This window comes from Onychostruthus taczanowskii, unplaced genomic scaffold, assembly GCF_017590055.1.
Source record: "Onychostruthus taczanowskii isolate IOZ18803 unplaced genomic scaffold, ASM1759005v1 scaffold13, whole genome shotgun sequence".
NCBI lineage: Eukaryota > Metazoa > Chordata > Aves > Passeriformes > Passeridae > Onychostruthus > Onychostruthus taczanowskii.
In genome coordinates, this window is record NW_024498462.1 from 9,161,786 (window position 1) to 9,302,669 (window position 140,884).

Here is a 140,884-nt window from a genome sequence, read left to right on the forward strand (position 1 = left end):
TGCTATTGGAGGAGAGTGAAATAGTTATTTATCTGCATCTGTTCCTTTCCCTGCTTTTGCAAAACAGAAACTGCATTGAAATTGTGGGAAAGCATCTCAGTGTTTTATCCCCATGTCACCAAGAAGCTGCAGTTTCACTCCCTGGAATCCTGTCACACATACAGAGGTTTTTTCCACTGAAATGAAAAATTCTGGAATCAATTATACTCCAGAATATGTATCTGGATACAGGGAATCAGGATGTTATACCATGCACATAATCAACCCTGTACTTGTCTAGTAACTCAGCTTTTAATATTGCCTCTGCTTCTCTCTGGGATTCTGCCACGAATGGCACCTTCCAAAAATCACACTTGGGTTTGGCACTTGCTTGGCCTGGTTGAAAATTTTCCTGCAGGATTTGTTGGCAGTTAAATCAGATCTTGGGCCCGTGTGTCTTCCCTGACAAACATTGGTGTTTCCTTCCTTCCTTCCACCTTCTCCAGAGTGACAGTTGCTGAGGGAACGTCGGTAACCGTGCCAGTGCTCAGGGGGCTGTATTTTTGGAATGAACCCTGCAGTGGTTGCTGCATTTAGCAGAGGGATAGATACTTCCCTCTGGAAGAGAGGTACAAATGCCAGGGAAAACGAGCCTCTGCCTGAGCTAGATTGACTTGCAGGATCTTCTGTGTGTTGCCAGCGAGGCAGGTGACCTGAATGCTCAGCTGAGCGACTGCCAGGGTCCTCCTGAGGTCAGGGTAAGAACTTAATCCTAAATTCTTACTTCTCACCTTTTTTTCAGAAAACTTGAATGTAAATTATCACCGACCCATAGAAACAAAGCAAGTCTTCAAAGCCTGGTGAGACTGAGATATTTCCATTTATAGATGTGTGCTGTGGTTCCAGTGTCAGTGCTGTTTGTGAGTGCAGCCCTGTTGTGCAATGATTTGCTAGTGAAGTGAGTGGAGGGACCTCCAGCACTCCCTGAGACTGAGAACAGCTTGTGCCTCCCTTAGCAGTCATCATTTCAGAAATGTTCACTTTATGCTGTTGTATTCTTGCATATGCTGGAGTCATAATTCATTTACTTAAAATAGAGAGCTTCAGGAGTCATAATTAAACTGTGTGAGCTCTTCCTATCCTCTTTTAAGCAACCTTTCCCATCACCAACAGGCAGATGGAGTTTAAGTTGATCCCTTTTCTCCTGGAAGCAACAAGTTAAAATATTTGTACATGCAACTGAATGTTTACAGCTACAGCAGAGTAATTAAAACCTTACTGACACAGAGAGGAGTGCTTGGCAAGAATCCTTTTGAATAACTGGGTGTAAAAATTGTCACCTCGGGTTCATTTTCTAGGAGTGATTGTTTTAGCAGTACCAGTGAAGCCTTCCCATTTCCGCATATCTGGAGGGAGCATCCTTGTTTGATAAACTTGAGAGCAGTTGCCATCCAGCCCAGGCCTTGCTCAGGAGATTCTCTCCCTCTCAAAGACCCAGACCCACACACATGCTGAGACTGTTTCCACCACTGGGGCTTTGTGGCAGAAGCATGAGAGAGGAGGTGAAAAAAATAAGCTGAAGGAGAATAACCTTGTTTGACTTTCAGTAGCTGGCTCAGGAGCAGAAATCTCAGAAGGAGGGAGGAGTTGGGTGCATTCAAAACAACACCAAACACAGCCTCCACACCCCTTGGTGCTGGCTTCCCTGTGTCTCTCAAGGAACTGGTGAGACATCCCCAGTGCCACAAAGATTCCTCATCTAAATAAATCTGGCATTTATCAAATTGAAAATTCTTCTGTTTGTTTTCTTATTATTTTATTTGCTTTGTTAAGAGCCTTAGAAAATGCTTGCTATTTTAAGACTTCCTTCCGTGACAAATTGTTGTAAGTAAAATGTTTAGAATTTTGCTGGATGTCAACCCAGGTAGGAAGAGCTGCTCAAGAGGAAGCAGGTTTTGCTGCAGGGACTAATCTTTGGAAATGTGGCTCTCCTGGTTACTTTTTGTCCTTGTATGGAGAAAAATCAAAGCCATGATGTGCACAGCACACGTCAGAGTTTGTGGCACAGAAATCAGGTACTGTGTTGTCTCTCAAGCCACTTTAAATACAGCTCGCACTGAAATCGCTGCAAGAAACTTCCTGCTAAAAATACATCACCATCCTTTCATTTAAAGTGCATTCACTTCAGCAGTCGGTTTGGATTGTGGACATTCCTGGCACATTCCTGAGGGAAAGGCGCTAATGGGTTTGGTGGTGTTGATGGAACAGGGTTTTCTCCCTGCTGCAGTTCCCTCTCTTGATGATGTTTTTTTGTTTGTTAAAGCAAATGTTCCTCTGATGTCTTCATGTTCATACCTCAAGCCACTGACTGTGCCGTTTTCTAGAGAACACTCTCATTTTGTTACTGTAAATCATATTTTGCTATTGAAAATTTTATGGCTAATTTTTTTTCTCTTTTTAAACTGGATTTAAAATGGATTTAAGTTCCATTACAGGGCGCCTGTCGCTCTGCTATACCTTACCAGCCTTTTTCCTCACACTGAGGAGACACCCATAGCTGCAATCATGGTTGTGCTCTTGCTTAAATTATTTCTTTGCAGTCTCTGCTGTTTTGAAGACCAATGTGGTCGCTTTGCCTGCATGTAATTCCACATTACATCGTCAGCGTGGCCGTACAGCTTTGCAGGTTTCCTGGAGCTGATGTGCATTAGCTGCAGCTCGTTATCCAAGGTAAACAGCTCGTTAGCGTTCGGTGGAGAGCTTCTAAAGAAGACAAAGATACACCCAGAAGTGAGTGAGCCCTTACTGGGCTTTACTGAGATGCTGCGTGTGCCTGCTGTGTTCATTCCCCAGCTCTCCTTAGGGGAGGATGCGCTTGTTCTCCAGGCTCCTTTCACTGCGGTCCTTATCTGGAAATGGCTCTTGCTGACTGCGTGGCGATGGTTTCCTGATCCTCAGCTGTGGGACAGTGACGAGTGACTGGCGGGCTGCTGGCAGCAGTGAACTTCACTTTCCTTCAGTGGTTTCAGTGTTAATTCAATTTCCTCAGGCAGCACACCATGCCTGCAGGAAAGACTCCAGCACTGTTGGCTTTGGCTGTTTCTCCTCCAGCTCTGGTGAGAGATGGTGCCTTCCCCACCCCGCAGCAAGCAGGTGAGTGCCCCCTTTCCCAGGGACACAGGAGGGAACCTGTTTTCCACTCGGCCCCTCTATCTGATCTGCACACAGCTGGCAGCAGGGTCAGCAGCAGCACTGCTCAGCCCTGCGTGCTTTGCAGGACACTGTGTTCCCTTCTCTCTGCCCAGAGGGGCTCATGCAAGGTCAGAGGGCAAAGCACCTGAGCTGCTCCAGCCCAACAACTCAAATCCCACTGGCAGAGATGATTGAAGGTTTGGGGGTTTTTTAAGGCCTCCTGTACAAGAGGGTTTTTAAGACCTGATCCTTAAATTTGGTGTTGCTCTGAGTGTAAGTTTGAAGTGTGGGAGTCACACTCCTGACAAAGGAAAGGGGCGATGGAACTTGGCATTTATAAGGAAAGCTGTTATAAGGAAAGCCAGGTATATTAAGCGTACATTGACAAATAAGGACTAAAATACAGTGATTTATTGCCAAACCTATTTGACAGCCTCTTTCCAGTTTAGGCTTGTTGGTCATCAGATACCTGTACATATTGGCATAAGATGAAATAACATATGATTGACTTTGACAGTTCTTAATTGGCTGATTGCAGGATTTCTCTGCTTCTTTCTTGTTGTTGGCACCATTCTGTGCATGGGCTCCTCTTGGAGCTGCTGCAAACATCCCTGTAGAGCTGTTTTAAGAGGAGCAGTGACTGTTCCCATCTGTCAGCAATGTTCCATTGTCTTCCTGGGGCATGTCTTGAGACATGGCAGCAGCAGCAGCTCAGCTTTTCCCTTTGCAGGGGTTGATTTGTTTCAGGTGGTGGAAATGCAGTCCCTGCTCCCGGGGCTCCATTATCAGCTGGTGCAATGAACTGATTCCCCTCCTGTGCCTGGAGCTCTGCAACAGTGCACCGGGTCTACTGAAGTTTCAAGCGCTCTGTGATTCTCTCCTCCGGAGAAACACGATCACCTGAGGATTTTCTGAGCCAGACAAGTGCAGACACCTAGAGAAGATCATGTACCAAGCCATGGGAGTGACGCTGCCCAAAGCGTTCCCACTTCCTCTGCCAGCGCGGCTCCTCCGTGCCATGGCAGGCGTGGGTAAACACCAGGATTGTTTCTGCTGGATGATCTCAAAGCTCTCCCAACTGTCTGCTGAAAACACTTGCCCATTGCAAGGAAATGACTGTTTGTTTGTGTTAGGAGTCAGGAATGGGAAATGACGTGATCACTTAACTGTTTTTCCTGGTGTTTCTAAGAGGTATATTCAGTGTCTCGGGTCTTATTTCCAAAGGTGTTCAGTGTTTTCTGAAACTCTAGTATGTAAGTGCTAGAGGTGTGTGCATGCACATAAATATACATAAAATCAGGAAATATCTTCAAAATCTTGTGTATCCACCTGGTAACATTTTACTGGTGCCCTGCTGTGACTATGCTGGAACATAATTTGATATGTTCTCCCTCAGTGCTGAACTGAAACAGTCCCCGGGTCTTGTTTTCATAACTGGGATAAATCTGTGATTCTGCAGTGTGCTGCAACCTCCCTGGAGGAGAAGGAAGTCAGAATTCACACTTGTCATCCTATTTTCACACAAGCACCAGTTTTATCTACATCTGCTGAGTTACTCTGTGCATTTAATTTTTAGGGGTTTTTTTGGTTTTTTTTTTGTTTTTTTTTTTTCTCTGTATTGCTCCTCTGTTGCCTTGACAAAGAAACGGTCCAATGTTCTTAACCATTTTCATTGACAAAAACTTTTTGTTCTGATTTCTTTGGTCAAGGTGTTTTTCTAAACCAATCATTTCCCTTCAGATTTCTTGAAAACAACTGCTGGCATCTGTGTCCTGTGATCTCCCCTCCCCATGCATGCACTGTCCTGCAGGACTGAGGCAGCTGCAGGTGCCAGAGCTGGTTACAGTCACTCAGTGACTCTGGGTTCCTACAGGCACTTCTGCACCTGCCTGGCAAAGCATGATCCCTGTCCATGACCAGAATTCCAGGACATAGGGGAAAAAAGGGTTTGTGCTGGGCTTTTTTAATCAGCTTGGGCACAACAAAACATTTAGCCTGGCTTGTTGGGTGCTAAGGTAAAGTACCACGTGGCACTTTTATCTCCACAACTTCTGCTCCACTCCCTCACCTTTCCCCAGGCAGCAGCAGGTTAGACCACCTGGTGAAAATCAGAATTCAGTGTAGGTACTGAGGAACAGGGAAGCTGCAAGAACAGAGTCCGGCAGTGTCAGGAAAACACTGACCCAGCCACGAGCTCAGGGTTGGAGGGAAGCGCTGTGCCTGCAGCAGGCCCTGCCACACAGACTTGTAAAACCAGCTGGAAAACTTTTTTGGTGTTTTTTCTTAGTGATTGTTAATGTTTGACTTTATCATCTGATGCTGATCGATGGATGACACAACGCCAGTTCTTCCGAGAATCAAACTGGAGCAGCATTGTAGAAGAAAAAATGTAGTAGTTAACAACTTTTTTCAACTTCTCTTTCTCCTTTTTTTTTTTTTTAAACACTTCTTTGCATGTTTTTTTTTGTATTTCCATGCATAAGCAGAAAAGTGACCCAAAACATGCAGGGGGAAAGAAGGTTTGATTTCCAAACTTTATTATTCATATCAGAGCATACTCTATAGACTTCTTACAAACAAAGATTTGTCTGTATGAATCCAACGCAGTAATAGCTGCCCTTTTAGAATTAACATCTCGACAATGAAATGTCAAATAAAGGGAAATACTTGTTGTATGAAACAAGATTAATGTTCACCTCAAATATGAAACTGGCATTTAAGCAGGAGTTTCTGATAGCAAAGAAGTCCCTGTGGTAGCTGGGGGGGGAGGGACGTAGAGAAATGCCTTTGCTATTTCACTTAGTTTGGTCTCTAAAATAGAGAAAATGATTAATTTTGTATTAGTATGAGTTCAGTTTCCATTAATGCCACTTCCATGCATCCCTAAGAAATGAAGGATCTGATTACAGAACTTGATTTTATTGTCTAGTAACTGTGGTACAAAATGACTGTTGCAAGAAATTATTTCCCCAGGTAAGAAAATGAACACTCAACGATATACTGGTAATGATGAAGTAAGAAATTTGAGAATTACTTCTTCACCTAAAATTCATGGTTTATTTCATAGCTCCACTGAAGGAATTTTTCATTTTCTTCAATGATCAGTCACCCCTCTGGGTATGTATATACAGAAGTGTTATGTGCCAGCCTCAGCAGGTACAACCACAAACCAAATGAGCGTTTTTTACAGAAGACAGTTTGCTTTTATAGTGATCACGCACTGATGTGAACATAGACTAAAAATAACAAATGTTGTTTTAATAAGGATTTTTTACAGTAGGCATAGATATAAAAGTTTTTTCAAATTATTTTCACAGGTATCACTGAACATTTCATAGCTGTCTGTTACAGAAGCACCGCAAAGTGCTTTGAGTCTTTCATTTATTATACACAGTTAAAATATATTACATTTCTGAAGGTATCTTAAATCACTGAACAGTTTTGCTAGCATCTTAATGAGCCAAATGGGAGTAAAAGGCAGTCCACATTCATGATGTGAATATACAGTAAGGTGTTTGACATCCTATGAACTCATTGCTCATGTTCTCAAAATAACCATGGTGATGAGACCTGAAAGACAAGAATTAAGAACTAAACATTTCTATTTCACTCAAAATAGAACATTTAAAATAAAGAGTTTACCCTAATGCATGCAGAATGGATTTATATATACACTTAAATATTAGAAATATTGCTCCAAATTTTGTAGTTTACCCTATCACAGGTCAGAAAATATAGTACAAGTACACAAATGCATGCAGAATGCATTTATATACACACTTAAATATTAGAAATATTGCTCCAAATTTTGACATAGTCAAAAATCAACACTGATGTGTGGTGCATCTAATAACTGAATGTCAAAGAAGACAGAAATATTCCAAACCATTATTGACCTCTCTACTGGAAAATCTAAACATTGAACTTTTGACTTGGGTAAGTGTAACACTAGCACCCAAACCCCATTCCTCACGGGGGCCAGTTATGGGCAGTGCCATTCGAATGCTGAATCATCAGTAAGGCAGGTCAGTTGAAGGCTCCAAGGCTTTTTTCTGCTCTGTGAATAATAACTGATCAAAGACCAGTTTTAGACAAAGATGTTAAGCTTCCTTGTCAGTTTGCAGAGGGAGCTTTCAACAGACTCTTTGTTGTGACCTTTAAAGAGGGAGGAAAAAAAGGACTGCTCTGATAGAGGTTAAAAAGAATTAAAACCAGATGAAAACAGGAAATAGGGGCTAATAAACCTACTCATGACACACTGAAAAGTTCATTTTAATTATGTGCTGATACAGGAAAAAGTGCAAATCTGCAGGTCTTAGCCATGGGTTATATTGCACAAGGTGAGGGAGATGGAAGAACATAGGGGCTCTCTGAATTACACCCTTATGTAAGATCAGAATAACAATTTATCAGTTCTTGAGCAATCTCACTTTCTTGCAAGCTCAGATGATGTCACTGTAACTACTTTTCACTGCAGAAAGCTCAGCTAAAACCTACAGATCTCACCATGCATAAAGACATTTCTGAGACTATTTTATCTCCTGCCACTCCATACTGATGGAACTTGGCCACTTTATGAAGATGGTGAAGGCAGAAGCACAACAGAACAGAGCTGCAGCACTGCCTTCCATTAGATCAGCAATTCATCCCTTAAAGAGGAGCTACAGCTCAGCTATTTATTAAGGTCTGTACTGGTTCAGACAATCAGTGCTCCCACAGCTGCTGGATCCTCAGCTTGGATCAATTCCATCATCTCACAGGAACAGCAGAGGCTTCTGGAGAACAGCCTGCACCACTTGTACAGGGGCTTGCAGACAATAAAGGGTTTAACTCAGTTCTGTAAATCAGATACTTCTCAAATATCATACAGTCCTTTTGGTGTGGTATAACAATCCTTTCCAATTAAATGCTCCACAATCCAGTTGTACTTCCTTGTGGAACAAAGTGGTTTCAACTTCTCAAGAGCAATTGACTTTCTACATGAGCAAGAGTCGCACACAAAAGAATCTGTCCATGAACACTAAAAGCACTGCCAGCAAAGAAGTCAAAACCTCTCAAAACTTCATAGGCAATCTAGAAACAGGTTCAGCTCTTGCAAATATATAAAGTCAAAAGGCTTAAAAATGTAGCTGACACCAGCAGAACATGGATAAATTTCAAATGCAGAGATAAAAACAAAGTGAAGATTATTGCAAGGTCCTGATCTGAGAATCCATCAGCATCAGCTTGGGCAAAGAGCCACAAGTGAGATTTCAAACCACTTCAGCAGATGGACCTCTGTGAGTCAGCAGAGTGTGCACGAACCATCAGAACTTGCACCTTTCCCCATCACTACCTCACCTCTAGCTATCAGTTTGGAGCTGCCTAGCTCTTTTCCTTTAAATCCTCATTTCTGCCAGGTAGTGGGAGAGGAGAACTGAGTTTAGTGTGACTGTTCTTCAAATCTGAAATAGTTATAGAGAAATAGTCATAACAAATGAAATGTGCAACTCATCTATACTAGCTAATGCAGGAGCAAGTTACAAATCAGGAAGAACTGTGCATGGTAGTGGTCTCAGACAGGGTTTACAACAACCTACTGCTACACATATCAACTCCTTATGAAACAGGCACTGAGAATCAACCCTTAAAAAACAGCTCACAGGGGGGCTGGAGAGAAACACAGTAACACATTCTACATTCTGCAATAGAGTAACTATTGCAATGCAAGACTAAGAAACAGCACATTCCGTTCAGGTGTGTTGGCAGATGACTGTTGCTGGCCCATCATCAAATAAAGCTGAAATTAGCATGTAGGGGCCTGTGTGCAATGGGTATCAACTCAAATCTGGTCTAAAACACTTACAATAACTAATTTACCCTGCTATCACCATGGCTACAAATTAAGATGTAAGCTGAGATGCAAAACAAAACCTAACGTGGTGCTTTGTTTCCATCCAGGTTCCTGAGGATGCTGGCAAGGACAGGTGAAGTTTTCCAAACTCATAGATTTTGCAGGAAAATGTTTATAAAATCTAAAATACTTACCTAAAACATAAGCAGCTACTAACTTTTGATTCACACTTAAGTGGAGGTAGAGAGGCACCAGGGATTCCATTTCCCCCAATGTAGGTAGCATTAGTGCTGCGACACACACCACTCCAAGGAAGACTGTGAGTAAACTAGGTCCCGACGAGGCAGTTCTGTTTTCTGAAAAAGCAAGACAGCACCAACTGTAAGGAAGATCTAAATAATATAAACATGAAATATTCTGGAAAAATGTCTGCAATACATGGGAGTTGAAATATCCTCGGATTTTCCTTTTTGCTCTGGAGTTTGCAGGGGGTGGAAGACAAGTGTTAAACCCACCCTTCTAAACCTTCTGCATTCTGCAGTGGAGGAGGCTGCTCCCTGTTCTGATGCTGGAACTTGTTTTCACATGACTTCCCAAACCACTCCCTTCTGGAGGAACAGAGCCTGCCAGGCCCAGTTGCTATATATACACACTCAGGACAGCTGGATGTCTCAGCAATGCTTCAGGTTTCCCTGTGCATCCTGACTCCATTCCTTGATATGTTCCTTCAGTGATCAGTAATAATCAGTTAGAGCACCCTAAAGACCTGCACAGGCAGGTAACTGCTCACAGCTCCTGAACAAAGGCTGCTGCTGGAGCACAGGTTCTTGGGCCAGGTGAGCTCCCTTTCATTCTTTACAGGGTTCAAGGGCTACACCTGAGCCAGTCAGTTTAGATGCCACAATCAGAAAAATTTGAATCTTACTTTAAACCTGTGAGAGTGAACTGCTCTGACAGTCCAGTATTAGCAGAATAAGAAATGCAAACCACAGACAATAAAGAGTCCTTCATAGTATTTATTGTCCTGCACTTTAACAGCTGGAACCTACTCAAAGGCCCACTGTGTCATCTTTGAAAAGAGCTGTTACCATGTTAGCTGAATACCTCTAACCAAATCCTTAAGACCCACTGGAAAATAGCCAATGTTTTTATCAACTTCTATCCTCAGTGACTAGCAATATGTGCTCTATTTTAATTCCATAAATTTATTATTTCCAGGTAGCAGGTTACATGCAACACTGCAGTTTCTTTGTTTACTGCTTCTTCTTTTACTGCAATATACCATAGTCAATGAGGTTTTTAAGCAGAGAAACAGCATTTGGAATAAGACCAGTATCAGATTGTTCAGGATGGCTCAGGCCCTTTGTCCTGGATCAACTATCATAGGAACATTTTGTTCTGTGAGCCCAGAGACCTTTGTAGGTTTCCTTTAACTATGTATCCTACTAATATCTATTATGAGGGTTTTTTTTAATAAAAAGTGTTTCACCAGCCAACAAACTCAGTATAAATAGTGAAGCATTCATTTTAACAGCATGAATACCCTCAAGGAGGTTCATCTATTTTCTGGAATTGGTTTTTGTTGTCCTGAAAATATAACAGGGACAAGAACATTTCAGTATGAATCAGTAGAAGTAAAAAGAATGCAGACCATCAAGAATCAGTTTAGATTCATTTCAGGTACAACTTGACACTTTATATCCTATCCCTTCAATTTAATTTTGTGGCCCAGGTTTTCAAGCCTGCTGATTCACTTCCTCACTGTGTGTATGAAACACGCAGAGTTTTCAGCCACCAACTGTGCTCTTCTGGTCTTGTGGGACAGACAAAGGACAGGGCACAGAACAAGGAGCACTTCAGAAGATGTTCTGGCAATATTTCCTGCTCATCAGGAAATGGGGGATTAAGGGTTTGGAACAAACTTACAAGGGGCATATGTTTTGAAAGAGCCCAAGGGAAAAAAATAGCTAGCATCCTTTCACAGATAAATTCCCATTGTCTGTATGAGAACTCCTTCTCCAGAGGAACAGTGGATGCACTCTCCAAGGTATGACATGCAAACACAGGGCAGCAAAGGGTCTTGATTGATCAAGACAGCATAAACAGAATAGCCACAGTTTGGGTTCTTGAATACTGTCATCCTCAAGTGATAAAGACAGCAGCCTTACAGGCAAGCAAAATGAAATATTTTTAAATGTATTTCTGTTTATATTTAAAACATGCTTTAAGTCTAGTCACTTGACTATTCAAAATCGATTCAGAACACAGGAAGGGAAGAAGATTTCAGCTACCTGGTTGACACAAAGTCTGCTCAAAAAAGACACTTTCAGCCAGGTGTTCTTTTATTCGTTTTTCCTCCTCTTCCTTTTGTTGTTGTTGTTCCTTTGCAGATGGAAGCAGAGTAGCAATAATCTCCTTTTTCCCTAATGCTTTCCTCTGGCTCTGCTCAGACACTTGGAGACGGAATTTATCTATGACACCATAGTAAGAAGCCCGAACGTCTCTGTGACGAATCACACTGCAGAAAAACAACATTTTCAAACAGATGAAGTACTAAGAAGCATGCTTGTTGTGGAATTATATTCCATATATCACTAACTCTGCCCTCTGTCCTCCCTCCTCCAGATAAACTGGAATAATAACCTTCTCCACCACTCAATGTTCTTGAAGACTTGATCTTACCTCCTCTCTCCCCTCCTTATGTTTGCTTTAATTCTCAAATATAAATGCTCCTGGCCAAACAGGACAGTTAAGTCTTTATCTCAAGCCCATCTTTGCCTCAATCTGAGGTCCTGCTGCCAACTGATGAAACATCAATTATCTGAAAGATGCCTCCTCCTCCTGTATCAAAGCTGTTTGATGCTGGCCAGTGATTTTAAAAGGATTGAGGGGACTGGAGTGGCCAGGGAAGGGAAGGAGTTGGACAGGTGTTTGGCAAGCAACAGTCCAGCTTCTGGAGGGAACCAAGCTCAAAGCTTTACACTTCTACTTTCTCAGAAGCAAAACTCATTCCCTCTATAGACAAGAGTCAGCTAGGGATTTTCAAAATCAGAAACCCACCACTGAGAGCATGTTTGGAACCTATAAAAAGCACAGCTTTAAAATAGCACTGATCAACAGCAAAACAGACCTCTGAGCAGTGCTGTGCTCAACTGCCTCCTCTCTGCATTTGTGATTCATCATGAGAATACATATCTAGCATTGAAAAGCTACAACATTTAGGTTTTGAAGTGGTATCAGCTCTTAGGGTAAATAAGGATTTCAACTATTTTTCCAGATGTTTTTTGTTAAAGGTTATTCTAAGTTTCCAAGATAACAGCAGTTGATCTGAAGAACATACATACAAAGAAGAAGGTTGGCATCTCATGAGGGAAAAAAAAATTACTGTACCCTTAGTAACACAGAATAGTAGCCTTTAAATTGCTTCAAGAAACTAATTACATTAAAATGCTGCAAGAAATGGATTTTTGTTTTTCAGTCCTTATTTAAAGGACCTATATCACACCAAGATATCTACAAGCATTAGCACGTAGCCAGTGCTTGCAACTGGTATCTGGTTTGAATGGACTATTCAACACAGAAACAGAGACCAAGTCATCCCCTCAGCAAGAGGCTGCAGTGATGTTTTACGTCACTCCAGAGGCAAAGGAGTGTGCCTATGACAGGCTTCCAGCAAGTGGAGTGTTGGCTGGGCAACTGCCTTCACTAAAACAAAAGGCTTTTTCCCCCCACAGCCCTAATTCATCCAGCTCTCAGCATATCAGCACAGCAGATCAACTCTGATTTCTTCCTTTAACATTGGTGCTCCTACTCCTAGTACCATGGTACCAACTACCAACCTAAACAGAATCTTTACATAACACTGTGCTAGGAGAACATGTATCTGCTGCCAAGCAAGGAGATATTTTCTGCAGACCCTTATAAACAGACACATTCTCCTGTTTCTTTTTAGAGATCATTGCATAATTGGAAGCTCTGTAGAATATCTGTTTATCTGGCAAATGGCCACACTTGCATAGTACTGCTCATATCCTAGCAGTAAACACTGTCCTTAGACAGCAACCACTGGAATGGGATGGGGAGTTTTGCTACACAGAAAAATCCCCTTGGAACATGTGTCTGTCTTATTTTCCTTTATTTAATAAAACACATTTGTTTAACCAAATGTAATCAAGCTTGTGTAAATGTCTTCTGAAGAATGGACTGGCTCACTGGTACACTGGTATAGTCTGACCTGTTTAGTTCCATTTTTAGCATTGTTGTCCCTGCTTACTGAAACCTTCCAGTCCCATGTTCTAAACTTCCTTTCTATTTAGTGAGTCCTTGGAATTTTTCAAATTGCACCTAAGGAAACAGTCTATAAGAACGAAGAGCCATTCCCCAAGAACAGTTAATATTTATCTGACAAAGGGGTTTTGTATGTGGCCATTTGTTAGCCAGAGATTCCAGGTGGTGCTTTACAGTTTGGAAAATGTCTATTCAAAAAGTTCAGTCTGCTCTTTGAGGTACTCCAGATTTTCTTCAGCTGTGTCTGTACATCAGCACAGAAATAATGTGGCAAATAGAAGATAAAAAGAGTTGATCTATTTCAGCTTATACACCTACTCTGTTTCAGCTCTCTGCAGCCTACAGACCCTGTACATTACTGTGGTCACTTAGGCAGCCTCCTTCTGTTCTGAGTTATTGAGCTGAGACCTGGCAGGAGAGATAAAGGGCAGACACAGATCTGAGAATGAGATGAGTGGTCAGAGTGAAAGGTAGGCAAAACTACCTTTGTAAACATAGCCCAGAAAAATGTACTCAGTAGAACTGCATGCATTTCCATTTTGCCAATCTGCAAACAAGCATTTCTCACAAACAAATCTCAACCCTGGGGTTTTTTTTCTTTTCTTGTTACTTCTAACGAAAAGGTGCTCAGAGAAGGCTCATATTACTCTTGCTCCTGGTTTACAAACTACATTACAAGATGCATTTACTGGCATATTATTTATACCCAAAGGCAAAATTAAAGAAGGATATATCTTCAATATTGTAATACCTCTGCTCTAGAGGGAAAGAACAGCAAAAATCAGAACCACAAGTATATACAGGAGATTAGGAAAACATCTTTATCCAACTTACATATTATAACATACATGCTGTCATCTACAACCTCTTAAATAATAAAAGAAATTAAGGCAATACAATGTTGTATATTAGGAAAAAACCCAACCAACTTCTACTTACATATCAACACAGCACTGAGGCTTCACTGCACCAGTAGCATCCACCACTGCATATTTATTTGGAGTTGTACAAAGAACTGCAAGGAGAAGGACAGGAGTGGTAACAAATCCTGAACTAATATCTTTATCCAACTTACGTATTATAACATGCATGCTGTCATCTACAACCTCTTAAATAATAAAAGAAATTAAGGCAATACAATGTTGTATATTAGGAAAAAACCCAACCAACTTCTACTTACATATCAACACAGCACTGAGGCTTCACTGCACCAGTAGCATCCACCACCGCATATTTATTTGGAGTTGTACAAAGAACTGCAAGGAGAAGGACAGGAGTGGTAACAAATCCTGAACTAATAAAACACCAGCTTCATCAACAGATACATGTAGAGAGACGAGTTTGGTTTTGTCACAGATATGATTTGTTACATGAATTATAACTGGACTGTTCAAGATCATCAACTAGCCCTTAAATAGAACTTAACCTAAGAAACCCACCTTTGAATTTTAAGGCAAACTCATAGGGGTTATATAGAGTCAACACCTGCTTGTGTGTTGACTGGTCATCTGCATAAAATATAAGTTCTGTAGGAAAAACAAAAACAGGAAGATTTCCTTCCACTAACTCTGGCTGTCTTTTTTGTTGCTGCATTGGCACTGAATCCTCCTTGCTGCTTCTTGTGTTCTTATGCTTTTGTATCCTCAGAGACTTCAGCTTTTGAATCGTTTAAGAATTCCAAAGCATTTTGGCAATTCTAAAGGAAAAAAAAGGGGAAAAAAAGAGAAAAGGCAAGAAGATTATTTCCATAAGTCTATACTGAACTGAGGCAGTTAACAAAGGTGCAAAATACAAAACACGATGTTTGATTATCAATCTACCTCTACTTATGCTCCTTCAAAAATACTGAAATATCAAAAATACTTGCACTGGGTTTCCATCTATTTAACAAGCTGCTACAAAATAAATGGATAAGCACCTCTCCAGTGTATCATGGTGGCATTTGGGGGCCCAGCCCATGACTAGGGCTGCTTATGCTGGGTCTTTGCAACACAAACCAAACAATGACAGCAGAAAGAAATCTCATCCTTGCCTCAGGACAGCAACACATCAGAAACACGAGGGCAGAAATGAGGAAACACAAGGACACTGAGGCAGCAGGAGTCACTGTTTGGGCAGGAACCTTTCCGTGGGGATGACCTCCCTGGATGAGGTATAACAAGTCAGGAGTCTCCTCACCTAGGCACCCAGGTATGTCAAATCCCAGGGATTCAGAACAAAGGAATGGGGAACACCTGCATGCCTTGTTTAAACCAAACTCCCTGTTCCAACTGCAGGTACAGGTAATGAATGGAAAAATGACAGGGATGAGCAACAGCAAACAGATTTGGGATTCACTCTTTTGTTAAGAGGTGACAGGTTTCTACCAGCACTACCTCTAACCAAAGTACAATCATCACAATTCTCCCTCTGCCACCCCCCCACCCCCGCCAGTTCTGTTTTATTTTGAGTGACATTCCAGAACTAAAACCAGGACCAATGATCCAACCAAGAAACAATCCCAAATGTAATTCATAAAATAAAATTAAGGCCAGACTCCTCAGCACACATACCATTGACTCAACACATGACAGAGAGAACAAAGTCTTTCTCCTCCCCTGAAGAAGGTCATACTTTACTGCAGCTTCTATAGATTAATGATCAAACTGAAGGTGTCCTTTGAGGTCTAACTTTATAGCAAAAAATATTGAAACAACAAAAAGTTCCTACTGACTCATTAAATGTCATTTCCACTTCCCACAGAGCTTTTTAAAATAAGGTACATTTTACCTTTCTCCAGCTCAATACACTGGATAGTTGCACCTTAAAGAATTTAGCTTCTGAAATTTCTAGCAGCAAACAACCCAAACAGTATGAACAATCAAAAACAAACGCTGGTTTCCGCATTCTAAACATCACAACGATCACATTTCCAAGCACCAGATACGTGCTCCATACTTGAAACATGACACACGTTCATGTGTTTACAACAGTATATCTGTCACACCATCAGATTTACAGGTGCTGATCCTTATTCACAAACTAAGCTTTTAATTTTATGTATTTATTAAAATAGCAGATTATCCCTGTCGAATTCAAGTTCATGGATCTCACTGGAATGTCTTTCCCCATGATCCAGTTCCTTTTCAGAGCACAGGTTTGTTTCCACTTCACTGAAATGCTACTAATAATATTCTGAAAACAAATCCCCAATGACAGTGTTCCAAGCTGATGTTCTGTTACCTTATTAAGAAGAGTCTAGAAAAAGAAATGGCTCTCTAAGTGGCAATTTGGGTTCTGAGTGCTTCTTGGAATTATGGTGAATCCCTTTTGTTTCAGAAGAATCAACAAACCCCGGAATGACTCGGTGCAGCAAGTGTATTATTCCTTGAACAACTTCATGCACTATTGCAAAGTGAGTTTCATTGCTCCAGTCAAACATACTAAGACCATATGAAAAGCTAATGTCAAAAAACTGCCAGCACACAGGAATACAAAATACCTTTTGATGCTTGACATAGGCAGAAGATTAAGAATAATTTATTTAAATTTCTTTTACCAAAGTTAGCTCAATGCAGTATGCAGTAAGAATATGTTGGAATTTTTGGTTCTCATATCTATCTACACTCTGCACATCATATGAAACAGAAATACAGGCAAATTTTGACATTAACAATAGGGATTTTTTTCAAATAAATGTTTTAAGCTACCACTGAACCAACAGCAAGTTACTGCTACACAACTTAATTGACTATGCTTAATAAAATTTTCAAGTATTATTTATAATAATCAGTATTGTTTTGATGCTTTAGTTTTTTATTTAAACATTGCACATGTTTCGTTCTAATTCCTGGCTTCATCCCGCATCTTCAATTTCTTCAACTCAGTCCGTGGCAAGTGTTCAGTGTCCAAAACCCCACAATTTCCAGTATCAGAGGAGGTATGGATCACTGTGCCTACCAACAGGCTCATTTTTGTTACACATCTGTGGAAAACAGTGTGCAAACCTCCCAGGATTCCACAACCTGCATGTGGAACTGCACCAATCTTAAAAAAGAATATCCCATTATTGCTTCCTTTTCCTATTTAACTTGGCTGGATGAGGAGCTACCGCCCAAACTTGCAAAAGTAATGTCTGGCAGACCTATAGTAGACACATTTGCTGACACAGCAGTGCCATTCAGGGGATGAATTTCTGTATTCCTAAGCAAGCAAACCAGCATCCTTTTTGAGACAACAGTTTTAGCTTAGAAGTCACCTTGCTGGGAGATCTCACCAAGTGACAGCGGTAAAAACACTTTTCCCAAAGACTGATGGATAATCCACACATATGATAGGGAGATGTGATGGTTTAGTACTGATACTCTTGAAAACAGCACACCTTTCCCATCAATGAGAAGCTGCCAACACTTTTACAGAGGAAGTTTGTATCACCACAACTTCTTTGCCCAGATTAACCCCACAGCAGCTCTAATGGTGAGAATAAGGTCACGTACCCCAGACAGTTCATGAACAGAAACTCAGCTGCTGCTCTTCTGCACCTCCACTGCACCACAACCACTAAATTTTGTGGTCAACAGTTACCATAATTACTTGCAGCACATAAAGATAAGCACAAGCAAATCTGTCCCAGCCCAGGATCTGTGGTCTCAGGCCTGTGAGCTGCACTGCACAGATGGGCTTCTCCCAGGATGGAATTCCCACAGGAGCAGGGATCTGTCACAGGTAACACTCACCAGGGCCAGCTGCAACACCTGAACACTGCCAGCTCACTTCCCAGCGCCCTTTGAAGTCCTGACAAACAATTGTCACTGGTATTTTTTCAGCACAATAGGGATCTTTCCTCTGTAAAGTTACTAAATATATACTGCTGGTGTCACAATAGCACAGATCTGCCAGTGTTTCCTTTGAAATCCCTTTCTTCATAAATTTAACTTGACAGAGCAAAACACTAAGCGAAACGTAACTTCTCTCCAGGGTCAGAAATAACATCCATTGTGATTTGTTTTTACTTAACAAGTATCTGTTGAATAAATAAATCAACTGAGGAACTTTTTTGTTCCCATTTTAACTTCCAACAGCCTCATCACCATGGCTTCCCAGCGCATTTGTTGGTTGTTTTTCTTCATAACAACTGCAAATAACTCTACAGAATGTCATCGGATAAACACTTCATTCAGAAGAAAACCTCTTTACAGTCATGCCTCCACACTGCTGCTTTAAAAGTTGCCTAATTACACTGTAATCTACTTTTGTTACATCTCATGATCTAACCCCTAAATCTACACAAGTCTTTCTACACTATATACTCAGTAAAACTAATGCTTTTTGAGCACATATTTACCAAATAAACCACAAAATCTTCTTCAAAATTCCCTCCTATGCCAAGCTGAGCAATCACTTTAAGCTACATACAAATGCAGCACGGGATCTGAAGCACACCATAAACATTTTGTTTCTCCAAAATGTTTTGAAGGCCTCAACGTGCACTTACGCAAACCAATGTTTAAACTACCTGCAATTATTTGGGAGCGTCACCCAATGATGAGAGCACGGAGCCAGCAGCCAGGATGGCTGGATTCCACTATTGCTAACTCTGTCACTGACACTCCATGACCTTGAGCAAGTTGGTTAACCTCACCTCAATTTGCTGATCTATGAAGGCGCACAAATTCTACAAAGTATTTCAGTAGGCGGAAGGTCCCCTTTGAACCCGCAGAACTGCTCTGAGACTTTGCAAAACTGCTACTGTTTACCCCTTCACAGGATGACGAGAAAGGTCACCAGTAACTGCCTCCAGGATGCTGTAAAATGAAATAGTCTCAGAGCATTAACTATTAGCATGGATGACCACACGCATAAATCATGCTGACACTGACAGCAAAATTTATTAGGAACACATTATTGTTTTAAATGCTGAAAAGGTGACTAACAAAAGGAAATATTCAAATGCAACTAAGAGGCATGAAAAGCAGTGAAAAACTAAGTAACAGCTGTGCACTGCTTCTGATCCATTCTGCTACAGGCTCGCAAGTATCCTAGACAAGACGTTCAAGGGCACGTGTGCTTTAGTCTCTATTTCCCCACTCTTAAGTTTGTGTTTAATGCACTAAACTGATTTTTAACCGCGTGTTGTGCTCATTAGCGCTGCGTGGCCCCAAACCGCCTCGGATTAACCGAGGGGAGCACTCTTCCCTGGGAGAGCGACGGCAGGAAAGGCGTTCCGAGCCGCGCTGCTGCCGGCAGGGCACGGCGGTAATTGCACACTCCTAATTGATCCTCTTTGTTCTCCAACGAGGAGCAGCGGCGATACGGGCAGAGGCAGCTGCGCGATAACGGCGCTCCCGCGGCCTCGGCTCCGCGGCGCTCCGCGCTGCTTCCCCCGCCCGGCAGCCCCGCGGCACCGCCGGCTCCCCGGGCAGCGCCGGCCCGGCGCCCCTCACCTGCGGGGGAGGTGTTTTTAATAATGCTTCCCCTCATCGCACGGTTCTCCAGGTCTGGCCCCGTCCCGGAGGGGCTCCTGCCCCTCTCCCGGCGCTCGGGCCGCCGTGTGCTCTGCCCTGCGGGAGGCAGAGCAGCTCGGGCTCACCTCGTGCCGCCCGTCGCGGGCAGGTCCCCGCTGGAAGGGTGGGCGAGTGTCAGCCCCGGAATAAAGGGTTAGAGCCGAGCATCCGTGACCGCCTGCTCAGCCAGCAGCACGGCTTAAATGGGACACGCTGTCCCTGTAAACACTCCAGTGCTGTTACCTTTGTTCTTTATTCCTCTTATTTACTTCATGCGCTTTCATTCGGTTAGGCTGTTTGTGGACTTCAGCTCGTACTATGCATTATCCACTATATCGTCTTCCCTTGGTTATTTCCCCCAACTTCCCCCCTGTATAATACAAACAAATCCAAGTGTAATCACCACCCAGTATCATCCCAAACTTCAGGATCTTTAGTACAGCAAAATGTTTTTGTTGCAAGTCAGGTGGATAATTAAGGTTTATATTGAGCCACCCAGTACAGGATTGCAAAATCTTTTACCCATTACCAAGCTTTACCCCTCAGTGAAATGAACACACATCCGCGGTGAAATAAACACAGCAGCCATGAGTGTTTCACAATAACATCGTGAAACAATCTAGAACAGGAAGTAACATATTTAAATCATGGAAGATATCAAATAAAGAAATTCTAAAAAATATATTTTCCAACTTAGGCAAGGTGTGTGTTGTAGCACTCACCTTTTTCTGCAGATCTAATGGTTCATTAAGAAGTTCAGTCTGTCAGCCACAAATTACATAATATTGTTAAATTATTTTATAGAGAAATTGTAATCTTGTCAGTATTTCTGAAAATGTATGCAGTGAAAACTGGCAAAATATTTTGTTTCTTGATGAGTGTAAATCAATTCAGATTTTTAATGTTTACAAATAAACTGGAGTTCTTGTTTTTAAAAATATTATCAGACTTCAGCCTTTCAGGATTTCAGAAAATTGTTATGATTTTACTGAGTACTAATCCAATGGAGGGTGCTCCTCATGTTGGAAACCTGTCTCAGAAGAAGCAGCAGACATAAACATGCTTCAGAGATATTCAAATTAATAACAAAAGAATGATCAAATAAAAACATAATCTCAAATGGCTAGACTTAAAAGCACATTAATTAGACAAATTGGTATTTTCCAGTTCATCCAGTCCATTTACAAAGGAAGTTCAGACTCTCTGTTATGTGTTATAAAGGGTGTTATGTCTGCCTCTGTAAGATTCCTGGGATCCAGCTTTTTTCTGTCACACATTTGCTAAGGTTTGCATCCACCTGTTGAAAATCAGGAATCGAGCTGGTCTCCTTCCTCTCCCACCCATCGATCACGAGTGTCCAGGCTGGTTTGTGATTTTTAAAAGCCCAGTTTTAACTGCAATTAAATGAGACAGCTCGTAGGGTGCGAGCAGGACCCGGCGCGTTCTGTCCTCGCTGCTGGTGCCCCCGCAAAGCCGCATCCCTGACCACTGTGCAGTGATGTGCCCTTGGGGGACCCTGCCATCCCAGACATTCCCAAAGGTACCTGTGTGCCACGGCTGTTGGACCAGCACTGAAGCATCCCAGAGCTGGTTGGTTTGGGGCATGCAGCGAGCCTGGCTTGGCCCCGTCCCGCTGCTCCCAGGGGATGGAAAACCATGGAGAGGGCGAGCGCGGGGTGCTCAGCGCCGGCTGCTCCGGGAGATGGACACTGCTGCCTGCTGTGGCAGTAACCTGGAGTATCTCAGATCTGTGCCAAGTTCTCTCCTTTATCGTTAGGTCATTGGTTCTTTTGCCTCCTTTTTGGGTTGCTTTATTCTGCCCAAATAATCAATTATTTCTGCCATTAGAGGGAGGCTGAGGTTATGTTCCTTGTTATGATGCTGGTGGAGCAGGGAAAAGATGAGAGGAGAAAGTGGATGAAGAAGACAACAGAAATACAGATGCAAAGGAGCAGAGACATCCGATGCAACAAAGAATCTGCAACAAGTTTGTCAGGTCACCTTAAATGTGAACCAAGGTGTAAAACAATGCTGTTCCTGCAGCTTATAATTGGTCCTCTGATTTTTTACCTACCTTAGAAGCTGCTGTGAGTTACCTAAAAGCATTGGCTAGTCTTCTATTACATAAAATACTGCCTCCTTATAGCATGAAACCTGACAGTGGAGTGTGCAGAGATGAAACGCTCCTGAATGACTTTGGTGGTTTTGGTTGCTGTGGTGATTATCCATCTGTTTAAATACTTCATATAGGAGATTCACAACTCATTTATCATGGAAAAGATTTTCCTAAGTTGTGAGAAACACAGCGTTATGCCTGATTCCTGTAATTTTGCACACTCGATTAGCAAAATATTCCACTTTATCTGTCATGGCATAAGGCCATGGTGTAGCATTTATAACAGAGGGTGCCACGCTTGGGTTCTGTATTCACCACCAGCCCAGTGGGCCTGGAGCATTGGCACTGTGCAGTTGCAGAAGCTGACTGCAAACACTTCATGAGGGGTCACCTTTAATGAATCCTCAGTCTGAAGAAGTCACACGGATTAATTTGTTTGTTTACAAAATCTGATTTGAAAACAACAAGCAAGCAGACAGGAGAGAGCTAAACACTTTACATATCTGAGTCTTACCTATAGCTTGTAATGCATTTAATTCTTACAAATCAATATTCTTAATGTGACGGTGGTTTGGTTTTTTTTTGTTTTTGACCATTCCCTTCTCCATAGAAGAGACTGTGCCACAATGTGGCAGATCCTCTTTGGCTTTGAATTAACTCAGGAAAGGGAGTGACTTGCCTGCCTTTCCATTTGTACTCATGCTGTCTTTCTGTAGAAAATGATTGGAGTTTTCTTTCTAATTACTACCAATTTATTAAAATGTCTCCATAACAAATATTTTTTCACTCTTAAAGACAAGCAGAAGAAATAATACTGCATTTAAACTAGCACCTTAAAGCAGCATACATGTTCTGACTTACAAAAGAAGCAAGAATTGTTTAACCTAAATTGTCCAAGCTTTTCTTGTAACTTCAATTCACCGCAAAAGTGTTTTGTTTTTTTGGTGGTTTTTTTTGGTTTTTTTTGACTTGCTTATGTGGCTGGTTTTCAAATTTCCCCCCTCCAGTGGCAGCGAGCTGTATTCCCATTCCCTGTCACTGGGGACTTAGACAAGCTGGTGTGTATTTTTTGTTTCAGAGGTTAGACTGTTTGTTTTTATGACTAATGATGTGGACCTTGGGAGTCACATATCACAGCACCGTTGAGGAAATATCTAGACTTCTGTTAAACTGTAATCCTTTCCAGGGCATGCCTGTACAGGACAGTTAAAGACAGCTCAAAACTCTCTCTGCCCATGCTCTCCACTGGCTGGAGCCAAGCCAGTTCCATCTTAGGAATCTTTTAGCTCAGCTCTCTGCCTGTGCCTATGGACGCAGTGAGCACAGCATGCCGGAGAGCCACATTTGCTACAGAACAGATACAATAATTTGATGAAAATACATCCTAAAGTGTCGCTGTCTTTAAAATACTCGGTGTAAACAAGGGCAGGTTTCATGCATCCTCAGTGAATAAGGCTAAGTGTAAGATCTAAGGGATCAAATCCTTTTCAGATCTCATACTTAGTGAATTTTGCCCAAAATGTGTTTGCATTACGCTTCAGACAGGCATCAGGGTTCACTTCCTTGCACTTGGTGTCTTGGGGGTCTTCATGTGGGAGCTCTTGACATGCTGTGCTCCTAAGCTGTATGAAAGAAGCCATAATTGAGTCTTAGACACCGTGGTATTTATAATAATTTTGAAACTTCAGAGAGAACAAACATTTAGAGGTTTATAGACAGTCATCATCTTTATGAAGTGTAGGATCTATTTCTGCATTGTCTGCAGGACCCTGCTGAGAATCTCCATGTCCTGCTCATCAGAAAGCTGCAAACCCAGCATGGGCTCTACTTTTTGCTAAGGATGTGCACATACATCTCTTATAAATAAGCACTTATGGTTGTTTCATTAGACCTCTAATAACATCTCTATTTTATTTTCCTTTCAAAGATGTTTATTCAGTGTTGACACATATTTATAATATCATCTCAACAGTAAGAGTCTATCCTGTCAGATTTACAGCTATTATAAAATATGATGCTATCTGCATACAAATGGATGGTGGGAGCCCTACAGACATTTCTCCTATTATTACTGCCTAAGGAAGCAATAAAAATTTAACATTTACCATCGGGAAACACCTGCAGAGATTAAATTAAAACTAGATTATATGCTTATCAGTTATATGTTACAAAAGCAAACTCTTTAGAGATTAACATAAAAATCATTGTTATCAAAATCTTATTAAAAGCTTCAGTTAATACGCTCCATTTTGCACCTCCACTGCTCAAGCATTCTCTGTGTGTGACTTACTGAGTCTTTGTGCAGCTGAAGGGAGGGGAGGCAGGGCAGCCTCACCAACAGCTTTGCTATCGCCTCAGCAAACGCCTGCCCTGATATTTGGATTTGCTGCTAAAAGCTGCTGCAGGTACCATTTGTCCTTCCCTCTCTGATCCTGGCCGCCCTCTGAAGGGCTCTCCACACTGCACGCTCTGTTTCTTGAGCATGGCGCCAAGGCAGGCTCCAGGCTTCCTCGTGGAGTTCTGCTGGGAATTACTCTGGAGAGCACTTGTCCTTCCTGCTGAACTCGTTCTTTAGTGTGGTCAGGAGGACCAAGACAAGGGATTTTCTAAGGCTAGAAGTCGAGGACAAGGAGCTGCTGTTGCTGCTAAGCAGATGGTCTTGTGTTTAGTTTGTGCAGCTTTTGACACGTTCCAAACATGCTGCAGCAAAGAGAGACCAGGAGGCAACTGGGCTGGAGTTGATCTCTGACCTGGAATTCAAAATGCTTCTGGATTTGGGCTCTGCTGCCACCAATGACTGAGAAGCTTAGAGTGCAGATAATCTACCTGCTCTGGCTCAAAGAGGACTTGCAGATCCTACCTGTGCCTGATTTGCACACACACTGGTTAGGGTTTATTTCTCCATCAGGTATTACAGTGACCCCTTTGCCTCCAGGCATTAGAAGCAATCTGCCTTGGGCATATTCCAAATTGTGTATGGGAGGGCATCACTTGTGAACAGCCTGAACTGCTTACGTGAAGGCCCAGGCCAAACCCCCCTTTGTGGAGATTCTGCCAAGTTTGGTGGATCTGAAGGAGGTCACACTAAGAAGAGGTTAAGATGATTGTTTCTGTGATTGTAAAATAACCAGAGTCACATAGTTTACCAAAGGCCAAACCCAAAAGAGGATTAGGGAGTGTTAGATCATGGTTTCCTCAAGACATTTATTCTGAAGAAAAAGATGATGTAGGGAACCTTCTGGTGAGTTTTTCCAACCCCTCTGATGTGTTGGCACAGACTGTAACATTTGTTTAAGTGAAGGAGGAGTGTTGGGGGAATCAAACTTAAAAAAAACCCCAACAAGAACTTAGGTTTACAGAAATAGACAAAATAGTGCATAGACCTGTGAGGTGGGAAGGCAGAGCTAAAGCAGATCCAAGGAAAGGGAACAGAAATGCATGGAGCTTGCTTTGCAGGGAAGAAGAAATGTCTGTGCAACCATGGCCTAACAATTTAAGTAATAAGGGCTTGCTGGCCAGCTGATTTTTTTTCTGAAATAGGTTAAGGTGTGTTCAAACAAGTATATCCAGATCAGAGGGGTGGTAACCCATTGCTGGGCAATGCTCACCAGCCTCTGGGCAGACTGGGGGAGGACTGTGCTGTCAACAGAGCTGCATTTGGGAGGGGACACGTGTCCACAGCCTGACTCTCAGCACTGTCACAGCCTCACCCAGGCCCTCGTGTGTGCCTCCCTCTCAGAACAGCTGGAGTGTGCACTTGGCCTTCCCTCCTGCCTGCAGGGACCGCACATTAGCATTTTTATAACAAGCTCTCCTTTGAGGGGAGGTAATGGCCAGACCCCGTCACTTCAGCCCAGCCACGGGTGCATCCCAGCTCTGTGTGGAAGCCTCAGTTCTGTCATTTTACTTGGACAAATCACCATATTTAACTTGGAAAGGCTTGCTCATCCTCTCTTGCTCCACTTTCAGGCTCTGAGCAATGTGAATTATTGACAGGGGGATTTAAGGTTCATTTTTCAAAAAGGACGCACATTGTTGTATGTACGCACCTATAGCCAAGATGTAGAAACTCCTTAACTGTAGTCTGAATTTTCCATCGTCATTATGCTAAATAATTCACTTCTGCTGCCACTAGAGGTATAACATTCACTTGAACAAATACCAAAGGAAACATTTAGTTGGAAATCTTGCCCATATTAATATTTCATTTTTCAAATAATGTTTTTGATCTTGGTTCTTTTGGAGGCCTCAGCCTACTTTGGCTGTTCCTGTTGGGCAGCCTTTCTTTTATTGAACTACAGCTGGCTACTCCTGAGATGAAATGCCACTTTGTGATTAAAGGGTACAGAATTGAGTCTCATTTAAACTGCATAAAAAGCTAAATTATAGTATCAGTCATTGTATCAATCATCTGTGACTACCTCATGTGCAGCCTTGTACCAACACATTTGTAAGTCTCATTCCACATCAATTCTGGTGCAAATTTACATTTATTCTGAAATGCAAACACAACAAAATTTATTTTAAATGACTTTGCTTCCCCCCCCCTCCATGTAATAACCAGCTCTCAGATATAATCTCTCTCTTGAAAGTCATGAAAATGTCAGTGGGGACAAGGGGAGCAATGAAGTTCCCAGATTTCCTTTGGCACTGGTAGGAGAATTGCTGCTTAACCTGGGTTTTCATGGCAGACCTGCAGTGCCTACGTGCTCTGAGCGCAGCCCAAGGGATGGCTCAGTTTAGGGGTGATGGCTTCTTGTTAGGGGTCTAAATTACACCTGGCCACAATGCGTAACCTTTGTTTCAAAATGCTCTGCCACGCTCAGCGCCGGCTCTGCCCGGCGGTGCCGGGAGCCCCAGGGAGGTTTCTGGGCACTGCCCGCTGTGCCACCGCCAGCAGCTCTCCTGCTGCCTCCCACATGGCCCCCTTCGCCTTCCCACGAAGTTCCACGCTGCTTCCCACCTCCCCCTCAGCTGTGCCCGAGCCAGACACAGCCAGCACGGCTCGGGAAGGAGCGTGGGGACAGCGAGTGACACCAGCCGGGGCTGCGAACCTGTGCGGACAGCAAGCCCCGAGCCAGCCCTCCTGCCACGTTCTCCTGCAGGGCTGCAGCCGCCTCACCCCAGGGACAAGCGGGAGAAAGCTGAGACAGCTCAGCAATGCTGGAGGGAGAGATCTCTTGCACCTCTTTGGTGAAGTTTAATTTGTTATTTGGGTAAAATTGCTGCGTTCAGAAGGTGTGATGGTTAGACTGAAACGTGGGCTTTAATTTAGAATCCCCTGCACTGCAGCATGGTGTACCCCCTGTTTATAGGCACTGTGCTACTTGTCACAGGAAAATTATTTTGGAGAGAAAATATAGAAACAAGACGCCAGATGACCTCAGAAGTTTTCCTCTAAAATGAAATTTTGAGAAAATTATTGATTGCTTGAAGCATTTCATTCCAGTAAAAGTGGGCATTAGCTGGGAAAGGTGTTCCCAACATAAATGAAACACAGATCCTCATAAAACTCCTGGCCTAGTGCAGTCTTTCCCCAATATCACACTAATAGCACAGTTCAGTATAGAGCACATAGATACTGCAGTTGGTATCTTATTTTTAGTTTCTTTGTATTTTTTGTAGTAATACTGATAAATTCACCAAAGTCTTACTACACTTACAAAAAATATTTACTAAGAGAAACAATGAACAGTTGGGATACTTTGGATTATGTTAGGATAAAAGTCAATAAAGTAATACCACTGAAATTATAGCGATGGGAGATAAAAATTAGATCCACAGAATTTAGTGAAAACAACAGCACTGCTGTCTGATCTTATTTCTGCCCTCTACACAGTCATTAGCAAGACTGTGCCATTTATTTACAGCTTGCTCCTATTGCAGGCCCAATCTTAGGCAGCAAATTCAATTGCAGAAGTATTTTCACTGAGGCAGTTGCATTTATAATAAAGTTACCAACACACTTTCTCCCAAAATTCAAGAATATGTGTGGCAACCTTGTATGCTTGGTCTGCAATTTTGATAATTCTTCCCAGTGATACAGTTTAGAGTCAAGTTGACCTTTATGGGTTTCACAGCTAAGGCAACAGTTACATAAAAAGGATGAACGAGCAACAACAAAACAGGAAGGCTGGGATCGTGTAATCTGAACACCAGAACTGCCTGCACTTATATTTTACTATTTCAGTGAGGGAGGCAGCACTGGAGAGTGGTAAAGCTCATAACTTTATGTAAGGAAATGAAAATTCTGCTTTAATTTCTGCCTTTTATTCCCTGTATTGCCCTAAGCCATTTAAGAGCAGACTGCAAATGTTACCTGATTTAGATTAAAAAGGCAGAAAGTGTACAATTAAAAAGAACAAATACCCAAACCAAACCTGTTACCAATGGTCCAAGAAAAGGGGGCATGCAGCAGTGAAAGTGATTTTCAATGACAAAAGTGTCTTTGGCTCCTACAAATTAGACACTGATTTCTTCCTCAGTGAATGAGAATAAAACACTGACACCACGTGAAACATGTTGGATGTGAATTGGTTTATACAACTGTTAACAGTTGGGACTAATATCTGTCACTAAACTAAAATATTGGCAACTACACCAGTAACAGGAGTGTCTCTGTTGCTCAGTCTCGCTGGTTGGTTATGCTCCCTGCTTCTGTTTTTTGCTAAGATACAAAAGGCTCCATTTTCAAACAAATGAATAATTTAATTGTGACAAGAGATGTATGACATGGCCAGAACCATGGCTGGTAGAAGTGTTTCCATTTGCTATGATCCTAGACCAGATCTGGGCTCATCTGGAGAGCTTCTTCTAGCATGGTGGTACTTGGTTTTTATGGGACTTTCTTTCCTTTCTCTGGAGGATTCTGGGGCAGCCATCTGGGATGGCTTAAGGAACTGGATGAAGTTTGGGTCCCCTTGGGGGAGCAGCAGAGACTCCCTAGCCTTTGAGGCCAGAAATTCATACTTTCTTCACTGAGTTTGCAAAAACTGACCTTTTGTCAATTTTGTTTGTCCCTCTCTCCCAAGATTCAGAAAGGAAGGGACACTTTTGGAGAGGCAGCAGATTGGCCTCAATGCCACTCAAGCCAACAGAGCTTTTGTTCAGCTGCTGTATCTGAGGCCTGCCTTCTTCTGATTTTAACTGTTCTTAAAATATTTCTGCACTAACAATGCGGAATATTAGCACACATAAATCTGCCTGGCTTGCTGAAACAGCTTGCTTATAATTTCATTGACCCTGACAGCAATAACAATAGTGTTTCCAGGGGGAGAATTGACTTTTTCTGTGTGTTTGTTGTGCTAGTTCTTGGTTCAGGATTTTTTTTCCACTATTGTCCGTTAAAATTTGTTTAATGGCCTGTGTGACACAGTGACTGATGCTGAAATCCTCTGATGTCTTTTGGAAATGCAGTAGAAGCAATTTCCAGCCCATGTCACAGGAAATTTACATATTCCAATGAATAAAAATTAAGATGAAAGCAGGATGTGTGGGAAGACCTGGTAGTGACAGAATCATTCCCAGCTGCTTTCTTGGTTGCAGAGTAATCACAAAATGAGTTTTTTTACCAAACTTGTTTAATCCTCATCACTGGATTTTGGAGGGATGTGGCCACTGCCAGTTGCCTTGCTGAGTTTTGTGTATGTTCTGTACCACTAGAAAAACTTATGATTAGGCTCTGACCAGAAAACAAACCTCAGTGAGAAAGAACTGTCACCAAACCCCTAAAGTCCACTGTCTACAGAGTCACATTTCTTAGATGAGTTGGCTTTGTTTTAATGGTGTTAAGGAAAAGCTCTATTTAGAGGTAGAATGCAGAGTGTAGTCCTGGCCTCTGAAATCAGATCACACTCTTTTGCCTATCTGCTGGGAAAGGAGCAGCTGAGGATAAAGCTTGCACACAGGCAGCTCTGTATAGTGTTTCAAGGAAAGCTTTGGAGAAGATAAGATTCTCATTTTGTACTCTGACAAAGAGCTGCACTGACTGCAGGAGTCTCCACGTTGCACTCACAATAAGTACAGCAGTTTTCCATGGTGCTGCTGCAGCACTGCTCCACCTCATTTTATTGCCCTCCCTGTTTGCCACATCACCAGCTCCAGGGAGCTGGGGGTGCTGTGGATGTGCCAGTCCCAGAGCCTGGAAGCAAAGGGTTCATGGGAGAGCTTTCTGAGTCTCTGCAAGCAATGGGAAGTTGAGAGTTCAGCCATTGCTTGAAAATAGTGAACAAGTAAGAAAAATATTATGGTTGTATCTGATATGCAGTAAGGCTTTAAATTTGAGTTTACTTACCTTTCAAGTGTTCCACATATCCCGTATTTGACCAGAGGCTTGCAAACGTGGCCCTGGGAGGGTTGCAGGGGTAATTGGCTGGCAGCCTAGGACTGTATTTAATTAGCAAGGAATGGACCGGCCCTAACTGCATTCCCTGCAGGAGCCACAACCCACATGGCTACAGGTGCTGTCCTGCTTGCTCCTCAGGCCCAGGGACTGTTCCTCAGGCAGCAGTGCTGCATGTTGCAGCTTGTGCTGCATTTGGAAAAGAATACATTTGGATATCACTATCAGGACAAAAGTCCATCTATTTTCTGTTTTTTGCTCTGCCATGATGGCAGGCACTACCATCAGATTTAGGGTCTTGCTGCCCTCTTGGTACATGAACCCCTTGCTGGATTCACATTTTTTAATCCTTCTTTGATTAACCATTTTGGGATAGCTGGGCCTGACTCTGACTATCATCAGCTGCTGATCTTCCTGTGTTCATCTGGAGTTTCAAGTGATTGATACCTCAGAGAATTAAGCTCAAAGTGCACCAGGCGAGACTGCCTAGAGCTAAAATACCCACAGTCAAAGCTCATTAACTGGAACGTCTGTGTTTCACTGAAAGTGTCTTTGGAAAGCTGAAGCTAATTTTTCCTTTGTTGCCACCATTCTGAAGTGTTCTGCCTTGATACACGAAGATGTTCTGTTTTTTAAGCAGTCTGATGGCTAAATATGTTCTTTAGTGCTAATTTCTGAATTAAAAAATAAAAGTTAACTTCTATTGTTATGGTGATTTTAGCTTTATCAGGTGATTGTTTTCCTGAGACATGATTCAGGTAAGCTCCTGTTATGTGTATCAAAGTGTAATTTATAGTTTCAATGCATTAAGTTATGTATTTTACATCATGGTAGTTCCTCCTCAAAACAGCAGAAACCTTGTAGAACTATGCTTCTCTCTTTGCTTGTTTTTTTTTTCATAATTACTTTTCAGAGGTTTATTCCTTTATTTTGTCTCTATCCATCAATTTTCCTGCATTTTATTTTCTTTGTTATCTGTGTTCCTTAACATGTGAGCACTGAGAAGATCTGAGCAAGTGGTGAAGGGAAGAGGCTTTGTGAGCACGTAGCTGGAAACCCCAAGGCATTGTGCTGAGATACAGCCCCTGAGGGGCACAGTCCAGTCTCAGTGACTCCCTTCCCAGAAGATCCACAGCACCAGGGGTGCTGAACAACTCAGGATCCCCCTGCCTTTGTGCAAGTGTAACCATTTGCCTCTGTTTTCCATTTTAACCTGCTCCTAAGCTGAGAATACAAGTGCTGTGGATACCTTGATTCGCCAGTGGCTCATCACAGCTTTCCACTGTGCCAGACTGTCACTAGGCTTTTGTGGTCTTCCTCCTTGAATTTTTAATTTCATTTCTTGTAAACATACATATACAAGGCCTGTACACAGCATTGATTACCCACCATGTCCTTTTCCCTCCCTCCTTATTTGCTGCTTTCTTCTCTCCTCTGCTCTTCTGCTGGATGGTAAAATGAGGGAGCAGGATGTGTGTGCTGGGAGGAGAGGGGAGCTCGCACAGGGGGTGGCAGGAGGATGGGGCTGCTGGGGACAAGGGACAAGCTGCCTGTCCCTAGCTTGGTGGTGATGCAGAGTGTGTGTTGTGCAAGGCTGCAGAAGTGTTGGGGTGACAAATGAACTTGTTGTGACATGGGAAAGGGCTGGCACAGACTCCCAGTTCAGTTGGAATTTCCTTTGAAAATGTTTGGAAGAAAATTGGCATTATGACAGCCTTTTTTTAATAAAAGGGTGAACATAATCATAATTCGAAAATTTTGTCCTTTATATGAATATTGACTATAAAGTCTTTTATTGCATATATTATTTTTTAAAAAATTAAATTGATTGATTTCAGGGTGGAGTTTCTGGTTTCTGTTTGGTTGGTTGGTTTTTCTAGCTGTCTGAGGTAAATCATTACTTTCACTTGGCTATGGAGATCAGTTGTTTGGTTGTCTTGCTTTTTTTTTGTAAAAGGTACTGAATTATTATTGGGGACTGACAAGCATTTTGATGAATAATGGGGAGAGCTACAATTTCTACCCTTTAAATATGAGATAAATGCTACAATTAAATACCCAAACATAGGATTGAAATTTTCCTTGGTTTAACCTGAGCTAATGCAATATTCTCTCTCTGCACAATTATAAATTTTGTTGCTCTAGGGAAAATGGGGGGTTGGATTGCAAAGCTCTGTCAGAAGCATCTCCTGCCCTCTGAGGGAGTCTGCTGGAAGATAGAGCCGGGCAGGAGAATGCAGAGAATGTTTCTGGTCCTTCGTGATGTGCAACACCCGGGCTCACGAACGACAGGAACTGCCACGCTGTTTCCAGGAACAGCCAGCAGCGCTCAGGGAGCGAGGAAAAGGCCACACACCGAATCATCTCGACTTGGTGCCTCCTCCCAGCTCTGGGGAAGGGCTTGAAAGCACAAAATTTCACCAAAGCTACAGTGTTTATTTGCTGTTGATCACACTGTCCCACATGAATTTCTTTAATGCCTTTTAAAATCCATTTTCAGTCTCCACAACCTCCTGAGGCACTGACTGCCACAATGCAATTATGGATGGTAGGAAAGAGTATTTCCTTTTGGGTGTGTTTGTTTTAAACCTGCTGCTAAATGCCTTTGTTGGATGCCCCCTCAGCTTTTGTACTGCAAGAGAAAGTGAACAATTACTCTGCATTTACCTTCTTGGTTTTACAGACTGCCATAATTTCCCTCTGCAGTCATCTTTTTTTTCCAACCTAAAGAGCCTTTGTCTATTTCATTTCTTCTTGCAGTGAAACTTCTGAATCTCAAAAAAAGATAAATGTGAGCTTTTCATTACTCCTCTCTTTTTTTCTCCATTCAGACAAAAGTGTCAAGGAAACCCTGTACAGGAATGTCATGGTTAAAGGTTTCTTTGGTCCTTCTTTGTGCCAAAATAATTAGCTTTTGGCTCTTGGATATTACCAAAAGCTTCTCAAAGGAAGAGAAAATGTTATTCTTGTAATCCCCTCCAGTCTGAGACTGTGTTCATATACAAAACTAGGTAAGAGAATGCAGCAAATAAACAGAAGTGTCTGGGTTTGAAGTTCTCCTTTGTTGCCAACAAACCTTCCAACTTAATATACAAAAATTGAGTAAGTGCAAGGAAGTGACAAAACTGGGACCTGAGAGTTCAGGAAGTTCAGTAATTCAGTCTGTACTGAGCAAGGTCAGCAGCACTAATAGGACACAGCATCTCCAGAGAGAGTGGGGCTGTTTTATTCTACTTAGTCCAGAATAAGCACAGTACCTTCTATTATGTCTAAATCTGAAGGGACAGAGGAGTAAAAGAGAACACATTTTTCTTTGAAGTTTCTGTGTTCCTATCTGACACAAATACTCCATCTGAGAGAGACAAATGCAAATGTCTCCAGATCTGAGCACAGCCATCTGCAGGGAGCACCTTGCTGTCCTTTCAGTCTGGCAAAGTCACAAAGCTCTTCCACCTTGTGCCCTTTTTTCCTACCTAGTCGCATTCGAGCTGACTCTTCAAGACTCTGTACACCTACTTCTTGCTTCCTGCTGTGTCTCAGTTCTTCGGATTTCCCATCTGCTGTGTGCTGCTGGCAGTCCTCCTGCCATCTCCCCTTTCCATGTCCCTACACAGAGAGCTGCTCTCAATAGATGAGTTTTGTCCCTGCCTAAGGTCTTCCTGGAAACTTGTTTCTTACAAACAACATACCAGATATCTCAGAAGAGGAGCTTTCACTTCTTCTTCATCATTGTCTATCTAAAAAAAAAAAAAGAATATATATATATATTGAAGAACGAAAAGATCTTAGTTTCATTTTCCCGTGCACTTGCTTTTTGCTAAGTTTCCTGCTAAGTCCCCACTGCTGCTTGGGCCTTTCCATCCTGTCCCACCTCGTTGTCTTGTTACCACCCACTCATTGGATCATGGCTGAAATTAGCTGATGAGAACTACAGGGCAGGGCTGATACGATTTTAAGGGTGTTTTGTTTTTGTTTTGTCTTTTCTTTTTTCTTTTTTTTTTTTTAATAGTGAAAACAACAAAATTAGCACTTCTGCAACTGAGGAAACCAAGGTAGGAAGGTTGGATACCCATGGAAAGTGCTGGTGAAGGTCTATAACAGAACCAGCAAGAGCTCATGTGGCACCTCATGTTCCAAGCAGATCATTCTGTCTGCTTTTGTAACTCTCTTTAATAAACAGTCATTAGGATTAAATATGGGATTCCTTTGGGTGAAAAATATTTTGTGAAAACTGCTTATAATAAAATGCAGTGATAATTAAACAACTAAATAATGATAAACATACTCCTATCATGGCAGTGTTTGGTTTCAGTAAGATGATGATGATCTGTTAAGGATTTGTTGGAAATGGTACTATTCATCCCTAAATGATAATATTTCCTATTTGGGACCAATAAGTTACTTTAGGTGCCCTCAGCACAGAGTTAATGGAGTGGTGTCCCATTAATATTTTAGAGACTGTCCCAAATTTTATTAAGACACAAGGTGCCATGCCAGTGAGGGACAGTGGGTGCTCCCAGTGCAGTGAAATGATGGTGAGGGGTGAAAGATGAATTGCTGAGCTGAAATCAGAGGGCTGAGGCTTCCAGCAGGGTCTGGTCTGCTTTGGATCAGGCACAAGCAGCATGTGGAGTGCAGTCAGGTTAGCTAAACTTTCTCTGTGGGAGATACTTGAACTCTGCAAGGGAGAATTTCTGTTGCAGGCAAGTCATGTATATAGTAAAAAATCATAACCGTGTCCAGAAATGAAACAGCCAAGTGTGGCTTTTGCTTTATGATAAATCCTGTCAGTTCAGAGCAGGTCCCCAGCCCATGAGTATTCTTTGCCATAAAATAAATGCTGATAGGTAGTAGATGAAACAGTGTGAACCTCTCACTTGGTGGCACAAATCTGTAGCATAGCCTGGGAAAACGACTCTCCTAACCAGTCCCTGTTGGCTCTAGTCTATTTAAACATATGTATTTTCAGGTTTCGGTTCTGGTAACGATATTCTGCTTTTATGACTCTTCCTCACAGGAACCCAGGCAGAAGGATGTAGCTTTCCTCAGAAGTGGCAATTTTTTAGTCTGTCTTTATATTTCACATTGTAGAATGTAATAAAATCCAAATCCTGCCATTGGTGCATTCATTTAATTCATATTGTTGCTTTCCACATTGGCAATACTGTTTCTTTTTTTTTTTTCCCTTTCTTTTTAAATGCCTTTCATCCAAAGATCCCAAGCTGATTTGGCCTGATTCCCAGGTACAGCTTAGCAACACTTAGCATAAGACCAGTAAAAGGAAGTAACGGGGAATTTCACGCAGCTCTTGGCTGGCTGTCAATTCAAATGCACCTACAGTCGGAGCATCCCCTGCCCGTGAGCCCCTGCTTCCCGTGGCTGTGACTGCCTGGTGCGAGGCTCCTGTCTCAGCCACAAACCCCTCTCCCTTTCTCTTACCCCCCAAGAACAAGCTCTGTTGTCTCCCCGTGTTTATCAGCAAGAGATGATAAATCTTTCCTAGGGGAGAGCTTGGCAGGACATATGGGGGCTTGGGGCTGGGGCCATTAATCTGATGTTATTTGCTGTTGGATCACAAACATGCGCTAGGCTGAAGCACACACTTTCGGTTTTGTATCTCCTTGTATAGGTATGTGCACAATTTTAATTCTTTTTTTCTTCTGAGGTTTAGAGTAACACAATTCTCCAGTTTGCTAAACATGAGAAGGTTTCAGTTTCTTTTTCAGCAGCCAGAATATTTTTCAAACTTTTATTCTGAATGTTGTTTCCTCTTTGGAGAGACTCTTGGACTTTGAAACCTGTTCTCATATGGAAAGCCTTGCCTATCTGGAAATCTGTTCTGGCTCGCTTTGCTGTTCAAAGTGCTGCTTCGTGGGTTCATTTTATGTCTCCTCGGAGACATTTTGTCAGAATTTTGCTTATCTACCAGTATTGCAAAACGATCCCCCATCTTAGGCAACCAATCACTTCCTCATCCCCTTCTCATTGGTCTTTAAAGCAAAATGGAAATTAAACTGTCTGCTGTTATGCAGGCTGTGGATCTGGCTTTCACCTTTGGACTCTGGGCAGTATTAGCTGTGCTTGCATAAAAACTTTGCTGGAAGAGGAAACCTTACTGAACTGTGCACAGCAAAGGGTTAACACGTCTGAGGGTGAAGGGGAGAAAATCAGGATGGCTGGACTCTGCCTCTTTGCTAAGTGGCTGCTTTTTCTGAAGTACATGGAAGACAGATGAAAAACCTCAGAGTTGCCCTGAATTATCTTCCTGAGCATACAGCTCTCTCTTTTTGTAGTTAAATATGACAGTTATAGTGCAGTATTTATGCACAGTCAATAAATCAGCAGAAAACGTGCTGCAGTCAGGGCATGTATCCATAGTCTGTTCTTTATATTTTAGCTGAAAATGGAATTCCTGAATTTGCTGAAGCCTGTGAAAAGAAATTCAGGTGCACATCTCCACCGGAGACTTACCCAAACTCTGATGGCTCACAGTAGCCAGGGTTTGCTCCTCAGCTTCCATTACTCTCCTCCCATCTGCAAATCCACATTCCTGAAAAGCAGTGAAAAGGCAAATTTTGAATCAGGCTCCCAAACTCTTGAGTGGAATCATTGCAGAAAGGAGATGGAGCAAGTGAAAGGGGCAGAAATCTTTAAGGATGAGTTACAATTTTGTGGAAGTCTGCAGCGTAGTTACAGAAAAGAAAAAAGGTCCTGCTGAGCAATATCCTGGAAAATACTGGTTTGGGGTTTTGTTTGTATTTTTTGGTTTGGGATTTTTTTCTGTTTTGTTTTTCCAGAAGGGGCTGTGTGACACACTGGCAGAAGCAGCCTGGCCTTTTCTAGTGTCTGGCTTAAGAGCAGCTAACTGCTGACAGGGGAGAATATTTTGCCCTGATACAGCACACAATATCACAGGACATGAATTTGCTCAGCTTCTGCCACCTTGAATATAACTGTGAAGGAGCTGTTATTTAGAACAATTTCCTACCTTCCACACCGGGGTCCAGCTGAACACAAATTCTTTAAGTTAACAGGGGGTTTCACCTTTCCGAAAGGGACAGCACAGATCTATGGCTGCCTAAGAGCTAAACCCTTCTGAATTCTCACTGTGGTACTGAAAAATGCACCTTCTGTGGTGCCAAGTAAGTCCCTTAGCTCTGGTGACAGCCTCTTTTTTTGTGTGATAGGGATCATACCTCCCAGCTCACGGCATGGATTAATCTGTATTTTTGTAGTGATTTAGCAGTGACCATTTCTGCTCTGGCTGGAAGTGTTTTAAATTAAGCAGGAAAGTCATCAGGGCAGCTGTATTACATGACCAAGATAGGGAGCCACAGCAGCAGAGGGAGGTTTGAAGGGTTTAGCTGTTGATCCAGATTTTAAGTAGATAATTTCTGACTAATGTGTCCAGTGTGCCCCAAATTCAGGTGGCTAATTGGTGCCAAAGCTGAGCACCTTCAGTGTCTAAAGCAGCAGGGCTTCTGTCTCAGAGGTGTATTACTTGTTCAGGGCATAAAGCAGCTAGGTGAGAAAAAAGTAAGATGAAGCAATATAAAAGTGTTAAGAAACAAACTGTTAGTGCTAAAATCCTGTTAGAGGCAACAGCTTAGATGTTAAGCTGTGTTAGAACAAGAAACAGAGAAATAATACTTTATCAGCACAACAGGGAAAAGTACCACTGATCTGTTTGGTTCAAAAATTGACTGGAATTAGCAATCCAGAATTCTGTTCCTTTTTACTATGGGATAGAATGTCTACATAGAAATTATTTCAAAATATTTAATTATAGGAGAGCTTAACCTGCTGTACCTGTTGTGATTAATTTCCCCATAAAGACAATTTCTTTAACTATTGCAGCTGAAGAAATGTAGCAGATTTTCAATTAAAAACCAAGAAAAGTTTAAACTTTATGGAGATGATGAATGTCCGCTGCCACAGCTGCAAGGTAGTCAGCACTGCAAAAACAAACTGTATGGAGGAGGAGTAAAAGCCACTCTAGCTGTATTCATGCACGTTAGCAACCATGGTGTCTGTAATTTCAGGAATAAGAAGTGTCTCATTAAACTAAATAAAGGTCTTGCATTGTACCTAGAAGATTGCTAGACTTTAGCTCTTGTGGTGTCCAGATGCAGCAGGATCCAAAAAACAAGATCCTTGAGAGAGAAAGAGGGAGAGTATGTGAACCTTGCCTGCTGCTGCCCTTGGAAAGGTCAGCCTGTGAAATGGGAAACAAGAGTTTCATTCTGACCTTTAAATACTATGTTTGTATAGGAAAGAAGTAGCTTTTAGGTATCTGGTGGTCTGGAATTTAAAAAAAAATGGTGAGGATATGAACTTGTAATTGTTTAGCATTTCATACAGCCAGCCAGGAGGCTGCAGGACACTGGGCCTTGGGCTGCCAGCTGGAATTGGCCGAGGTCAGCTGGAGGCAGAAGGAGTCTCTGACCTCATCTGGTTGACATGAGAGCAATGCATAGGTGGCCTCATCGAGTTCCCAGTGCCAGGACCTGGCAGTTAGGTGGCATCTTCTACCAATCCTTCAGTTTCCATTCAGGCCTTTGCAAATCCATTCCTGTTCAGGAGTTATCTTTTCCAGGCTAACATGCAGCAGTACAAAAATACAGTATCTGCATTTTTATCTTATCTATAGAGATTCAAATCCCATTTGTTTCAGTCTGGCTCCATTCATGTGCACTAATGACTTGTGTAAAAATATTTATCTGTTTATCCCTCCTGGCCTTTCTGCTATGATTGTTAAAAATCAGAAACCTTAATTGCAGATACACATGCACAACTTATGGAGGGCCTGGATAATGGAATGAAGTCTTTGAGTTTGACAGGATTCTTTTTCAACAATTTAATTTACCTACTTTTGGTTCAATAGAATTAATTAATGAGATAATATTATTTTAAAAATATCTGTAGAGGTTTTTTAAAAGACAAATGTCTTTCTAAAGGCAATATGGAGACGTGGCAAGTCCTGTGTGCAGGTATTGGGCTTTTTCTGGCGACAAAAGGGATGAGTACATGCCTGAATCAAATGAGTTTGCATCTCTTGATTATTCTGATTAAAATGGGCAATGGTATCTTTACCAACATTTGCATTTTGTAATGCTTTGCAGTGGGGCATTAGAATTCACCTTTGATGTTATGCAACAACAGTATTGTCCAAGTGTTTCACAAAAATGGAGTGAGAACTGAAAGTGATTCTGCCTGCTGTTAAAATGAATGGCAAAAAAATATGTGAAAAAAGCTTTTGAATTTAAAAGCACTGGAAAATATTATCAGTTTCTTTATTATTTTAAAGTAAGATTCATGTTGGCAATGCTTCTTTTGTGTGTTTTGGATTTACTCCTAGAAGAAAACAAGCATTCATGAGTGGACATAGTGCTAAATACTTCCTTAGCCTCCTTCCCCTTATCTGGTTGCTGTCGGTGGTGGCTGCCAGGCCCATTAGAGCAGGACACCTTGAAGAGGAGGCTCAGGGAGGACTTTATTTCTCTCCAAAATTACCTGAAAGGAGGTTGTAGCCAGGTGCAAGTTGGGCTCTTCTCCCAGGCAGCCAGTGGCAGAACAAGGGGACAGATTTTGAGCTGTACAAGGAGGTTTAGGTTGGACATTAGGAGGAATTTCTTCACAGAAGAGGTGATTAGAACAGGCAGCCTGGGGAGGTGGTGGTCACCGTCCCTGGAGGTGTTTAAGGGAAAACTGAGCGTGGCACTCGGTGCCATGGTCTGGCTGACCAAGTGGTGCTGGGCCATCGGCTGGACTTCATGATCTCAGAGGTCAATTTCCAGGTCAATTGAGTCTGTGATTCCTCCTTTCAGAAAATACTTTTTTTATTATTTTTCTGAGTGGTAAGAAATATTGTAGGGTTTATGCATTTTCAGTTTTGCCACAATTAGTTTGTTGCCACCTTGAGGTGTACACTGAGGTGCCCTGTCAGCGTGTGATGGCCAGACCCAGGCACTGCCTGTGGGAGATGGCTGCTACCTGGCCCGGGAAAGGATCGCATGTGGGGACCTGGGGATTCAGTGCTTAAGTGAAACCTCTGGAGACCAGGAACGAGCGCGATTATGTCACCGGGCGAGCTGCTCAGAGCCTTCGCTCGGCTCCCTGGGACCAGCACACAGCTCCTGCATACTCCTCAGCCATCGAGGGCTGCGCGGGCCGACGTGAGGCGGTGGCGGGAGGTGCAAGGCGGCGGCGCGGTGACTCAGCCGCGGGTACCGAGAGGTACCGGAGGCAGGCGGCGGGATTGGGACCGAGACCGACCGCGAGCGGCCGGCCCGTGAGGGGCCGGGCGGGGCGGCCCCTGGAGCGGGGGGCGGGGGACCCCGCAGAGGGGCGGGGCGGGCGCTGTGTGTGCCGCGCGCGCGCCGCCATGAATATGCAAATGTCGGTATAATTGCCAGCCAATGGCGTGCGCGCTGGTCACATGGTGCTGGTGGAGGCTCAGGGAAGAGAAGTTGAGTCCGGGCGAGCTCGGGCAGCGCCGCCAGAGCCGAGCGAGCCGCGGGCGAGCGCCGCGCCTCCTCCGCAGGGAGCCCGCCGGCCGGGGCTCTGCCTGGACCATGCCGATCCTCCTCTTCCTCATAGACACGTCCGCCTCCATGAACCAGCGGGCGTACCTGGGCACCAGCTACCTGGACATCGCCAAGGGCGCCGTGGAGATCTTCATGAAGGTGAGTGCGCGGCGCCGGGGGAGCCGCCGCCCCCCTCGCCCCCTTCGCCCCGCTCACGCCGCTTCTCTCCGCTCTCTCCGCAGCTGCGGGCCCGGGACCCGGCCAGCCGCGGCGACAGGTACATGCTGGTTACGTTCGACGAGCCGCCCTACTGCATCAAGGTAATGACCCCCCCGGCCGCCTCGGCCCTGCGGCGGGGCCGCCCTTAGCGCGGCGCGGCCCCGTCCGGCCCGGCGGCGGCAGCAGCAGCCTGTGAAGATGGCGGACATTTTGCTTTTGTATGGAGGAGAGAGGCTGAGGGCGCTGCTGAGATGGAGGAGGGGGGGGGAGGAGACGGGCGGGCCGTGATTCACCGCCCCGGCGCAACGAGGGGCGGCCGCGCTCCGCCCCCCGCGGGGCGGTGGCTCCGGCGGGGCCATCGCCGCGCTCGGGCCCCGCGCAGCCCGGAGCCCCCCGGGACACGCGGGCAGGGCAGGGCGGGGCGGGCAGGGCAGGGCGAGCTGCCCCTCAGGGCCGCGGGGCAGGGGCAGCGCGGAGGCCCGGCCCTGGCGCGGCCGTGGGACAGCACCCGCGGCTGTTTGCTTCTCTGCGATTCGAGAAGCCTCAGTGTTGGGGTTGTGTGTCCCCCCTGTCCCGCCCCGTTCATCCTGCTGGGCACGGCAGCCTGCACCAGTTCCGTGGAAGGTGCTCGCAGCCGCCACTCCGTGCAGGGTTGTGGTGAGCTGGATGTGGAGCCATCGAATCATCAAGGTTGGAAGACGCGTTTAAGATCACCAAGTCCAGCCATCAACCCAGTACTGCTACTGTAATTCCTAAACCACTGAATCACATCATCCACTGCCAACCTCTTAAACACTGCTAGGGACAGGGACTCTGCCACCTCCCTAAACAGCCTGACCTCCTGAATCCTGAAAATTTTCTTCCTAATACTTGATCTGAATTTCCTCTGTCCCAGTTTAAGGCCATTTTCTCTGGTCCTCACTGCAGGCACATCAGAAGAGACCAGCCCCTATGTTACTGCAGCCTCCTGTAAGGGAATTTTAGAGAATGATGAAGTTTGCCCTAAGCCTCCTTGAGAGTAAACAAGTCTGCCTGGCTGGCTCCTCTTGTCCCTGTTTTCTCATTCCTTGAGTCTGAGGCAAGTACAGCCATGCTGTTCTCATCACATTGACTGCACCACGAGGTTTAGGCAGAAGTAAAATAAAAAATCGTGGTGTTGCATCCCTTGTGCTGTGGGCTGCAGCTTGCTGATGGAAATGTCCTAACTGAAAACTCCTAGGTCAAGTGTGTCACACAAAGCATGGCTGTGGGAGTTTTGGAATCCTCCTGAATAGTCCTGGAGTAGGACTGTATTTGCTCAGAGTAATACACTACTTATGGTAACTGTTGACCCATGCTGTGAAGGCCAAAGAAGTTCATGTACAAATACACTGTTGGTCATCCTAGAGAAGAAGGGAAAATATTCTCTAGATCTCCCAGAATTCTCAGATTCTTCCATCTCTAGAACTTCTTGAGATGTTTAAGAAGTAAGTGGGCTCACTGGTGCTGTGAGCTTATTCGCATCTTTGATAATGAGGAAATGTAATTATGATGAACTATGACTCTTGGCTCCTTTCATTAGTAATAAATTTACACAGCTTTCTGAAGTGACAAGTCACAGAGTGAAGTAAGTATTTATTGTTTGGTGTTGCACTTTTCATTTTCTCAGAAGAAGGTGTGGAAGTAATTTCTGTGAATTGAAACCATCCTTGACTTACAGAAAGTTACTGTCAAAAAACCTACATCTGCCTAGGAGAGGTGTTTTGTAGACACAATGCACACACCATTTGCCCCATCCGTGTTTGTGGCTGGATGCAAACCCTAAGTCTTTGTTATGCCAGTGTTAACTGGATTTCTTGTGTCCTAGATTTCTTTTCTTCTAGTTTTGTGTCAAATATTTCACAAGTGTATCTTATGTTTGAGAAATGAACTTGCTCCCTGCAGTGACAGCAAGCATACTGGTGATTTAATAAAAAAATGGCTTTGCAGCTGGAGGATCTGTGGTAATGCTACAGGTTATTACCACATCTGTACTCAGATTTGCTGAGGAAGATCTCTGTGTTTAGTAAGCATCTGTGTACATTCTGATGTGCTAATGAGCATCTGACTGTTGACAGTTTTAGTAAATAGTAATTGAAATAAATGGGGCTGTGATACCCATCATAGCATTCAGTCATATTTAATATACATTAAATAGTCAAGGGAAAGGAAAAGTATTGTGGTTCTTGTAACTTGCTAATGTTTCTTCTTAGAAATGTATATTTCTGCCTTTAGCACACTGCTTTCTAAATTGGACCTTAAACAATCTTAAAATATTTTTTCAAAAATTAGTAACTTTTCTAGGAGCAGGCTGCAGATTCAATAAATATCTGATTATAGTAATTATGATCACAAGTGCAGCTCGACTATTGCGTAAAGACTTCATGGAATAATGAGTTACTGGGCTGTCATCATGTCTGTTCCTTGGGCAGAGAAAGCCTCAGCAGTGGTCACTCCCTGTTTGGAGACCTGTTCTCCAGACCTGCTCTGGTGTTTATGATGTTCCCTCCGTTGAGTTTTTTAACAACCACAGTTGTGCCAGGAAAACCTCCTGGTCCAGGCCAGATTCTCTATGTCTTACAGGACATGCTTGTAAAAGATATAAAATCTGGTTTCTTTGCTAATGCTGCTGCAGTTAAATACTTTATTTCTCTTGATTTAGAGAAGGAAAAAAACAAACCTGGCAAGTGAATGCATTTTGCAGGCTTGCTTTCCAAGTATGTGCAGCAGTGGCTGCTTTATCCTCTTGTTTTCTTGATGATTTATACTAATTAAATTACATAGTCTCAGATAGTTTACCAGTGAAGCACTTGAAGGAAATAATATGGTGGTGGAGTTGAGACCACCTAGAAGGCAGAGAAATTACAGGAACTTGAGCTTTGGAGCAGGGGTAGCTGAGGTACGTGCCTTGGGTTGGTTTGTTTCAGAATTTGTTTGTCTGTAGCATTAAAGTATTTAAAACCAACAGCACCAGTTCACTTCTGATGGACAAGAATATATCCAGAAAGTATTATGCATATGTATTGTATTGTGCTAATGGAAGAATCGTGCTGTTGTAGAAATGATTTGCCAAAATCTGTGAAAGTAAGGTGGTGTTTTTGAAACTGTCTTCAGTATAGATGGTTTGAAATTATTTACAGGACCTGTTGATTCTGTTTGGCTGCTTATAGATCTCTGTCCCATTTTTAAAACGGAATTGTTTAGTCTCTCAGTTTGCAGTAGGGCTCTGCAAAAAGCTGTGATGACAAGTGTCTAAAGAGGAGTCAGGATGCTGTCCTGGGAAGGTGGGGACAGGAAGATGGGGAGGCAGGAATCTCAGCCCCACTCTGGCAGCAGATGCCTCTGGAGCCTCGTCAGCTGTTTGGCTCCTATTTCTTATATAATGTATAGGTGGTGATTTGTGACAGCAATTATGGTGCAACCATTTATAACTCTTACTTTGTTTCCAAAATACAGAAAGAGTCAAATATTTAATATTTTAAAAGCATGTTATGAAATGTATTAACCTTGTAATTGTCAAGGGTTGTGATCCTGTGTAGGTCAGTGGAAAAATACCTGTACATTCTGTTGGACTCTCATTTCATGAACTAGGAGGTAAAATCAGTATGTTACTTCATGAAGTAAGAATGTTCAGCCTAATGTTTTTAGTGCATTTTTTAGATTGAAATTGTGATAGGGTGTTATCAAGTGAGTCTGTCTTAGTGGCATGTTAACATGGAAGTGAGCCAGTGTGTTCTGGTATTTGGGTATCTGATTTTGGGTATTTGGCATGCATGGGAAGGCACTAAGATGTACAGTAAAGCACCTTTGTAAAAGGTGTCTATTACTATTAAAACACTAGTGCTTACATTTAGTTATGGAAGGAGTTTATTTCCAGAGTCTATCCAGTCGGGCAAGAAAAATGGGTTCAAGAGCAGCCTTGCTGCCTGGCAGGGTTTTTGATGTTCCTGGCCTTCTGGCTGAGAGAAGTGCATTGTGCTGTTCAGGGAATACAGTTCCTGATGTGTCCTTGTTTTGAGGAGTGCTAGAGCCCGGATCTTGCTCCATCCCAGCCGTGCTGTGACCTGGTGCTGCGGCACCTCCAAGCCTTGTGTGCCAGCCCCACCCTTCTCGTCCCTTCCTGCACGACGTGGCTGATCCGGAATGCCTGGCCGGGAGGGTGGCAGCAGGCCAGGCGTGTTCCTGACAGCTCTGCACTGTCTGTGGGGCAGGGAGCCATCGTGAGCTCTTGGTGTGGCCCTCATGGTCTTCTGGGGCTTTTTTCATATATTTACCCAGTTGATTTTTTTTTTAATCACATAAATTTCAGCATCCTCTGTCAAATATAGATTTTTTTTTTTGTACATAATCACATGCTTATGTGTAAGCATACCTAACATACATGTACACCAGCATGCTGTGGGCAGAATCTTAAACCATTTTGGTTGGTTTATTTTTTTTTTTTTTTTGTGAAGTAATGGTGCTAGAGTAAAAGTATGGAGAAAAGAGAACAGTCTTCTCACCTACCCTTTTCCCTGCAAGCTTTTCTTATTTTCCAGTGATGATGTTTCAGCAAGATCTATCTAGATTTGTCTGAAAATGGAGCTCATGCCAAAATGTTAGCCTAAAGAGTTTTTGAAAAGGAAAGCAAGGCTTAACTCTTAGTTTATATTTTCCATTCTCGATTTTTGTGAAACTTCACATCCTGCAGTTTGTGGTTTGCTTGTGGATTTGGGCTGCAAACGGCGAGTTCAGGCCCAGACCAAAAACACAATGGTGGCCTTATGTGAAGTTATTGATTAACTGGACTGCCCTGTTCCCTTGTGACTGATATCTGGCTGCTGGCCTTTCCTCTGGGCTCGAGGAATATTATTTTTTATCTGGTCACAGAAATATGACTTCTGTTTTATGTTCTTGTGAGACTCTATCGTCTGACCTTCATAAATGATCTGGTCACAAGTCAGAGGACTGAGAGAACATAAGTTATATTCTGAAATACATATTTTCCTCCTTCTGTTGTGTTATACTGAATTCAAGAGTCAGCTGTGACTGCACTGCAGAAATAGTCTCCATGAATTTGAGTGCAGAAATACGTACGTAGCTGTCTAAGAAGTAGCTCAAATTACTTTATACAGTGTATGTGAAACACTGCACTGTTTGAGATGTGCAAACTGGGACTGATGGATAGGATGCCTTCCAGTTCCACTGCTGTTCCCTGCTAGCCTGAACATATGTTTCAGTGCTAAAGAGATCCCTTGTGGAAACAGCTCTTCGTGATGGACTCTGAGCAACCTCTTCTTTTTTCCCCTGAAATTCCAGAGTTGGATTGGGATATCTTAGAGGCTGGAGCAGGAGTTTGTAGAGGTTTTTTAAAACATCTGTCAAAGAGTACTAATTGTATGTACATAACCTGTTCATTTATGATATTGAAATAGTGCTTCAAAAATGGGAGTTCATAAGGTCACACTTGAGGAGACTGACTTTGCTGTCTTCTATTTCAGTGGCACAGGAGCTTCTGCCAGCATTTTTAAATTTTGCTTTCACGGAGAACCTGTGCTGGTGCAAAATGGAACTGATTACCACTCACTCTGCACAGGGCAGAGGCAAATGAATAAGCTGTGCTACTGAAAGAGAGATGTGAGATCTCTTTGTCTGTCTCTGGAAGAAATTAGATCAGAGCTCCTGCCTCTGAGCTGCAGGGAGAAGGAGGAACCCAACCATGAAACCTGTTGGGTTTGAGGCAAAGATCTGCAGGAATGCTGCCTGAGGTGGTAGGACATGCATTGGTGTGTTTTTTCACTTCTGTGAAGGAAGAAAACCTGAGGGATACCTAGTAAGCTTAACTGTAGCAGATCCACAGAATAAGCCTAAGTTGATTAAGTTTTTACAGGAACATCTAGATGCCAAAAATCATTGAGTTTTATATATAAAAGGTCTGACTTTTGGCAGGCATGGGTACTTGATGGACTAGCCTGTGCTGTGGAAGGGGTGGTGAGCAGCTGGGAATACACTTGGAGGTTTACAAGCTGGCAGTGGGGTGTGCAGGCAGAATTTTTGGTGCAAGGCAGATAGCAGCTGCAGGGGCAAGAGGGAGGCTGCTATCCAAGAGGTGCAAAAGGGAAAGAGAGCTGAGGTCAGTGGGAGAGGCCTATCTTTCTCTGCAGATATGCTGTTAATGATGTGCACACTTAGTGAACCCACTAGCCAGGCATCGATGGAAAGGGGGAAAAAGGTGCTGAATGTGGTACTGAGGGACTGGATGAAATGTAAGCAGCACACACAGTGTCTGTTCTTGATAGCTCATTCAGGAGACTGTATTCTGTACTTGTTCAGTGGAGAGAGATAACCATTCCTGTTCTACCACTGTACACTTCTTGGGTCAGTTACAGCAGTTTTTCTATTTCTGAGCACCAACATCTTCCATGGCCTGGGAAGTACCACACACACCTCTCCTCCACGTCTTCCACTGTGCTTGTTTGAGGCTTTGTTGTGAAATTTGTGTGTTTTCAGAAGGCTGTCTTCGTGCAGAAATGACTGGCAGGTTAAAGCCAACAATTGCTTTTCCTCTGTTAAACACAATGACTTAAGGAAGAGAAACAGAAGTCAGTTGTTTAAGGAACACTCATGCAGATAGGATTGTAAATTTTTTTTTGAGGGCAAAATGAAATGAACTTAATGCTGTTTGGGAATAACCACCAAACAGTTTTTACATGCTTCTTTCAATTTAACTGTTTTATCACTTAAATCTGACCAAAGAATGTGTACAAAAAAGTTTTTTTTTTTTTTTTTTTTTTAATTAGGCATCTATTCCGAAATTGGATAAGTAAGGCCATAGGCAGAAGGTTCTTGTTGGTGCAAGTGATAGGTTTGTATTTTACATACTGCAGTGTATGTGTCTCAGAATCTGAAAACATGTAAAAATGTATTTTACTAAAATCTTTGGAATCATCAGTTGGCATCCCTGCAGCAAGCAAGGAAGTATTGTAGTCCCTTTTAGCTCATGAAGGTACTAAATTGATTCCTGTAGAGAGTGTCCTTTAAAAGGCACATCCCCATTCCTAAGAGACATCATACTGGGTAGTGCTTTTAAACATTTTTTAAAATGCTTTTAAACATGCATAATCATGCTGCTTTACTTCTTTGTGTCCTGGTTGTGAGTTGTAGTAAGCAACCTCTTCCAGGAATTGGTGTAATGAGGACAGAACATTATAATGAGGAGTTTTGTGAAAAGTAATGTACCTTCTGCTTTAAAAAAACCAAAGCTGTAGTAATCAGGGTGATTCATTCTTCTAAAAGGTACAGTTTTGTGCCTTCTGAAATTGAGGTATTTTGTAAAAAATCAAATTCATGCAAGAACTTAAAGGTGATGGTTAAATTTTTGAAACTAATCTATTTCAATGGAAGGGCAGTTCAGAAATTAACTTCTTGATAGATATGAGGGACTGAACTCTGCGTAACTGTCCTTTTTATTATTATAATTTTGGAGTAGTTAAATACTGGAACTTGTGCTTTCACCTGCTGCCTGCCTTCACAGAAGGGCAAGTGTGTGTGGCTGAGTTGATTCTTAACGAAAATATTTTTCTGGTTCTGCTCCTACAGGAATCTGCAAAGTAAAAGCTTGCTTTTTCATGTGAGGTGGGTTTCTGCTTTGTACTGTACAATTGATGAGATGCCAGAGGCCTTGAATGGAAACCATCTTCTGTTGTTCATAGGCACTACAGCAGTTTAGATTTTCATCTTTTTATTTGGTTCTTTATTTGGGCTTGGACACATTCAAAGATGTAAGCCCTTAAGACTACAGGATAAACTAGACAAAAGTAGATAGGTTTGCATTAAGAGGCTTTACTCATCCTCAGTGCAAAGGTCACTTTTATTTTAAAAATAGAAGCTTAAAATGTGGAATCAAACAGTTGGGTTGGATCTCCCGAGTTATATTTTTGGAGGGAGGTGTTCTGTAAGGAGGAAGGTGGTTCCTGGCACATGGAATCTTTGTGATCTGCCTCTGCCCCTTTTGTGCTGTTATTATTTCAGTTTCACTTAGGAGGTTTTTGAGAGATGTCTTTTTTTGTTGGTATGTGTATATATGTAAAAAGGCCTGGGCCTTGCACCCTGTGGTGTGGCTCTAAATGTGCACAAAGTGCATGTGGGATACCTTGAGAATGGTCATTCATTCTTTTTTAACTTGATGACAGCTGGTGTAGTATTTGCCTGGCTCACATTTTAACAGTGGAAAAAGGTAATTAAGATTGCAGACACTTCTACCTTGTTCACCCTTGCATATTTTATAACAGCTTGCCAGGAGGAACTGTGATTTGCAGCAGTGGTGCAACAATGATGTTTTGAGCTTGCTGTGATCTAGAAAAGATGTATCTTAGTGCTGTCTCCTACGGTGTTCTCAAGCCTCGGGAGCTGGGATGCAGTGGGAAAAGCACGTTCTGTACCTGTGTGACCTGTGCTCTGGAGCTGAGTGCTTTTGGAGGGGGGAGCAGTGCAACTCCAAGGGCCCTGTCAGAAGGTTCCAGATGGCTTCAGCCTTAGTGATTCACTTCACTGTCTGTATTTTGAATGCAGATATCCTTGATTTTATTTAATAACCTAGGCTAACAAAAAAAGAAACAAACCAAAAACAAACAAAAAACAACAACAAAAAACCCCCCACCCCAAAACCACAGAAAAACCCCACCAAAAAACCAACCAGCCAACCAAAAAAAAAACCACACAGTGTAAAGATCAGCTGGTTCTGTTCTCAATTTTAAATGCACATTGTTACTTAAATAATTCACTCTTGTAGATTGAGTCTTGGAATTTTTTCTACATTCTTAAACTTTATCCTTGCAGTACACCTCATAATAATGTAACTCTTATGCTTTAACAGCCCCCAAAAATATAGCAGGCAATAATTGAAAGGAATTTTTTTGCTTTGTATTTTTTCTGGCTAATTTCAGAATACTTAGAAAACACGTAGCAATCAATTTCAGCTGTAAGCAGCATGTTTTAGGATGAAGGTTTTAAGAATGTGCCAAGAGATTCATTCTTGTAAAGAGACTGTTTTTGTGCAGATCAGAATCTGTAGTTGCCCATAGAACTTGTATTGATCTGTATATTCACTCTGCAGAGCATTGAAAAAACAAACTTTATTTTGGTGTAAGAACTGAGATTGACAAGGATCTCTGAAACTTGAACTCCTTATTGTCAGATAAGTAAACAAGTCTTGTTTTGTTTTTAAATAGCTATTATTTTTTTTATTGTTATGATTTTCTGTCCCACAATTTACCCAGTTTGATTCTTTCCATGTGTATCTATGCAAATTTCAGCATAAGCAGCACTAGATTTATTGAGTGTTATTAGAGACAAAAAAAACCTAACAGTTCAGAATGCCTTAATTTTACTTTTTAAAGATAAGGCAATTGTTGGTTTGTCTGTGTTCTCACAGATGCTTTTAAAATCTTAAACGTGTGAAACAGTATTTTTAAAAAGTAAGGATCTTGATAAGATGGATGTTGTGGAGCAATTAATTGGACAGAAAACAAAGATCTACAGTGTGGTTAAGCTGGTGTTGCTATGTTCTGCTTCTAAGTGAGTATAATGCATTAGCACTGGTCTTCATAGCTTGTTAATGGTTCAACCAGTGAGTTTTGATTAAAAAAAAAAAAAGTTAAGCTCTGCTTTGTGGGAGAATGTGCATCTGTTGAGGCAGAACACTTGGTGCCTTTAGCTGCTGCCAGGATGGTTCTCCCAGGCTGGGATGTGCTGGGGCTGGAGGGCTGGGTCAGGACATGTGCCCTGCCCTCAGAGGGCCTGGCCTGGGGGAGCTTGCTCTATCACAAGAGCTTAAGCTCAGGTGGTTACTTTGGGTCCAGATGAGTTTTGCATTAAAAAGAAATTCAACCTTGCCATCATGTGAAATAAAAATCTGACCAATGGTAATGCTTCCAAAGCCATCAGTGTGTTTTTGGCTGTATAAGGGTGAAGTTATTACTAGGCTGGCTAATTGATATTTCCATGAGTATATTAATTTAATGGCCATCTAAAGTATTTATTTTCTTCAGCAGTGCCTTGAACAGCGTTTCAGACATGAATTGAGGAAAGCTGGGGATTAGATGACTCCTTGTAGATTCTTGAGTTTTGATGTAAATTTGCAATACCTGTAGCACTTTGGTGTGCTGCTCTAGTTCTGTGATGTGCTTTTGGAAGGAAGGAGGAAGGAATGTGGCATTTTGCAAAATAAATGTGAAACATATTGTGTTGTTTCAGCTCTGAGGTGTAAAGCTGGAGTATCATCAGTAATGCTTTTCCACTTGATTTCCAAAAATGTGCAGTGAGGGATCCCTTTTGTTGCTAGCAGCTACTCTGTAACCTCTTAGCCTTTGTTCCTTATGACTTTTCCAGCCATGCTGAGTGTAGGAAGGGACCAGGAGAAGGACAGAGCTGGGGCTGATGGGTGTTGAAAGCATATTTGGTAGGCTGAAAGAGCAGCAGGCACTGTGAGTAGCTGAAAATCTTTGATTGAAACCTCCACATTTCTGCAGTTGCCCTCTCTGCAGTGTTTGGATAAGATGCACCTATAATGGTATTTCTGAAATGACTGCTATGCTGCTGAACAGGAGCATGGAGCCTCTTGTTATGCTTACTGTGCTAGGGCTGCAAACTGTGATTACTTCTGTGTTCCCTCTCCATTAAGTTGTTGTGTGAAATGCAGTTTGTTCTGGTTCAGCTCTGTACTGAAATATCCTGGCTTCTCGAGTGTTCCTCAGAAATAGGTGCTTTTTTAACTGGACAGTGTTTTTCTATTTAAATAAAAATGCTTTTTGGAACAGGGTGATCCCGTGATCTCTTTGGTATTTATACTTTCCTTTCTTCATGTGTTTCCTTTTTTTCCTTGTACAAGAAAAAGTGCAGAGAGAATAATTGTCAAAATACATGAAATACTGTGGACCAAAAAGCTAAATCCAGAGATGGATTGAAGCAGGAGCAGCAGGTAATAAATAAAAAGGTAGTGTAGGCTTTTTTCTTTCTGCTTGGCATTGATTATTATCTCTTGGTTCCAAACAGTTTCCAGCTTTGAGTTGTTCATACAGCTTCTGCATTTGGCATTCCTGTAGGAGAAGGTGCTGCTTCTCTCTAAATGCTGATATTAACAAAAGGCCCCAGTACTTGTTTTGTAACTGGAGCTTAAAAACCCCTCTGCTCATGTTTTGCAGGGGTGCTGTGCTTAAAGATTGAGTTGTTTGTAACACAAACATCCTTTTTAATGGTGAAGTCATCTTGAAAGGAATAGGGAATTGCATGGTGTAGTTTGAGCTTTCTTGGTTTTTTTTATTTTATTTTGAGGTTTCATGGAGAAATACTTCTTTCTATACAAGGTGAAATAGTTTTCTGTGTAGCTGACTGCCTGTAATAAAAACTGGCCCATACTGTGCTGGAATGTAGTTAACATTCACTAATGTGCTTTAGAAAACCAACTGGTTCGATCTGTCTTTAGAAATTTAGTCTGATGGGTGCAGGTACAGGAGAGTTCAGCTCAGAAATGTGCAGTTGAAGGAGATCTCCTGAGCATCTCAGTTCACTCTGCAGCCCTTCCTTGGAGGGCGAGGCCTGGGTTGCTTTGAGGGGAAGTGAAAGTGGAGGGTGCTCCCCAGGCTCCGAGTGGTGAGTGTCCAGGAGGGGCTGGAGTGGGGCTGGTGTGTCCCAGGGGACAGCTGGAAGTGCATGACACGTTCCCTGTGTAGGGAAACCAGTGTGGCTGAGGGCAGGAGAGATTCTGTTTTGTTTGTGTCCCAGAGAAAAAGGAACAATTGTGGTGCCTGGAGCTGGATGGAGATAGCAGAGTGTGCAAAGTGACAGCTTTCTAAAAATCCGGTGTGGGATCAAAGGAATCCTCTACTTCAGTGTCTTCTTTTTTTAAGATGTGTTTGTTGTTTGTTTTTTTTTTTTCCTAAAGATGTTTTAAAGCAGTTTATGCTTTTCTGGTCTTTTGGAGATGTTTTATTTGACTGGAATTTAGGTGCTTTTTAAAAAATAAATTTTCAGAAAGTTCCCGCTGGATTTAAAGAAGCACTTTTGATGGATAGTTTTCAGTTTGAGTGTCCTACAAAAGCAGCAGAAATAACTTTACAGGAAGAAACAATTCACTTACTATTCACAATACTTAGCCTTAAACCTCTGACTTGGTGCTCACTAGCTCTGATGTAAGGAGAACCAAGTGATGCTTCTGTACTCTTCACTGTACTTGACTGCTCCGTGGGGTTATCGAGGGAATAGTTGAAACCTGTGAATTGGTTACCTGCTCAATACTCCTCAGGGAGAACTGGGAAGGAGGGTCTTTGTTAGGCAGGTCTCAGAGCAGGCAGCAGTGAGCCCTGCTGCTCCCTGTGCTGGAAAGATGTGTTTGTTTATTTTTTTTCTAAAGATGTTTTAAAGCAGTTTATGCTTTTCTGGTCTTTTGGAGATGTTTTATTTGACTGGAATTTAGGTGCTTTTTAAAAAATAAATTTTCAGAAAGTTCCCGCTGGATTTAAAGAAGCACTTTTGATGGATAGTTTTCAGTTTGAGTGTCCTACAAAAGCAGCAGAAATAACTTTACAGGAAGAAACAATTCACTTACTATTCACAATACTTAGCCTTAAACCTCTGACTTGGTGCTCACTAGCTCTGATGTAAGGAGAACCAAGTGATGCTTCTGTACTCTTCACTGTACTTGACTGCTCCGTGGGGTTATCGAGGGAATAGTTGAAACCTGTGAATTGGTTACCTGCTCAAAACTCCTCAGTGAGAATTGGGAAGGAGGGTCTTTGTTAGGCAGGTCTCAGAGCAGGCAGCAGTGAGCCCTGCTGCTCCCTGTGCTGGGCACTGCCCCAGCCATGAGCTGAGTTCAGACCTGTGTGCCCCTGTCGTGCTGTGCTGGAGCTCTGCTGATCTCACACACCAGAGGTGGGTGCTGTGCTGCTCTCCTGTGCCAAGAACAAAAAATAATTGATCTTGGGAGTTTCTTTGCTGTGGGCTGTTTAATGCTGTGCAGTGACAGGACTGGTGTGTTGCACAGAACAAACTAGAGATTAGAAGTGCTGAAATGAGAAGAGTCCTGCAGCCAAAGGTAAAGAAGACCTGAGAGCTCTGTTGCCTCAAAAATGACATTCATAAGTATTTGGAGGAGAGTCAATGTCTGTAAGTGTCTCTTAGAGTTGTTTTTCTGCCCCATTTGCATAGACAAACGTCTGTGATGATGAAATTAGTAGGTGATTAGTAGGTCATATGATTTTGAATTATTTTAAGAAAATGAAAAATGTTAAATAGAAATGTATTTGGTGTTCATAGTGTAGTCAGTACCTTTCTTCTCCTGTGTGCTCTTTTTAGCTAGCAAATCTTGAAACAACACATCAGACACGTAGGGGTACCATGGGGGGGGACATGTGGTGCCAGCACCTCTCCCTCTCCCTGTCTGTGGCAGAACTGGGGTGACCAAGACAGTCTTGGCTTGCTAAAACTCCTATCCCAAACTTGTCAACGCTCAGGCAGGGGAGTTCAAGGCTGCATAGAGGTTATTCCCTGCTGCAGAGCCCACTGAGCAGTGCTGGGGCTGGGTTCAGGAGATTACAGAGAGGTGGAGATACTTGGGCATTTTAGAAGCAGCCCCCTGAATTGTAGGGTGTCCTAAAGAATAATTCACTTCTGTATGAAAGAAACACCTGCTTGACTTCGGCTCAGACACGAGCAGGTCTGAGTTGTGGTCATGTGTACAGTCACCAGTGAACAGAAAGGTCATTTAAAAATGAATCATTCTGGTGATTTGGGAGGCAAAATGCTCTGCTGGTTTCACTGTCTTCCTATGGTACTTGGAAATTCCATAACAGGAGTGGTTTCAGATTTCAACAGCTGGATTTTTTTCCTTACCTTATTTTTTCCAAATGATTGCCACTGACAAACTAGGATGCCACAGGCATGTTGTCTTAAGGTAGTCTGTTTTTCTAAGATGGGTGCATTTAGTAATAGCTTGAATTATTGAGAAACTGAAATGCTTTAAACAAGTTGTAATATCTGAAATGCAGTTGTTATTTCTGGGTAAGCATTAGCAGAACTGTTAAAAATCTGTATGTTTGACTAACTATTGAGAAAGTACTGTAACACAGGCTGTTGTGATTGGCATGCAGGATTGCAAATTATCTTCTTGGAAGATTATTTTTAGTAATGTTGTAGTTTTTGAATTAGTTCTGAAAGCAATCCAGTGAACAATAAACTGTGCAGTTCAGTCTTACATAATTGCTTATTAGAAGCTCTGAAGATGAAGACTTGCAGCCTCCAAAGCACCATGTCCCTGGACTTCCTGAAGCTGGTGAAACTGGGAACTGCTTTGGACCTGAAATTCTTGTGCTCTAATGCCCAGCCTTTGGCTCTGCCCCTTTTTTTACAAGCTGACAAAACTGTGCCAAGAAATAGTTGGAAAGAATAAAAGAAAAAAAAAGCACAGCATCCAATCAAAGCCAGAACAAACCAACAATAAACCAGTAAAAAAACTACAGTAAGACCAGTAAACTTGACAGATAAGCCAGTGTAGCTGAGATTTCAAGATCTGTGTTACATGTATTCAAAACTTGTACATCAATATTGCCCCCTTTTATGTGATAAAGATGGGGTAGAGTGGTTTGTTTTTGTTTTTTAACTCCTGGTACAGCATTTTATAAGATTTTCTTTCTAGTCTCTTGCAACTAAAATCATCTGTTTCTCCTAAGTCTTGAAGGTCTTTTTATAAGCTACAGACTGACCAAGATTTTCTTTTGCTGCTCAACTCTGTTCTTTTGATGTTCAGTTAGTCCTGATTCTGCTTGGTCTAAATAAGGCCTCCTTTTCTTCACTGGATTTTTCACCTTGGTGCTTGAATTCTCATTAATCTGGGCCTTTCTCCTGCCGAAATAAGCTGTTTTGACCTTACCTGCCTCTTGAAGCAGCTGAAATACTTCTGTAGCTGTGTGGTGAAATATAGAGCAGGGCACGGATTTGTCTGAAAACTAAGTTAGCAGAGAAAAATGTTACTTCTTAAATATGTTATTTCTTGTCAGCATGATTTGCTTGCCAAGGCCGAAGCCAGGAGTTGGAGAGTGGTGTGATGCTTCCAAATCTCTGGGTGGTTTGTAGGTTGGTATCCAGAGCTTGCAGAAGGCCAAATGACAGTGCATTTTTGTCTGTTGTTGGCATAAGCAAAGAGGGTGAGATTTTTGATTTTAGTACTTGTTTTTTCCTAGCTATCTTTGAAAGTCTTCTGGTATGTGCTTAGAGTCTAAAATTATTTGTTCATATAAATTATCAAAGGAAAGGCCAGTAATATCTGGCAAGGTAAAGGCTGCTCAGATTGCTATTAATAAATTGTGGGCATAAAAGTGACTTGAGTCGGAATGTAATATTGAAGATTAGAAGCAAATACTCTCACTGTTCAAATTGGTTCATAAACAACTGAAGTAACTAATATTCAGTTCTGACTTCTTAGTTAATGACCTGTAGAGGATTCGTAGTTTTGTGGAATATGTTTTTTGTTTGCTCCTTTAAGGTTGTGGGGTTTTGGTTGGGGTTTATTTGGTCATTAGTGTTTATCCTGGCAAATAAAGCCAGTGGGTTTTTTGTAAGCAGTGCTAGTGGCAGTATTTTAAATTTAGGAAGGATTATTATTTAATCACTTCAACCTGAACTCATTGTGCATCTGCTCGGTGTTGGGTACTTGACTCTGTTTTGCTCTAAGAATGTTCCTACTGTATAAAAAGAAAGGAAAATATACAGATGACTTTGGGGCTGGAATTTCTATCTCTGAAATACATGTTTCATTATATACATTGGCTTGAGTCTTTCTGGAGAAAAACATTTTACAGAAGTAGACTTTCTTGTCATTGGTTTAAGTGTTTTTGATTCAAGAATCTTTTTTTTTGAGGATAAGGTGGAGAATGGATTACATTAACTAATCAGACTTTTAGTTAGAGTGGATATGGAAATCTTACATTTGATGCTCTTGTTCTCCTGAGAAGTTCTTCCATTTTACTCTGTTTATTTCAAAAGTACAGTTCTCCTTGGCTTTATCTTTAAAGATCCTGTGAGAGCTGTAAGATGAAAAAAGTTTCCTTGGACAGCCAACCATTGGTGATCAGCTGCTCCTTGTACCTTCAGCTTGCCTACTTCTGCCTGGGGAAATGGTACATGTTTTATTTTGCAGGCAGTGACCACACTGCAGCAAGATCAAACAGAGAGCTGGAAGCTGAGCAAACATTTTCACAACGGGAAAATAGCAGAATCTCCAAATACCAGTGAAGAAGACTCTTACTGTTTATTTTATAAAGAATACTCTTAAATTCATTGGAGTTCAAATGAAGAAATGTAGACTGGGAATAGTGTTTCTTTTGTAAATGTTTTGTTCCCCCCTGTGCTTTAGTAACAACATAAGGCAAATGGTCTTTGCTGGAAAACACTTTCTGAACTCCAGCCTGGCTGTTCCCAGATGGACTCACTGATGGGTGTTTTTGCCAGACAAAAGGGAGCAGTCTCACCTGCATTTATGGATCCGTAGAATTCAGACAAAACAATTTTGGTAACTGTTCACTCAAAATCGTTTAAGAGAAGCTTTTTTAGCATAAGACACATCATCTTGTTGAGATTTGGTGCTATTTCACTCTGAAAAAGTACCATTAACTAAGTCACTTTTACTCCAAAACAATGACTATATGCTTGCATTTCATTTTTGCCTTGAGCTGACCACAGGTGTGGGGGGTTGCTGTGGCTCTCCTGATGAAATGCTATATTTTAAGCTGTGGTTGTGTGTGAGTGTTGGTGTTTTATTGAGAATTACCTAGTTCTTTTGAGCTTCCAGGGCAGTTTAATCATAAAGCTGAACCAGTCCTGGTGAAAGTCTGTTCTTTGTCCCATTGCAGAGTTTCTCACTTGTATCCCTTGCATTAATCTCAAGCTTGAAGAACTGGTTAAGGGAGCTAAACTTGACCAAAGTGCTTTTGTTGTATCATTTTATAATTCTCCATTCTGAAAAGAAATCCACCCAGCTTAGGCTTGTCAATTCAACAGAAGTGTTGATCATCATATGTCCTTCCTACTCAATTCTTACCTCTTTTACAGTTCTGAACATGTCTATCCTAAGACCATTCACAGAGCCCTCAGTGTGTACTGAAGGTTGGCAGTGGGATAGAGCTGCTTTAAAAAGCACAGGAAAATCCTGTCCTCTTGTGTTCTTGCACAACTCGGCACAGCCAGCAGGTGATTGCTGCTGAGCCAGTGCCCAGGAGGAGAACCTGCTTCACCTGGAGGATGTGTTGCTCAGAGCTTGTCCCAGCAGAGTCAGGCTGTCTGAAATGATCCTCTCCATGTCTGTGGAGCTGGGATTCCTGGTGGAGCATTGGGAATGTTCTGGTGCAAGGTGATAGGAAGCCTGGCTGAACAACTGCTTGCTTGCTGCAGGAGTGGCTTGGAGAATGGTGTAATAGCAAGGCTGAGAGTTGCAGGAATATCCAGGACTTCCAGGCTTTTAGCTGAGGCATCTTTAAATGCTGTACCAATTCCCTGTGAGCTGGTCTTTTCTAAAATAGCTTCCCAACTGTGCAGGAAACCACTTTTTAGGGAAGGGTATGTGAATCACACCTGTTGGGCCTGCTTGCCAGAGGGTCCAGAGTGCTTGGTTGGGCTGATCCACCCTCATCACCTGCTGTTCCTTTGATCCCCAATAACTTTTTTAAAGACCTCCAAAATTTTAAGCTGTTACCCTGAGACACTAAACAGTGATTTGATTCTTAATAGGGTGTTTGCAGCCACTCCTTTCTTTTCTGCCTCACTTAATTTATGGAAGAAAGGACAAAAAGGAAATGGGTATATGCCAGAAGAGGCAGTGGCATTATGGTATTATCTTGGTTTTACCTTTGCTGTTACTTTGGCAGCTGCATTTCTGATTTCCAAACTTGGCAGTTTCTCCTAAAAAATATTTACATGCTAAATCCAAATACTTCTATTAACAGCATCATCTCTACAGCAGTTTTCATGGTAATGCAAAGTTTTTCCAGTGCTCAGCAGTGTGTGTGTGTTTCTTGAGTCTCCCATTGTGGGTGTAACCATGTTTCACATCAAGCTGTGCATACCTGGATTAGGTGTGTGCAGCATGTAAATGGTGCAGTGCATCCGTTAATCAGGAGTATAATTAATTTTGGTTGGGAAGAGAGATAAATGCCAACTTGCAGTTGATTGCAGTTTGCTGCTAGAATAACTAATAAGCTTTTTTGTTTTATGTAACAGGCTGGATGGAAGGAAAACCACGCAACATTCATGAATGAACTGAAAAACCTTCAGGCTTCAGGACTAACAACCCTTGGTCAGGCACTCAGGTCATCGTTTGACTTGTTAAATCTCAATAGATTAGTGTCTGGAATAGACAACTATGGACAGGTAACAAATCTATCTATAGTCTTCTGTCTTTTATATTTCTGTGGTTTTTTAAATTATAGTTGGTGAGGGATTTCGGTGGTTCAAGTTCCTTTTTGCATTTAACTTTTTTTTTTTAATGTTGGAGAGCTCTATGTAAGAGCTTGAACTGGGAACTCATTTTTTCTTATTATGGCTACTGAAAAGACCCTGGAGAATGCTGGCATTTTTTTCCTTACTGAAGTACAGAGAAGCAGAGTATAAATGCCCCAACTGTAGGCATACAGGAGTAGCCCATCTTGTGTATTCTGCGTGGTTCCACACCTATTAAAAAAAATTACAGGATTATTTTGAAAGATTGCTTATCTTACTGTTTGTTTTATAATTATAAAAATGCAAGCTTCTCTGCCTGTGTGTTAAGGTTACTCTTAACATTCTTGTACTTTTGTCTGTAGGGAAGGAATCCATTCTTTTTGGAGCCATCTATTTTGATTACCATCACAGATGGAAACAAACTGACAAATACAGCTGGAGTCCAAGAGGAGGTAAACTTCCATTAAGTTCTTTCAAGTTATGATTGTGGAGGTTGGTGCTATGCTGAGATGAATATTAATCAGTTTTTTCCTGCTAATTGTACTTCTTCATCATTGATCTGTTTTTATAGAGACTAGAAACTAGCTATCCTGTCACTGCCCAGCCCCTAAATTCATAATCTAAGGGTTTTGAGATGAGAACTTGAGATAAATTAGTGGGTTGGCGAAAACGGGGTCTGTTATAAATGACTGAATTTGGATATGATGTTTTTAGCTGGTTTGTCAAATACTGGAAAATGTTAATAAATCTTTTTTACCAGCTTCATCTTCCGTTGAATTCTCCTTTGCCTGGAAGTGAACTAACCAAAGAACCATTCCGCTGGGATCAAAGGCTGTTTGCTCTGGTACTGCGTCTGCCAGGAGCTGCATCTGCTGAGCCAGAGCAGCTTGGGAGTGTGCCTACTGATGAATCTGCTATCACACAGATGTGTGAGGTTACAGGAGGTAACTGGAGGCTTTTTTGCTTTGCTTCACATTTGGCATTTGCCTTGAAATATTTCTTTTCCTTTAATTCACCTTCACCTCTGTTTTCTCTGTCTGAATTACTCTGTGTCCATGTGAATCCATGTGGTGTTTTCTTGGGTTTCAGTAGCACAGGAGAACTTTAAAATAAAGCAATATTCCTATTTCAGACCTAGATGTGAGAGCATTTTCTAAATGCAGTGGGAGGTTTTGGAAAATTTCTTTGGGTATTCTGGATGTTGGCTTTGCTCACCATGAGGGTTCTTAAAAATTTTTTTTTGTTATTTAAGTGTTGAATTGAGCAGGACTGCTATTAGTGAGATGTTAATTCTGCTGCAGGGCTGTTAAGCTAAATTTAATCTTAAAAAATTAATTCTGGATCCTATTGCTTGATATGTTGATTAGTTTTTTTTAAATTGGTGCTTGGAGAAATTGTTGTGTGGGAGGAGGAGGTTTGGGTAGACAAAAGCAGATAGATTACATACTCTTGGTGAAATCAGGCCTTCCTAAAGGCCTCTATAAATTTGGCCTTGGTCCAGCCTGATGAAGCTTTAATGGCCTTTTTTTAGTAACAAAATCTCAGCAGGTTGTGGGATTTTGGTGCTTTGTCTTGGTTGTATTGCTTTTGCAAAGTACTTTGCCTTTTACATAAACTAGTACAGAGTTTGTTGCTGTTATTTTGGATAAAATTGCAAGCCTTGGCAGTGTGACTTAGGTAATAAAACACCTTCCTTAAGTAAGATTACTCAAAATTTGCTTTTCTGTTTCCCCATGTAATTTCTCTCTTGCACAGGTCGTTCGTACTGCGTCCGGACACAAAGAATGTTGAATCAGTGTTTAGAATCTTTAGTTCAAAAAGTCCAAAGTGGAGTTGTTATTAACTTTGAGAAGTCAGGACCAGACCCAGCTCCTATTGGAGAAGGTACAGTGATTGTTGGTTTTCTTTCCCTGCTCCTAATGTTCAAGACAAAATGTTTTGTTTGTGTGTAGATGTCCTTAATTGTCTTCCATGTCCTTCCTGCCAGCTTCTCCCTGTAGTGTACAGGATACACCTTTTACAAGTGTTAGTTTGATCCTTGCTAAGTTAAATGATGCCATATGTCTGCACATGCTTGTATGGATCATCTACTGCTGGCTGGCTCTGTGTCACTCTTTTTACCTCTTTTTGGATGGCTGAGGAAAGTGAATATTTGCAGGAAGCATTTAAGTTTGAATTGCAGTGTTGTCAGGACTGTACTTAATTAAATCTAGCAATAGTGTATTTAAACACTTAAACATCTCTAAAGCAATCTCAATGCTTAATTTTCTGTAGATTTTAATTCTGCTGAATGATCACAGATCAGTAAGATGCAGGTGAATGTTCTTTGCTGTGAGTGAAAAACTGTGCAAAGAACAAACAATTACTTTGCTCCCTGTGAGTCAAGTGCATAAGAGGAAAAAAGGAAAGTGCACTCCAAATGTGAAGCAGTTCTTCAGATTAGCAGAAGTTCATGGCTTAAAGGAAGAGGAGGGGGCTGACCAGTTGCAGTTTAGGAAGTTAGGATCTTGGAATATCAGAAAACATAATAGCTTTTAGCATCACCTGAACATTCTAGCAAAGCCAGCTTTATTCCTGCTTTCATTCTGGAATCAGCTTTTTCTATGTTTGTTTTCTCCTTTTGCTTATTTAAAGAAGGCTTTCCTGTAATGCTGTGCTGGACAGCACAGCAGCAAATTCCCATGTCTCTGGTGGCCCAAATGTTCTCTCCTATGTGGCAGAATGACTGGTGAAATTTGGGGGTTTTGTTACCTTCATTTCTGTTGCATTTGAAGGGTGATGGACTGTGGATATGGATGTATTAAAAAATGTCAAGACTTTTCTTTTCTATGGGAATAGAGAAAGTCCTAAATTAGAGAGAAATCTGATAGGATTTACCCAAGCTGTAAAAATCACTTTTTATAATGCAGAGAAACCAAACTGATGTGTGACAGAAACATGGTTTCCACAGTATTACTGGCTAATTCTTTAAAGCAAGGAAAACTAGTAATGTAAAATCTTTAAACAAGGATGGTTGGTTAAGTGGGTGATCTCTGCTGTGCTGTTTGCTTTCAAGAGCAGTCTTTGAAAGCTGCTGGTTACATCTGTAGTGCTACAAAGTTCTTTTTCCTCAGTGTGGAGGAATGTCTGTGCTGGTGGGCTGGCAGGGAGCGCTGGCCTCTGCAGCAGGCTGTGGGGTTTAAGTGATCTGTGGATTGTTGTAATTAAAAATGTGGCAAAAGCTGCCTGCTGCAAGATGGATCCAGCTTCTCCGAGAAACTCTGCTCCTCTTTGAGTTTCCATGTGTGGCAGCATCAGTCAGTGAGCACTGCAGCCCGTGTAGAAATGAAAATGCCAGTTCTCAGCCTTTCCAGGTGCAGCAGAACCAGCAGCAGTAGCTTGGTGCTGCCCGTGGGAGCTGTGTCAGACACTGAGCTTCAGCAAATACATTTTCCATGATAGGTGAGTAAGCTTTGCTGCACTCACTGTGTAAGGCCTGTGCCACAGGAGCAGAAGGGAGATCAGGGCAGATATTGTAATTGTTTCTCAGATGGTTCTGTGATGCACCTGGATGCATAGGTTATTTCAGCCTCTGATGTAAAGTTCTCTATGTCTTTGGAACAAGAGTAATGAAATGCCTTACTGGCTGCTAATACAGAAATTTTGCTAGCAGACAAATGCATGCATGTAGCTTTTCATTTTCTTTTTGTTATTTTGCTTTGTTTAAATTTTAGATGGACTTGTTGATTCATCCAGGCCCATCAATTCATTTGCTTCTCAGCCGTGGCATAGTTGTCATAAACTCATTTATGTACGGCCTAACCCTAAAACGGGTGTTCCTGTGGGGCATTGGCCAATCCCAGAATCTTTTTGGCCTGATCAGAATTCACCAACACTGGTAAGTAAAATAAGAACTGAAAAAAGGATTCTACACTAATAGTTGAACAGATTGGAAATAAATAATGGATAGGGTAGTTTTTACTTTCTCTGTTAATAATATGATGTGACTTTGCTTTAAAAGGTTAACAGAATGGTGTCAGCTAATGTGGATACTGTAACTTGTGACATCTCTTGTATCCAGAAAGTTCACTGCCATGTATATGGTTAGTTAATTTGCTGAATGGCTTTAAAAGATGAAAAAATTGAACTGTAAGTTACTTCATGTAGCACAAATCATAGTGAGCCTATTAAATTTTAATCAAAGCTTCATAAAATTCATTAACGTGGAAAAAGGGGTATTTGTTTTTGAAAGAAGATCAACCATGGGCTTTTTGTACTTAGTATTACTTCATGTGTGGACTCTTTCACTAGCAGGAAGAATTAAAACTGAAATAGAAGAGCTACTCCCTGCAGAAAATCAGGAGAAACCAGTATTAATTAATTTCTCTTTTTCTTACTGAAATGGACATATATTTGGCATGCCTTACTAGCCTTTCTAAACACCTCTCTTTTGTTAGGCATGTTCTGTTCCTGCACTTCGCAAGTGCACAAGGTACTGTCTGTCCATTCTCCTTGCTCCCACCTCCTGATTAAAGAGGGGGGGAAAAAAAGAGATTTGCAGTGAGTTCTTTGAGAGATTCTTTGTGAACTGAGTGCCCTCTCCCATCTGTTTTTCTGTGGACTTCAAGCTGGGAAGAAGAGTTGAAGTTTCCTTTAAGCCTGTCTGTGTTGTAGCTCAATTGACATGAAGGCTTTTAAATATAATGATAAATAGTGGCATATTAACAATGTTTTTCTCTTGGTGGGAAACGTGTATCAGTGTGTGAGCATTTTTTTTCAGTTAGAGAAATATTTAGTTTATATTGTTATGGGAGCTTGTATTTTACTTTCTTCGAAGGAATACTGTGGAAACTGAGTGTTTTAAGACTTAAAGAGATGGTGAAATACCTGCTTATGGATGTTTTTAAGAGAATTGGTTTGTTTACCATAAACATGTGAAAACTGATACCCTTTTCCCCCCTTTCAGCCTCCACGCACTGCTCACCCCGTGGTGAGGTTCTCCTGTGTGGATTGTGAGCCCATGGTCATAGACAAGCTTCCATTTGACAAGTATGAGCTTGAGCCTTCACCCCTCACCCAGTACATCTTGGAACGAAAGTCTCCCCATACCTGCTGGCAGGTACTTGCCCCTTGTTTGGTTCTAGAAATGCAGTGGCTAATCTGAGGTGCTTCAGTCTTTGCAAGCCTGGAGAATTGGGGTCTGGTTCAAACTCTGCAGCAGATGAGAAGAAACATGTCAAGGTTTCACTTACCTCCTTTTAAGAGAATCATTAGGAGTCAGAATTGAGTGCTCCCTCCACAGGCTTTGTAATCTCATTTAATTCCCTTTCTAGGTCCATCTCATTTTGCTAAGAAATACGCCCCCCAGGTTCCATTTTTGGCTAAATTGATATTCTCTGCAGGCTTCCATTTGCTTACAGGGAAAACCCAGCACTAATTTCCATCATGTTACCTAATGAACAGCTGCAAATCATTTTCACTAGATGGTTGAGGCTGCTAATGGGAATTGAATGGAAGATGTTGATCCTGTTGACTAGATTGGCCTTGCAGAGGCCGAAGTTCTGTTGCTGAAATCCTTTGTCACATGATACTTTTGTAATTTTTTTTGTAAGTTTGTGTCCTCTCTAAAATCAGTCTCCTTTCTTGGTGGTGTTCTTTTGAATATTAGCCTAAGGTGTACACCAGGAGTATACTTAGTATTATACTTGAGTTGGAAAGGTGAATTTGGAGGTGTCTCTGTTTTTGTATCCCTAATAAATGGTACAGCTTAGTTGAAAATATGACATAATCATAAGAAAAATTAAAGTTACTTAAAAAAACCCAACTAATTTCAAAATTGTCCTTTATATTCTGTTAGGGACATTATTTGCCTGAGTTACTAAAATTACTCTGCTATTTTTCAGAAACTGCTTTTCTTCTCCCAGCTACACATCAGACCCTTACAAATCAGAGAAATAGGCTCATTGTCATAGAAACCATGCAACAAACCCAGTTTCTTATGCCCTGAAAAAACAGAGGAAAACCACTTGCTATTTGCTGCAAGGTTTATTTTTTTCTAGGAAAACTATTTTTGACTTAGATGTGGGTTATTTTGCTTGCCTCAGTCGAGAACATCTACCATTTTTATCCTGTTGAAATATTGTTTACATGTATTGCTTTTCAGGATTAAAACCCTCATATATATGCACTTTAAAAAATTAAGTCAATTTTCAGAATGTTGGCACTGGGCATAATCAAGACATTTCTTGAGTGTTGTTTGTTTTGTTTAATTTCTATGCTTAAAAACGTTTTGCATTTTTTATCAGTGTTGTAAACATTAGTTGTGCTATTTTTGAGTCACAAGACTAATTTCAAATAGCTTATTTATTTAACATTCCTTTAACAGATGTCCCTAACCTGTTTTAAATAATTTCAAAAACTCTTCAGGGCACTGCTTCACAGTAGTTTCACTAAAGCAGTAAAGATTACTCTGTGAAGAGCATTTCCACACTTACTGGGTGTACACTAAAGGTTGCATGTCTCAGTTAGGAGACTGGGAGTGTAGGTCCATACTCACCCTCGTGTGTTCAGATTTGTCTGTGCTTGATAAATTTACTGTCTTAATGCAGTTGGATTCAGATGGATTTGAATTTTTAAATGCCCCATGCTTACTATTCTTCACATTCTTCATTCTAACACAGTGCTCTCTCTTATTCTTTGTCAGGTATTTGTGAGTAGCAGTGGAAAATACAGCGAGCTCGGCCACCCGTTTGGGTATTTAAAAGCAAGCACTACTTTAACCTGTGTAAACCTCTTTGTGATGCCTTACAACTACCCTGTTTTACTTCCACTGCTAGGTAGGTAACACATCTGCATTGGACTGCCAGTGCAGCTGCTCCAGAGTAAAAGCAAAACAATGATGGTTGGTGTTCTGCCTTAGTTTGAGACGTTATAAAATAATGGAGATCAGAGAGTAGAGAATGTTGCAAACTCTTTTAACGTACTTTGGGAGGAGAGGATTTTCATACCCCCTCTCCCTTTTTTTCTCTCCAGCAGAGGAGGAGAGCTACCTGCTTCCAGTGCATGTTTGATGCTGTTCACCTCCTAGACACGTAGCCTCTTCCTTAACCTGGAGTAAGCTTCAACCTCCATTCTTTTCCCTCATTTAGGGTGTGGTGTATCCAGGTTTTGCAGTTGCTCTTGTAGCAACTTATTTTTTACTGGAAGATGAGATGCAGTGTTTGTCACGGGTGTTGGGAAGAGGGAATTCCCTAATGCAGTTCAGAGCAGTAAGAAGGAATTGAGCAGTGGAACAGTCTGCATTTCTTTCCTACCCAAAGGACCAGGTTTTGGTTTTTTTTTTGTTTTTTTTTTTACTTCCACAATGAAATTATTTTCTAAGGACAGATAATAATGAAAAAGTGCTGTGTATAAAGGCATAAAGGTAATGGCAGAGAGGAGTTTCCAGAGTGCCACTAACCCTTTCAGTTGCAGATGCTGTTAAGGCTTTTTTAAAAGTTCTAGTTTTTGTGGGTGTTTTTAGTGATACAGAAGAACAGTCACCAAGAGAACTAAGTCTTGCTGTCTTACACAGGATTTTTTTCTATTCATTTCTAGGGGGAAAAAATCAACACAATTTAGGAATGCTTTTTTGTAATCCTGGTCATAACCAAAGAAGAAGAAATTTGTACTTGTTGATAATGTGTCTTTTATAGTTATCTATGTAGCCTGGTGATTGTCTCAAAATGTGCAAGCAGGATGAGTGTTTCAGTGACTTTGTGGTTCCTGAAATACTGCAGCAGATCCATTAGCTGAAAAGCCATCACTGATCCTAAGTTAACTTCTCTGTTCATTTTGATGTTGACATTTGCATTTCTGCTGTGACTTCCCTGTCAGCTCTTGTCTTCCCCCTGCCTTTTTTTTACAGGGGTGTAAAGCTCTTCCTTCTCTTTGAGGAAAGGCACTTTTCAGTTTGTGTAGTGCTGTTCTGCAGTTTACTCACCTGGTAATCCATTTCTTATATTTCTGGAGGATCTTCAAAGGAGAATGCAGAGTTTCCACATTGCCTGAGTTGTAAAGCTGATGTTTTCTTGAGGTCATGAATCCCATGCACTCCATATTGTTCATACAGACACACACAGGGTTACCTTCAGATCTCCTTCCAGGGCTTTGTTTATCCTTGGTCTCTGAGGCATGGTAGAATTAAGTTCTGTGGAATATACCTTCAACACAAAAGTAGATCTGGATCCTTTACTGCTTAGCAGTATGGAAAATGAGTGAGATGATAAGCAGCATACCTGGTTATTATTTGTAGATGTTTTTAGCAATCCTGACTCTATATTTGGCTCTGTAGGTAGGTAGAAACCTTCTTCCTGTGTCTGCCTTCATACACACTGGTAGTGGATACTGATGGTTCAGCAGAGGACTGATATGAGTGTGTAAAATCAATTTTTCATTACTCTCACCCTGATTTAAAAGGATGTGGAGAACTCCCAAGACCAGGAGAAGTCTGCTCCGTTCAGCCACTCCCTCTCATATTGATCAGTGTGGTTCTAGTGGCTCTTGCCCTACTGATAGAATATTGTGTTGGAGGACTGCTTGGGACAGTTCCATGAGTAATCTGCCTCTGTTCCTTCTGGTCACTCTTTCAAAGACAAAACCACTTTACAACTGTGAATTTGTACTGTATTATCAAATGTGTTCAACCTTATAAACAGATAGCAAGATGTTTAAAGATTTTTTTGCTTGCATTGTTGTTTTCCTCCTGCATTCCTGAGCAGGTGAAGTTTTAATTCTCTTTTTGAAAAATAATGTAAGACAGCCCTACAAAAAGGTAAGATAGGTAGGTATGAGGCAGCTTGCAGATGATACTTGAGAACTGAAAGAAGTTGTACTGGTCCGTGGCTGAAGGAGGTGTACCACATCCTATAGCTTTGGTGATTTTGTGTCTTGGTTTCTGCAAGAGTGGATTTGAGAATGCTCTAACTTCTGCTGGTGTTTTGACTTCCAGAGCCTGCATTCAGAAGCTTTAAGGGAAAGGAGCACATTACTAAGCCTTGATAAAACAGTGAAACCACACAGTCTGTGTGTTAATGGACTCATGCACTGTGTTTGGTTGGCTGACAAAAACCCTGCTCTCTGGTCCTTTTCCAGCCATGATGGATAATGTGGCATGAGCAGCTTCAGTTTGCTTTCAGACAGCTAGAGAGAAGTCCTGACTAGCTTGGTGGTGGTTTGCTCCCAGAACTGAGGAGGTGGGGTGCAGTTCTTTCTGTTCAGTGGGAGGCTGCTGGAGGCAGAGCTTTTCACAGGCTGATGCTGACGTGCTTCAGTGCTGGATGCTTGGCCCACAGATTATAGAAATTTCCTCTTGAAGGATTGTTGCAAAGTGCTGTTCTGTTTAAAAACATTGTACAGCCAAGTTCATGAAGCAGAATTTGAAGGAGGGGTTTTAGGCAGAGCTAAGTAAGGATGAGGTATATTTCTAAATGCTTCTGCCTTGCCTAAGATTTTTCCTTGGTTCCTTTTAGCTGCATGGGTGGGAGGGCAAGCCCTGCTGGGCAGTAGGAGTGACTGTTCCTTGGGAGTGTCAGCAGAAGCAGCGCTGAAACAGCCATGCAGGAAATGCCTTGAGAAAGGGGTTAAATACCCTTTTTCTGTGGGTCTAAATATGCAACAGGATGAGCATTTGGAAGATGTCTGCCTGTGAAGGACTGCAGCATGGACAGTTTCCTTTGATGCTGCTACAGGCTGTGTGAGAGAACCTGCAAGTAATGATTTTATATTTTGGAAACTAAGGGTTATGTTCTCACCAGTGTGAACACAGCATGCTGTGCCTCTGGGAGGAACAGCCAAATACATTTTGATACATTTTGTATCAGAGGGGAAACAGTGACACAATACCTGTCTTAGGTAATGATGAATGCTGTTTTCCATTGCAGTGCCTTATTTTTGCTTAGATGGTTTGCAGGGAAGGATGCTGTTTTCTGTGAGTGTAAAATCATGAATCTACTACCCAGAATAGATAATTAGTGCATAATTAGGAGAATTACAGGAGTCAACAGGGAATGGTGGTGTACTTGCTTAGGTAGAATTCAATGTGAGTGGTGATTTTTAAAAAAAAGTTTAAAGTTTTATTTTGGTGCATGAACTGTTGTGATTTCGGCTCCAGCTGAACTACTTAAATTACCTGCTGACTCTCCTCTCTCTCACACTTTTTTAACTGTTCACTGATCTTTAAAGGGGCATCCATCCCCTTCTGTAGTACTGAGTGTTAAAAGTGTGTATTGTGTCCTGTTTGGTTGTTTTGTACATTAATCTGAAGCAGATAAAGACTTTGCAATGCAATTTTCAGTTAACTGGTCTGTGTGATTTTACCTGATCCCTTGTTGCTTGCAGCCTGTTCCTAATGTTTTTTAATACCATGTTCCCACTTATACAGTGCTTTTAACTCCAAGTTCAGAAATAAAAAGAATTCTGCATTAAGTAGACTTTGCAGAAATTAGTATCTGAAAATAATTAGGTAGAAGTAAAACTAAATTGTGTAAGGATTTTTTTCAATACTTTTTGATTTTTATCTGCAAAAGTTTGGGGTTTAATCTGTGAAAGACATAGTTAACTGGATTATTTTTAGTTTGCTTATTTGTATAAATCATCATGTGCAACCCAGGGCACAGGGGAAAAAGTGCCTTTCAAGTGCTTGTGTTGCAATCTGCTGACAGTGTGTGTCTCAAACTCTCAAGGTAGAGGCAGGTAAGATGCTGATGGTGAAGTTCTCTTTGAAACTTTTGGCTGTGTTTACCTCCCTTTTGAGAAGGTGGCAGTTCCTGCAGTGAGTTTGTGCTTTGGGGAGACTGATTTTGGAAGCTGAAGCTCTGCATAGGTTTGAGAATTTTTTCCTGGGGTAGCAGAGATCAGGGAGGTGCTTTTGCATTTGATGTCTGGGAGTAAAAGTGTGCTGTGGATTGGGACCCCAGGTGGCTGAGCTGAGGAGTGCCTGTGCCATGTCACAGTGCCCATAGTGGTACAGCCTCACAGTCAGCAAGTGAGACACTAATCAAGTGCTGATAAGGGGTTTAAGGTTCAAGCTGTACTCAACCAACCCATAGACTGTCAAATATTAGGACATACTACAATACTGAACATCTTGCTTTTTAAGTTTTTGGTTTAATGTTGCATTTTGGGAGGGGTGTAGTTTAACTTGCATTTTGCTACAAAAAGGAAATAGGTCTGTGAAATAAGAATTTTTTTTTTTTTTTTTGCCATATGTCATGATATCACCCCAGGTTCTTTTGGATAATAGTGCTAAGCTTGAAGTATATTGAGATTTTAAATGGAATTTTGATTTGTCCTCTCCAACTCCAGCCCACTTTCTTCAGGCCAGGGAAGGGAAGAAGTAGCATCTGTAGTATGGTTTTTATATGTAATCCAGAATTCATGGAAAATACCTGTAATTGAGTGTGGTTTGTCTATGAGAACTTGGGAAGTAGTATCATAACATCTGTTCAGTTTGAGCAGAGTACTATGCAAGTCAAATTTTCTTCTCCAAATACATCTTCCTGAAAACTCAGTGTGGAGAAAATTATTTCTTTGCTATTTCTGTCTTTTGCACACCCTCTTCTGTGCATCTCTGTCTCCTGCAGCTCTCCCCAGTTAATTTTTGGACATCCCTTTCTCCAGACCTTCATATCCTTCCATTAGCCTCACTTTGCCAGCATGCTACAATCCTACTAAGAACCTTCATTTCAGTGGATAATTCATAATTGCAAATGGTAAATTGCAGGATGCTGTGTTTGGTGCAGAGACCACAGGCACATTTCACAGTGTGCACAGCAAATAGGCCCACACTTCACCTCAGCCACTCCTGAAGAGCCAGGTGCACACCTGGAGTGAGCCACGTGCTTCTAAAACACTACCCAAAGCAAGGAATGTCTGGTTACCCCTCTCTTAAAGGACAGCAGTTTTTGTAGCTAATTTCTCTCTCTTGTCTATACCTGGGAGACTTTGCTGCCCTGGCAGGAGGCAGATGTTGTGGCTGGAGGTAACCCCTTGTCTGCCAGGTGCAGCTGCTGCTGTTGGCAGCAAGTCCAGCAAAGCTGTCCAGAAGGATTCTCTGATTGAACTTTTTTTGTTCTTTCCCTTCGATGCCAAAGAGTATTATTACTGGAGACCAGAATTCATCATACAGGTTGAACAGAAGAAAGCTGGTTTGAAAATGGAAATGGAACCAAATTAATGTTGGCACTTTTAATCAGCTACAGGGACTCCCTGATGTGCAAGAGAGAGGCAAGGGAGGTGAAACTCTTTAACAGGTGGATCTGTTGCACCTTCCATGCTGCTGGTAGTTGTGTGCAGTGTTTAAGTCTGGTGTACCTTGTAAGTTTGGTTGTAATGGGGACTTGCTCTGGATTACCTACTGCAGCTAGGAGTGGGGATTCCCAATCCTTCACACCTCAGGTTAAGAGCAGTTTTTGGGGGGAAGCCCCATTGGGAGATGGGTTGGGGGAGAAAATGGGGGGAAACCTGGCACGTACAATTTTGGACAAAGCTGAAGTTCTGGGACTGTATAAATGACACCTTCTTTTGTTGTTTTCCTTGTTGCAGATGACTTGTTTAAGGTTCACAAACTTAAGCCAAATCTGAAGTGGCGACAGGCTTTTGACAACTACTTAAAAACAATGCCTCCTTACTACTTACTGGTATGTTCCTCTTCTCATCTCATCCTCCGGGGTATAATGGCTGGTGTGGCCAGAGTCCTTTGCATCATACCTCTTCCCAGTAGAGTTTTTTTACATAATTATGATGGCATTTTAGGTAGTTAACATTCTACCTTTCAGAGGTATGTAGATTAAACATTTTTAAGAATTAAAAAAATTTGTAGAAATACTGAGGAGGAGGAGTAGCTATGTTAAGATATTAAATGTTTAATAAATGTATTTTCTGATCATTAAATAGTAAATGAATTTTGATCAAAAGTACTTCAGAACATTCAGAGAAGCCAAATTTGGCATTATTTTTGTAACTGGATAAGGAAAATGCAGATTAGGTTGTTTGTTAATGTGGGTGAAGTGCTACAGCTTGGGAAGCTGATACTGAGTGGGCCAAATAAAGGGTGGAGGGAGGCACTGTGTCACCTTTTACATGTAGCTTGGACAATGCACCTCAATATGGACTTGCATCATCCCGGCTATTCTGGACCTGAGCCTTTGAGTGGAAATTGCCAGTGGCACCACGCTGTGTGGTGTCTTGGTGATGTGGCATTATGTCCATTGTGAGCTAGTTAGACACCAAACTCATGTCACATGTTATCTGAATAGACTTGAATTTTAGTGGCCAAAAGTGGAAAAGCTAGAGCACTAATCTATGTGCCTTAGCTTCCTATAATTGAGCTTATAAATTTCTTTTTTAAATACTTATTCTCTTACTATTGTGTATTTTGTTTTCCTTATAGCCATTAAAGAAAGCCCTAAGGATGATGGGAGCTCCAAATCTGATATCAGATAATTTAGATTGTGGACTTAGTTACAGTGTTATCTCTTACCTTAAAAAACTCAGCCAACAGGTAGTATTGATGAAACCTTTGCAATTAGAAGTGCGTTGATTATTTAGTTTGTGGTAATCTCATTATAAAGCAGTTAATCCCTGGGGGAGTTCATGTGGGTGTGCAGCATATATTGTAATTGAAGATTGGTGAGCATTTCCACTGCAAATATGGATGAATCCAGTATGGTTCTGTAGCCAGTGATTGTGCCTTCTGTAAACGGTGGAGAGGAATGCAAATGAAACCTCTTCAGCTATACTTTAAATATTTGCTAGATTTTAAACTCCAAAGATAATAATTAATTGGATTTATGCCTGTTCTTGTAATTGTTCTTCACAGCTGAAGTCAGAGGCTTGTTTTCAGTCTCATGTTTATTTCCATATGTCCCTGGGCAATGCGTATTTTCCAAAAAAATAAAAGTATGTTCTTGTCCGTGGGGAGTAAAATCACAGTTCAAGCTTTATGTCTGAGCTTCCTGTTTCCTTCAGGTCAAAGTCTTTCTATCTGTTAAGTGTGACCTGGTGGGAAATAGTCCTACATATCTTTTTATATCTTTTTTCTTTGCCAGTTCTGCCATTCCAGGTGTAAGGGCCTGGAAGTTCTTCCTCCTTAGCCTGAGGAGCTCTTAAAACAGCAGTTCAATATCTGAAAGGCAGTGGGGGAAGCAGCCTTTAAAATTACAAAGCAAAAATCCTCCGCCTTAAAGAATGCACAAAATACATCCCAGAGCCTCTGAATGACGGAGCATCTAGTAGACATAAAACTTGCTGTGGTATTTTGGTAATCTAATGATATGCAAATTGATATGATTTATCTGCACTGTGGAGTTGGAATGACTGGAGATGGCTGCTGTGGCTCTCACAGACGTTCTCAGCACATGGAACAGTTTGAATGTGTGAAATGCATTATCAGCTCCTCTATAGGCACAGGCAATTCCAGAATTCTGCTGTGCTCCTGCTGTCCTTAAATTCAATTTCCCACAGATAATGAAGCAAAATGTGCAGAGGAGATCTGGGGGAAGTGGCTTGCAATCACAGTGGGTTTTGGGGTTTTGGTTGGTTGGGTGTTTTTTTTCTTTGGAGGTATTGCTAGTGGGTAAAAAAACCTTAACTCTGAATGCAGTTGGAACTTAATACAGTAAAATTCTCTGTAGCTCTAATAAGAAATCTGTGCTAATTGGAGAAGTGATACGTTCTAGAAATGTACTCATAAACCAGATTTCTTTTGCAACTTTTCTCCCTTATATTGTTACAAAAATACAGGGCAAACCTTAGTTCATAGGTTGCTTCAAAAATGAACTGAAATTATAATACTATATCTGAATAATACTACTGTTTCAAATGTAACTTTATTGTTAGCTAAGGCATCCTACCTTCCATTTTGTTTTTTCTTTCCCTTTAAAGATGGTTCTTCAGGGACACAAGATAGTTAAAGACTTGCAGCAAAATCAGGGAATATTCACAGACCTCCTACTGGCATATAAATTTAGATACACTGGCTAAATATTTTTCCATATGCTAGCACATTAGGATTTCTTTATGCTTGAGATCTAATCTATGTAATCCAATGTATCCCTGGGTAGGTAGTAGGGAACTAAATTTGTAGTTTTATTTTGCTAATGTACTGTGTGTTTTGTGCTGGAAATGTGCAATGCCTGCTGATTCTTTAACTCACGGTGTGATTCCATTTTAGACAAAAATAGAATCGGAACGGATAATAGGTTCAGTGGGTAAGAAAGTTCCACAAGAAATTGGAATAAAAGTGAAAAATCACTCCAGTGGCCTCTCCTTGGTACACAGTAGGGATTTTAAACAACTGCTGCAAGGGATCACTGGGGAATCTCCTCTGAGACTGTCAGAAATGAATGTTAAAGAATTTGCTGGATTCCACATAGGACTTTTAAACAAGGTAAACAGCACTGTGATCTTGCATGACTAAGCAGTTAATCTCATCTGTTTTATGTGGGTAACTTTTATGGACTTAGTGTAGAAGGAAGTACCTTTGCTGAACTGTGATGAGTACAGCATAGACATAAAGAGGGAGAAGAGTAAATGCAATTTTTTGCACTTGATTTTGAGACACTGTTTAAAAACCCCATGGTAGTAAATGAAAATTACTGTGTTTTAAGTGCCAATCTCTGTAAAAGACAGCTATTGTTGTTCATCCACAAATTAATGTGCTTACTCTTAATGGAGCTGAAAGCACTAATGCTGAATCAGGTCGTGTTGAAAAGACAGCCACTGAGCTGCTTGTATCCAGTTATGAAGCTCTAAAGTTACTTAAGAATATTTTTTAAAAGTTAATGTTATTACAGTACTTAGTGGAATTTCTCCATGCGTGAGAACTGATGGATTAACTGAAAGTTACTTATTTTGTTACAAAACTAGGATTTGAAGCCACAGGCATTCAGAAATGCATATGATATTCCTCGTCGCAGTCTTCTAGACCAGCTAACTAGAATGAGAACCAATCTTCTGAAAACACACAGGCTTATCTTGGGGCAGGATGAAGGTAAGGAATCACAGTTCTTCATTAATAGTTTGAAGAGAATACAGCTATTTTTGTTATTTCCTTAAGGTAGTGGTTTTTGGTGTGGGTGCCATTGCGTCTCTTGCTGAGTCAGACAATGCCCTTTTCTTGACTCTGAAGGGGAAGGAAGGAAATCTTTGCCTTCTGTCATGCAAGATGTCATGCTGGCTTTGAAATTTAAAAATTAGTTCCATGGGAGAGCTTTCACATTCACCATGTGTTATGAAGTGATGGGGCTTAAGGCAGAGAGGAGCTCTCTTTGTTTTTTGTGAGGTGCTGGTGGTCTAAAGATGCAGTTATTGGTGCAGAAATTAAACTTGCTTATTTTTTATTCTTCTGCCAATTAAGCTCAGCTCTTGCCAGGCTTATTTCCACAATTGTAGTCTCCACCTCACCCTCTGTAGTCAAAAGAAATAATCAGTTAAATGCTAACACTTGGGGTGAAGTTCGTATTGCTTTAATTTTAAGACTGAATTAAGATCTCTTTTCTGTTGCAGACTGCCTTCATAGTGTTCCTGTTGCTCAGATGGGAAATTACCAGGAATACCTGAAAATGATGCCTTCACCTCTTCGGGAAATCGACCCAGATCAACCAAAAAGACTCCATACATTTGGCAATCCATTTAAACAGGACAAGAAGGTAAGGAGGGGCCTTGCTGCCTGCTATGCCTTTATATTTAATGCAACTTGAAATCGTTTGTGCATAGACTTTCTCCCCCACAACTACAATATATTGCTAGCCTGTGGAGAGGAGGGATGCCTCCCATGTGGTCCAAGAGGAATGTGTGTGGAATCATGCTGCTTTACAGAGTGGCACTGGGCTCCCTCTGGTTACGTTGGGTCTCTGTCCTGAGAGCTGCCAGGTGTTCTGAACGCCACTCGAGTCTGAACGCAGAGGGACTCAACTCATCAGTGGCTTGGTGAAACAGTTGCTGCTTTGTACTGCTACTGAAATGATTGCTTCCTTTTCAGGGTATGATGATAGATGAAGCTGACGAGTTTGTGGCTGGGCCCCAGAACAAGATCAAGCGTCCCGGGGAGCCGAACACGCCGGCGTCGCTGAAGCGGCGGCGCAGCATGTCCCCCCTGCTGCGGCGGCCGCAGGCACCGCCCGTGGTCACCAACCACGTGGGTGGCAAGGGGCCACCCGCTGCTCCTGGCTCCCCCTCCTACCTGGGCCTCAAGGGTGTCCCAGCAAATAAAGGTATGCTGAGCTGTGGTGCAGCAGCTCGGGTGGTGGGGGATCTGGGGAGGAAGGGAAAAGGTTCTGCCAGCGCGTCTGTGCTTCGCTGTTATGTAGGAGTGGGTTTCTTTTGTTGGTTAGATGAAAAGGTTGCTGCTACGGCTAATGAAATGTGAAATTTAAAAAACTGTTTGGAGATAGAAAGTATCTCAGATCAGCTTTAAGTTTTTCTTCGTGTATTCTCTGGCGAAGAAGGAAAGTTAAAATACAGTTGTTTCGTTTCCCACAAATAGGAATTTCCATACCCACCTATTGCAGCAAATGGAGTCAGAAGAAAACACTGTTAGCTGGGTTTGGGGAAGAGAAGGAAGGCATGAGTTTACTTAGGAGCCATGGCATTGCACTAGGAGTACAGAACATGGTGACTTAACAATAATGATAGGAGATGAAGCAGTCCAAAGGGGGCAGGTATTCTCTTGGTCACATCCACAGTCGAATAAAGGTATTGGAGTGTTGTCCAACACTGTCAGATTGCTACACAGCACTTCAGACAAAAAGGATACAGAACTACTTCTGTTTAGTTCTTTTGATGCACCAGTAAGATAAGTATTTTTCACTTGTAGATACCAGTAACAGTGTTGTCCAAGATGGCAATGGAGAGAAGAAAGCAGAAAATTGTCAGTCAATGGAGAAGCAAATTGATGGCTTACCTGTGCAAATGGCTCCTGTGGTTCCGGCTGCTGTGGGAGAGGATGAGATGTTACCCAACGACTTGGACTCCTTACCTGTTGAATTCAATTGTTTAAGTGAAGATGGGTTGGATCATAAACCTGGTACCAACGCGCTTGTTCGGGGGCCTGTGAATTACAGTGTGAGTGGAGATGACCAAAAGCGGGCCATGGAGTCTACTTCTGAATCTGTGCCAAATTCCTTTAAAATAACACCTACCATGTTGGAGGGAAGCAATGCTGACATCAAAATTAAAGTGATGAAAGAGGTTCGCAAACCTGGAAGAAGTAAGTTATTTGGGTTTCTTTTATTTTAGTAGTGTATATTATATGTGGTGTGAGAGAGAAGACTTCTCTTGGAATGAAGGAGCTATTTTCAATATACACACAACTTCAGATTTTGAGCAATTTCTGATTGCTCATAAATAAGGAATGGAGGGGGTAAAAAAAAGGAAATGCTGGACAAGTGAGTTGAAGTTTAGACTTGGGCTTAGGAGGTTAAGTGCCAAGTCACCCTGGTTTGCCCTTGAAGACAGGTTAACCGGTGTAAGGGGTGCCCTGTAAAAGCAGCTCCTTTCAGAGGTTTTGGTTTTGTTACAGATGATCTAGGGAGACTGAATACTCTGCCTTAGACTGCCCTGCTCCTGTGTACACAAAGTGTACTTGTTGCTCTGTGTCCATCAGAACTCCCTTTTGCAGGGCAAAGGCACATCTCTGTAAGGGTGTGCATCTTGGACTATGCTTGAAAGGGAATAGTAACAGCTTATAGCAGAGTGATTTAAAAAAAAAAATTTGTGAAACTAATTAGTGATGAAACACTAAAAGTTGCAAATGCTTAAGAATTGAAGACTAAAAGTGACGGCCTGAAAAGTGGGCTCATCCAGTTTTATACCAAATTCATGCCTAGTAAAACTGTGTTCAGTGTGAGTCACTTGTCTTGCTGCAGAATTCAAGCAGTCATCAGAGAAAGAAGCTAAATTGTAGTGACTTGAATATGTAATCTGTTCAGAGGTCTGACCATTTATGCTCCCTCTGCCTACTCCATCACTCTGAGCAGACTCTTGGTCACAGCACCATAAATTAATACAGGGGTCAGTTATGGGAAATAGTGGAACAATGCTGGTTTTAAATTAGTTTCCAATTTAGTATGTCCAGTTTCTTCTTTTGTAGTGGACATATTTACCTTGTACCAGTGGGACAGTCGTGTTTTGCTCACACTAAGGGTTGATAATTTGTCTTTCTAGAGATGTAATGGCAACTTGTGCTTGCAGAAACGATGGCTCCAGGGCAGATCAGGATTTGGTGGCCCTGCTGTGTGTTAACTGTGATCATGAAAATGGGAGGCTTCTCTCTACCAGCTAGCATTTTCTGAGAATAAATGTTCCTACCTGCTGCTTTTTAAAGAGAACCTTAATCTTTGGTGCCACATTTGAATTCCCAGATCATCAGTATTACCTTGAATTATTCTATCACCTGTGTTCTGCTCTTAAAGCTAGTGCAGGTGTTTTTCTTGCCTTATGTGTTTTATCATACAGAGATACACAAAACTGGGCTTTGTTTTTCCTTTTTGGCTCTTGAGCTTTTCTGAAATTTTATTTGCAACATTAATTTTTAATACTTGGTTGAATTTTTATCTCTTTTTTAGATTATGAAAAAATATTTTCTCTTCTTGAGGAGGTGCAAGGACCTATGGAAATTCAGAAGTATTTCATTGAATTTGCTATCAAGGAAGCAGCAAGGTTTGTATAGATAGAAATGACTCAGTCATAAATTTAATATTAATTTAGATAATGGTAGTAAATAATATCAGTGCTAGTATTCTGATTTTCTGTTTCGACATACTTAAATTATAATTGTTTTAGTGGTCAAACTACCATTAGATTTTTATATAGTAAATGACATTAAAGTTGAAATATTAATTACACAGATAACAGGTTGTTCTTGAAGACCAACTCAGAATATGAGTGGGTTGGGGAAGGGCAGATGTAGTAAATTAAATTTTCTAGCCATTCTAATGCCAGAAATAAAGCAAGCTCTTCCCTACTGGAAACAGAGAGCCTCTGGGAATACGATTTGTCATGGCTGAATATTCTTGAGTTGTTCAACTGTATTTTTGGAAGAAGAAATTTATATTTCTCTCCCTCTCTGTTGCAGGTTTAAAAAACGGGTCTTAATACAACACTTAGAGAGAATACTAGAGGAACTAGATTTCACCAGCCCACCCAACAGAGTTAATCATGTCAACAGCAGATAATAATGTACCAGCCAGAGCAATGCGGACCAGGAATGAGTTTGCTGTGCCACAGAAGAGTGGAAGAGGACGTAGCTGCTGCCCTCACCATCTCGGCAGTCAAGTGATTTTACTGTCACAGTCTGAGAAGAAGCAGTGGAGCTTTAACTTTAAGAGCCTGATTCGGCAGAAGCTGGGCTATAACCTTAAGGATTTGCTGTGAAAGGTGTGGCTTTTTCCTGTGGAGGGTGCTCTTTGCTCAACTGGCGGAAGAAAATAACCATTGCTGCCCCTCCTGCAGGTGATGAGAATTTACTCATTTGAACGCTGTCATTAGACATTTACGTGCTATAGGCAGCAGGTTGCACTAAAATGGGGCACTGTCAAATGCACACACTGTCTGCATCGTGGAGAGAGCCCGTGTGTTCCCAAAAAAACCCTCCCAGAAACACCTGCACTGATAAAATTGCATGTTGCCACCACAGAGACAAGGGTCTTGTTCCCAAGAACTGCTAGCCATGCCTTTAAACTTGAGATTCAGTGTAGATTGAGAGTAAAGAAACTGCTATTGTGTTAATGAAAGCTAAAGACAGCCCTGTGACTGTTACCACCTGATGGTCACTAAACAATCTACCTCAGACTCTCTTCTGTTTTGTCTGCAGACATTATGAAAGTGCACCTGAGGCTTCCCAGGTCCCCGACTTCAGTTCTCTTTCATCCTGTGAGGAGGACGGAGATTCTTCAGGTGGCCTTGGCACACGCTGTGCTTTGGAAGCACTAAAAGGAGATGCTTTTAAAAACGTGTATTTTAATGTTCATACAAAAGAGATTATTTTGAACAGTATTGTTACCAGATCACTAATTTGATATTTTAACTGTATAAATTTTTTGGAACATATGTATATATAAAATAAACCATTTTATTAATTTTTAAGAAGTGCTAATCTGAGGAGTCTGTAGCGGGCAGCACTGAGTTCCTCCAGTTGTCTGTTACCAGCAGACTGAGGATATTTTTGGAAAACCAGCTGAACCTGGTCTTTCACATCCTCAAACACAGCTTGTGGTGTTAGCTGCAGAATGTGTTTGTACCCTGGAGCAGCTGCCCAGGTGTCACTCAGCTTGGCCTCTGGGGTGCACATTTTTACTCAGTTTTGAGGGCCGTAAGTTCCAGTTTACCAAACCCTTGGTTACCTGAGCTGATATCCTCTCCTCTGTTCCTCCTAACTATTTTGTCCAAAGGCAATTCCATATATGGCAGAACATACAAAGAAGACTGAAGCCACCTGCATATAATTTTTTTTTTCTCTCTAAAGCAGTACAGTACCAGTAATGTACCAGTATGAAGTGTCTCTTGGGACGAGTGTGTATTTTCAGTTGTTTGCTCATAACCTCCTCTGATCCTCTAACAGCTTTCTTTAAAAGACAGGTTAAAGTTGTGCTCATGCTGACTTGTGCTCTTGGCCTAGTATGGGAAATATCCCAGGGATTCCAGTGGACTGGCCAGGCAGGGAAACAGATTCTCGTGGTGAGCCTGTACTTCTCTGTTCCTGCTGGTATTTTTAGTACAAACCAGCCTGTGAGACATCTTTTCCATCCGCTCTCAAGCAGTGGCCTTGATTTCCTTGGAAGATGCAGTTTGACAATTGGAGTGACACCAGTGAAATCCAAGAAGGAAATGAAATTCAAGAAGGAAATGAAATACAGCAGCAGTAAATCTCTGTCACAGTAAACAGTAAATCTATGAATGAAGTGACATAGGAGAAGGCATTACTATAAATGTGCCCTGATTCTTAGAAGTAACTTTTATTCATCTCTGCAGATGAATAAAATTGAATATTTGTTTTAAAACCCCACAAATACCTTGAGATTATACAAAGGGGGACTTACTCCTTCAAATTGCATATGGCAGCTGTTTGTCACTGTGATGGGCATCCCCTGCCAAGTGTTGGACTCTTCTAAGGGATTTTATTTATGGAGGGTCAGATACCTCGTTGTAAAATGGCCTGGTTAACTGCATCAAGTTGCATGTAATGTGCTATTCTTGAAATAGTAGGTGATAAGAGGAGACAGCTTTCTTCCTTATAGTTAATGGCTGTTTAGTTTTCATCACCGATTCCAGAGACACTCACTTGATCATTGTGTGTCTGAGCAGGGGCCATATTTTTCACTAGTGACCTTGGCAGTGTGTAAATCTGCTCTTTTGGTGGGATGCAGTTGGCTGCCAAATCAGCTGTAAGGAGCTGGTGACTTCCATGCACTCGTTTGGAATCTTGCGCCTCAGAAGCTACAAAATATTGAAGGGCAAGCAGTGGGAATTTTCCCTGACCTCACCATTATTTTACCTGAATAGATTGAATTTGGGTTAGAATATTAGAGCAGCAGAAACCATTATGTAGCCAACTTATGAGTCTTCATAAGAAGGAAGGAAGATGTTCTTAAGGGTTGTGTCAGTGCAGAGATGAAGAAAAAGGAGCAAGACCAGTTGGTGAAGAGCACACACAGCTCTGAATTCCACATGGAAGTGTTTCGTTTAGGAAGCAGAAAATGCTTTGCAACTGGTTTAAGAAGATTCTTAAAGGAGAGAATTCCTTGTGAGCCAGACCCCAGTGCTGGATGTGGGTGGGACATGCCTTGGACACGTACAGTCCCAAGCTGTGCTGGCACTTCAGGGACAGCCAGGAGAGCCACGCTGGTGTCAGGCCTTGCCTTTCCTGGTACAGACCATAGCCCAGCAGCAAGAGCTGTGTCACCAGGACTGTGACCTGTGTGGCAGCAGGAGTGTCCCTCAGCAAGGCTCAGGAGAGAGGATGGGTCCACTGATGCATCCTGGAATTGGAAGCTGTTTGTGCTTGGCTCAAACTTAAGTGTTTCAGCCAATCTTTTATGTAAGGTTGAAATAATGTGGCACAGTTGAATGTTGGGAAGTAGGGAAGAAATACAGCTCTGTGTTTCCTGCAAAGAGCAGAATCTGAATTAACAAATTTAGCACTCTCCTTCCTTGGGTTGGAAGGGTTGTGAGATGCTTTGGAGTCTGGATACCTGTGTGAGTTCTGCTGCATCTGTGGGTTTTCTGACCCTCTCTTAACTAGGCCTCCTCTGTGTGTGTTAGCTTTATTTTTTCCCTTGTAGACATCAAGGGTTTTTCCTCCTAAGCCGTGCAGCTCCAAGGCTGGTCGCTGTGGCAGGTGTCTGTTGGGTGCTGCTGTTCCCAGTTTGGGGTGCAGTGCATTTATGGTGTGTTCTTGCCCAGGTTTAACCAGCATCAGAGAGTGATGTCATCTTCCAAAACAGCAGCTGCAGAGGCTGTGACTGAGCTGTGGTCAAGCAATTGTATGTCTCCCTTTGCAGGAAACTGTAAAAAAACCCTAAACCTCTTTTTTGGTTTTTTTCATCTGGTAATTTTCTCCCGGTTCTTCCTCTAAACTGCCTGGCTGAAATGGCAGCAGCGTAGGCTGTTGACTTTAATTTCTTGTGGTCTGTTTTTTTACTATCTACTAAGAAACTTCTGATGGAAAAATACAAGAAATGCATTACCTGACAGAATCAAATGGTTAAAGAAACCTATAAAGCTCAATTACAGTGTTTCATACCAGCAACGTGGCAACATCACACCTTTAGCAAATGGACTTGAGAGTGCTTGTCTTGAGAATGTGCAACCTAGTTAAGCAGAAAACAAGGCCAAAGACACTTCAGATCTGGCAGACAGGAGGTTTGGCAGAGATCTGAAGGAAGGATGTTAGTCACTGGAATTAAAAGGAGCTGCTGCTTGCAGGTCTGCAAAAACAAGTTGAAGTCTATCCTAAGTGGAAAAGGAAGAAACTGGAGAAGAATGCCTTGGGATTTAGCAAAAATCTTCTGGCCTGCAGGAGTTGCTAAACTATTCTAAATCTGAATCTTGAGATCATTTCAAGGAGGATGGACTAAACAAAAGATGTTGAACTTTCCTGAAATTATCCATTGAGTTGAGCTGCAACCTGGCATGTTGTTTCATCACTGAAAGACTGTTGGCTTGGCTTTGGCATTGGTGTTTTTCTTCTCTCAGGCTGTGGTGTTGTCTCTTGGTAGTGGCTAAAGCAGCGTGGCAGGAGAGCCCTGTGGTTGTCCATGGAGCTGGAAATGCAGACAGGAGCTGTGGGAAGAGTTGGTGGAAAAGGCAGGTGCTGCTTGTGTGGTGTGGGAGGTGGCTCAGCTTCACCTCTTCCATGTCAGAACCTTCATTTCAAAAGTGCACGAGATGCTTTTCAGGGCTGGGAGCACAGATCTGGTGCCTTGAGCAGCTGATTACTCAGAGTTCAGAGAATGTATCTGCCAGGGAAGGAGTTAAATTGTTGTACAGACTTGTACAGCCTCGTGGTAAATGCTGGAGGATGTTTCCATAGGCAGTGGAAGAACTGAGCTGCACATGCCTTCACCCACACGGCTTTGCCAGGAATGGGGACTGCTGGTACCATGTAAGGAAAATTGCCCTTCAGCAGGAGCTGAGAAGTGCTCAAAGCAGCTGCATCTTTCTTCAGATTGTTGAGCTCAGGATGAAGCTCTCAAACAATTTATGTTGAAGTCCAGAAGAATAGTTTGGCCTGGGAAAGGTGGTGGAATGAAAACCTGAGATGAGATTTTTGCTGGAGATCTGATGTTTTTGAGAGCTTGGGGAAGTTTCATCTTTTCATCTGCAGTGGGAATTTGATGGCTGTTTCCTAGTCCTGGACCATCTCCAGCTGCAGTGGAAGTAGCTGGATCCTTGGCATTTGTATATGCTTGCTGTCATCTCCATCACTGTCACTCCTCTAATGCAAAGAGTCTTGCATAATGTCCCTTAAAATATTGGACACCTCTGGCAATTTGCTGTATCCCAGTGCTCCACTTGCCACTGCTGAGCAGCTGGTAGGAGGGACAGAGCTTTTTGGGAATGATCCCCATGGTGTGTGCTGATTTACAAAGTAGTTAGAGCCCTGCAGGATGCTGAGCAGGAGGAGAGGTTACAAAGCATTTTGTTAGTTACTGGGGCAAAGCTCTTTTTGCATGGTCAGGCTGTTTCCTGTCTTTTACTCCAGAGCAGGTGTATGTTTTAATGTTGAATTGTATTTGTAAATATTTAATATGCAGAATATATCAAAGAGGTTCAATCTTTTGTAAAGGATGGAGTTGGGAGACCTCCCCCTTGCTTCATCTTGCAGCTGTGACCATGTGCTTGTGCAGAGGTGGCCCTTGCAGAGAAGGATGCTGGGCTGTGCTCAGGTTTTCCACAGGGAGGGGCTGCTCTGGAGCCATCCCAGGTCTTGGATCAGTGGCAATAGGCAAATGGAGTTGATTTTTGCTGGGTTTGTGGAAATGCACTTACTGTTCCTTGAGGTGGTGCTAGCAGTGTGAGCAGTTCCTGTCTGGGCACAACTTGGAGAGCTGAGGAGGCTGTTGGCTATTTGGGGTTTGAGCAGCCACAGGGCTGGTCAGGGCACGTTGCTGTAGTGGCTGCCTGATCCCTTGGCAGTGGGTGTCTCAGGGACCAAGGGTGCTTTCCTAAGTAGGGCAGAAATAAAAATGAGCCCTGTTCCCCAAGACTAGAAAGTGATTTAAAAAAAAAGGCATTTTGCTGATTGCAGATGATTATAATGCAGCTGTTCGACAGTGACATCCCAGCCATGGAAAAATAACATTGATTCTTTGAGCTGTTTTCCAGTCTGCACAGCATATTAAAACCCTTCATGCACAGCTGGCACATTTAACTTTGATTATGTTGTTGAAGTGACTGATCTGAGAGCAGCCTGGATCCCAGTTGCTTGCAGAATTTGAAAATAAGATTGTTCCAATTCATCTGCAGTTGGTTATTTTGGAAGAGAGACAAGCTATCTTGAGCACTTTTAGGGCTGCTAATTAAAGTCTTGTGGCTCTCCTCTTAGTCTTTAAAGATGGATGGAGGGACTTACCCAAGGTCATACAGTGTGTCACTAACAAAGATGATTATAAAATCTGTGCCCTAATTTGGTCTTGCACACTTGAATTATTTCCCTGGTGTGGACAATCCCACCACAAACCAACTCACTGGCTGCTGGGCTCTTGTACATGTCCTGTACATGTCAGTGGGTTCCTTTTTCCCTGTGCTCTCCCACCTCCCAGCTGGCTCTGGCATGGGAGCAGCGTGACAGGCAGGACAGGCTCCCTGCTGCTTCCCCACAGAGGTGGCTGCAGTGGGTCCTTTTGGCTGGAAGTGTGCTTCTGGGGCTGGATAAAAGCAGGAGCTTGGAAAGGAAGGTAGGAGGGCTGCAGAGAAGCTGCCCAAGCCTTTTGGCACTTGTGGTGGTGCTGCCTCTTTGTGAAGAGTTTGTCTTCTGACCTGTGCTGCTCCAGCACCTTTCCTTTCCCAGCTCAGTGAAAGCACATTTTGAAATTCTGCTGGCATCCCTGGGCTCAGGGCTCCTCCCTCTGCACACACAGGACTTAGAAGCTGCTATCCAAAATGATTATTGGTGGAAAAGGAGACAGTGGGGGACTCGGGAGCTCTGGAAGAGGCTGTTTTAAGTGTATCACATCCATCAAACCCTCCCGCAGGAGTTGTGTCAGAGAACAGGAATGCCAGGAGCTGGATGTGGGCAGGACATGCTGGGGCTCGGTGAGCTGGGAGGGCTCTCACCGAGCTGCTGCTGCTGCGGCAGCGCCTGCGGCTTCCAGCAGGTGAAACCGGGTCAGAGCGACTCCTGGGAACGTGAATTCCCCGCAGGAACGGCAGCTCCTGGTGAGTCACGGCCCCGGCTGCGATGGGAAACGCTTGCTGGATAATAGGTCGAGTGATGGTGGTGGCTTTTCTTCACACACCGGGACCCTGAGGAGGCTGTGACCTTGTGGGGTAACTTAAAGCTGTTTTTTGTCTGGGTTCCAGGTGGCCAAAGGTGAATTCCTGCAAATGGAGATACAACAGGCCCTCCTTCCCAGGGTATGCCTTGTACCCCTGGACCTGGTGTACCCACTGTGGAAGGGGGAAGGGGTTGTGAAGGTAAGGAGATGAAAGGGACAGCTCTTGCTGTGACAGGAAAGCAGAAGGAGGTTGAAAACCTTTCCCTGTTGATGTTCGGGCACGAGGTGGGAGCTCCTCTGAGGGGCTGGCCAGTGGAGAGTTTGGGAGGTCGGGGCTGTGCTCAGTGTGAGGCTGGCATGGGGCCCTGCTGGGGGGTTTCGTGCTGGTAGAGTGCTCTGCTCTGTCTGGAGCTCATCTGTCCTGACTCACTTCTTACTTCACTGCTCCTGTTTTGACTTGCACTTCATCTCTGTGGAGCATCCCATTGCTCTGCTCCCAGAATCTGGTGGGGTTGAGCTTCAGGTCTGCCCCTTTCAAGCTCTGCAGATGCTGCCTGAGCACAAGAAGCAAAGGCAGAGAAGAAAGTGCCTTGAGACTCCCCTTCCCGCTGCTCCCATGCTGGGAGACAGCTCAGGCTGTTCCCATGGTTGTCCTCCCTGCCAGCCCAGGACAGCCCAAGGCAGCAGCATGGCCATGGCCACCAGCAGAGCAGGGTTTTTAACCAGCCAGCCCTGGTGCATCCTGTAGGATATGTGAGTCCCTCCCATGGGAGATGAACATGGGCCTCACCCTGCTGTGGATTTCCCTTTGTGATCTGAAGTGTGGAAGGAGCAGCTGGTTCCAGCTTCTGAGTGGTGGTGCGGACTTTGAAATGGTGCCACCATCTCCAAGGTCCCTCAGCAGGGATCTGTGTGTGACAGGAGGCTGTAGAGCAGCATGGTGGCATTGGGCAAGGAGAGGGCATTATTTGACCCCTTCTCTCCCCTCCATGTGCTTTGCACTGTGCTGGGAGGTGGTGCCTCACTGGGGGCTCACCCAGGCCTGTGGGTGCCTTGGAGTCTACAGTAATGGGCCAGGGAGTGACAGCCTGGTGTGGATGTGGGGAGCAGGAGGCCCTCTTTGGACTGTCTGCCAAACTGGCTGCTCCAAAACTGCTTTGGGCTGCATCCTGTTTTGTGCTCTTCTGCTTCAGCCTTTGCTGTGCGCAGAGGATGCTCCTCCTGCATCCCGCACTGGAGCAGAGACCTCCTGGGACAGGCACAAGGGATTCTGGAGCAGCCTGTGGCTCTGGGGACATCAGCACTGGCCTTCTGAGGCTGGCCCTGAACTGCTCTAAAATACACAGCAGAAATACCTTGGGGGAGGAGGGGAATATTTTAATCTATTTTTTTTTTTTTCTGAAATGCAAAGTTAAGTGCCCCTGCAGCACAGCCTGCCTCTGGCAGATCCCGGGGAAACTGGTTCAGCCAGCACCAGTCTGGGCAGGGAGGGCACTGCCAGTGTGGGTGCTCTGCCTGGCAGCACTGGGGTATGAAGTGGGAATAAACATCCACATCTCGCTGTGTGAGGGGCTGTGGGTTCCCCAGGACCACTGGCATAGGGTGAGCCATTGATAATCCAAATGTCGCCTTTTATTTATTTTTTTTCCATTTCCCTTCCTATTAAAATAGCCTGGGAAGTTGTGACACCACAGCCTGGGTCCCTGCCAAGGAGCCCTGGGGCTTGTGTTCCTGCTCACGCTGCCAGACTCCCGGCTGCCTCGCTGCTCTGTGAACTCCCATTTGCCTTTCTTGGCTGGAAAAAGGATTAAGTTAGCAGGACAGGAAAATTAATTAGCTGCCATTTTAAGGATGTAGCTTTCGTCGCAGTCTGAAGTGTTTTGAAATGGCATTGTGTCACTGAGACCAAGCTGGGGTTGATTAAAAGGCTTTTACCTGCTGGAATATCAGATTTATTTCCGCCGGGGTTCTGCCCCTGGTGATTATGGCTTCAAGGTGAACCTCAAGGCCAAATCCAAGGAGTGTTTTGCCATTGCTGTTACTGCTGCCTGTGGAAAGCTGGTACCAAAGTCTGTTCTGCTTGTTTAACATTCAAAATAGCCTTGCTTTGCCCTTCCCCTCTACGGGCAGCCTGCCAGTCTGGCACAGCATGGCTGGGACAGCAGGGAACTGCAGAGCTGCAGCTTCCCTGCCTGGCTGGGGGCTTCCCACTGGGAGCCTGGGGGCAGCACCGTGGCCCTGGATGCTGTGGGGTGAGCCACAGTCTTCCCAAATTGTCTGGTGGAAAACTGCTGCTGTTGGTGCAGGTGGCAAAAGGGAGCAGAAATGGTGCCACTCTTGGTGGGGGGCTGTATCCAGCTGGGGGATGTCCCCACAGTAATGTCCTTGCTGAAGGTGTCAGAGGTGGAGAAGGGCAGATCTGCAATGTGGTGAAGTGTGAGGGAACCCAAACCATGGGAAGTGAGTGATAAGGAAGCCAAAAATCATTTTAGGGTTAGAAAGTAATAGTCATTCCCTGCTTTCTTCAGCAAGGGGGACTGCGGCTGCTCCAGAGCACTTGGAAGGGGCCATGAGCTGCCAGCTTTCCTGAGAAAGCTGTGCCACACTTTGGGCAGCAGTGGGGACATGGGAGCAGACTGCAGCGATGGCTCTGTCTGGGACACACACAGGGGACACATCAGATGTGCCACCAGGAGGGATTTCCACACATGGTGCTGCATTTCAGCCCTCACTGACCTCTAGAATAAGTGCTTCTGCCAGCTGCACTCCCGTTCCAGCCTCACACGAAGGGCTGCACGAGTGACCAACCTCTGACACAAACCGTGGTCCCCATGCCCCCACCTGCAAGGGTGTACATGACTGCTGCCCTCCTTAGCAATTCCCCACTGAGCTCTCACTGCAATAGTTCAAAAACCCAGCAAAATTAATGCAGATTAAAGCTGCTACTTCAGCAATGAATGGAAATTACCAGCGCATATTTTTTTATTTTACTATTTAATGTTGTAGAAATATCACGGCTTGTAGCCAAAGCAATTCAAGATGTGATGGCTGTAAATGTGCATTGGGTGAGGCTGGAAAGTCTCCAGTCTAATTCAAGAAACTCTTGGCTCGACTCTTGCTTTGCTTTTGAAGAAGAGAAGCTCATCTGTGAAGAACCCCATGCTGCAAGGTAGGCAAGAGGTGGCTTTGGGAGCTGGTTAAGGTGCCCCTTCCCCAAACACTGGTTTCATTGGTGTTTTCCCTTGTGTGCTGTGCTGCATTCAGAACTGCAGCAGCACACAAAGCAGATGAGGGGTGAGACTGCTGCTCTCTCTGGTGCAATCCTGATGGATGTTGTAGTTGAGCAAACTCCTCCAGTGCTTTGCTAACTTTTCAACCTCCCCCAGTGGAAAAGCAGAGCAAGGAGTGAAAAGTGATCTTGCTCAAGTCCAGGATTTTAACTATTGCCAGCCCTGGGAGCAGCCCAAATGCTTCCCCCAGTGACTGTTGCAACACCAGACCTTGCAGGAGCCTGTCCCGTGGGCTGGCAGGGTAGATTAGCACATGGTAGAAAAGCCTTTACTGTGGTTAAACTGAAGACAGAAAATATGTCAGCTCTGCCAGAGAGGATGACGAGGAGCCTCAATGGCAAGCAGATCCCCAGGCTGGTAATATTTCCCTCCTAAGTGTTTTACTCAGCTACTTGCAGCTATTTTGATCCCCCCCTTCTTATCTTATCTCCCAGTAATGAACACCAGGCCAGACAGCACTCTCACACAGAGCTGCCATAACTAAGGCAATCACTTCATGTCAGTGCTGGGCAGTCACTTTTAAATAGTCACTCACCAGGGATTTGCTGCTGCAGGATGGTCAAAAATAAACAAACAAACACTTTAGGATATCAATTTTTATTTGACATTGTGAGATCAATAAGAAAAAATAATTTGTACAGCTTTGTGATAGAACCACTGCTGCTGCAGAGTGAGGCTACTCCTCACGAGAAGGGCCCTGAGGCAGCCCCAGGTGCTCCCAGCAGGACCTGCTCTGAGCAGCAAGTGATGTTCTCCACCTCCCTGTCCCAGCAGCACCTCACACCTCAGGCAGGTCCCTGTAGCCTTCCAGCAGCTCAAACGAGGCTTCTCAGATGTTGTGTGTGAGCAGCTCTGCTCTAAGGCCCTCTGCAAAGGGCTCAGTGCAACCACGGCTGCAGAACCTGTCTATGACAGTGGCTACTGAGCTCCTGCTGTGCTTCTCCCTCCCTCTGCTAATTCTGTCTCTCCTCTGCCCCACAAGGTCACCTGGCCCATGTTCAGCCAGGTGCTGCTGCTCCCCCAGGGAACAGCTCTGTCTGCACTGGAGGGATGACCCACTGCTATTTCCGAGGCCTTTGGTGCTGGCAGGAGCCGATTTGTGACACCAGCAAGAGGGGAACCAGGACACTTTAGGAACTAATCCTGCAGCTCAGATGCTTTCAGCTGGCAGAGTAACCCTTTCTAATCAAACCCAGATGCTTAAGAGTGATTGTAGAGCAGCAGCCATGGATATTGCTCGAGCACTGGGGCACCCACTCCATAGGACGGGCAGAGCTAGAAAGAGACTTCGGTTTACACAGTATTTTTGCCAAGCTTTTTGCCTTTGACAGTTATTAACAGTTTAAAAAAATACCAGACACAACAGATGCCAGGACAAAAGGCTGAGTTTCCACTGTGTCAGTAAAACATCCTCCAACCAGGCCAAATTCTTGCTGGCCCCACCAGTATCTCAACCTACCCTCCCTCTGCTGCATCAGGGAGGTGAAAAGCCAGACCAAGAGAGATTTTAGCATTGATTCAGCCCCTGAGGGGGGATAAGAATTTAGACATAAGAGTTAAGGACAGTATGATCAGTTCTAATACATGAAATCAAGACAGTAATATTAAATCAACGAGGGGCTCAGCTGGAAAAATCAAGGTGGAAAGCTCTGTTGGCAGAAAAGGGGTGGCTGTCCTGGATTAGTGCCAGCAAACAGAGCAAACTGCTGCACCCTACACCTGAATCACTCACAGAAGGGACAGTTCCTACTGATACTTAAATATGAAGATGACTTGGAGGTTGTACCTGGTGCCAACAGCGTGTTCAGCACGTCCACAGCGTTCAGCATTCCCCGGTTCACAGCCGGAGAACGCGGAGTGTGACAGATGAGCTGAGCTGCCTCCCCCACACCAGCACCAATGCACAGCCCAGGCAACCTGGGGCAACTCACATGGAACAAAGGAGGGCAACGAGGAAATAAAGTGGTAGTGAAAAAACAGGAAAAAGAATAACCCTTCACACGACTGTTTTTTCAGCATTGTAAAAAAAAAATAAAAATAAAAGCAATCTCTTTGACTTCCCCTGCCACACCGTGCTGGTGTCCCACAGGCATTCTAGGATCAGGTGCTGCCCCTTTTCCTGCTGTTCAGTGATGCAGTGCACACAGCATTTCAGAGGGGATCCATAGACTGTAGTGCAAGCAAACTGAGAAAATAAATACACTCAAACATTCCCTCCTGCCAAACAACATTAATTGCAGGAAAAACTAGCTTGCTTTTTGTTTTAACTGAAGTTAAGTTAGCTGCAACTCGTTTTAATATCTGAAACTTTGAAGATGTGTTTCACAGCATAACTGTAGAATTTACACTGCATTGCCAATCCACAATTCAGTCATTCTCATTAACAGTGTACAAAGAAGGTCATTAGTTTATATATATATATTTATATATATATATATTTTATAAAGTCTGGAAGATCAATATAAATACTGCTCCAGAAATTAAAAAAGTGTTTACATCCCCGACTTGAATATTACATCTCAGTGTCCTGGGTTATTGGTATCATCTGTAAAAGTCTTAGCGGCGCAGAGGTTCAAGTTTTCGAAATTTCAGTGCCGAGCTGGATGACAAAGCATCTTGGTTTGAAGAAGAATTCACTGTGTCTGGGGACTGGAACAACACTCTACCACGATGATTAAATACATAAAAAGATGGATGGTTCCTTAATGTGTCAAATGTCCTTCAAAATAAATGCAAAGAGCCAAGGTTAGTACTCTCTCAGAGCAGGGAGTTTAGAACAGTCAGTGGGGCGTACTGACTTTACACACAAAAATACAAGTTTTCAATCCAAACTCTTGCTTGCTTTGAAGTTTCCTAAACTGAATCAATGAGGAAATAGTTGTGAAAAAGACCACAAGACGTCCACGTCACCAACTTCCCCTTCCTCTCTGGAGCTCAGGCAGCCTGTGGGTGCTGCTGCAGACACACCACGTGCCAGCCTTTGTTCAGCTCTCACTTGTGTTAACACCCTGATGATGCCCAGCTTTCCATCCCCCTGGTGCCTCACGCTAAAGGCTTTAGGTGAGCTCTGAAATACAATTCTGTCAACTTTTTCACTTCTCATACTCCCCTGTGGTTTTGGAAATGGCCTGAGAGGCAACGTCTGCCCATCCAATTTCCTGTCAGAACCGCAGAATATTCTGAGTTGGAAGGGACCCACAAGGATCACTGAGTCCAACTCTGAAGTGAATGGCTCATAAAGCAGTTGAACCCACGACCTTGGCATGCTCTAACCAACTATCCTCTTCAAAATCTTGGTCCAAAAGCCCTTATTTTCTTAAAGTCTTACAGATGTCCTGCCTTGAATATACTGTGTGAGACTCCAGTGACTCAGACTTGCAGTCTGAGACCACATCATGACAGCAGGTGGTGATTCCTGAGCTCTACTTCCCACCTCCACATTTCATTCCTCTACCAAGTCTGCACAGCAGGATTTCAGATGAGGAAAAGCAAGAAGTTTATTTGATTTCTGCCTGTAATCTAACCCTCCCTAAAACTCAAGGCATTGTTGGCTTTTGCAAGTGTGGCTGCTCCCCTGGGGTCACTGCCCACAGCATGCACTGAAGGACTGAGCTAAAGATGAGTGCTGTCAGTTTGTACAGAGAAGCAGATACCAGCATGCACAAAAAGAAGAAATAAAACATACTTATTTTTGAGTTCTGAAGTGGCATCCATGTCTTTAAACTCTCCTGCAATGTGTGCTATCCCATAGCAGGTGACTGCAAAGGCCAGCAGAGTCTGCAGGACTATCTGCAACAGAGGGAGCACAGTGCAACACACACATCACCAGGTGTTCTGCACATTTACCAAAACATCTCAGCTTTCACACAGGATCTCTGCTGCTTTTCATCCAGTGACAGCAGAGGTGAGCAATCCAGCCGTGGGGAAACTGAGGCACAGGAGAATTAAAGTTCCCTGCCATGTGCACAGCAGAGCTCCAGCTGCCCCAGCACAGGTCTGGGCTGCACTGACTGCATCGACTCACACGGCTCCTCAGCAAGAGCCTGAGACCAAGCCCTGTGTTCTGTGCTCTCCAGGACCCAAATTCCTGCCAGGAACACTGTGCAGCCTGAGTCAGGCACTGTGCCTGGCTCTCCTGGGCACCTGATCTCCCTGCCCTTCTGATTAAGGAGAGAGGGAACAGATAACTGAAGTGGAAATTTGAAAAGCAAGCAAATAAAGTAAATGAAAGCCCCCTCCCTGAAGCAGGCTGTGCAGGGTCAAACAGCCACACTGGATAAACACGGGTCAGCCACCCAGAGCCACAGGGTGCAGGATGTTTATGCTGCAAAGGAGGGGATGGATGCAAAAGCTCTCTGAGCTACATCCAGGGAATCCTGGACAAGATGCTCCAGGGTAGTTCTAAAAGAGAGGGAGGTCTGAATCTGGGGTTTGGTTTCACTGACAACTGCAACACGATCATGAAGTTGGGATGAAAAGTGTGGGTTCTTTTTGACAGTGAGAGTACAGCTTAAAAACTACTTTATCCTTTATGCTTGCCTAGCACACCAAAAGTAAGCAACCGAGAGACTAAACCACCCCACAGTTACACCTTTCACACACTGCAAAGACTTACATCTATGGGCAACGTTTCATCTTCCTTTTCTGTCAACCTCATATACGAACGATCTACAAAACAGAAACACACAAGCACGCATCAAACCCTCTGCCCGCAAATAAACAGCGCGGCAACACCAACCCCCAGAGGAACGGCTGCAGAGACTCGCGGCAGCCCGACCCTCCCCGGGCAGCCCGGAGGCAGCGGCACGGCACAGGCCGGGCCGGAACCGGAGGCAGCGGCACGGCACAGGCCGGGCCGGAGCCGCGACCCGGCGGGCGGCAGCTCCCCCTTCCCACCCTTCGTTTTTCCCTCCCTTCCCGGCGGCTGCGGCGCCCGCACGGGGCGAGCCCCGCTCTCCCTCAGCCCGGCCCCAAGGGCAGGGCCGCCCCCGCCGGCGGGCTCGCGGCTGAGGACGATGATGATGCCGGCCCGGCCCGGCCCCCGCCCCGGGAGTTCCCCGCCGGCCGTGCGGGGGTGGCGGTGCCCCGGGGCGTCCCGGCCCGTCCCCCGGCGGTGACTCACGCTGCGCCGCCGAGAAGGCCGCGTGTGCCAGGGCGAACAGGCCGAGCCCCACCAGCCCCTTCCACACCGACCCCGCCGCCATAGCCGCCCGCCGCCGCCAGGGCGCTCCGGCGCGCCAGGATGGCGTCACGGAGGGGGCGGGGCCAGGCCGCGCCCGAGGAGTGCGGCGGGGCAGAAGGGGCGTGGCTTGAGCGGCAGGGGGCGGAGCCACTCCGCCGCTTTCCCACGCGGGGCCATTGATAAAATGACGGGGGATGCACGGACCCCGGGAGCCAGGGATGGTCCTGGGGAGAAGGGGTCCATAGACGCCCCGAACAGTCCTCTTCCCTCCACCGGGCCAGGCCGGATCCCTTCCAACCGAAAACAGAGCCTAGGGCCAGTGGTGCCCGAGTTAATTCCCACTTTGCACGTGTTTAACCTCAAAACTTGAGAAACCGGTGCAAGCAAAAACGGGACGAAGGGGTGCACACAACACGTGCAGGAGGGACGGCCCTGGCCGAGCCAGGCCTGGGGCGAAGCAAGAAAACACCGCGGTCCCACACAGCTAAACATCCTGGGTCTTCCATGCCCCCAAGGCACAAAGGCAATTCTTTGAGGACGTTTTCCACAAGTCACCTTTAAGTTGATCATTGGCATTTATTGCAACCCTTGACCCACCGACTCCACGCATCCCCCCTCTATTTCTTGGTAAAAAAGGTGGGAAGTTTACCCTGACCCCACTGGGGGGCTCTTGGCACGGTGCGAAGGCACGAGCAGGATCCTCCCGGACCCGTCTCCCCGTGAGCCGAGGTGTGTCCTGCAGAACATCCCTCCCAAGCACCCCGCGCACAAACAACACCCTGCAACAAATCTATCTGGGGATTGCTCTTCCCTCTTGCCAACCCCTTTGAACTCCGATCACCTTCCCCCTTCTCCGTCCCTCGCACCCCTTTCCCTAGGACTCGTCCCAAGGTTCACGGCACCGCTCTCCCTCCCAAACCCCGCCCCAGGAGCTCCCCGCTCCCGCCGCCCCTCTCCCGCTCCGTCGCTGCCGGCCCGTCCCTATCCGGGCTCCCGGCGCTGTTCCCGCCCCCGGCGCCTGCGCCCAGAGCCGCTTCCTGGTGTCGGCGGGGCCGGGCCGGTGCCGGGGCGATGGCGGGGCCGGGGCCGGTGCTGGCGGCGGCCGCGGGGCTGTGGGCGCGGGGGGCGGCGGGCGCCGAGGTGGCGGCGGCGCGTCCCGGGGCGCTGGAGGAGGAGATCGTGTCCGAGAAGGCGGCGGAGGAGAGTCACCGCCAGGACAGCGCCAACCTGCTGGTTTTCATCCTGCTGCTCACCCTCACCATCCTCACCATCTGGCTCTTCAAGCACCGCCGCGCTCGCTTCCTCCACGAGACCGGGCTGGCCATGATCTACGGTGAGCGGTGCCCGCCCCACGCCTGCTTCCCGGGAAACCCGTGCGGGAGCTGCCCGGGCGCGGGGAGCCCAGCCCGGCCAGTCCCGGCTCCCGGGGCTGGCTGCTCCCGGGGCAGCGCATCGTTCTCCCACTCCGTGCCTGGTGGCCCCTGGCTGTGCCGGGGCTTGTCTGGCGGGCCAAGGGCTGCGGGGGACGCGACACAGCCTCTGTGGGTGCTGTGTCACCGGGACAGCCCCGTGCCGCCGTGCTGAGCCTTATCGGGGCGCTGCTGGAGGGAGGGTTGGTTGTTTTCCAAACCCCGGATATGGAGGGCTCTCGAAGGCAGAGTTACTCCCAAATCTCTGGCAGTGAGATGTGGTTGGGTTTTTCCAGACGGCCTCCCAGGGTGAAGCTGGCAGGGTCATGGGCTAGCACGTCACCAGGCACTGGCGGGTCACTCTTACCTGCTCCAGGGCTGAGTGGGGACTTGGGGCAGCACAGACCAGCTGTTGCACTGGTCAGCAGCCTTGCATCCCGGGCTGGATGGGGCTCTGAGCATCCTGCTCCAGTGGAAGGTGTCCCTGCCCATGGGGGGGGTTGGAGCTGGATAATCACCAAGGTCCCCTCGGACCCAAACCATTCTGTGTTTCTGTGATCCCACATGCTGGGGCCAGAGGCTGTGTTTCCAACATAGAGCATCCAGATTTCCAGAAGCTGCCCAGGAATAATGGAGAGGCCCTTTGGGGGATTCTCCCATGCTTTGCCACGCTCAGGGGCCTGCAGAGCCTTCTGTCCTGCTGCCTGGGATCTGGGTGCACAACCTTTAGCATTCCTCCTGCTGTGACATGACCTCTTGGAGAGGAGCCCATGTGTATTCCCACAGGAATGGAGCAAGGCTGGGGTCAGTGCAGTGGGGCTGAAGACATTTGTGTTTTAATGGTGGCCTGTGATTTCCTGAGGTGACATGGCCTCATGAGGAGGCCTGAACCAGGGTATGACAGGACCATGCATGGCTCTCCCTGGATTATCTGGCATGACTTTGAGTTCAGCCAAAGTAGGACTGGGAGGTGTGCTGGGGAATGATTAACGTGGCCATGGGTCTGTACCTAGGGAAGATTTGTTGGATTTAGGGTCGAGAAGGCATCTCCTGCTGCGTGCTGTAGTTAGTGTCTGTCCTCTGTGTGGCCCTTGCTGGCTGGGGGTGATGTGTGACCACACAGAGTCAGATGTGGCCGAATCTCCTATCCAGCAGAAAGCTTTGATCCAAAGGCTTGACCTGTTTGGGCCACTGGCTTTTGTGATCCCAAGTTTCAGTTAATTGGAAGTGTCCTTCCAAATGAAGGGGTGGAGGCACTTGCATCAGCGCACAGGCACGAAATACTGCTCTGCTTTTTCAGGGGCACAAAATACTGCTCTGCTTTTTCAGGGGCACAAAATACTGCTCTGCATTTTCAGGGATACAAAATACTGCTCTGCATTTTCAGATTCCTTCCAGCTGCCGCTCAAGGGGGTTCAGATGTTTCTGGCCTCCTGCCCAGGGTGGGGATGGTCACCTCCTGGGACAGGAGCTGTGCTGTGGGAGAACATGCTTCCAGCATGGAAGGTCTTCTCTCTCCTGCTGCCCCAAAGCTCCCAACATGTGACTTTCTATTCCTTTCATGCTTTCACACTTGCCCTTAACCTTGTTCTTCTTCTCCTGGGCATTTCTTCCTCTTGATTATCCCCTCTCCCTGATGTACCTGAGTGCTCACTTTTTTCTCAGGGCACAGCCCGGGTTGTTTCTGTCTCCTGTTGGTCCATAAAATGAACCTTTACTGTCTGCTCTTCTGCAGACTGTGCTTAGGGAATTGCTGGTGAATTTGGTAATGTCACCTGTCTGATCATGCAGAAAATCCCAAGTTTTCCTTGGTGTCAAGGCTTTTGGCATTTGCTTCCCAGGTGGTGGCAGGTGCCATAGGAAGAGGGATGTGTAATTCCCAAGGGGTGGTGAGATGCTGTTGTTTTAGTGTGACAATTTGAAATTTGCAGGGAAGAAAGGAGGTGTCGCTGTCCCTGGTTCCCTGTGATGCTTTTAGCCCCAAGGAAGTTCACTGAAAACGTGGAAGGGGCTGCAAAACAGACCCTGAAATCTGAACAAGAGAAGCAATTTGCAAAAGCTTGTCTTTTTCTGTTTAAAAAAAAATCCAACAACTGAGTCAAAACTTTTGCATATATCTCTTTTAGCAAAACACATCAGTTTCCTTGCTTTGTTTTTATTTGAAGTTATAAGCTTTTGCTACAGGTGGATTTCTGTCGTGCACATCACACTGTCAGCTCAGAGCTGATGTTCAAGAGCTGGACACCAGCTGGAGTAATTTCAGTTACAGACAATAGGTTCTCAGTAGCCCTTAAGCTTCATTTCAGTGTTTAAAATGAAGCTCCCACATCTGAGGTGCTCAGCATTTAGGATGATTAATTGAACAATTTTGTTTCAGTTCTTCTCAGGGTCTGATGGTGGTTGTGCAGGAGCTTCTCTAGAAGTTTAGTTTCCTTGTGCTTGTTCCCACTTGACCTGTGGATTGTGTGTCTAAACTGCTTGTTGTCAGGATGTCTTCAGTTGTTACATTTTTCTTCCCTTTTGGTGTCCAGATTAATGCTCGCCTGGGGATCCTGTCTGCTTCCATTGTTGTTAAGTGCTGGGGTTGGTAATATATTAGTCTTCATTTAAAACATTACCTCGGAAATGTTCAACAGCACCTTAAAAAAAAAGCCCATGGGCTTTTGTTCTTTTTAATGAAGTCAGGAGAAATGCAATGAAAATAATCTCTTGCACTTTGCATAAAAGAACTCAATTAATTTGCCGGCTTTGCCTTCAGCTTCTCAACTCCTTGCAGCTTTCAGCTGGCAGCTTCCTCAGTGCTGGGTTCCCTCTGCTCAGCTCAGCTCAGCTCCCTCCCAGGGCTCAGTTTTGTAAAACTTCTCGCAGCAAGCACATGTCGATACTGGCTCACAGGTTGCTGCTGGGGCAGCCCTGTGCTTGCCAGGAGAGTCTGAACCATTTCCTGAGAGCCTGTTGGAGCCAGGAGCACCTGCAGGGTCCCCTGGGCTTGGTCCAGGTCGCCTGAGATCAGGACTGGTTTGGTGCCTGGAAAACCATGTCAGGTTTGTCCCAGGTGCCTCCTGTGAGCATTGTTGGATAGGGAGGGTTGATCAAACCCACCATGGGACAGCAGGGCTGCTGGTGGGGCCATTTAATGTTGGTGGGATAATTGGTGTCCAGCAGAGCAGCAGGATGCTTTCCCTGCAGGTACCTCTGCCAGTGTCTCTGTGGTCAGGGCTGCTGGCAGGGTCACACTCAGTGCCCAGGAGCAATTTGTGCATTTGTGTATTTGCACTTGGGTGTCTTTCCCCAGCTGGCAGCCTCCCAGGCAGCCTATTACTGAGCAAAACAAAAAGTATGATTTGGGGATGCCCAAACAGGGGTCTCTGGCAGGTGTTGTAGGTTTATCTGTCCCTTTTCTCTTACCCCATTCCTGGCCAGAGTGGGAATTTGGCCCTGTCTGGAGCTTGGCTGGCACACAGGGCCAGGAGCAGCTGCCTGGATAAGATGGCAGAGGAGCAGGAGTGCTATCAGATGTAGCACTGCTTTGGGACAGGGATTAAGGGTGGAGAGGCTGTGAGTCAGGATCCCTTCTGAATTCACAGCAGGGACTCCTTCTGTCTGTCCCTCCTTCCTCCTGTGGGGTCTCTCATCTCACAGTGTTTAGCCTGGGTGTTAAAAGGGTTGCTGGGTGGGTTTCCTTCCATCTGGTGGGTTTCTGATTCCTGCATTAACCTCTGAAATAATTTTTTTTTTTAAAGAAGAAACTTTTTAAAAGTCAGCCCAGGTAGTTCTCGAGGGCTGCAAAGTGTGGTGTACCTTAATAGCCATAAGCAGATGTAAACAACCCTTTGAAACTCCTTGTGTCCCAGTGATGGGTTTTGGTTGTTTCCCATGGTATCTCTAGGATTGTCATCTTGTGTGTGAAAGGAAAATGGGGTGTTTTGTCCCATTGCTGTGATGCCTTGCAGCCACTGCCACATGCTCCTCTGAATACATGCTGTGGCATCATGATGTGCTTGACATACTTGCTTTCATTCTATACTTTTATTTCTGGAGCACTGGAAGATCAGAGGAGCAGAGGCTGGCAGAAAAGTAAGCTAAAGAATTACTTTTGGTGTCTCCTCTAAGTAGTGGTGGTGTAAAAGCAGCCCTCAGCTGCTCTGCACAGTGTGATGTGCCCTGAACTCTCCTTGCTGGAGCTGCTGGTGCCAGGCTGTGCCCAGAGGGAGCTGTTCTGTGACTCTTGGGGTGATGCAGGGCAGCATAAAGCCCAGAGTGGTGAGCACATGGTTGATGGTGCATGGCTTAAAAAGATCTGTAGCCTTTCAGCTCACCTGTGCTGCAAAGTGCTGTATTAGACCAGGGTTTTGGGTCTGCCCAGTCCCTGAGCTGAGCTCAGTGGTGACTTTGTGTGCAGCCACCTCCTCTGCCTGTGCTCGTAGCCTGGGTGTGTGGCACCCCTGAGATGGGGGGTGGGGGCTTTTCTTCTCACCATCAGGAAAAATAGCAAATCTTGTCCTGGAAAAACTGTGGCTAAGGCAGGAGAAGTCAAAAGGTGGGTGGCTGATCAGGAACTGGCTGCAGGAGGTGCTGAATGAGCTGTGGCCCCACAGTGTCCTGCCCAGGCTCTGCTCTAGAGGTGGTGGCACAGGAAGAGTTGGGTGTTCCCAGTCAGGGTTGTGCCCTGCCTGTGGGAAAGCAGAGAGCAAGGCTTTAATTGAGGCAGCAGTTAGGAACAGGAGCGTCCTGGGAGGCAAATGGAGAAGCCTTCAGAGCGTTGCGGTCTGGGTTGAGTTCCCACGTGTCTGAGAGCTTTTCATAAATGTGTGGTTCAGAGATGGGGTTAAGATCCAGGATTTCTGTGGCAGCTCGGGGCCGCCTTCATCAAGGAGTTTCCAAACCCTTTTGTGCTGAAGGCTACGTGGAAAGGTGTCTTGTGGGACACCCCTCTTCCCCAGCCTGCAGATGTCAAAACACTCTGCCAGGAGAGCACTCAACACACTTGAGTCTGGATTTGAGACCTCAGACAACAAAAGAAAAATGCCTTATAAATTGCTGACTTGCAAATTAACTCCAAAATGCCCCTACTTAGCTGAGCTAGAGGCAGAGTTGCCTCACAGGGCTGCCCTGGGGCTGCTGCTTGTGGTGCAGAGCTGAAGTTTGTAGGGGCAAGGAGTAGATCTGGGTGATCGGCCTGGATTGGGAAACAGTTTTATGTTTATATGTTTATATTTCAAAATGTGGTTTTACAAAAATGGGGAGGGCTGGGATGAGGCTGCATGGTGCTGCAGCACCTTAGAAAGGGTGCTTGCCAGCCTCAGAGTGTGATCAGGGTGGTTGCAGGGTATCATCTTTAATCCCTACCAGAATGAAGAGTTTGATGTATCAATGTCAGGTTTCAAGGTGCAAGGGGCACAGTTTGGGCACGTGTGAGCAGCACCTGGCCCAGCAGTGCAAGCTGCTCACCTTAACCCAGTGTGCCTTTGATGTTTGGCTGCCCTGGAGTGAGAGTCTGACTGATTGCTGGGTGGTTCAAATCCTTCAGGACTTGTCCATGGCTGTGTTAGAAACTCCCCATGAGCATGGAGCATTCACCTGGCTCATGGCGGATGAGGATGGTTCAATTAAGCTATTGGGTTGTGGTTGTGCTCAGCAGCTGAGCAGGGGATTGGGATCCTGATGCTGCATCCATGCTCAGAGGGATCATTCTGGGGTTTGCTGTGGTCTGTCTCACAGAGCTGTGTCCCTCCCCAGGTGTCCTGGTCGGCGTGGTCCTGCGCTACGGCATCCACGTCCCCAGCGACGTCAACAACGTCACCCTGAGCTGCCAGGTGCAGAGCAGCCCGGCCACGCTGCTGGTGAACGTCAGTGGCAAGTTCTATGAGTACACCCTGAAGGGGGAGATCAGTGCCCAGGAGCTCAACAACGTCCAGGATAATGAGATGCTGAGGAAGGTAAGGGAGGCAGTGACTGGAGAGGTGAGCGGTGCTTTCCACTCCCTCCATGGGGATGGGTCCTGGGTCTGCTAGATTAAGTGTTTTTATTTTGGTTTTTTAACTTGTGTTTGTGATGAACAGTAATTTGTATGTTAAACACAATGTAATGAAACTCTAGTTATGGCTCATCTTAATTTAAGCTGTTTAGACTCTGAGATTTGTCTCCAGAAGATCCCAGACCCATCCTCAGTGTTGACCCAACAGGATTCCCATGGTGGGGTTATGGGCCTTCCTCCATGTATTACTTTCTTATTTGTGTTTTGTCTTACAAAATTTTAACAAATCATTTTACTGTTGTTTTTTTTTTTCTTTCTTTCTTTCTTTCTTAACAGGTGACTTTTGATCCTGAAGTATTCTTCAACATTTTGCTTCCCCCCATTATATTTTATGCAGGCTACAGCTTGAAAAGGGTACGTGTCTTTACAGTGCTGATGTTTTTAGTTCCTCTGCCTCCAGAGAATTTTTAATACTTGTGAGTGCTTTAATGCTTGCTCAGCAGGCTGAGGCTGTGGGGGTGGGTATGGTTTTACCCAGCAAATGTGGGATTGTGGGAAGCAGAGCTAAGGGTGCCCCTGTCATTCTTGTCTGCCCCTTCCTGACCCTTTGTCAGGAAGGGTCAGCGACTTCAGCTGTTTCCAGCAGGGGTTTTTGGGGTCAGCCAGGCCATTTCAGCCATCCCAGCTCTCCAAGCACATGGGAGTGTGGGAAGGTTTCAGAAAGCAGCAGCGCTCTGAATTGCTGACTTGGAAGGAGAGGAGAATGATGCAGTTTAGCTTGCGGGAGAAGGAAGGAGGAATGCTGCTGGGTTAGGAAATCGGTTCCCAGGACTTGGAATAGCACCTTATTAAACACCCAGCTATGAGAACATGGTGCATTCATGTTTATGAATGCTGCACTAACTCCTGGTCTGGCACTGGGCTGTGCTGGGCACCCTGTGCCTGTCCAGCTCATGGTGTCTGAGCTGGGTCCAAGTTGCTGTGGACACTGGGAGTGCCTGTGCAGGCTTGAAATAAATTGTTAGCAAATATAATTCAGTTTTTGGGTTTTTTTCTCCTGCTAGAGGCACTTCTTCAGAAACTTGGGATCCATCCTGGCATATGCTTTCCTCGGCACTGCCATTTCCTGCCTGGTGATTGGGTGAGTAGATGGAGCTGGTCTGGTTCTTCCACAGAGGTTTGAGCTGTACTTGGGAGAAGGGCTCTAAGCCTGGAGCTGAAGCTGCTAATCCCATCCCTGAAAGGTCACACAGGCTCTGCTACTGCTGCTCACAGCAGCAAATAATACTATTTGCTGTGCAAACTTCTGCTGTGTGGGCAGGGTGGTTGCTGTCTAATTGTGAAGTGCTCTCTCAGCAACTGAGCACCCCATGAGAATAGTTATTCATGGCAAGGAAAGTTTCACACTTCAGAGAAAATTGTCTTGATAAATCAGCAACTTCAAATTATTGGAAGCATAAGCCTTCCTAAACTTGAGGCACAAGAGTAGAGGGCAGGATCACAGAGGTGGGTGTCTAGTGAGCACAGATGTGTTTCAAATTGTTTATCCCTCAGTGCAGAGGCTGCTGGATGGTTCCCACTCTGGATAGTAGCACACAGGCTGACACAGGCTGTTCTCCACTGGAGTCCAGTGGATTCAAGCAAACTCAGCATCTGCATTACCTGCTCCTCATTGAAAGTTTTGGGCATTTCAGAGTCAGTCCAAGGTGACTTCACTGAACTGTGTTAATGTGCAGCACTGCAAAGTGATTGTGTGACCCCATAAGCCTGGCTGCTGCTTTCCTTTAGGCATGTTGTGCTCCTGGAAGAGTTCTGGTCCCAGTTCCCTCCTGGCACCATGTTTGTGCTCCAGTTCAGAGGGTGCTTTGGTGTGTGTGGTCCAACATTCACCTCCAAGATCATTGCCCTGGGGTTTCACCAGGCTCTGTGCATCCCATGCAGTTCTTTGGTGTTCTGGCATTTGGATAGCTTTAATCTGGTAAATGCAGGGAAAGCAAGCCCATGTGAATGCTGTTGTAATGCATTGCAGAGATGTGTAACTGCCTCTTCTGATCCCCAGCTCTGTGGTGTACGGCTGCGTGGCGCTGATGAAAGTCACCGGGCAGCTCGGGGGAGATTTCTACTTCACTGACTGCCTCCTGTTCGGGGCCATCGTGTCAGCCACTGACCCAGGTGTGTTACAAGCTTTCCCTACATTTTGGCCTGGTTTGAGTTGTGGGACAAGGGGGAAGAAAGTCTGAAACCCTTGTGAGTTCCCTCCTGTACAGTTTCCAAACCTCTGCTTTCCTGAATCCTTGTTTGCAGTGAAGTCCTAGGCAACTTCTCTCTTGATTTTGCTGGGGTTTGGCAATGTGTCTCTGCCTCCCTGTGCCAGCAGCTGTTGCAGAACAAGATGTGTAATGTGAGGAGGGTTCAGTTGGTGGTTTTAGTTAGTTTAACTATTTTCTCCTGCTTCCAGTTTGGCTGGATTTTCACAGGGGCTAATCTAATTGAAATTAGACTAATGATATTGAGGAGTAGTGACACCTTGGTTTAATGATGCACTTTATAAGTCAAAACTGTGAAAAACATGCTTTGTCCAAATAATTGAAGTTAATTCATGATAGCTTGTATGTGGTAGCTGTTCACTTGCATGCTCTCATTTAATGTAAAAACACAGGGCCACAAAAAGGGCTCTGTTTGCTCCTGCCCTTTGCTGAGCAAGGCTGCAAATCTTCAAATGCTTAGAAATGCTGCGGATGAGCTGTCGGTGTCGTGTCCCTTCTTTGGGCTTGAAATAGGAACAAGAAGATTTCACAGGTAGAGATGGAGCATTTCCCTGTGCATAAATGGGTTAAACCCCCCTCGGTGTGCCCTGAGTGCTGTTTGAAAAGCCTCACAGAGGTTGTTTGGAATTGGCTCAGCCCTCAGCCCGATGCACCATGTGTTACGTCTTGCTTGCTTTGGATGTTGTGATGTCTCTGCGAGGCTGATATGCAAAACCTGCTGCTTTCCATTATCTTCTTGGAGCTGCTGGATCACAGAAGAGCTTGAGGGAACTCTGATCTCTGCCCTGTGGTCCTAAATCACAGAAACCCCCACATGGGGTTTGAGCTGATGCCTGGCTATTTCCAGTCAGATCTGAAATGTTGTGTGTCTGTGCTGGCACTTAGAATGTGTTGAATCCAAGGATTTCTCTGAGAGTATCAGGAATGGAAAGAAAAAGCAGTCATCATCCTGGACAAGCCTGGTCCTTCTGGCCTTCTGCAGGTGCAGGAAGGCTCTCCCTGGTGCTCTGAGCTAACAGCATCCCTACAGCTGGGTGGCTCATGCCAGCCTGGTACTGTGGCCCAGCCCACGAGCTCAGACCCTGGGAAGCTCAGAGCAGAGTTTGTTTTTGTCTGCCTGCAAAAGATTCAATAGGCCAAGATGTGTTTTAGTGAAAGGAGGAGGGAAATGATGAATCAAATCCAAATCTGAAAGAGCAGAAGGAAGACTATCAAAGAGAGCACGGGGGGCAGCTGGCACCATCGCAGCAGTGGCACAGATGTGCAGGAAGGCAGCTTTCTAAAAAGGACATTTAGTTTTTGATTACATCGAAATAACAGCACCTATTTGAATGTCTCTCTATTTTTCTATTTGTCAGTGACTGTCCTTGCCATATTCCATGAGCTCCAGGTCGATGTGGAGCTGTATGCCCTCCTCTTTGGCGAGAGCGTCCTCAATGATGCCGTTGCCATAGTGCTGTCTTCGTAAGTGTCTCCTGCTTTTATTTGGAATTGTTACGTGTGTTACATGTCAGGAGTTGGGGGCAGCCTCTCCTGTAACACAGGAACAAGGGTGTTTGCAAGAGTGTCCCAAAAAGCTGTAGTGACATCCTGATGCATGCCCTCCCTGCTTACCACTGCTTGGGATTACGGATTGCCCTCACAACTTCCCCCTGCGTGATTGATGGTTTTGTTTTGCTTTTGTGGTCAGTTGACCCATCCACAGGGAAGTTTTTATATCTCTCTGAAACAGGAAAAGCACTGAGTCTCCTTTTCAGCCACAAGATCCCACTGAAACCCCTTGCTGATGGCTTTGCTCCTACCTGCCTTGCTTCCCACCACAAACCCCTGCTTTTGTTTAGGTGGAAATAGCTGGTAAAGCAGTTGTTCTCCCCACTTTGAGGAGTTAATATTATTACAGCTGGAGTTAATGCCCTTGCCTAAACACATGGGAAACTTGCTGCCTTTCTAAAGAATGTTTTATATTCTTTAATATTTTATGTCCTTTGCATGCAGGACGTATTTTATCTGCGTTTTCACTGTGTTGTCATCGTGGTAATTTGTTCCATAATATATAATACCTGCAATGGTGACAGCTTAACATATAGCTAAGACTAATGGAGAAAATATTTCTGGAATACTTGTCACTCCAGGTAGCTGGTTGTGTGGGTTTCACTGGAGGCAGCAAGTAACACACTGTGAGCTGTGTGTTGTATTTACTGAATTGACTGTTTCTGTTGAGGTTTCTGGAACTCTTTGTGTTGCTCACTCTGGCTTTTTTGCTGTATTTGTCACTGCTGGTGCAAGAGGAAATGCTGCACAGCCAGATTGTGTTTCAGAAGTGGTCATGAGTGAGGAGGGGATGGGGTCTTGCAGCCTGTGCTGGCAGGTTCTGGGTGGGAGTGGGTGGATTCATCTTCAGGGTGATGGAATTCGTGGTGGATCTCGGCACGGGTGGGTGACAGCACCACCCGCAGTGATTTGCCTCTTGCTCTGCTTCAGTGCCAGCTCTGGAGCTGTTGCTCTGATTTCCTGCTTTCCTCCCTCCACGAGCTGAGCTCAGGCCACCTTTCCCCAAAACAGGGTAATTTGCACCGAGGCAGCAGCTCTGAGTTCACTCAGCAGTTATTTTATTTTGACCCAGCGCTGCGGGCAGGGGAGGATGTGGAGCTGGGCTCTTCAGGGGCCTTTGCCCAGTCTGGGTGCCCCAAGGCTCCTCTCCTGCCTGCTTTCAGCCCTGAGCAAATGACTTCCTGTGCTTAAGGAGCAGGATCTGTGCCTTTCTGTTCCTGTCTTGGCCTGGTGTGGCTTGGCAGCAGGAACTTGTTGCAGGATGAAGAGGAATTGAACGCAGAACTGAAAGCTGGTGGGCAGTGAGGTGCCAGAGCTGCAGTTTGGGAGCAGAGGGGTAAATGCATCTGCAGGATCCCAACCTGCTTCTTCCAAAGGAAGGATTCACAGGGATTAAACACCACAGGAAGCCCTATGGGCAGCAAAAGAGGAAATAAAGGGCAGCTGGCAATAGTGTCTTATTGGCAATGCAAAAAACAAAATCAGAAGGAGAACTGTAAGAGGTTAAATTGCAAAACCAACATTCAAAGAGTTGGTTATGGAGGGGAAGTGAAACCAGTCTGGATTAAAAAAAAAAAAACAAACCTGAAAACCCAGAATGAAAGCATGTTGGTGAATGAAGAGTATAAGATGGAACTGATGAAAGGAATTAAAGCACGGAGAAATCTGCAGCTTGCAGTGTGAAAGGCAATGCAGAAAAATGAGCTGTATTAAAAGCAGGGAAGTTTAGCAAGGGAAATGACCTGTGTTGGAAAGGGGAGGTTTGTAATTTCTGTTGCAGAAAAATGTTGATGTATAGTTAGGGGAGAAAGCTGCAGTATGTGTGTGCAGGGCAGTAAGTGTCCGTTCTCAGCAGTTTAAACAGCAAACGTTTAAAGTTCACATCCAGGAGCTTTAATAGAGTGAGCCAAGGGATTGCTAACTAGGAAGTTAATGTTTCTGGAAAGTTTACATCAAGGAAAGTGATGTAAGGAGTTGATAAATGGGATTTAGGAGCTGGATAAGGGCCCCACTGTATCTCAGCCTTTCCAGGTAGAAAAATGACTAATGCAAGGCTCAGCTCATGAAGAGTTAGGAGGGAGCAGACTGAGAGCACTGCAGACTTGTTTGCCATCTCATCACAGAGGTCTGTTGAGGTCTGGTGGATGCAGGGAATGGTGTTGCTGCCGTGCATGCCGCTGTCTGCCTTGGCTACCCCGTGGTGTTGCACTTTGGAGCTCAGAGCAGTGCAGACTGAATGCAGTGCATGTTAAATGTGGCAGAGCAGGAGCAGTTACAGCTCTCCAGGGATGCTCACAGCAGCCGCCTCGCTGGAGAAATGGAGCTTTCCTGCTCAAATGCTTTGTGGTCCCACAGCACCTGGCATTACAGAGAGCTGCTGCCAAATCCCCCAAATACCACCATAAATACCACATGTCACACGAGGCACGGGCTTTGGTCCCCTGCTCTCTAATGTCCAGGAGTAACTGCACATCCAGGCCTAGAGGGGGTGGCTGATCCCAAACTCCCCAGGACAATGAGGGTGTGCAGCCACTGCACGCTGTGATCCCAGGGGATGGCAGGGTGTTGTGTCTCCCTGGTTGCTCAGGCTCAGTGTCTGCAGCAGTTGTAGCACTTTGCAAGGCTTGTGTAGCACCTTGAGGTGCCTCTCCCTCCAGACTAAGCAGTTTTGTTCTTGTGCTTTCCCTCCTCTTCCAGCTCGATAGTTGCGTATCAGCCGGCGGGTGACAACAGCCACACGTTTGATGTCACAGCAATGTTCAAGTCCATCGGGATCTTCCTGGGGATATTCAGTGGATCTTTTGCAATGGGAGCAGCTACTGGAGTTGTGACAGCTTTAATATCCTTTTCACTGTTTGGTTTTTTTTTTCCCAAGTGTTTGCATAACAGCTTATTTATTTTTTACTGCACTGCATTTCACCCAGATGTTTAATTTTTTTCCCCCTAAATTAATGAAGGACAGTGCCATAGCCTTTTTAGGGGCAGACTGTGTAGCTGTGATACACAATTGGAATTTGATATGCTCTTAGCCTGCAGTGTCTCTCCAAGTTGTCCTTAACCATCTGCAACGTCACCAAGTTCACCAAACTTCGGGAGTTCCCCTTGCTGGAGACTGGCTTGTTCTTCCTGATGTCCTGGAGCACATTCCTGCTGGCTGAAGCGTGTGGCTTTACAGGCAAGCTCCAGCACAGCCCTGCCTCTGGCATGGAGATCTGCAGGGCTGATGGGGCCACTGAGTTTTGCTTCTCTCTGTATCAACTGTAGCCAGGGCTCTCCCTCTGCTTGCAGGAGTTTAATGGTTCTGGGTTCTGGGGTTACTGCATTAAGTTCCCTACAGGCCTGGGGTGCAGCTTGGCTCCCTTTTCCCGACCAGGAGTCTAATGTGATGCTCTGCTCCCCAGGTGTGGTGGCTGTGCTCTTCTGTGGGATCACACAGGCCCATTATACCTATAACAACTTATCTACAGAGTCCCAACACAGAACTAAGCAGGTGAGAACTCCTCAGACCGTTCAGCCTCTCTGAATTTCAAATTAAATTTTTTTCCTTCCCTCTAGCCAGAATTAGGTGCATCTGTCTTCTTACAGCTGCATTTCACTAGGGTTGCTTCTGCAGAAGTATTTATTGCATGACAGATGGGCTAACATGCTTTTCTTGTTAAATCTATATTATGTCTAACTCACTTTTAATTTGTTTTTCTCTTTCAGTTGTTTGAGCTTCTGAATTTCTTGGCAGAAAACTTCATCTTCTCCTACATGGGACTTGCACTGTTCACCTTCCAGAACCATGTCTTCAACCCTACCTTTGTGGTGGGGGCCTTTGTATCCTTTGGAGCCCAATTTATAAGACAGAAAGAAAGGGAGAGGTGCCTCATTCCAGTTTGTGTTTTTCATTCAAATGAGTGGGTTTGTTTTTTTTTTTCAGTCAGTCTAGCTTTATTTTTAAAAGGGGATTTCTGCCACGTAGTGGTGCCTTTGCTGGTTATTTTAAGAAGATGGAGATTCTTTTTCCAGCTTTTCTGGTTTTTTTTTTTGTTGGTTTTTCCACCTTTTTTTGTTTTTTTTTTTGTTGGTTTTTTGGTTTGTTTTTTTTTTTTTTTTTAATTTTTTTCCACTGTCTTCTCTTCTCTTGTGAGCATCCAAATCAGCTGCTGCAGGGACTCATCATTCATTGTGACCACGATGCCAACACCAAGCTTTGTCATGTGGCACCAGGAGGGGCTTTGCAAAGGGGGGCTGCCTGATTTAGCCATTTATTTCCTCTTTTCTCTGCTAGTGCACTTGGTTAACCCTGAAAAAAAGGCCTTTTTTTGGTCAAACAGCACAGTTACAGCTACAGTAGATGCCTCTGAATGATGTCATGAGAAAAGATTTCCTGTTGTACAGGCTGATGCTAATGGGAACAAGGGCCCTGGTATGTCTCAGAAAAACAAGAATTTTGAAGGAATTTTTTTCACATCACAGAGAAGCCAGTTAAATCTGCAGAATTATTTTCACCCTTTGTCAGCACTGATGCAAATTTATACTGGTAAACAAAACATTTTTGCCAGTGCTGGTCCGTGGGTTTTCAGCAGGCTCAGCTGAATTTCCCTGATCAGCTTTTATGGGGTTGCAGTGGGGCAGAAGGGGTGGAGAGCAGAGAGATGCCATTTGGGCTGTTATATTTGAATTTTGTGCTGTGCCTCTTCAGTGGGAACTGGCTAACTCGCTGATGAAATAGCTCATTCATGAGAGAGATCATGAAATACGTCTCTTATGCAAATTGTGATGCTCAGGAAAGAACATAAAAGCTAGAAGCATTTTCCATATTATTCAAGGCTGTGCTGAATACTGGCTCCAAGATTATTTTTGCCATCTGGGTGCTGGTATTAAAAGATACAGCTTCAAAGATAAAAAGCAATATGAAGGGGCTGGTGATTCTTGTATCTCACAGGCTATGAAAACAGAAAGAGTATTAGATTTTTTTTTTCCTTCTCAACTGCTGCTGCTTTCATTTTGCTGAATAATCTTTGGGAATGAGACTTGGCTTAAAGCTTCAAACCCAGCTGTGAAGTGTGGCATGCTGGTGAATGTCAGAGGGGTTGTCATAGCTGTGATAACTTGAGCTTCACAGAAGACAAATAATTCTTGGGGTGCAAAATGGACCTGGCAGCAGAGAGCATACTGTGGGGAAATGGTGTTTTTTCTCTCCTCTCACTTGTCTAACATGTCCTTTCATCATTACCTGTGTTTATTTGTGCTTGTCTCTGTGTGATATTCCTGAATTGCAGCGTGGGCTGTGTTTCAGCGAGGCAGTAGCCTGCTCTTCCCACAGTGCTGTGGCACTCAGGGCTAGATTATTTTCTTTGCAGCCAGGCACTGGCATTTTCTGTGGCTCCCAGTTTCTTTTGGGCAGTAGAAACTGGCTCTGTGTGCAGGTGGGATGTGATGGGAGACAGAGGAAGAGCAATTTCCTTAACATGTACAAATACAGCTTGCTATCTTCCTAGGAAGAGCTGCCAACATTTACCCATTGTCATTTTTACTGAATTTGGGGAGAAGAAATAAGATTGGAACGAATTTGCAGCACATGATGATGTTTGCTGGTACGTTACTGCATCCTTCCTCTGACCATGTGGCCCTTTGCCCCGGAGATCCTGGAAATATTCCTTACTCAACTCTAAATCTCTTAGGGGCAGTGTCTGCAGGGAGGCTGAGCAGGAAGGGACTCAGTGGTGTGAGTTGTAGGAATGAGCTCCTCCTGTCCTGCTTCAAGTACCTGGCATGGGGCAGTGCCGCTTGTCCTGGCTAGATGATGACAGACAGGGGTGTGACAGCCCCCCTTCCTTTGAGCTTTGCTGAATCCCAGCCAGCAGTGACGATGCAGCGTGGAAACAAAAGAGCAGCACCACGGGCCCTGGGGTGGAACTGGGGAACTTTGCTTGATGGCAAAACTTCCTCTCCTCACCGTCCCAGGACCTTGAACTGGGGGCAAACAACAGCTTATATAAGGGGGCAGGTCTCAAGGGAGGATATAATCTTTAACTAATCTGGAGAATTGGGAGTGAAAAACAAGGTGGGGAATACAATGTATAAGTCAATAAAGAATTTCCAGGGAGGAGAACAGCTTCCGTGAACTAATAAAGTTTGGAGAAATACAAAATTGACAGGGAAGTTTCTCCAGGGAAGGCAGGTTCGGGGAAAGATTGACATTTAATGAAAGAAGGGGTGAGGAAAGTTCTGGGGAAAGGGCAGGGACAAAAAGGACAGCATGAGGAAATTACAAAATTACAAATGAAACAGCAAGCACAGTAATAAAACAAAAACCACACCACTACAGGGCAGCACTAACAAAACAAAAACCACACCACTACAGGGCAGGAGGAGGGTTTGCCTTTCTGGGCTCGGAAGGAGGGGTGACAAAACCATCCCTGTTCTCCCCGGTGGTGGAGGTCCCGGCAGAGGGGCAGCGGGATGTGAAGCCCAGGTTTCCAGCTGACACAGGTGCTGTCTGTCCCTTCCCGCAGGGCTGCGCGGAGCCATGGCCTTCGCGCTGGCCATCCGCGACACGGCCACCTACGCGCGGCAGATGATGTTCAGCACCACGCTGCTCATCGTCTTCTTCACCGTCTGGGTGTTCGGCGGGGGCACCACGGCCATGCTGTCCTGCCTCAACATCCGGTCAGTGCCGGCGGATGGAATGGAAGAAAAGAAAGATAGTGCAGAAGGGAATCTCAGCCCTGAGGAGCTGCAGCTGGGCCAGTTAGCAGAGATTAGGAACAGGCCTGGCTTTAACAGGCCAGAGCTGTGGCCAGTGAGAAGAAGAGTGCTGAAAAAGAGTGGGTTGACTGGTTGGGAGGGGAGTTGGAGTCAGTCGGTGACTCTGTGAGGAAGAAAGAGTCAATGCTCTGAAGGGCTGGCCATGAGGAAACACCAAGAGGGTATGAAACTTTTGCAATGAGGGGACAACAGTGTGGAACTTTTGTAATACGATGCCAGCAGGTCAGTGCGGGGCTGCCCTGCCTCAGCGCGGCCTCCCCCGGCCTGCTCCCAGCTCCTCTGCTCGGCTCTCAGAGAGCAGAGGCAGATCCCTGGCGTTGTCCTTCCCCCAGACCCCAGCCCGGGCGTGGTGTGTGACCCTGTGCTTGTTCTCTCCTCGCAGGGTCGGTGTGGATGCAGATCAGGAGAATGTGGTGAGTGTGCTCTGCTGGGGAGGCTGCGCTGCGCCCTCGGGGCAGGGGTCACATCCTGACCCTGTGAATGCCTGTCTGTGCCTTGCTTCCTTCCAGCTGCAGGAGGTTTTAGCTCCCCCTGTGAAAGAGTTTGCAGTCAGTGGGAGTCACAGCTTTTCTGTGCTCTCTGGTTTTGATGAGCCTTGTTTTGACTCAGCTGGAAAGAAGGGCACAGAAGCAATGCTGGACTGTTTAGTCAGGTCACGTTGCTGCTGCAATAGAGTCGGTCTCTCCCTTGCTGGGTTTGAAATAAATCCCAAAGTGAGCATGGCATGGAGGCTCTGCCTCATCCCAGTGTCCAGGGCAGTACGGGAACACCATTAACTGACTCATTTTTTTTAGCATCTGCCCCACTTTTACCCATGGGTGCCCTCAGCCCCTGGTTACCCCTTTTCCTGTGGGTAGTTCTTTGGCAGCCCCGGCACCACTGACCACACTGAGATCAATGCTGGAGCCCCACAGCCCTGGGAGTTTTCCTTCCTGGTAGTTCCAGCTGTCTCATTCATGTGTCTGCAGCTGGTCGTGCTGTGGCTGTGGCTCTCCTTGGTTTCAGTGTGGATTCTGCACCTTGGAGATTCATTTTATTCAGAGCCATTTATTGGGCTGTTCACCTCCTGGAGAGAAAGCATCAAATGTGACAGGCAGCCCAGGGCCATAAATCTGTAAGCCAGATTTCTATGAAATATGCAATTGTAAATCACAGTGCCCTCCAAACAGTTTTATATTTTTTTTTCTCTGACTAAAAGGAAGCCTGGAGTTCCCATAACACACAATTATTTGCATGCAGCAGTGTCAGGCGAGATCTGATGGAGGCTGGATCTGTCAGTCACTATTAAATGTGATGTCTGGGTGCAGCTGCTGGCTCTGAGGCACTTTTAAACCTTGGGGCCAGACACTGGAGGGCTGTAGCAGCAAAATGGTCACGGTGCTTTGATACCACCTCCCTGAGGCAGTCAAATGCTGCTAAATGCAGCCTGTTGTGTTGTGAACGTCCTTACACACCCAGCCAAAGGCTTCTTCTGAAGAGCAGTGGGAAAGTCTGTGTCTCTTTGTGTCCCCTGGGGGTAATCCAGTGTCCCATGGGGTCTCCTGGCCCTGATCCAGCTTGTGACATGTTGTTCTGCCCCTCTTTACTGTTTTGCTCTCCCACAGGGTGTCCCAGAGAGCGAGAGGAGGAGCACGAAGGCTGAAAGCGCTTGGCTTTTCCGCATGTGGTACAACTTCGACCACAAGTATCCTTGGGCAGCAGTGGGTGTGTGCTGTCAGACCCCTCTCATGGGGCCATGAGTTCCTCCCTGCTTACAGAGGAGCCAGTGCTTGCTTTCCTGTGACATTGCTGTGTTTTGCTGTGCACCTACTCGTGTCTGTGGCTGCAAGAAATGGCAATTTCCACCCTCTGTCAGTGAGAAGGCAGCAGCAGTTCTGTTCAAAGTTGTGCTCTCCAAGATTGGCATCCTGGGGGTCCTTAATCCCAGGGGCAGGTGGGCAAGAGAGGATGGGGGTTTCAGATCTGTGCCTCTCCTCCCTTCCAGATGCTGTGAATTAGTGGAGGAGTGATGTGAGGTTGAGTGGCACAGGGACAAGCAGTGCTGCTGAGCATCTCACTAGGACTGTGTCCTGCTGTCTTTGGTTGCATTCTCATTCCTCACCATTACAACTGCTATGCTTCCACACATTTGTGTTCCTTTTCTTTCTGTGATTTCCTCACAATGCCAAGTCTTTCAGTGCTGCCCTCCCAGCCCTTTACTCACCGTCATGGCCCCATTCCTCTTTTTTCCTTAACCCTCTCCGTAGCTATCTAAAGCCTCTCCTGACACACAGTGGTCCCCCTCTGACCACCACACTCCCAGGGTGCTGTGGACCTGTTGCCCGGTGCCTGACGAGCCCACAGGCATATGAGGTGAGTCCTTTAGTGTCCTTTCTGTCACAGTGTTGTGGGTTTGATGTGTTTATTTTCTCTTTTGGATGCTGCTCTGCAGTGTCAGTGTGGGAGCATGAGGGAAATCGGGTATTGGTGCTGATGGATGAGCTAATTCCCATGAGTATTTTGCTTTTCCAGCCTGCTGTTAGGTCATGGAGGGGTTTGGGGTGTATTCATGGTGGTTCCTCAGTGACAGGCTCAATGAAGCTGTCACAGGTGTCCTTCCCCAGGCCCAGCTGGGAGGACACACAATTCCCTGTCCCCTGCTTGCTTCCAGCCTTACAGCTGAGCCATTCCTGCAGCCCTTTCAGCTGCATCACTCACAACCAGAAAGGTAGCCAGTATTGCTGTGCCCAGGGGCCCCTTGCAGTGGCAGCTGTCCGTGCCAGGAGTCTTCCTGTCCTGTCTGCACAGTGTCAGCATCCTGACAAACCAGAAGATGGCTGTGATGGATCAGCAGTGCAATTCCTATGCTCATGAGTATGGCTAAAGCCACTCAGTGCTGCATTCCCCATGTACCTGGCTATGGCACCAGAAAGAAGAGAGCTGGGAGAGTCCTTTTAGGCAGTCTGCAGAGAAATTCTGCGTGCTGTGAGTCACCTGGGCTCTGAGATGTGTGTGTGCCGCGTCTGGCTCTGGTCAGGGTGCAGGAGAACCTGTGGCTCTGTGCCTGTATCTCTGCTCAGTCACCGTCACCATGCGATTGTAAACAGCCATTCTGGAAGAGTTTAACAGCACTTTCCTGCTGTTTGTTCCCCAGAACCAAGAGCAGCTGAAGGACGATGACTCCGACCTCATTCTGAACGACGGGGACATCAGCCTGACGTACGGCGACTCCACGGTGAACACCGACTCGGTGGCGTCCAGCGGCGCGTCCCGGCGCTTCGTGGGGAACAGCTCCGAGGACGCCCTGGACCGGGAGCTGGCTTTTGGGGACCATGAACTGGTGATCCGGGGAACGCGCCTGGTCCTGCCCATGGACGATTCGGAGCCCCCCTCAAACGTCCTGGATAACGCGAGACACGGCCCAGCCTAAGGTTGCTCCGTTTAATTGACAGTAATATTTGCATATATGATCAAGAAGTATGTACTACCTAAAGTCTAATGCATGTCTCAAAATGTCTAAGCTGTATAAATATTATTTATATGGTGTCAAAAGAATATAAATATTCTCTGCCAAGCACTTGTAAAGAACAAGCTGCAAATTTAAGTTAAAAACTGTGTTGACTGCACTATGTAGGGTGGAACTGTTTTAGCGTCAGAGTCTTTTGCACACAGTGAGCTTTGTTAATGTGTGATTTGATGAAGGGTTTAGTTCCCAGTGGGTGAGTAAAGGAGCTGTGACTCCCTGTTCATCCGCTGAACCTGGGAGAGGAGGGTAGGGAGTTGCTGGTGAGCAGTGGAAATTACTTTCTAGTCTGATGAGGGTTGCTGAGTTTCTTTTGGTCTCTGATCTTTGGATAGTCACGTTTGAAATATCAGCAAAAAATCTGCTCACAGACCCTCTTACCAGGCAGTGGATGGTGATAAACTTGTTTCACTGTGGGAACCTGGAGACTTTCTGCTTCTTAGTGACCCTCTGCCCAAGCCCTGCTTTAGTGGGCTCATGGCAGGCCCCAGCCAAAGCTGACAGCACGGGCTGTGGGTGTCCGGCTGCCCGGATGGGAGCAGGAGAGAGGGATGGTTGGTGTCTGTAGTTGTGTTCAGGAGAAGGAGGCAATCCCACAGAAACTACACCAGGCGTGCACAGATTTTAGGTCTCAGTCCATCTTTCAGCTGTGGCTCAAGCAGCTTTCTCGAACCAGCCATCAAATCCTCTTTTGGCAACTCGATTTCACGTTTGGGAAGCGGCCGTGTCGTTGCGCGGGCGAATCCCTGTCCTGCGCTCACAGATGTAGCCAAGGTGTGCAGAGCTGCTGCAGCTGCACCTGGGGCTGTGGAGCACAGCCAACCTCAAACTCCAGCTTTAAGGCTGCAGATCCACACGGTACCTCCGGAGATCTCCAGAGGCATCCAGCTGGTACTGAAGGGGAGCCGTCCGTCCGTCCGTCCGTCCTCCCGCAGAGTCAGAAACCATTGCACTTTGTTTGGTAACTCCTCAGCATGCTGTGTGTCTGCAGTCCCCACCCGACCTTTCTTGTGTCTCTTATCATTTAATGAGAAATGTTTGTGAGTTGATTTTTTGGTTTTAATTTACGTTGTTTATTTTTCAAGGATGAGCACAGAACAATTTGCGATTTCACACTAGTGTTAAAGGATTTATTCTGTAGTTATGGGAATGGCTAAAGGTGCAGTGAAACTGCTAACCCTGACATCTTTTTTATCCTGGAAAGGGGGAATCATGAAAATTTACTGTATGTAATTTTATTGTCTATTTTATCTACAGTTTTTCTATACAAACCTTTCAGGGTTACTGGTGCACTACAGGCCCATTCTGGAGTTAACCCTCTCCAGAGGACTTAAACAGAGATATTTAAAATGAAAATACATGAAAGAGAGCCAGGTGAGTCCGAGCACTCACAGCTCCCATTAGCTGTCTTTGGAACAAACTGCATCTCTCAGGATCTGACCCTGAGGCCTCAGAGCAGTGTCCCCACAGCTGTTTTCCCCAGCACCACCTGAGAGTTGGAGGAGACAGAAAATCCTGAAGTTTCAAGTGTATATGTATAGTTGAGAAAATAAATCTACACGGTTTGTTTGGTTTTTTTTTTCATTTTCTCAGGTCTAAGTAACATTGCCTTAAATTTATGGATGTGAAATGATAATTATTTTGGCAGTTTATCCCCAAGAAAATGCTTTCTTTTCCCTTCTGAACAAAATGTGTAAGTGTTGCCATAGGACTTCCCTAGAAGGGAGGTAATGCTCTGTTTATATTTGGATATATTTGGGGCATCTTCCTTGCACCTGTAAATGGCATCCCGCTGTTAACAAAGCTGTTGGATTAGCACTGGCCTTTGTTTCCTACTATGCAGGAATTCCATAAAGTGAGTGTGCATTTTATATGATGTCTGTAACTTAACTTCATGTGTTTAAAAAAACAAAAAAAGGAGAAAAAAAAAAGTAGAAACCTGTTGATTTTAGGTTTACTGCATCACTCCTACATCCTGTTTTTTGTTCGTTCTGCCTTTTTGAAGAGGTATGATTAATAACTACCTCTTGTTTTTTCCTGTATAGCCTGACTATGAATTCAATTTACAGAGTTGGTGCAGCTGGAGGTGCAGGACAGTTCTGCTGGCCCAGGGCTCCCTCCCAGGCATTCCCAGCTGAGGTGCAAATTTGCTGCAAGGTGGCCACAAGCTGATGTTTTCCCATGGCTGTGGTAGCATTCCTCTCTTCCTCTGACTCTTTCACTTCAGTAATTTATCCACTCACTGTAAACTTGCCAAACACATTACCCATAAGCCTCAGCTTTTGACATCAAGAGCAGTTCAGTTACATGAAAGGAAAAAAAGTGTACCAATGGTGATTTTATGGGTTACATTATGATCCATATATAATACAACCAGGACTGTTTTGAATAGCCTTAGTCGATGAATGAATTTAAGCTTAAATTAATGAGTGATTTCATAAATGAATGGGATTCATCCTCAGCTGATTATTTCCTGTGCTGGGAATGCCTGGTGTGCAGAGGCAGAGCCCTGACACTGTGCTGCAGATGGAGCTAAGGGTACCTTGGAAAATCAGGGCCTGAGACCTTTGCCAAATAGATAACACAGCCCTGAGGAGGTACTTTACAGTTCCCACAAAGATTTAGAGAAGGTGCCCTTCTGCTGTAAATTGAATTTCCATGGTTTTTGCACATGAAAAAGCATTGTAGGTAAGGTTATGATTTGTACTGGTACTGTCGATTTGTGTGGTAATGGCATTAACCCCGTAGCTATGGTGTTTGTGCAGCTGATCTGTGATAGCTGATGATCACTATTGGACCTTCTGTTTACACTGACTAAATCCTTTACTGTTGCGTTGTACTGTGAAAGAAGGATTATGGGCCTATAAAAGATGATTATTTTTTTTTTTTTGTAATTGTGTGTACCGTTTCATTAATTCACACGGAAATAAATCTGTAGCAAAGTGACCACGTGCCACTGGACCTTCTGAGAGCAGTTTGTTCATGGCCTTTGGCTGCAGCCACGGATGCTGACCCCAAGGACTGGAGGGCAGCTGGGCTGGGAGCACACTCTGCCTTCAGCCCAGCTCCTGGGACACTCTTGGAACAGTGCTGGGGAGCAGAGCCATGCTGGTTGCCAAAAGCTCCTCCAGGAGCAGCAAATCCAGCTGGGACAGTGCTGCTCACTCCCAGCTCTGGGGCAGGGAGTGGACCTGCACAGAGGCATCACCGTGGGCTGTTTGCAAAATCAAGGTCCCTGAGCTTTGCCAGGCTTTTATATCCCTGGGACTGTTGAATTTGCACTTGGGCTCCTGGCTGGTGATTCTGCCCTCTGACTCCCACCTGTACCCTTTTTTTTGGTGCCTTGTGCTGAAAAGGCAAGCTTTACATCCCTTCAGTATGGAGGGCACCTCAGAAGTTTCAGGAATCTCTTTCTGAGGGCTTTGGTTCGCAAAGGACAGCTTTCATCCCTTGGATGGTGTAAAACCACATTGTCACAGCTGTGCCTGCCTGCAGGAGGATGGTACCCTGATAGGTATTTACCACACTTAATCTGCCACCCATAGCAGCTGAGGGGGTGTCTGTGCTGCTTTCCAAAGGGACTGTGGCCTTTGTGTGGGGTGGTGGATCCTGAGCTGTCCTGCTGGGCTGTCCCAAAATTGAGCCTGCAGCTCACAGAAGCTGTGAGTGAGAGGGGCGTGCCTGGCATCAGCTGCTCGTGGGTGGCCTGTGCTACTGGAAGTCACAGCAATGGGACAGGAGACAAAGGTGTTATATGATTTTCTTGCTAGGAAGTGATGCTAATTCTGCTGTGCACTCCCACCTCAACATCCTGACAGTCAGAATAAACAGCACTAATCCCACTGGACACGTGCTGTCCAGCCCAGCTGGGGTTGGACTCAGGCACGTAACTAAAGCACACAAGGGCATCATTTAGCAATTGAACAAATGCCTTTTGGCTGCCCTTCACCTTCCCAAACCCTCCCAAGAAGTGCAGCAGACCCCTTCAAATGTATTGTTTCCTTGAAACAAGGTATGATTCAGGCCCCTCACCACTGGTGAGTGGTATCCCCAGCACCCAAAATGCAGCTGGGATCCTCTGGTCTGTATCCAGCCTCCCCAGCCCAGGCAGTGCAGCTGGGCACGCTCTGGGACGGGCTCCCTGTGCCAGGAGCTGGCATCTCATATCAGCCATGCAAGCGTGTTTTGGATGGGTGCTGTTCAGGGGCACAGCAAGCAGGGACAAGGCAGTCCCCTGCATGGTCTGAGGAGAGGGATTTCCCCTGCAGGGAGATGCACAGAGCTGCCATTTGCTGATTAGTCCCTGTTTTATTAGTTCTGTTCAGTCTGAGCTGATGAGGGGCAGCTTTCAGTCAGTACCATCTGTCCACCTTCGTGTGGGAATCAGTAAAGTGCTGGGAAATGGGCCAGCACTGGCTATCTACAGCCTCAAAAAAATCACAGGGCTGTGTTTAGAGCAATCCTGTATTGCTGTGCCCAAAGCCACAGAGAGTTCTGCACCCTTGGCTCTGCATTTCCACATCATGCTGTGGCTGCATCTATATGAGGTAAAATTTTAAAAAAAGCAAGGCTTTGATTCTTCTTTATCTCATCATGGCCTGCAAGGAGCTCTGGTCCTTGCTGGGTCCTCTAGATGGCAATATTGGAAAGGACAGCAACTGTCCATCACCGCTGTGTCCCTGCAGGTCCCGGCCATCAGAGCCCAGCCCACCCAGCTCCAGGGACCCTCCCTGCCCTGCCGGGCTCACCAGACCTCAGGAACCATCCAGCTGAGTCCTCACCAGCACAAAGGAGAGGAGACCCTGCTGCGACACCGACTGCTCTGACACCCTGAACCCCTGGCAGGAGCCACCACCTTCTCAAACCCCTGGAGTATGGAGGAGCTCACACACATCTCCCTTGTGCCTTGTTTCCCCCTTTAATCCCAGATGCTTGTTGGCCGTTTTTTTTCCCTACTAAGCTTCAGAATGATGAGTTTAAGGCCAGTGGCCACAAGCTGACTGCAGGGTGAGTTTTTTGGTCAGAGATGAGCTGCAGCCCTTGCTGGAGCCCACAGGGGCAACTTCCCCCACGAGCTCCCCGTGTCTCCAGGTGTGTGTCCCACATCACCTGGACACTAGGCCATTCTAGCACTAGGCTCTGCTGACATCTGCAGCCAATTTGTGGTCATCATGGCTTCCTGCACTGTTGCAAGAGGACTTTCTCTTGTCACAACTCCAAAAGAGTGTTTCTCACCAGATGTGGGGAGTTTTGTGAAAGAAGCTTCTTGGTGAGGTGAAGATGCCATCTGAGATGGCCTCTCAGATGCCAGTAAGCCCAAATATAATCTCACAACAGTAAATTAAACAAAAACTCTTTTGGCCACACATCTGTGACTGGAGAATAATTGGAAGATGAGGCAATTAAATGGAGAAATGGTGTCCTTGCTGACAACCCTAACAAAATCTGCCAGGCTGGTGAGGGAACCCAGGGACTGGGAGTGTTTGTGTACTCTCTGTGTCCAGTGCAGGCGTAGCACAAACCCTGTGTGTGCCCCCTGCTTTCCACCTCCCTCACTCAGCTGGGAGCAGTGTGTGTCTCACTTATCCCAGAGGCATTTGCAGCACACCTGGTGCCTGGAGCCAGGTTAACCCCAGAGGCTGCTTTGCACCTTGCTGGCAGCCCTGGGGACAGTCTGGCTGGCAGGGGCAGCCCTGGGGACAGTCTGGCTCCTGGTGCTCTGTCCCTGCCATGGCCAAGCAGGGCCACAGCAGCTCTGATGTCCCTGAAAGCTCCTGGAGCTCAGATAAGAAGAAAAGCAAAGTCTCAGGGTGCTGCAGAGGTGAGGTGCCAGGGTGAGGCTGTTTCCCTTCCCAGCCAGGGAAAGCAGAATTCCAGCCTGTCACCACTCAGGGCTGCTGGAGGTCTGCTCTCAGAACAGTGCTTGGGGGCTCTGGAGCATGTTCCTTTGGGACTTGCAGTCCTTAAACAGCCCCTCTTGGTGCTTTTCCTATCTCCAGCCCTCACAGTCCCTGCTCTTGGAACCTGGGTCAGAGCTACAAATCTCTCAATGAGAGCAGGAGCCCTGCAAGGTTCAGGATTCTGGGGTAGCAAAGCCTTGCATCTGTTGTCCAATATTTAGACATGTGTATACACAAAAGGATTGGGTCTTTATTAATTGTTCTTTCATAGGAAATTCCACCAGCTGTCCTCCTCCCAGGGGTGCCAGGGATGCTCCAGCCCCAAGGAGCCCATATATGGTTGCAATCTCCTAAGGCTGCATGTTCCACAATAGTGTGGTCATGGCTACTTTTAAGGATATGTGTGAACATTGCTCCCTTTCCTGTGTGCATAAGCTCCCAGGAATGTGGGAAAAGATTAAAAATGTGCATAAATTAAAGCTGTCAGCTCTGTACAGCATGTCAGCCCTTCCACCTGCAGCAGCCAGGGCAGTTCTGCCAGCCTGGCCACACGGGTGCTGGGCAGGGCAGGGCAGGCACTGCAGGGCAAAGGATGCTTTGAGAATAGGAAAACACCAACTGGCTGATCATGGAAACACTTGGCAATGTAAATGTGCCTGGGCTGAGGCAGCAGCAAAGATTTTTCTCTTGTCCTTCCTCTTCTCAGCACTGGTCTGAACCAAAATGTACCTTCTCTGGGTAGTAGCTCCAGGGGTATGACCTTGAAACCAGCTAAGGACAGCAGGTCTCTCATCCTCACAGCATCCTCATTCCCTGCAGTGCCTTGAAGTATCTCCTCTGCACCCTTTGATGATGGATGGCTGAATCTGCTCTTCTGTGATACAACTCACTCTTAGAATTCCCACAGGTACAAGAGAAAAGAGAACAAGAGATGCAGCATTGGTTGCTTTTCCCTTTTTTCAGGTAGTTAATATTAATCACTGGTGCTTTGGATGTGCTATGTGAATTCTCACAGGTTCTGAAGCTTTTGACATCTGCAATAAGACAGAATTGGAAATGGCTGTGACAGATGGGCCAGGTTTAATGCAAATTTCTTCCCTTCTCCATGTACTCTGCCATTAATTTTTAGGTTTGAAATAGCCCTGAACATCCTAAAGCTGTTTAGCTAAATGATGTCTGAGTGGTCTGAGGTCACTATTTGCATTGGTGTCCATTTCTCAAAGTGCAAAATCAACGGGCCAGCTCAGGTGACACAGTTCTGACACTGCACAGGGTATGTCTGGAATATGTTTTCCACCATGGGACCCCACACCTGTGTCTGCTGCTCACACAAAAATGTCCAAATTCTTACAAAAGGCAAACAAATTTCCCTTGTGGTTGGTTTCTGCTCTGCATGGGCTGGAGCTCTGTTGCTATTTGCTGTGTTATACCTCAGTTCTGGTGAGATGCCTAAAGGGCTCAGGGCTATTGTCGTGCTAGAGAGAAGCCAGGCCTGTGGCACTGTGACATTCCTGAACTCAGCTCCATCAGGGACTTGTTGCTTCAGCTGCAATCTGTGCTCCAGTGGCAGAGCTGATAATAGACACGGCGCTCGTGACAAGGGTGTAGGGGTTGGGTCAAAAAACTGCCTGGAAAAAATGGATCATCCTGGCTTTACAGATATTCAGTTTGAGATTCCAGAGCTGGCATTTGGCCTCGGCAGTGCTGGCAAGACTGACTTCCATTGCTCCAGGGAGGAGAGCCCAGCTGGGCCAGTTCTGTGTGCAGGGCTGGCTGGGCTGGCATGGGAGCAGAACTTCTACTGTGGATACACACAGGCAGGGAAGGATGCACTGGCTCCTCAGGCTGGGAAAAGGAGCATCCACTGGCCTCCCCAGCAGTGGATGTGGCTCAGGACACTGAGTGGAGATGATGGTGCTGCTGGAAGTCCTGGAGCAGCAGGAGCAGCACAGTTAATACCTGCACTCCCTGGCTGCCCAGCCTCTGCAGCAGAGTAAAGCTGAGGCCAGCGTGTAAATATTTATAGCCAGTTACCAGGTTTCATATTTGGCCAATCCCTCTGTCCCTCCTGGCTCCTGCCACTGGGTGTTTGTGGCTCTGGGTTGCCAAGGACACTGGCAGGGGCAGGATCCTCTCTGCAGGGAGCCAGGGGCAGTGCCCAGGGCTCTGAGTGACCCTTCCTGCAGCCTGAGCTGCTAGAGCTGCTTCTGCCTCTGCACAGCAGCCCCCACTGCTCCCCCTGCACTGCACACAGCCAGCAGCTGCACGAAGGGTCCAGCCCTTCCCAAAACAGCCCCCCAAATTTGGGGGCCTGATCAGCCCCCCAAAGGGCAGCACTTCCCACTACCCAGCTCAGGTTTTCTTCAGGGAGGTGCAAAGGGAATGTGCAGCACCCAGAGCCGATTTTGTCTTGGGACATGACTCTGTCACCCCTCCTGGCAGGGAGCTGCTCTCCTGAGGGGCTGGTTCATCAAAATCTAAGTAGTCTGTGCACAATTTTTGTGTTCTTCCTCACATCCAGAATACCTAATGCCGAATATTTTTCCCTGCTGTTGGTTCAGTTTCTTCTGTTCCCAACTCTCACTTGAGCTGCTGAGGGAAAAAAAATCCCAATCTGCTTTTACTGAAGAGATTTATTTCAGTTTGGAAGTGGCAGGAAGACAACTTCCCTGTAGCCATGCATATGTCTGAGATCTTTCTCTTGGGTCTCTCATTTTGACTTCATCGTTAAATCAATTTTCTTCAGTAGAACTCAGCAAAGAAGTGAGTTCTGTCATTTTTACTTAAGAGATGATTCCCAGAAAATTTGGTTAAACCAAAGGCAACACACCCATGCTCCCTTTGTGCCAGCTAAACTAAGCCAGTTGCAAATCCCATCTGACTGGAAGGAGAACAAAAGTCCAGCACAGACAAATCTCCTTCACAGCTGGGTATCAAGTCTAAAATCTTTTGTTGGAGAAAGCTGCCTGACAGCTATTTACTGCAGCTCCTTCAGCACACTGAGCTCAGGAAATTGCATTCATAATTTCCTTAGTGCCAAGTTGTTTGTAATTTTCCCATGACTATTTCTCTTTTTGTTTGTGAAACAAAGCCTCTGGAAATCTTGCACAAATTTACTTTTTGCCTAAGTGTGAAGCTAACATGAAGTATATAGTGCAATGGGATACCACTCCCTTGATTTGTTTGGCATAAAGAATAAGAACCCCAACCTCATTTGTGACTAAGTTTTCCATCAATAGTCTTATAATTTTAATGTAATCTGTTTTTTCAGCAAAGAGAAAATTGATCTGATACAGAAATTCAAAATGCTCATCTGGCCAGCGCTGTTGGACACAAGGAGAAAGCAGAGAAAGTGGGAAGGTGTGACCTGGCTTTTCCACATCACCATCAGAGCAGGTCTGAGCAGTACAATTCCCAGGGCCATTATGTAAAAGAAAAAAGGTTTTGATTTCTGCAGAGGCACTTGGGTGTGGTGAGCTGGGCTGGTGCTCAGCTCCAGCCCTGGGACAGAGCTCATCCAGAGCCTTGGACATGTGGCTGCTTTCCCCACTTGGCTCCTGGTGTAACCCTGGGCACCACAGGGGTTGTTTAGGTGGTACCTTGGAGCACACCAAATTTACCCTCTGCACAGATTCAGATGCCATTAACTACGACACTAAACTTGATTTTCACTGGCATTGATTGTGAGTCACAGAAAATCACTGTGTAGGAGCCAGCAGAGCATTTGTAAAGACTCCCCAGCTCGAGGCTTTGCACCCAGAGGGACAAGGACACGCTGCTGGCAGGTGCTGGAGGACTGGGCTGTGACTGCACCCATCCCATGGACTGCAGGGTGCTGTGGCAGCAGAGGAGCTTTGTGTGACTCTATTGCAGTGGCTCCAGGTCTCCAGCTCTGCTCTGGAACCAGAATCTTCCCCAAGGGGTACTTCTGAGTCTGAACGCTTGTCCTTTTGCTACCTGTCCCTTGTTGCAAAGCCTGCATTTCAAATTTTCGTGTGTCTTTCCCTCCCTAGGAGGGGAAGCACAAAATGCTATAATGTCTTTCTGTGCACACAGGACCCTGAGGGACACTGAGCTCATCCCTCCACGGGGGTCATGCAGGTGATCAAACCAGGGACTGCAGGCACCGAGCACATTGCTCCTTTCTGAGCCAGCATTCCCAGCAGCCCTGGAGCCAGGCAGGCATTGCCTGAGGGGCTGATCTTGTCACCCTGCCCAAGCCAAGCAAACAGTTTGTACCATGATGGGGAATTTAATTTTGGTGCCCTGAGCTGCAGCGAACACGGTGAGCCCCAGCCCATTCTGTGCCTGCTGTCCCTCATCTTTATGGAATGATCTAATCCAATTGTTTATGTTTCTTCGTGGTCCTCAGCTTTTTAATTGATTTGATTTTAGCTGCAGACTCAGGCAAAATGAAATTTGTCATGCTTTGAAAATTTCCTCTGCTATTAAAATGTGTATTTTACTTATGTTAGTCTGTGGGTACCTCGCATGATTTTTTTCTTAGACTAAAATCTAAAGCTAAAATTAGTAAAGAAACTTAGTTTTGGTTTGATGCCTGGAAGCCATTTTTTTAAATCTGGAAGAAGAGTCTCGCACCAAGGAAAAAGATCAATGTTAGGGTAATTATGTATACTAAGATAAAGATATACATGTGTCTATAATATGTATCATCACAAATCCCTTTGCTCCGTTTGAAGGAAAACCTTGTATTACATTGCTTTTTCTTTACCTCGTTGCTATTAGAAGCCTTTGTTAAATCTCTCTCAGTAGGTATCCACCCAGGAATTGATAATTGATAAGGACCAAGAACCAAACCTCTTCTGAAATTTTATCTGTTTGGCCTATGCAAATACTCAAATATTTGATGGATTCCTGTTATTGTTGAATGTCTGGCCAAGGTGTTTGCTGGAAGGGCCAAAGTCTGGAAACACTTAAACAAACTGCCCCAGCAGCTGTTGAAGTCAATGGAAATTTACTTGACTCCGGCAGAGGGTGGCTGAAGAGCTCTGGAGATAGCAGTAGCTGGGGAGCAGCAAAGCTGGGTTTTGGCCAGGCTGCTCCCCACACTCCAGTCTGTGGGCTCTGCTCGGGTTTGCACAGACCTGGGGCTGGTGTCAGAGCTGGGCACTGCCAGGGCTGCCCTGTCCCATTTTCTGGGCTGTGATCAGGTTTGCACAGACCTGGGGCTGGTGTCAGAGCTGGGCACTGCCAGGGCTACCCTGTCCCAGGGTCGTGGGGCCGTGCCCGTGGCCACGAGCTGCCTGCTGCTCCCACATCCCTGCTTGTGATCCAGCAGGAAAAACACCAGGACCCAGCACATGGATGTGGGTGGAAATGCTGAAGTTCAAACAACCGTAGAGCAGAAAACCTCAAGCCCTACCCTTGGCAGAAAACTTGGTGTGTTTGAATAGCCCCTTGCAGGCTGCAGATAAATAGCTGTGACTGCTGCCAACATTCCTTGAAAACTTAAATTGTTGCTGGAAAGACAGTTGAAAACCTTAATTTCTCCTGCCTTTTCCAAATGTAGCCTTGCTACAGTCAACAGATGGGTCCATTCCTGCAGGGCTCTGGTGCATCATCTTTTATAAATGGAGTCACCTTTGTAATTTTCCATGCACAGAAGGAGCAACTTGTTCTGGGAGAAGCATTTTGGACTCTGCCAAAGGACGCCAAGAGGGCTGACACGGCTGCTCCTCTTAATCTGATAGCTGAGCCATCCCTGCAGCTGCTTTTTAAAGGTGGGGACAATCTTTAGCTAGATCACTTCTCCATGTGCAGATTCTGGTGTCACTCAGGAAAATCTGAATAGCAGTGATGTCACAACACAGCCACTGTAATTACTCATGGGTTTATTCACCAGCAGGCTCTCAGCAGGTGATTGTCCAGCTTTTGGAAATCTCCTTTGATCTGTTGATCCAGGTTTGCTGATGGTATCTTAAGGCTGTAAATACTTGGACACTAAATTGGGGAAAGCTGAGTAGTCTTGTGTATGTCACCTAATACAATCATAATCCTTTTTTTGTGGCTTGCTGTTTTACCCACTAAATTAAAAGAATCACAGAATGATAAAGGCTGGAAAAAGCTTATCTCGAGTCCCACCATTAACCCAGCACTGCCAATCCCAGCTCTAAACCAGGTCTCTAAGCACCACCTCTGCAGGGCTTTTGAACTCTCCCAGAGCCAGTGGTTCCACCACTTTCCTGGGCAGCCTGTTCCAATATTTGACCACGCTTTGAGAGGAGAAATATTTCCTAATATCCAACCTAAACCTCCCGAGGTGCAACTTGAGGCCAGGACAACTTGGTCCTTTTCTGGTTTGCTCAGCCAGTGATGAAGAAGAACCCACTGATGCCCCTCAGCAATTCCACCCTCACTGCCTTGCACGTGTGTGATTTCCAAACCATGCTGACAGGAAGAACTGCAGCAGAAGCACACAGATGTCTGTGTTCTGGCAGCCTGGCTGCTCCCACTGGGGACCACAGCCCAAGCTGTGTGGCCAACAGGTTGTGATGCTCTCCTGTGCATCAGTTTGCAAAGCAGTGTGTTGTGTATTTAAACTCCATGGAAGAGGCTTTGCATCACTGATGTTTCACCACACCGTTCCAAACCTTCCATAGCCCCTCCCTTCCTTACTCCCAGAGAGGAATGACTGAATTGTTTCAGCTTTTCCATTACTTTGCCTGCCTGGAGGCTTTGTGCTGCTGGCTGTGAGGTAATTAATTAGCTGGTGTCAGGTGAGTTCCAGCTGCCTGCAGGGCTGAGGCTCCATCTGGATCCCACCAGTGATCCCCAGGGCAGCAGAATGGTGGGAAGGCTGAGGGTGTGGAGACTGATAGATCTCTGTCCCTATTTTTTTTCCTTCTTTTTCCTCTCTCTCAGATCTCCTGAAATGATTCACTGCGGGGCAAGGTGTGCACCTGGGGCTGAGCACAGACTTTGGAAAAGTCAGAGGACACATTGAGGAGGGAGCCATCCCTGGTATCTCAGGGGATCAGCTCTCCAATATGATAGTTCTCCTTTCAGCTGGGAGGCCCTGTGTGAGCCACAGATGCTTTATATTCCAGAGGAAAAGGAACCCATCCAAAAGAGGATGGATGATTCTTACCCAGTCAGGGACACGGGAGCAGCCAGCCTGGGGGGCTGCCTCTGCTGGGAAGGCTTCCTGCTCTCAGGGGCTGGTGAAAGCAGGTGGTGAAAGGAGGATGGAGCCTGTCAGTTAGGGAATTAACAGGGCAGTGACCTGGGGAGTCAGTGTGGATAGGGAGTCAAGAGGGTTTGTGCCCAAAATATCTGTATTCCTCAGACTGCAACTTGGAAAGGGGAAAGAACCTTTCCCAGCTGCTTTGGACTGTTGGGAAGGGGAAAGAACCTTTCCCAGCTGACTTGCACAAAGAGGGGAGAGGCGATAACAACTGGTAATTACTTTAATGAGGGAGATTGGTGATTATTTTCACCTGGAGCTGAGAGAAGGTCTCAGTGGTTCCCTGGGAGAGGAGAGCTCTGGAGGTTTTGTGTGTGGAGATTGTGAAGAGCTGCTGTGGCCCTGTGTGGCCATGGGGTCCCACCTCAGGTGAGTGGGGCAGCTCTATCTCACCCAGGGTGATTGTCACCACTGTCAGCCCTGACTAGGGGACACCATGGATAGGAGGTGTCACACCCAGCCCCAGCTTGGCATGTGGGGAGCAGGACAGCCAAACCCACCCGTGGGGCACGTGAAGGGCATTCTGCAAGGATTCACCCCAGGGTGGATTGTGTTCTGCAAGGATTCACCCCAGGGTGGATTGTGTTCTGCAAGGGTTCACCCCAGGGTGATTTGTGTTTGCATGGATTCACCCCAAGGTTCCACACCCCATGGTGTGGAAGGGTTTCCCCCTCTGTGGCTGCAGAGGAATTTAATGAAATCAGGGACCCAAAGGATGAATGAAAACACTTCTTTTTATGCACTGGTGTGGATGATCCCTGCTCTGGGGTGAGCCCTTGGCTTTGTCCTGCCCTCAGGGTTTCTTGGAGAGCACTTGGCTGTGGAGCAGCCTCCCCACACCCTCTGCAAGCTCTCCCATCTCCAAATAAAGTTTCCTAGCAGATAGGTTTGAGTGAGTAATTCAACCAACTCAGTTTTAAGTGCTTCTGCTTATAGTTCATTTTGTTTGGATAGCTAGTCAAGGATGTACTGGCTCACTGGAGTCCTTCTTTTATAGATTTATTTCCTGTGTTTGCCAAAAATCAATTTGCAGGGTAATTGATTATCTTCCTTAGCAAGCACTGGTGCTAGCAGGGGATTGACTCAGAGTTGACTCAGTCCCTTGTAATGACTTGTGTCATTCTTGCACTTTATTGTTCTTTAATCTGATGCTTTGGCAGAGATTTTTATAGTGCTCTACTGTATCTGCAATGTGGCAGTGCCCCAGTGCCTGCTCCTTGACTCTGGTTGCGTGCTGTCCTTGCTCTCTAAATCATCCAGTGCTCTTTTCCAAACAGAATAAAGCTGCTGCTGTGATGAGTGCAAGCTTTGGAGTGCTTAAATTCTTCTCTGTCAGGTATACTGGTCATTTTAAGGCCTGATTTAAGGTCTGGTCCTGCACACACTCAATTTCTGGCAGGAGTAGCCAGACTGAAGATGGAGTAGAGCACTTGCTCTGTGCCACGTGCCTTTGCAGACCTTTATTCTGCTTTTTTTTCTGGATGTGGATTGTGCACATGGGACTGGGTAGTGAATCCCACAGGGATCTAAAGGATGCAGCAATTGCAGGATGAGGCCTTGAGCTGCAATCCAACGAGAGCAATGAATTGCTCAAATAACAGCCTGCTCTGCTGTAACCAATGAGAGCCACATTAAATAGATGAATTTATTCTTTAGTTGCTACTCTATTAAGCTGACAGACAGGCTGCCTAGGAGTTGCTTTTGATGGTATTTAGGATTTGGACATGAAATCTCTAGTTTGTGTTGTACGTGGAAGGCATCTCATACTTTAAATAATTATTATAAAGTATCTAATACTTTAAATAAGTGTTAAGTAAGAGGCTCCTGATAGCAGCCTGGTGACATTTCCTGCAGACATGGGATGCTTGTTACACTGCTGGTGGGCTGCAGGTGCCTGCTGTCAGGCACTCCTCAGAGCACTTTGCTTCTCCAGGATGCATCATCTGGGAGGGATCTTCCAAGATGCAGCTGCAGAGGTGCAGGATTAGTCCCAGATACTCCTGTGGGGACATGGCTGGCCCTGGAGAAGGGAATCCTTTGGTACAGATGCCCCTGGAGCAGCACCCTTCCCACTCCTCTCCCCTCCTGTTTCTGTTTATGCCAGAGGCAGGAGAGCTCCTTCTTTGGAAAGAAGAAACCCCAGAGGAGCTCCCTGCAGGGTAATTTTCCCGGGTGATGTTCTACAGTTGTGCAACACCTGACTTGTCTTTATCCTCACACTCGACACCTCTGGTTTCTCCTGGAGCTCTTGCCTTGGTTTGTCCAGCTGGGAATGCTCTGTCTGTATGTCCCATCCTCGATGGGTCTCACCTCTGGTCTCACCATGAATCCTGGAGCTCTGCAGCTGCAAACACCTAACAAAGCTCACACCTGAGGGGCAGGGGGGCTCTGCTAATGTTCTTGTGGCTCTGATGGTTGGTTACAGCCACTAGAGAAAAGCTCTTGTAATGGTGAGTAAGTTTCATGCTTGCTGGGGGAGCTGGTGGAAAAATGAGCTGGAAATGGTTATTTGGATTCTTTTGAAAATCAAGTGTAAACTCCAGTCCATAGTGATAAATGGTGTTGGTGTTTCACATCTGTGTTTTATGCATGCCTGAAGTTGTTCTTGGCAAGTGATGGCAGTCTGAGCTTTGAGCCTCAGGGCAGCCCAGTGTTCCTGTCCCTGCTAGGGGTGTTGTTGATGTGGATGATGCAGTGTTGGAGGAATCTGTGGGACTTACCTGTTAAATGAAGAGAGACACAGAAAAATAGTAATGTTTTTATAAAGAGAATGTGTTTGCTCTTACACAATGTTTTTGTTTTACTAACAAAGAGAAATTCCTTGGCCCCAGTATAATGATCTGCTTTCCAGGGATACTGGTGCTGTGTCCAGCACACCTTCCAGCCTCTCCTGCCATTAGTCAGGAGCTCTGTGGTGCCTCTCCAATGCACCACAAAAGCCTGTTTGTAGAGCAAGAGCTCCAACACAAGCACCTCTTGTTGAAAAACAAACTTGGTTTCTTGCTGGGCCATGTGTCCAATAGCAAAAGAATGGAAGTAAGTGGGAGAAACTCAGAAGAATATAAAAAGAATAAGGGATGGAAAAGGGAGAAAAGAAAACAAATGCGAATGCTGTGAGATTTTTCTGGCGTGTTGCAGCAGCACAGGCAGGCAGATTTATTTAAAATAGGAATGAATTGCTACCTGACAGTATTTTTTTCATATTTGCTTTGAAGAAAATGCTCCTCTTTTGGCATTTTTTCTGTGCTCTCTTCAGCTGGATCCCCTCCCTCCCTTCAGACTTCTCACTTGAAGTACATCCCTGCTGTTCATCTTGTGTCCTGCAAACTCTGTGAACCTGGAGGTGCTGTGTAACTGAGCTTCCAGGAAAGCCTTTAGCATTGAGAGAGGGTTGCTTGGACAGGACAGGCGAGGCATCCTCCTGCAAAGACTTTGTGCCTCATTTCCCTTGTCTGGGAGCACAGCTGCTGGCACTTTTTGGGACAGCGGGGCTGTTCCCATCCCGCAGCATCCCGCGGTTCCCATGGCAGCGCTGCGCTGCCGTGGGGAGCTCGGAACATCTGCTGGCAAAATGCCATCGCTGCTTGAGGTTTTCCCCCCCAGGGATGGTGCAGTGACCCTGGGAGGAGCTCCCCACCTCCAGCATCGGTGCTCTGGGCTGGACTAACTTTTTTTTTTTTTTTTTTCCGTGGTATAAGCGCGGAAGCCGCGTCTCTCCCTCCGGCCGCCGCAGCGCTGCCCGGACCAGGCGCTCCGCGTCCGCCCGCAGCGCTCGCTCCATCCCTGCCTTCCCCGGCTCCGGCAGCCCGTAAGAACATGATTCCCTCTGTGCCGCTCCAGCATCCTCTCGCCGAGCAGGGCAGGAGCGCTCCAGCATCCCACGCTCCGCAGATCTTTGGATTTCAGGGCTGCTGCCTCCCTCTGTGCCGCTCCAGCATCCCACGCTCCGCAGATCTTTGGATTTCAGGGCTGGTGCTGGTCTTTGCCGTGTGGCTGCTCTGCCGGAGAAGGGTTTGCGGGAGCAGGGATGGGGAGTGGGAAGCCTGTGGGTGTGTAATGTTACTTCTAAAACACTTCAGCAGGCAATTTCTCTGTAGTCTGCTTGAGTTAAGCTCAGAAACTGCTTGTTTTGTGGGGTGTTTTGGAAATGGGATTTATCTACATTCTTGCTTCTGATTTCTCTTGCATCCCCTTTTTCCTCATATGCATATCCTGGAAGGTGGTTGCTTTGAGCACTGGGGTACAAATACAACTTTTCTCTTTGCTTCCAAGTTGCACTGGTGCTTAGGGAGAATTTGCAGTGGTACTGAGTTGGATAAGAGCTGTCAGCTCCGTGCTTTCCTGGGCAGGTGATCAGATGTGCCTCTTTGAGGCTTTTAGTGAGAGCTGGGGAGGAAATAGCTAAAGCAGAGACTGTTTTGTGGGCTCTCCGGTGATGTGAGGAACAATCCTGGGAGCAGGCTGGCAGTAACAGAATTGGGGAATATGGGAATGCAAGATTTTACTTAATAATTACCACACTTTCCTCTTTGTGTATTATGGAATGTCAGGCAGTAGCAGAGTTCCTGCAGCTGCACCCATGTGAATGCAAGCACCTTTAGCTTTGTGCAAATGCTGCACCCCTGTATTGAGATAGATTTGGGAAGTCACTTGCATGAATGAAGTTGTATTTGCCCATGTGTTTGCAAGGTGGGTGTTTCTGTCATTAATCTTTTCTTTAGTAATTGGTCAAAAGATAAGTTAATGCGTGGGACTCTGGTCCAGTTTGTGCTCTGTAAGCAGGAGCCCGTCTGTGGTTGAGAATGGTATGTGACTATTTTTTAAACCACTGAAATCTAGCATGTGGAATGGGGAAAACTGTAAAAACAATCCACCTACCAAATAGCCTTTTACCCTGTTTTGAGAGGAAGAGTGTTTTTTTTTTTAAAACAACAACAAAAAAACTTCCGAAAGGAAACTGATAAAATTCTTAAGCCATGATGTACAAAGCAAATAGCTGATCAAGCAACCAAATATGGCTTTGAAACTTCAACTTTCTTTTGTAATGATAAAAGCACCCACATACTTCAGTGACAACACCCTTTTCTTCTTTTTTCCAAACACAGCATTCTTGAATACAAACCAGTTCCTAATTTTTCCTTAAGGAGCTCAGTATATAAAAATTCCTTCTTGACTAATACCTAAAAGAAAAATGTGGGTAGGTGTTTCAGAGCTGGCACCACAAGTGCCAAAAACCCCAAACCTCTCCAGACCTCAGTGCAGCAGCAAGGCAGTTGCTCAGATTTTGGACTGAGGAGCTCAGGGCTGGGATTTTACAGCTGATTTCTGACGTGCACTGAGGAATTCTGGCTGGGGAAGGTTTTGAGGATTGGGCCCTTGATTCCAGCAGAAGTTATTCCCTGCTGTGAGCAATGGCTTGTCTCCCTGTATGCTGGTACAACTCTCTGCTTGGGTGTAAACAGTGGCAGCTGTTCAAAAGGAGGCAATGTTTAGGGTACTCAAACAGTTGGAAATAAACACTCTCCTGCCTGTCTTGGCTGGCCTTTACTTCGGAAGCAGCCTTTCCATCGAGCTGTGCTGTGAATGGAAAATCCAGATATGTGGTAGGAAGCAGCTGGGAGAGCCCAGTCAGGTTCATGTCTGTGGGTAAGGGAGTGATGCTGTAGGATGCCCTTCTTTAATCTAAATCCTTATCACATGAATGTGGCTTGCAGTCCACACCCACTGCACGAGGGTGTAACAAAAGCTTTAAGGAATTGACCTCCTTGCCCCCAAGAAGGAACTTGCTTCCTTCTGTATAGTTTGATTGGAAGGGATCTTTAAAGGCTGTTTAGTCCACAGGGACATCTTCAGCTAGGCCAGGTTGCTCAGAGCCCTGTCCAGCCTGGCCCTGAGCACTTCCAGGGATGTGGCACCTACCACCTCTCTGGGCAATCTGTGCCAGTGCTTTACTGGTTTTTCCAGTGTAAAAATCTCCTTCCTTGCAACTAGTCTTAATCTAACCTGTTCCAGTTTAGAACCTTTGCCCTTGTCCTGTTGCAGCAGGCCCTGATAAAAAGTTTGTTCCCATCTTCCTTGTGAGCCCCCTTGAAGTACTGAAATAAAATATGGCAATAAAGCCTTCCCTTCTCCAGGCTGAGCAAGCCCAGCTCTCTCAGCCTGTCTCCCACGGAGGGATGCTCCATCCCTCAGAGCACATCATCCTTGTCTCCTCTGGCTCTCCCCTTGTCCCTCCTGTGCTGGACCCCAGGGCTGCACACAGCTCTGCAGGCGAGGCCTCACAAAAGGGAGCAGAGAGGCACATGTGAGCCAGGAATAATACTGTCCCCTCAGCAGCAGCCTGGGTGAATGGTGTATTTTAAGTTTATTCACCAGCCAGTGGAAGCATTGTGGGGTTTAGGTGGAAAATTCCTCTGATCTTTGCTGATGGGACAAGGATCACGCAAGTTTGTGTTTAGCATTTCCCTTTTTGTGGTGCTGCTTAGCCCTGAAGTCACAGGGCCATTAAATGTAGTAATAAAAGCCTCACCACCAGCAATGTGCAAAGTTTGCTCAGGCTTTTGATTGGTTTTGATTTGATTGCTCCTAAATCAGAGCAGCTCCCTGGAGAGCCATGGGCAGGCTCTCAGGGTCACACAGAGGTGCAGATGTGTGGAGAGCTGAGCCAAGCAGTCCATGCCTGCCTGTCACCCTCGTGGTCCCCAGCCACTGCCACCTTGTGCCCTGCTGGTAGGAAAGTAAAGGCAGCAAAGCTGAGATTTCAGATTCAATTCTTTACCTTGAGCAGGGTGGGCTCACTTCTACTTGAAAAGATCATGGAAATCATGTCTATGTAATAAACCTTCCCATAACTGACCTGTGATTTCATGAAAAAATACATTGTAAGTAAAAATACTACAGCTTGATTCATTGGAATAGCTTGCTGTTTCATTTCTCTGTTACAGAAATGCAGACAGGGAAAGCAACAAAGCAGAAATGTCTGAGATCAGTCATTTTGTGTCTGATTTTGGCAGAGGGAGTGTGGGAGGAAGAAAGAGACCTCATATTTCACTTAGATACTCTGTTTGGAGAGGAGTTTTAAGCAGATGGCTCTTGAGACACTGTGACTCTAAAGAAATAAATGCTATTTAGATAAATGCATGCTTCCACTTCTGCAGTGTGGTTTTGGAAGGACTGTGTCATATATTCTGGCTTCAGTCCTTTTGTCCTTGAGTCCACTAAAACCCTGTTTGCAGCCACTTGGCTGGGTGCAGGACCAAAGGACTGGGGCTTCCCTGGGGCTCAGAGGCAGGACATAGCCCAGCTTGTTCCTCTCCCCACTGTGCTTTAACTGGGACTTTCTGTAGCTGAGCAGCCCAGAGAATATCTGGGAATATCACCCCAACTGGCTTCTGCAGGGAGGAATGGGAGCCAGGAGGCTGAGGCTGGTGTGTGAAACCTCCCCAGGCCTGCAGGCAAAACTCTCCTACCAGAAATGGCTCATTTTGCTGCTCTGGGTACTTCCTGCAAAGGCTTTGCTGCTCTGAGTTGCTGTTGGAAAGCCACAGAAAAGCCCTGGATGGGGCAGTGCTTGCCCTCCCTGCAGCACCCACTGAGGTAGGAGCTGGCCCTTGGTGCTTCCAGGGGGATGCAGGGATGTGTAGTGCCAGGAATGCTGCCAGGGCAAAACCCTCCTCTCAGAGCTGGGGAGTGTGGTGGGACAAAGGAGGGATGGATGGATGGATGCTCCCTCTTCTGCTTTTCCAGCTTTTTCATCTCCATCAGAATAGATGGGAAATAGGGTCTGTGTCCTATGGCAAGACAGGGCTAAAATTACATATAAGGCTTTGGAGAATAACAAAGTAGAGCAAGGATTGCTTTATAGCCATGCTGGAATGGTATAGACAAGGTTGGAAGCACTCTTTCAAAAAAAAAGCTGAACTGGAGTTCCCTGGAAGAAGTTGGAGAGCCAGGGCAGAGTTCCTGGCAGCTCCTGGAGTTGCAATCCAGGGTGGAAGGGCAGCTATTTTGCTGTGTGCCTGACTGGAAACTTTCAGGCAGAGTTACAATTTTGGTTTGGACGCCGTTACAAAGCTGCATTATTTTTGTAAATAAGAAATTCAAACCCTCTTGACTCTGGACTGATGTTCTCAGAAGACCCACTCATTCCACAGATGTGCCTCATCTCTTTTCTGTCCCTTGAGGTGACCCCAGTGGCTGGTGGTGTTTGGGCTGCATCTCTCCTGCAGAGCTGGCAGCCAAGGTCAGAGCTGTGAGGGGCTGAAGGTGGTGGGACACTGCTGCACTTGTGACCTGCTGGGGTCAAATGCAGACTGCCACTTGTCACCCAGACATCTGACGGAGATCAGGGGAAAACTGTTCCTGCTGGGAGGAATCACTGCAGGGCAGCTTCTTGGCTTTCTTGCTTCTAATCCCTTTCCACCCCTGGAAAGGGGAAATGAGCAGAGTGGAAAAGAGGAGGCTAAAATCTGCCTCACAGATTTATGGTACTTTATGATGCTTTGACATATGAGGGAGCTTCAAATCAAATACTGGCTGGCTCCAGTGGTGTCTGTCTGCTGAAATGATGGGTTTAAAAACTCCTGTTTACAATAAATTGTGTGTGCTCTGTATGCCAAGGGACTCCTGCAGGGAGGCACAGTGGGCACAGGGATCCATAATCCACCTATTTTGCTTCAAGGTCCCTTTAGCACTGCAGCAGCTGCCCCAGGGTGTAAGGGCTCTTGTGCTGCAGCAGCTCTCAGCTGCAGAGGAGTTCAGAGCTTCTGGCAGAGCAAGAATTGCTTTTGCTGTTTTGCTTGGACAGAGCAAAAAAATCTGCTCAATCCTCCAAAACTCTCTCTTATGAACCAGAATGCTGGACGTGCCTTTCTTCTTGTGCTAAGAAAAATAGAAATGGTTCATCACACTAAAGCCACCACTGGTCCAGCCCACAGTGGTTTTTAGTTGACTTTCATGCAGGGAGTTGAATCCCAGCTCTTCCTCAGAGCCTTCATATGGGAATATTCAGTTTTCATGTTCTTCCAGTGGTCTCTGACCAAAGATTCCCTCAACTCTGACACTACCCTAAATACAGTCCCCCCACTGCTGGAGGATGCTGGGGTGGGAGAAAATGATGTCCTTTCTTCTAAAGAAATGCCCCAAGATGTGGGAACCATCTGGACTTGGCAGGCTGCTCCCAAGGCATTTGCTGCTTGTTTACCTTGGGACTGGCTGCCCCTGGCAGTTGTTACCATCAGCCTTTCTTATCTGTTCTTTTCTATAATAAACACTGGAGCAAAGGTTTAGAATTAGTCACTTCTGAGGCACTGCCTGCCTCCCTTTCCAGCTTCTGTCTTATCGTCTGGTTTTTGGACTCCTGAGCCTTTTGCACTTCATTCTGTGCCCCTTGGTTTTCCCCTCATCTCATTGCACTGAGATAGCAAAGTGCTCTTTAAAATTCCTGGGAGGTGTGTCATCCCCAGGGCTGCAGCATCCCAGGAAACTGCTGCCTGGGGACAGCTGGGTGCACTCACTGTGCTCTTGCTGTGTGCTACAGAGATTTTTCTAGCTTGATTTACCTCATCCAGTGGACGAGTTTGAGTTTCTGACTGATGCCTGCTCAGTTCAAGAGCCCACAGAGGCAGTGTCAGGATCCCAAAGCATTCCAGGGGCCTGGCACTGGTGTCCTGCTCTTTGGTACAGCATTAACCACAGGGCAGCCTGTGGTTTCAGGGAATGCAAACACAGAAAAAGCAACTCCAGAACACAGGTGTGTGGTCCTCATCTGGATTGAGTAATTTGAGATGGCAATCTGGAGACTGAGTGGCTTTGCTTCCGCTTACAAATTCCCTGGTGCTGTCTAAGCACTGTCCTGATGTGCTCTTCTTCTGACAGTGCTGTGGAGAGGCACTGAGGAACAGCCCAGGGTGCAAGGATTTCCCTCCCTCTCTCTCTGGTCTCATCTCACATTAAAGATACACAGAGCTGTGTATTTCACTTAACACAAGCAAATGGTTTCCTGTCTGCCCTTGCTCTGCCCGTTGAAAGGCAGTCATGCTCCCCAGGGCACAGCCTGCCAGGTGAATGCACTTGATGGATAATTTATTTCAGTGCTGCCTCAGAGTGCATCCTCTGGCCAGGATGGGATCAGGATTGAAGAGAAGCAAATCTGTTAAATTCTGTCTGGATTTGCTTTGGTGGATGCCAGGACCATGTCACCCACCCCTTGCCATAATATTCCCTTCTCTCCTATGCCATTATCACCTTAATGATTTATAACCAGGGTTGGAAACTTCCACTCTGGATCTGTCCCTGTGGTACCATGGGTTTCTTGCAGTGGGTAGGGGACACACCATTTGTGTTTGGGGAAAGATTTGCTGATTTTTGGCTGGAGAGGATTGTAAACAGCATCCCTGTGATGACTCTGATGCGCAGGAGAGGCTGTAACCCTGGTCTGGGCTGGCAGGGGGCTGCCCTGAAGGCTCACCTGCGGTGTGTGCGAGTGAAAGCCGTGCCCCACAGCTCCTTTCCTCAGGTCCACGTGGCTGGGGTGATCTGAAGGCAGCTTTCCCTCCGCCCTGCAGGGCTCACAGCTCCCAGAGCACTGCTGAGAGCATCTCCTGCCCTCCCTGCCCTTCCCCAGCCCGCGCTCCCTGCGCTCCACCAGACACTGACCCAAACAACCAATAAATCTCCTATAAACCGAGGAGTGAGTTGTTTTGGTTACCAGGGAGATTGCCAAGTGCAAATCCAACCTGAAATAGCGATGAGCTCATCCCTGGAGCAGCGTGGGTGCCTCAGCCGGGGGAAGGGGAGCCAGCGCCAGGAATGCCGGTGGCTCCACGGACACTTGGATGCTGTGGGAGCTGCTCTGCCAAGCAGCTTTTGGAAATGAGATCGTGCAGGGGATGGTGCGTGAAGCTGGCTGCTGAGACAGGGCTTTTACAATTCCTGGAAGTATGGCAATGACATTCCTCGTGGGACAAGGCTGGAGATCCTTGGGGGTGGGTTCAGCTGTTGCAAAGGTGGCCTTCTCTGCCATCTCCCCTGTCCTGGAAACTTCTCCCTGTGAAGGGATTCTGGGGAAACTTGAGTTTCACAAACAACTGAGATGCTTGACTTGTAGGTGAGGGCTGGTTCTGAGCAGCTGGCTAGGCAGAGGTACTGACAGGCCGAGCCTCTCCCTGCTGCTGCTCCAGGGGTGGGGGTAAGGGCTTGGAAAAACCTCACCCTCTTCTGCAATATACCTGGGGCAGGAGAGTGAATGTTTGGGCTCTGGCATTATTTTGCCCTGAAGTGTCCCCATTTTAATCAGGTCCGGACTGGGGTTTTGGGGTCACCTGCTGCCAGGGCTCTGTGGGAGCAGAGATGTCATTTTTGGGATGATGGAGGGGCTCTGGTGGAGTGCCAGCTGTGCCTGAGAGAGGCAGGGTAAGGAGGCTGTGCTGCACTC

General features: G+C 45.1%; 5 protein-coding genes across 10 annotated transcripts in view; 3 read left to right on the plus strand and 2 right to left on the minus strand.

The window, feature by feature from the left end:
• Positions 1-5,691: 5,691 nt before the first annotated feature.
• Positions 5,692-19,851, minus strand: MOSPD1 (motile sperm domain containing 1). Of its 2 annotated transcripts, XM_041396403.1 has the most exons (6): positions 19,714-19,851; positions 14,731-14,987; positions 14,472-14,547; positions 11,296-11,522; positions 9,199-9,360; positions 5,692-6,741 (listed from the first exon to the last, which is right to left on the minus strand). In XM_041396403.1, the coding sequence occupies exons 2-6, from the start codon at positions 14,882-14,884 to the stop codon at positions 6,710-6,712; spliced, it is 651 nt and encodes a 216-aa protein (XP_041252337.1). In that variant the 5' UTR covers positions 14,885-14,987; positions 19,714-19,851; the 3' UTR covers positions 5,692-6,709. The 2 variants fall into 2 exon arrangements, with proteins under 2 accessions (XP_041252337.1, XP_041252338.1); XM_041396404.1 differs by lacking the exons at positions 5,692-6,741; positions 19,714-19,851 and adding an exon at positions 8,521-8,615.
• A 20,807-nt stretch (positions 19,852-40,658) lies between these two features.
• On the plus strand, positions 40,659-80,560 carry LOC121331751 (integrator complex subunit 6-like). 5 transcript variants are annotated; one of them, XR_005952062.1, is made up of 19 exons: positions 40,662-40,915; positions 40,999-41,076; positions 59,240-59,389; positions 59,821-59,910; positions 60,219-60,402; positions 61,214-61,342; positions 63,172-63,335; positions 64,404-64,556; positions 66,141-66,273; positions 72,020-72,114; positions 72,867-72,977; positions 74,649-74,864; positions 75,344-75,467; positions 75,983-76,125; positions 76,458-76,689; positions 77,292-77,684; positions 79,042-79,135; positions 79,551-79,927; positions 80,289-80,560. XR_005952062.1 is itself a non-coding variant. In XM_041396463.1 (18 exons), the coding sequence occupies exons 1-18, from the start codon at positions 40,805-40,807 to the stop codon at positions 79,648-79,650; spliced, it is 2,700 nt and encodes an 899-aa protein (XP_041252397.1). In that variant the 5' UTR covers positions 40,662-40,804; the 3' UTR covers positions 79,651-80,560. The 5 variants fall into 5 exon arrangements, 4 of the variants coding, with proteins under 4 accessions (XP_041252399.1, XP_041252400.1, XP_041252397.1 ...); XM_041396463.1 differs by having other exon boundaries at positions 79,551-80,560; XM_041396464.1 differs by lacking the exon at positions 72,867-72,977 and having other exon boundaries at positions 79,551-80,560.
• Positions 80,561-90,283: 9,723 nt separating this feature from the next.
• On the minus strand, positions 90,284-94,944 carry MMGT1 (membrane magnesium transporter 1). Its single transcript, XM_041396414.1, has 4 exons — positions 94,825-94,944; positions 94,318-94,370; positions 93,388-93,491; positions 90,284-92,421 (listed from the first exon to the last, which is right to left on the minus strand). Exons 1-4 carry the CDS (start codon positions 94,904-94,906, stop codon positions 92,259-92,261), a joined length of 402 nt encoding a protein of 133 aa, XP_041252348.1. The 5' UTR covers positions 94,907-94,944; the 3' UTR covers positions 90,284-92,258.
• Positions 94,945-95,937: 993 nt separating this feature from the next.
• On the plus strand, positions 95,938-119,300 carry SLC9A6 (solute carrier family 9 member A6). The gene is made up of 16 exons (XM_041396413.1): positions 95,938-96,217; positions 102,033-102,232; positions 102,607-102,684; positions 103,335-103,411; positions 104,330-104,442; positions 105,896-106,001; positions 108,786-108,927; positions 109,158-109,263; positions 109,490-109,578; positions 109,794-109,907; positions 111,559-111,670; positions 112,592-112,745; positions 113,227-113,257; positions 114,449-114,528; positions 115,091-115,196; positions 115,978-119,300. The coding sequence occupies exons 1-16, from the start codon at positions 95,956-95,958 to the stop codon at positions 116,251-116,253; spliced, it is 2,046 nt and encodes a 681-aa protein (XP_041252347.1). The 5' UTR covers positions 95,938-95,955; the 3' UTR covers positions 116,254-119,300.
• A 13,842-nt stretch (positions 119,301-133,142) lies between these two features.
• Positions 133,143-140,884, plus strand: part of FHL1 (four and a half LIM domains 1) — a 29,215-nt gene continuing 21,473 nt past the window's right edge. Inside the window, exon 1 of the mRNA XM_041396790.1 lies at positions 133,143-133,258. The gene's annotated coding sequence lies outside the window, so the exon portion shown is untranslated. The remainder of the gene's footprint in view (positions 133,259-140,884) is intronic.

What these genes read in the sequence shown, in the direction of transcription:
- MOSPD1 (XM_041396404.1), bottom strand. Translation starts at nt 14,884, where the DNA reads ATGCAGCAACAAAAAAGACAGCCAGAGTTAGTGGAAGGAAATCTTCCT. An exon ending in CCTCAGTGCTGTGTTGATAT is followed by an intron (nt 11,523 to 14,471) that starts GTAAGTAGAAGT and finishes GTTTTTCTGCAG; the next exon opens with TGTGATTCGTCACAGAGACG. An exon ending in GCAGACTTTGTGTCAACCAG is followed by an intron (nt 9,361 to 11,295) that starts GTAGCTGAAATC and finishes TTGCTTTTTCAG; the next exon opens with AAAACAGAACTGCCTCGTCG.
- LOC121331751 (XM_041396463.1), top strand. Translation starts at nt 40,805, where the DNA reads ATGCCGATCCTCCTCTTCCTCATAGACACGTCCGCCTCCATGAACCAG. An exon ending in AGCCGCCCTACTGCATCAAG is followed by an intron (nt 41,077 to 59,239) that starts GTAATGACCCCC and finishes TTTATGTAACAG; the next exon opens with GCTGGATGGAAGGAAAACCA. An exon ending in GATGTGTGAGGTTACAGGAG is followed by an intron (nt 60,403 to 61,213) that starts GTAACTGGAGGC and finishes TCTCTTGCACAG; the next exon opens with GTCGTTCGTACTGCGTCCGG.
- MMGT1 (XM_041396414.1), bottom strand. Translation starts at nt 94,906, where the DNA reads ATGGCGGCGGGGTCGGTGTGGAAGGGGCTGGTGGGGCTCGGCCTGTTC. An exon ending in GGCCTTCTCGGCGGCGCAGC is followed by an intron (nt 94,371 to 94,824) that starts GTGAGTCACCGC and finishes TCTGTTTTGTAG; the next exon opens with ATCGTTCGTATATGAGGTTG. An exon ending in ACTTCAGAACTCAAAAATAA is followed by an intron (nt 92,422 to 93,387) that starts GTATGTTTTATT and finishes TTTATTTTGAAG; the next exon opens with GACATTTGACACATTAAGGA.
- SLC9A6 (XM_041396413.1), top strand. Translation starts at nt 95,956, where the DNA reads ATGGCGGGGCCGGGGCCGGTGCTGGCGGCGGCCGCGGGGCTGTGGGCG. An exon ending in CGGGCTGGCCATGATCTACG is followed by an intron (nt 96,218 to 102,032) that starts GTGAGCGGTGCC and finishes GTCCCTCCCCAG; the next exon opens with GTGTCCTGGTCGGCGTGGTC. An exon ending in CTGTCCTGCCTCAACATCCG is followed by an intron (nt 112,746 to 113,226) that starts GTCAGTGCCGGC and finishes CTCTCCTCGCAG; the next exon opens with GGTCGGTGTGGATGCAGATC.